Source organism: Coregonus clupeaformis, unplaced genomic scaffold, assembly GCF_020615455.1.
Source record: "Coregonus clupeaformis isolate EN_2021a unplaced genomic scaffold, ASM2061545v1 scaf0687, whole genome shotgun sequence".
Taxonomy (NCBI): domain Eukaryota; kingdom Metazoa; phylum Chordata; class Actinopteri; order Salmoniformes; family Salmonidae; genus Coregonus; species Coregonus clupeaformis.
The window spans coordinates 157,006-266,064 of record NW_025534142.1 but is presented as its reverse complement, the minus strand read 5'-3'; the positions used below and the strand labels follow the sequence as shown (position 1 = coordinate 266,064).

At 44.8% G+C, this 109,059-nt stretch overlaps 3 protein-coding genes across 8 annotated transcripts; 1 reads left to right on the top strand and 2 right to left on the bottom strand.

The window, feature by feature from the left end:
- Nucleotides 1–48,406: 48,406 nt before the first annotated feature.
- On the bottom strand, nt 48,407–61,353 carry LOC121554327 (CAAX prenyl protease 2-like). The gene is made up of 8 exons (XM_041867843.2): nt 61,011–61,353; nt 58,884–58,986; nt 53,628–53,711; nt 53,438–53,516; nt 52,972–53,139; nt 52,469–52,540; nt 52,273–52,335; nt 48,407–52,051 (listed from the first exon to the last, which is right to left on the bottom strand). The coding sequence occupies exons 1-8, from the start codon at nt 61,178–61,180 to the stop codon at nt 51,822–51,824; spliced, it is 969 nt and encodes a 322-aa protein (XP_041723777.1). The 5' UTR covers nt 61,181–61,353; the 3' UTR covers nt 48,407–51,821.
- Nucleotides 61,354–73,920: 12,567 nt separating this feature from the next.
- On the top strand, nt 73,921–94,287 carry LOC121554333 (E3 ubiquitin-protein ligase pellino homolog 1). 6 transcript variants are annotated; one of them, XM_041867853.2, is made up of 8 exons: nt 73,921–74,304; nt 80,584–80,626; nt 82,959–83,159; nt 84,565–84,694; nt 84,964–85,065; nt 85,772–86,020; nt 90,150–90,347; nt 93,516–94,287. In XM_041867853.2, exons 3-8 carry the CDS (start codon nt 82,987–82,989, stop codon nt 94,116–94,118), a joined length of 1,455 nt encoding a protein of 484 aa, XP_041723787.1. In that variant the 5' UTR covers nt 73,921–74,304; nt 80,584–80,626; nt 82,959–82,986; the 3' UTR covers nt 94,119–94,287. The 6 variants fall into 6 exon arrangements, with proteins under 6 accessions (XP_041723787.1, XP_041723786.1, XP_041723784.1 ...); XM_041867852.2 differs by having other exon boundaries at nt 84,955–85,065; nt 90,159–90,347; XM_041867850.2 differs by having other exon boundaries at nt 84,955–85,065.
- Nucleotides 94,288–99,226: 4,939 nt separating this feature from the next.
- Nucleotides 99,227–107,611, bottom strand: LOC121554475 (ras-related protein Rab-1B). Its single transcript, XM_041868073.2, has 6 exons — nt 107,298–107,611; nt 105,901–105,973; nt 105,649–105,744; nt 104,889–104,984; nt 103,910–104,041; nt 99,227–100,834 (listed from the first exon to the last, which is right to left on the bottom strand). The coding sequence occupies exons 1-6, from the start codon at nt 107,309–107,311 to the stop codon at nt 100,640–100,642; spliced, it is 606 nt and encodes a 201-aa protein (XP_041724007.1). The 5' UTR covers nt 107,312–107,611; the 3' UTR covers nt 99,227–100,639.
- Nucleotides 107,612–109,059: the final 1,448 nt, after the last annotated feature.

The following is a 109,059-nucleotide window of genomic DNA, read 5'->3' as shown; positions in this document are numbered from 1 at the left end:
TCCTGAATGACACATGGTTTGGTGGAGACGGTTCGGATTTCCGTGTGTTCATGTTGAGAGTGAGATGAAATGAGGGGCCCCTGTCTTCTGGGTGGAGCTAGTAGCAGGCAGAAAAGCGACACTTTCGCCAAGTGATTGTATTTTGCAACAGTTCTTGCATAAATTTTCCCACGGGCTGGGCAGTTTGAAGTCCTTGAATTGTGAGAGCTAGCCCCACAGTTGCCACAGCTAGTTCTGTTTGTTTGTCTGTGTGCCTGCTGCACGGGCATGTGTCGGTGTCTGTGTCCATGCGCTTCACGCGGCCGGGGCGTCTGTGAGCGGCGATCGTTAGTAGTGCGCCTGCTCGGGATGAAGCTGCTGTGTGAGAATGGCTGGGGGCCCGAAAAGTGTACTCAGACTGTCTGTATTGCATAGAAGAGCATTCCATACTTCAACCTGGAGTGCTATTCTAATAGCTCCATCTAGTTGTAAATTATCCGATTCCAAAAGCAGTTTTCTCCTTTGTCTTTTCACATAACTTGTCCCCTTCAACTGATCCCTGATGATCTCGTTCTGAAGTGTCCCGTGGTTACAGAGAGCTAGCCAATCCCTCAGATTAGCCACGTGGCTTTGAATGGACTCCACCACGGCGTTGGTGTCTCTTCCGTAGGCCGGTAGCGTCGAGGAGCACTCCATCTTTCCGGCGAAGTGGTTCCGTAAGAGGCTGACTGCGGCAGTGAATGTAGGAGCCGATCGCGGCGCTCTGAAAATCCTCTGTCCTCTGTACTGCCGGGGCAGTGAGCGGAGCAGTGCTGTCCTCCTGTCGGAGTTTGCTTAGAAAAAGTCCATAGCTTCTAAATAAGTGTTAAAACTATCAAGCCAGTTATTCCACGGGACTGGAGGTTCGCAGGCACGGCGAGGAATGGTGCTGGCGGTGGTAAACTGAATTCAGCCATCTTAAGCAGCCAATGTTATATCTAGCCTAGTTGTAAAGAACGGACATCTGCACAGTTTCACATTGAACATCACTCTGTCGTTTAATGACATGTTGCAACACATTCTGACAACCCATTCATCCGTAACTTGCAGCACACTGTCAGTAAACCATAACAACGTACAGTACGGCGTACAGCACGATCGTACCATACATAACTACTTACCTCCCCAAAAGCCATTGAAAAGCTCACAGAGAAAATATACTCTCTCCGACACAGGCAACAATAACACGTAGGAGAGGAATCTCAATGAACCCAAGCATAGGAGGAACCCAATCAATGCCAATAGGTGGCAAAGAAAGAGTGGGGATGGGAAAATTTGAATAATAAAAAAAGCCTATAGCCTGAGAATGAGTAATATATATAAATGTCTCATTATGGAATTCCCAGGTGTCCCGCTGCTGTAGGTTATTGCAATGCTTGGGAATGGAGGGTTAGTGGCTGAGGCCAGGACAGATGTGGGAATATTGGGAATAGGGGCAGGCTTAGTCAGGCCCTCTTCTGAGTTGTCTAATGGTGGTAGTGGTGTGTGTGTGTGGGTGAGGGAGAAAGGAGGGGGACCGTGGTACAGGTCTGTATCAGTCGCCACACATTATGGACCCTGTGAAGTTATCAGATACTATACAGACACACAAGCTAGTAGCCTAAATGGCCACAGTCTACCCAATGTGTGTGAGGACATTCCTATATGCAGAGAATCGTGAAATTCTAATGTGTGTCTGTCAGAGCTCAGGGGAGAAGGGAGAGACAGGTCTTATAGGTCAAAGGTTACCAGATGACAAAGCTACTGGACTCTGTCAGGAGATGGAGACACTGTTGTATTGTATAACTAGGACCCGGAATTTGTCCTGGTTAGCTCATGTCATGAAACAGACATCTCTCATTAGAAATATGTCAAAATGTAGACATTTAACCATAGTCGTTATATGTCACCCAAAATGACATTTTATTGATACACTACATGGCCAAACGTATGTGGACACCCCTTCAAATTAGTGGATTCGGCTATTTCAGCCATACCCATTGCTGACAGGTGTATAAAACCGAGCACACAGCCATGCAATCTCCATAGACAAACATTGGCAGTAGAATGACCCTGACTGAAGACCTCAGTGACTTTCAACGTGGCATCATCATAGGATGCCACCTTTCCAACAAGTCAGTTCATAAAATGTCTACCTTGCTAGAGCTGGCCAGGTTAACTGTAAGTGCTGTTATTGTGAAGTGGAAACGTCTAGGAGCAACAACGGCTCAGCCACGAAGTGGTAGGCCACACAAGCTCACAGAATGGGAAGCGCGTAGCGGGTAAAAATCGTCTGTCCTCGGTTGCAACACTCACTACCGAGTTCCAAACTGCCTCTGGAAGCAACGTCAGCACAAGAACTGTTTGTCGGGAGCTTCATAAAATGGGTTTTGCATGGCCGAGCAGCCGCACACAAGCCTAAGATCCCCATGTGCAATGCTAAGCGTCGGCTGGAGTGGTGTAAAGCTCGCCATTAGAACGCTACCTCCCCGAGTGCATAGTTCCAACTGTAAAGTTTGGTGGAGGAGGACTAATGGTCTGGGGCTGTTTTTCATGGTTCGGGCTAGGCCCCTTAGTTCCAGTGAAATAAAATCTTAACGCTACAGCATACAATGACATTCTAGACGATTCTGTGCTTCCAACTTTGTGGCAACAGTTTAGGGAAGGATCGTGTTTCAGCATGACAATGCCCCTGTGCACAAAGCGAGGTCCATACAGAAATGGTTTGTAGATATCGATGTGGACGAACTTGACTGGCCTGCACAGAGCCCTGACCTCAACCACATTGAACACCTTTGGGATGAATTGGAACGCCAACTGCGAGCCAGGACCAATTGCCCAACATCAGTGCCTGACCTCACTAATGCTCTTGTAGCTGAATGGAAGCAAGTCCCCGCAGCAATGTTCCAACATCTAGTGGAAAGCCTTCCCAGAAGAGTGGAGGCTGTTATAGTAGCAAAGGGGGGAACAACTCCATATTAATGCCCCTGATTTTGGAATGAGATGTTCGACGAGCAGACTTTTGGCCATGTCTGTTACAAGGAAAAACTCATAGCCCTATGTGTATAATCGTTTGTGCTCAGTGGGTCAGACTCACACACAGTACACTCGAGGAAATGCATACGCCATTAGGCCGGAAACATTTCCTCAAATTCCTCCAAACACTGACAAAGTATTAACGTATCCCCCATATCCTGGACTTAACTTGAAACTTCCGCTCGATTATTTTCATCTCATAACACAGTAAGCCGAAAGACTGAAGTATTGTGGACTAACTTATTATAGTTTTTACTGTTGGGTGGTCTCAAGGTTTCTGAATCTGGTATAGATTTCCAAAGACATATAAATACATAGCTTATGTCAGCATTTCTGCTGAGAGTGGGTTGGAGGCAACTATTATCTCTGCAGACATCTATACAGAATAGTTTTTATTTAACTAGTTTAGGGAGCCATATTCTGAAAACATTAAATCAACAGTCAGAAATTCCTATGAACTCTCTCTGCAAATATCAGCATAAACAATGATTGGGAAAAATGTAAACAGCACACAAACAATTCAGAAAAGCAGACATTTACAATCATCTTATGTTAGGTGTCTTAGCCTCAGGTTATACAGTGGGAAAAAAGTATTTAGTCAGCCACCAATTGTGCAAGTTCTCCCCACTTAAAAGATGAGAGAGGCCTGTAATTTTCATCATAGGTACATGTCAACTATGACAGACAAAATGCATTTATTTGTAAATTATGGTGGAAAATAAGTATTTGGTCAATAACAAAAGTTTCTCAATACTTTGTTATATACCCTTTGTTGGCAATGACACAGGTCAAACGTTTTCTGTAAGTCTTCACAAGGTTTTCACACACTGTTGCTGGTATTTTGGCCCATTCCTCCATGCAGATCTCCTCTAGAGCAGTGATGTTTTGGGGCTGTCGCTGGGCAACACGGACTTTCAACTCCCTCCAAAGATTTTCTATGGGGTTGAGATCTGGAGACTGGCTAAGCCACTCCAGGACCTTGAAATGCTTCTTACGAAGCCACTCCTTCGTTGCCCGGGGCGGTGTGTTTGGGATCATTGTCATGCTGAAAGACCCAGCCACGTTTCATCTTCAATGCCCTTGCTGATGGAAGGAGGTTTTCACTCAAAATCTCACGATACATGGCCCCATTCATTCTTTCCTTTACACGGATCAGTCGTCCTGGTCCCTTTGCAGAAAAACAGCCCCAAAGCATGATGTTTCCACCCCCCATGCTTCACAGTAGGTATGGGTGTTCTTTGGATGCAACTCAGCATTCTTTGTCCTCCAAACACGACGAGTTGAGTTTTTACCAAAAGTTATATTTTGGTTTCATCTGACCATTCTCCCAATCCTCTTCTGGATCATCCAAATGCACTCTAGCAAACTTCAGACGGGCCTGGACATGTACTGTCTTAAGCAGGGGGACACGTCTGGCACTGCAGGATTTGAGTCCCTGGCGGCGTAGTGTGTTACTGATGGTAGGCTTTGTTACTTTTGGTCCCAGCTCTCTGCAGGTCATTCACTAGGTCCCCCCATGTGGTTCTGGGATTTTTGCTCACCGTTCTTGTGATCATTTTGACCCCACGGGGTGAGATCTTGCGTGGAGCCCCAGATCGAGGGAGATTATCAGTGGTCTTGTATGTCTTCCATTTCCTAATAATTGCTCCCACAGTTGATTTCTTCAAACCAAGCTGCTTACCTATTGCAGATTCAGTCTTCCCCAGCCTGGTGCAGGTCTACAATTTTGTTTCTGGTGTCCTTTGACAGCTCTTTGGTCTTGGCCATAGTGGAGTTTGGAGTGTGACTGTTTGAGGTTGTGGACAGGTGTCTTTTATACTGATAACAAGTTCAAACAGGTGCCATTAATACAGGTAACGAGTGGAGGACAGAGGAGCCTCTTAAAGAAGAAGTTACAGGTCTGTGAGAGCCAGAAATCTTGCTTGTTTGTAGGTGACCAAATACTTATTTTCTACCATAATTTGCAAATAAATTCATTAAAATCCTACAATGTGATTTTCTGGATTTTTGTTTCGTCAATTTGTCTGTCATAGTTGACGTGTAACTACGATGAAAATTACAGGCCTCTCTCATCTTTTTTAAGTGGGAGAACTTGCACAATTGGTGGCTGACTAAATACTTTTTTTCCCCACTGTACATTACCTGAGGTTCAATTCAGTTATATCATCCTGTGCCAACATGTGATGGTCAATTCCATAAAGGGCAGTTCTGTAATATTAGGCCGCATCTGCAACAATGTTATCTATGTAATACTATGATGTAATGCTATGTTTCCAACATGGATGAATCACATTCAAAACGTTTGTTGGTGTTACGACCCCCACACCAAGACAGCCTGCAGTCCAATTAATATCGGTTTTGACTACATCGGCTGAAGCATTTTCCAAAGCAATATCTAATTTCCTCCTACGACCATAGCCAAGGCACTATCTTATAGAGAAGTCTGAGGTATTTACCTTCCATTTTCAATACAAAGCACCCATGCGACTGGATTGTGCACTCCTCCTATGTATCTTGTTCTTATGGAGGTCAGCGACACCTGGGTCAAACCCTGAGTGAACACAGCAGTTTCCTTTAAGCTCTGGATGATTTTAAAAAAACATCAGTAGGGGCCCCATACGGTGGGGAATGTAGCTCTTGGAGGTGTCCTACCAATCCTACTTGACATTGTTCTTCCCCAGACCCGAGCCTAGGGTGCCTGGAGGGGTGTGTGTGGGGAGGGGCGCAAAGGGGGTATAGGAAAGGGGTCACTGGGGTATCATCATCTGGAGTAGATTAGGTCCCGGGGATGGTCCTGCGTGTGTGTGTGTGACAGAAAACAAGACATGTGCTTTGCGTGCCGTCAGTCATCACTCTCATCTCTACTGAAAGCTCAGATGAGATGGATGGAAAAAATCCCCACCTTATCTATGAAAGGGCACATACCAGCACGTGACAGCAAATCACTAGCATCCTCCTTTGAAGGTCAGAACATTAAAATAACTGTCCCAGAGAAAATCACACTCATCGCCAAATAATGTTGTTGTCGTATTTGTGGCCAAAGCATAAATTGGAGAAAGAATACTTCAAAAACTCCATACCGTTCCAGAAACAGATTGTTTCAGAAATGCTTGCTATTTCTTCATAGAGGATGAGCTCATTGCATGAATATTTCTAATAACCGGTAAACACCCACACCATTCTGCAGATTTTTGGTTCCAACCGCTGTGTCTTTGTGAGACAGGACAATGACCCAACACACCTCCAGGCTGTGTAAGGGCTATTTTACTAAGAAGGAGAGTGATGGTGTGCTGCATCAGATGACCTGGCCTCCACAATCCCCCGACCTCAACCAAATTGAGATAGTTTGGGATGAGTCGGACCGCAGAGTGAAGGAAAAGCAGCCAACAAGTGCTCAGCATATGTGGGAACTCCTTCAAGACTGTTGGAAAAGCATTCCAGGTGAAGCTGGTTGAGAGAATGCCAAGAGTGTGCAATGCTGTCATCAAGGCAAAGGGTGGCTATTTGAAGAATCTAAAATATAAAATACATTTTGATTTGTTTAACACTTTTTTGGTTACCACATGATTCCATATGTGTTATTTCATAGTTTTGATGTCTTCACTATTATTCTACAATGTAGAAAATAGTAAAAATAAAGAATAACCGTTGAATGAGTAGATGTTCTAAAACCTTTGACCGGTAATGTAGCTCAACATGTAAACAACAAATTTAGCTATTCTCTGCTTCAGATGACAGATCCCCATAAGGCCAGTAATGCTATCATACCGTAGGCCTATGGCTGCACTGGCGATGCATGCCATATGATAAGCTGCTAAATGGATTCAGATAGCTGATATACTGAGACATAGTGACAATCAAATAAAACAGATTGGAGATCTTACAACAAGACAAAAAGGAAATGTTCATTAGAAAAAAACACAGAAACACAGACGCATTAGAGACAGAATTCCTTCCCTTCTTTATTGCAGGATTGTGATATGTGATTAATCAACATTGACACTAGTTCATTTTGAATAGTTTAACAATTAAAACAAGTTTAAACACTTCACTTCAAAGAACCAACAGTTCATCAATACAACATTTACAAATAAGCTAACTGGTATGTAAATATAAGACATCTTATTCTAAACAACAATAGATAATTGAGTCGTAACAAGTAGGCTATTATTACTAAAGCATAATTTCAGGTAAACAAAAAAAATCCATATCAACGGTGGCCAACCTTGCTCCATTGATTTCTGATCTACTGGGTGAGCAGACTTCTGTTCCAGCCCAGCAATATTACACTTGATTATCAATTCATTAGGTTTGATGAGTTGAATCAGGTGTGTTATTGCTGGGCTGAAAGAGATCCCTGCAAACCCAGCAGACCTCCAGCATGGTTGGCCTGCTCCAATTGTAATAGGTTTGTACATTGTGTGTTATTTTTGTTAACAACATGTGCTAACATACAGTACCAGTCAAAAGTTTGGACACCCCTACTCATTCAAGGGTTTTTCTTTATTTTTACTATGTTCTACATTATAGAATAATAGTGAAGACATCAAAACTATGAAATAACACATTTGGAATCATGTAGTAACCAAAAAGGTTTTAAACAAATCAAAATATATTTTATATTTGAGATTCTTCAAAGTAGCCACCCTTTGCCTTGATGACAGCTTTGCACACTCTTGGAAACAGAAAAGTCTGAGCCTTTTGAGTAAAACATTTAGGTCAATCCTGTATGGAAATGCACCATTAGTCTCTTGGGACATTCATTAGACCTCTTTCTTCATCTGCAAACACAGGCTTTCACAGCTTTCCATATCTGAGGACAGAAAACATCACAAAGAAACAGGATTTGAATACTCAAATTAGAAAACACTGAATATTATGCTGCTATTATCTCTCTGTCATCAAAGTATTTCCCTCTAGGGACTGGAACTGGAAAATCTTTTCATAATGTCCTCCCACAAAGTGACCTGCCCTATTCAGTAGCCTACACTCTCTTTACTGACAGCTGGAGATGCAATTTCACCCTCTTCCATGGTGTTATCTGCAAGTGCGTTTGGAGACTGTGTTTTTCTTTATTTACAATGAACACATCAAGATATCTAGCTAATAGAAAGTTAGCTAGCTGATGACATTTAATTCACTAAATTAAACACTGTGTAAAGTTAGTTAGCAGCTCAGTTGAGTTAGCCTATAACATATTTTTTTTGTGATCCAATTAACATTTTAGTCATTTAGCAGACGCTCTTCTCCAGAGCGACTTACATTTTTCATACTGGCCTAATAGTACGTAATACATCAGTTTTTAACCAAAATGTATTTACTTACTTGAATAGGTTCTCCCACTGTGGATGAATGGAGACAAGGCAAAAAGTGTGTTTGTCACCAGAGCGGTTTAGAATGTGTTTGTAAGGTTCTGTATTTATTTTCTTAGTCAACCTTGTGTTCTTGAACGTAGCCCTGTTTCTTAGTGTTCTTGAACGTAGCCCTGTCTTACATTTTTTTTCATTGATTTCACCTGTGTTAGTTACTCACCTGGTCTCATCAGCTCCTTATTTAGTTCAGTTCATTCTGTTTGTGCCTTGTGAGGTATTGTTTGTTTTGACTCTACTAAGCCTTTTCCTAGCTCGTTTGTGAGAACCAGTTATAGTCTTCAGTCCTAGTTTTGATTCACCTGCCTGTTTGCCTACCTGTGTATGACCATTGCCTGCCTGTGACCACGATTCCTGCTTTCTGCGAAGGCGAAACAAACACCTGCCGCACTCTGCACGTGAATATACACCTTTTTCTCCCTGAGTATTCATTACAGAATACCTCACCCAAAAAACGGAATGGATTCAGCGGAGTTTCAGCGGTGCCTAACCCAGCAAGAGAGGCGTATGGAGGAAATCTGCCATCTTCTCCGCCAGCCTATCCCTACTCCTCCGATGCCAGGTATCGTAACCCATAGCCCTCCTTCATTTATATCCATGCCTGGAAAATATGACGGTTCACCTGGGAAATGTTAGGATTTCTGATGCAATGCAGCAAATACATTGAGCACAACCCCACTAACTTCGCCAACGACAAGAGCAGGGTAGATTTTGTTGTGTCTCTACTCACAGGCAAAGCCCTGGATTGGGCCACCACCATATGGACTGCCAACAGCACAGAACTCGAATCCGAGACCCATTTCCACACCCTCTTCAATTGAGGTATTCGATCACTCTCCTTCCGGTCGTCCTATAGACGACCTCCTCATAGAACTTCAACAAGGACGCAATTCAGCTGCCAAGTGTGCCCTCGAGTTCCACACCATGGCTGCAGGGAGTGGATGGAGTGAGGCTGCTTTACTTACCGTCTACTGAAGAGGGCTCAACAGGGAACTTCAGGCGGAGCTGGTGTCTAGAGGTGACCTTCAGGATATAAATCAATAGATTCGTATCTCCATCGACCACCTCATTGCCGACAGTCGAATAACTCTGCCACCCAGGAACCCGAAACCTTCTCTTTCCATGATTCCGTCATCCCGTCCGAGTCTTCCAGAGCCCATGCAGTTAGGCCATGCTAGGCAGATCCAACAAGGCATCTGTCTATATTGCGGAGGGAAAGATCATCTACTCAGCCATTGCCCTGTTCGTCCCCCACGGAGAGATGAGAAGGGTCCCTCCGCTGCCATGCAGGTAGGTGTGTCCTTATTTCTAAATATCTCCCAGAAGCAATTCTTCATCCCTGTGTTGATAACCACGAAAGGGGGTTACTAAGTACGTAGAGGGCTTGATAGATTCGGGAGCAGCAGGTAATTTTATCGATCACCAGCTAGTACAAGAGCTTGACATTGATCTAACACCTGTCACCCCTCCCTTAAGGATTAACGCCCTGGACGGGCAGCCATTGGGCATTGGCTTCATTACCACCTGACACAGAGCGTCACCCTCCAGATTGGAGTCTTCCACACCGAAACCATTCAACTCATGGAACTCTCATCCCCCAAACAGCGACTCATCCTCAGACACCCCTGGCTTTGACGTCACGACCCTGCCATCTCGTGGCGACAAGGTGAACTACTGTCCTGGTCTTCTACCTGCTTCACCAGTTGTCTCAGCCTACCCTGCAGAGCCACCACCAGGGACGGCTTGTTCAATAGGGCGATATGGGCGACGCACTGCCAAACGGGAAAAGGAAGGGATTTTTTTTCTAATCAATTATATCACGGCAACAGCAGTTATCAGTGTTCACGTCTGATCTGCCAGCCACTAAATGTCAAATCAGGCTAAAGTCGTGGCTTCAAATGGCCCTTCCCGTTTTGGGGGCGATTTCAGTCAAGTTGAAAATCGCCCAGAAGTCTCTCATAGCCTGTCATGTAAAATCTATTTTTTTCACATTTCAAAGCTTTCAATACATTCTCTATGGGTGTCTGTGGGCTTGCACTTACGCGCTTTCGTCATACGTGACGAACGTTGAACGTGAAACTAAGACAATGGCGGCTATCAGCGTCTCTGTTGCGACCTGCAGTGCGGCGTTATTTTATGTTTTTAATTTGTAGACTTAGTTTACAAACATTCTGCCAACCATGGATTTCCAGTGGTTGGTTTTGGACTGATCTTGTTGATCGTGTACATACCCGCTACGAACGGACTAAATAATGAAAACGCTGCTGGCAGCTGAATCCCAAGTACAGCTGGGAGACTTGGCTGGATGAGTCCCGGACAGAGAAGTGGAGCCGCCACCTTCACCCTGGTCAGAGCGGACCGCGATCCTGGTAAGAGAGCGACTCTGTACCCGACATTGAACTGCTTTCTGTGTCATTGCGACCTTACTATCAATTCAATTCAATTTAAGGGCTTTATTGGCATGGGAAACGTGTGTTAACATTGCCAAAGCAAGGGAAGTAGATAGTAAACAAAAGTGAAATAAACAATAAATATTAACAGTAAACATTACACTCAGAAGTTTCAAAAGAATAAAGACATTTCAAATGTCATATTATGTATATATACAGTGTTGTTACAATGTGCAAATAGTTAAAGTACAAATGGGAAAATAAATAAACATAAATATGGGTTGTATTTACAATGGTGTTTGTTCTTCACTGGTTGCCCTTCTTCTTGTGGCAACAGGTCACAAATCTTGCAGCTGTGATGGCACACTGTGGTTTTTCACCCAGTAGATAAGGGAGTTTATCAAAATTGGGTTTGTTTTCCAATTCTTTGTGGATCGCTGTAATCTGAGGAAATATGTGTCTCTAATATGGTCATACATTTGGCAGGAGGTTAGGAAGTGCAGCTCAGTTTCCACCTCATTTTGTGGGCAGTGTGCACATAGCCTGTCTTCTCTTGAGAGCCAGGTCTGCCTACGGCGGCCTTTCTCAATAGCAAGGCTATGGTCACTGAGTCTGTACATAGTCAAAGCTTTCCTTAAGTTTGGGTCAGTCACAGTGGTCAGGTATTCTGCCACTGTGTACTCTCTGTTTAGGGCCAAATAGCATTCTAGTTTGCTCTGTTTTTGTTTGTTCTTTCCAATGTGTCAAGTAATTCTCTTTTTGTTTTCTCATGATTTGGTTGGGTCTAATTGTGTTGTTGTTGTTGTTGTTGTTGTTGTCCTGGGGCTGTGTGGGGGTCTGTTTGTGTTTGTGAACAGAGGCCCAGGACAAGCTTACTTAGGGGACTCTTCTCCAAGTTCATCTCTCTGTAGGTGATGGCTTTGTTATGGAAGGTTTGGGAATCGCTTCCTTTAAGTGGTTACTATCTGCCCCGTGAGTTCCCCCAATTGTTTGTTACCGTTGTGTACTGTTGATAATCACAAGTTTACTGGAGAACTGAGACCAAGTAGAGACTTTGGACAGGGTGGATATGGTATAATAAAGGCAGTTTATTCAGAGGTAAAGATATCTGGAATCGCGTGCACGGACTCGTGCACGTGTGTAGGTCACCTAAATCATCAGAAAAATTGCCCCTCCTGAGAATTTTTTCAGGAGCCGCCACTGGCCACCACCATTGAGGACTCTGCCTCTGCAGTGCCACCCACCATACCATCTGAATACGCCCAGTACAGCAATGTCTTCAGCAAAATCAAGGCCTCCACTCTGCTACCACATCGCCCAAGGGACTGTGCTATTGACTTACTCCCTGGAGTGTCCCCACCTAAGGGCCGTGTTTACCCCCTATCTATCCCGGAAAATGAGGCAATGGAGAACTACATTAATGAAGCACTCAAACTGATTCATTCGTCCTTCTTCTTCCCCGGCTGCATCCAGCTTCTTCTTCGTTGGAAAAAAGGACGGTGGTCTCCATCCATGTATTGATTACCATTCCCTGAATGACGTCATGGTCAAGAACCGTTTCCCTCTTCCTCTGATCCCAGTGACCCTTGAACAAGTGGGCCGTGCCAACACCTATACAAAACTCGACCTGCGAAGTGCATATAACCTTGTCTGTTTACGTGAGGGCGACGAATGGAAGACAGCCTTTATCACCGCACGAGGGCACCACGAATACCTGGTCATGCCCTACGGCCTTACTAACGCCACCGCCGTCTTCCAATCCTTTATGAACAAGATTTTCCAGGATATGATCAACCGCTTTCTCACAATCTACATTGATGACATCCTGATTTACTCCCACTCCCTGAAGGAACACATACAGCATGTACAAAAGGTTATTCAATGGCTCATTGACCATAACCTTTATGTGAAGACTGAAAAAGAGCACCTTCCATGTAACCTCGTTAAACTTCCTCGGTTTCAGTACTGACACCTGGAGGGGTCAGCATGGATGAGAACAAAGTCACCGCCGTCAGTAACTGGCCCAAACCCACCACCGTTAAGTGACTCCAGCGTTTCATTGGGTTCTCCAACTTCTATCGCGGTTCATTCTGAACTTCAGTTCTACTGCCGCTCCCCCTCACTGCCCTTACCAGCCAAAAGACCGGACCCTTCAATGGACTGATCCCGCCCTGACTGCTTTCAACAACTTGAAACGTATCTTCACCTCAGCTCCTGTCCTTCGCCAACCTGACCCGACCCTTCCTTTCACCCTGGAGGTGGATGCCTCCGAAGTAGGAGTAGGAGCCATACTCTCTCAGCGGATGGAAATACCTCCAAAATTACATCCCTGTGCCTTCTTCTCCAGGAAGTTATCCGACGCTGAGAGGAATTACGATGTGGGGAACAGAGAACTCCTTGCCATCAAGCTGGCCCTCGAGGAGTGGCGCCACTGGTTGGAGGGCACACAACATCCCTTTCTCGTCCTAACAGATCATCGTAATCTGTACTATATCAGAGGGGCCAAGAGGTTAAACTCCAGACAAGCCCGCTGGGCTCTCTTCTTCTCATGCTTCCAAAGAAAAACGTAAAAGCTGATGCTCTCTCCCGCCAGTTTGACCTTCCGACCAGTAACTCAGACCCTACACCCATTCTTCCTTCCTCTTGCATTATGGGACCGGTACAGTGGGAGGTTCACTCTGCCATACAAGAAGCCCTAACCTCAGACCCGGCTCCTCCTGAGACACCTGCTGGGAAGAGTTACATACCAGCAGCTGTTAGACCCCAACTGATGCAATGGTGTCACACGTCCTTGGGGTCAGGACATCCGGGCATTACACAAACCACAAAACCTCTAGCCTGTAAGTTCTAATGGTCCTCATTGGCATCCGACGTAAGGGATTACGTACTCTCCTGTCCAGTCTGCGCCCAAACCAAAAGCCCTCGTCATCTCCCTTCCAGTAAGCTTCAACCTTTGCCAATCCCTCACAGACCCTGGTCCCACATAGCTGTTGACTTCATCACAGACCTTCCTGAATCCTCTGGTAATAGCACCATCCTTGTCATAGTAGACCGTTTTTAAAAAATGTGTCATCTGGTTCCTCTTCCCCATTTACCTAACGCCATGGAATTGGCTGAGTGTATGTTCCAGCAGGTGTTCCGTCTGTATGGGATTCCGGAGGACATCGTCTCTGACCGCGGGCCCCAGTTTGTCTTCCGGGTGTGGCGAGCCTTCTGTGACCGACTGGGGGTCGCCCTCAGCCTCTCCTCCGGGTACCATCCCCAGACCAACGGGCAGACGGAACGCCTGAACCAAGAAATAGGGAAGTACCTCCGCCAACAATGATCTGCCTCTCCACACGACTGGAGTTGGTATATGGCCTGGGCCGAATACGCTCAGAACTCACTCATGCATTCATCCCTTCGCCTTACACCGTTTCAGTGTGTACTTGGTTACCAACCCCCCCATGTTTCCCTGGGAGGCGGAGCCTGGTACTGTCCCAGCTGTCAACGACTGGTTTCAGCATAGTGAGCGGGTATGGTAGACCGCTCACCGGCATCTGCAGGAAGCCTCTAATACCCAGAAACGCTTTGCCGACAGATGCCGCCGACCTACGCCACTCTTTCACCCCGGACAGTGTGTGTGGCTCTCTACCAGAGACATCAGGCTCCGCCTCCCCTGCAAAAGGTTCTGTCCTCGCTTCATTGGTCCCTTCAAGATAACCCATCGCATCAACCCTGTCACGTACCGCCTCCAGTTACCCCATCAGTATAAAATCTCCTCGTACTTTCATGTGTCTCTGTTAAAACCAGTCACCTACAGTCCTCTTCATTCTCCAGTCTCAACCAGGAGTGCGCCCCCACCGTTAGACATCGGAGGGGAACCTGCCTACGCCATTCAGGCCACCCTTGATTCCAAACACCTGAGAGGTCGCATCCACTATCTAGTGGACTGGGAAGGTTATGGGCCTGAAGACCGGTCCTGGGTTCCCGACCAGGACATCCTCGACCCAGAGACGATTCAGGCATTCCACCGTAACCGTCCGGATCGTCCAGCTCCCCGACCTCGGGGTCGACCCCAAACAGACCCACTGGACATCAGCCTCAATGCAGAATGTCGGGTCAGTCCACGACTTTGGCGAACCAGCCTGCCGGACCTCGCCCCCGAGGTAGGCGGCCCGCCCGCTCCACCCTCCGGTGCCGTTGGGTCATCAGGAGCCTCCCTTTGGGTGTGGGGGTACTGTAAGGTTCTGTATTTATTTTCTTAGTCAACCTTATGTTCTTGAACGTAGCCCTGTCTTTCATTTTTGTTGATTGATTTCACCTGTGTTAGTTACTCACCTGGTCTCATCAGCTCCTTATTTAGTTCAGTTCATTCTGTTTGTGCCTTGTGAGGTATTGTTCGTTTTGACTCTACTAAGCCTTTTCCTAGTTTTGATTCACCTGCCTGTTTGCCTACCTGTGTATGACCATTGCCTGCCTGTGACCACGATTCCTGCCTTCTGCGAAGGCGAAACAAACACCTGCCGCTCTCTGCGCGTGAATCTACAAATGTTTGTCCCTGAGTATTCTTTACAGTGTTGTGACGTTTGACTTTACCAGCGTAATCCTCTTTCAATTTCCATAAATATACATCTTAGACTGTCGGCCACACTTGATAACTTGAAAACTAACACTTGAAACGACTATACGCAACAACTCTCTACAAAATGTGTCCTACCCAGAATGAAAACAGTGATGCACACAGCAACCCTTCTAAAGATAATCCATCCACCTGAAAGGTGTGGCATATCAAGAAACGTATTAAACAGCATGATCATTACACAGGTGGACCTTGTGCTGGGGACAATAAAAGGCCACGCTAAAATGTGCAGTTTTTTCCACCACAACCCAATGCCACAGATGTCTCAAGTTTTGAGGGAGTGCGCAATTGGCATGCTGACTACAGGCATGTCCAACAGAGCTGTGGCCAGAGAATTGAATGTTAATTTCCCATAAGCCGCCTCCAACGTCGTTTTAGAGAATTTGGCTGTACGTCCAACCACGTGTAACCACGCCAACCAAGGACCTCACATCTGGCTTCTTCACCTGCAGGATAATCTGAGACCAGCCACCCAGACAGCTGATGAAACTGAGGAGTATTTCTGTCTGTAATAAAGCCCTTTTGAGGGGAAAACTCATTCTGATTGGCTGGGCCTGGCTCCCCAGTGGGTGGGCCTATGCCCTCCCAGACCCACCCATGGCTGCGCTCCTGCCCTCATGTGAAATCCATAGATTAGGGCCTAATTTGTTTATTTCAATTGACTGATTTCCTTATGAACTGTAACTCAGTAAAATCGTTGAAATTGTTGCGTTGATATTTTTGTTCAGTAGATATTGTACGACTGCTCTTCCATTCATAATGTAACTTAACGTAACATATAATACTAAATGGAGTGTCACAGATTTACAGAATAATACGAACTGCCCTGAGACCACGTTGCAGCGAATGTTATGGAGCTATACAGTCAAGTGCTCTAAGTATCAAACCGTGCATCATGGATATATCCATAGCAATAAAAACAGACTAATATTGGAATTTGGAACGTAAAAGAGTACTAAACTTGAAAGGAGTTATCACATATCTGAAGTGCACTTATTATGAGTTGACTGTAATTAGATTTTTCAGATAAAAAATAAATAATACAACAACAACATTTTGGACCAGAAGAGAATCCATCTTTGTCCGCAGTGCTGACACCTGTGTTTTTCGGGTGTGTCTGGGCGTTTGCCACTTCCATACTGAGACAAATAAACTTAGCAAGTTCCCTTCTCTCTCTCTCTCTCTCTCTCTCTCTCTCTCTCTCTCTCTCTCTCTCTCTCTCTCTCTCTCTCTCTCTCTCTCTTGCTCTCTCTCTCTCTCTCTCTCTCTCTCTCTCTCTCTCTCTCTTAGAATGGGAGTGTATCTCTAAAGGTGTGTGTGTACGTGCGTGCATGCGTGTGTGCATGGGTCACACACTGAAAACCTAACAAGAATATCTGGCTCCCCTAACACAATATGTATGCATTGCATGTTCCCTCCTTCAGAAAAAGAGGAACATTTCAACATCAGATCTAATCCGCTTTGATACTGAAATTTCCATCTAAGCTGGAAGCACTCGCCATGAAAGTCAAACATTTCACAGGATATTGAATCGCCTGTAAGCCAAATCTGCTCAAAGACATTTCTCTCTACAGGCAGGAGTTTTGAATATGCACTTCCCTTTGGATGTTCACCCGGGGTATGGGATGCCAATGCCAAGACCAAGGACTTTGACATTCTCCAGAGGCTTGGAGACAGCACATGTAACCACTCAGGCTATCACACGGCTGGTTTTGCTGTGTAGTGGGATTGTGAAATAGAATCATACAAATACTGATCTAAGATCAGTGGTGACATCAGTTTGGCCTCCAGGAAAATGTGCACTTGTGCATGAGATCAGCACTAAATGGGGGTTGACACATTACTTACATAGCTGTAGGTTGTACAATGTATGAATGATGGAGTGATTTTACAATTATCTCTGGTATTTGAGTTCCTATGAGATGAAGGGAAAGAATTGTCATCACATTACTAGCGGATGGTGGAACCATATTGCAAAGGAGTTTGAGATTGCAGTGTGAGAAAGGCTAACACATACACAGGCATGCGCGCACACACACACACGCACACACATATTCAAGTAGTTCCAAAAAACCCTCTCTTCCCCCATTAGACAGTTTTTGACCGTTCAAAAAACCTCTCCATACAACACCCACTGGGCACGGGGACAAGGACAAGACAAGGAGTATTGATCAGTGCAGTAAACTTCACTGCCTCACACATGGGACAAAGCTGTTGACAGCAGTTGCTTCCACTCTACTCCCACATGTGTACCAGGGGGCTGCAACGTGCATTACAAAGGATTGTCATTTCTGGAAGCTGAACCGGTATAAGAGACCCTGTAAATATTAGAGACGGAAATACTAACAGTGTGTACGTTTGTGTAAGTTTGGACAGGATATTTTCTGGAGAGCTCAGTGAAAGGTTCTAAAGTAAGAAGCTGTCAGGTTCGATAATAGAGGTGGTCCTCTGTAGCTCAAATGGTAGAGCATGGTGCTTGTAACGCCAGGGTAGTGGGTTTGATCCCCGGGACCACCCATACGTAAAAAAAAAAAAATTATGCACACATGACTATAAGTTGCTTTGGATAAAAGCGTCTGCTAAATGGCATATTATATTATTATTATATTAGGTGAGTATAACAGGGAGGCTGCAAAGAGCATTATCAACTGTGTGTTTGTGTGTGTGCGTGCAGCTTCGGTTTTTCTGTTTATTTGCCTCCTGTCTTTCTTATAATTCATGACATTCTATCTAATTGCGTCTCAGGAAACGGACGTGAGAAACACAATGAATGAGGGAACGAGAAAAAGAGAGAGCGGGATGAGTTATTGTCTGAGTTGCAGAGGCCTGAACTGCCTGGATGATGCATCTCCCTACCATATGAAACATTGGCTGTGACTGCAGCGTTCTGCAGAGATAGCACATCCTCTCAATTGTGTCACACACAGACACGCACACGCACGTGCACACTTTCTCTCCCCTTCTGATAGATGTCCTGAGACGGAAGTGTTTCCCTTCCTTGCATAGATAAATACTCTTTTGAGATGCTCAATAAACAACTAAAGCTATTTGTGATCCTCTTTGTCTGGCTGATGGGGAAGATATGACAGAGACGCATCTAAAACACGTGTCTCCACTCTGATGAATTCGCAAATTGTGTAAAATGACTTCCAAGACCAAGAGGAACAGTGTGTCAGGGAGAGTGCAAGAGATAGAAACATAGATATTGAGCTCCTGTATATCATCCCTAAGGCAGGAATATATCCTGGAAAGACCACACAACCCATACACTACACTACAGACCTTACACCAGAAATAAGATAACCAGGACATTTAAAACTGCATTTTTCCAGTCAGTTCACAAGGTCAGGGAAAACTCCTGATCCTAATCATTCCTCATGAAACAAAAAAAAAGTATGTCATGGCTGTCAAACAATTCCCATGTCAGCGCTTGACCATCTCGACTGACCAATCACATGATGGAGAGATTCCATTCCCACTGAAGCTCCATTCTCCTGTCTTGCTATTTAAATGCACCGGTATGTATAGTGAATGCAAAGTGTCTCCCCAAGTGAATGTATAGATCCTATAGGAAAGTACTCTCCTGTTACTATGGCTGTGTTTAGAGTTTGTCCACTCAGCCCTGGTTGCTTATAGAAGGATATAATTGTGAAAACAGAACTATGCCCCATGAACAAGACAGGCCAAATGGATAAATCTCCCCTTATGCGGCTGGCAGTCACATACTGTATCCACTGCTTCAAGGTCGTGTTGGACCACTGGGAGATAGGGCAACGGAACTGCAGGAGGACCATAAAGGGAACTCTCGGAGAGGAGGTATGGTCGACCGCGTTGTGAACACATTACGGTCGGAAACCCCCGAAAGTAAGGAAGGAAGTTAGTGCCACATGAAAGAACCGTGACAACAGCCTCTCAGTTCAGAGATCACCCACTTCCCAATAAAATATGATCTGATTGGACAGGAGTGGTTAAGCAGAATCTATGTATGTTGGCTATGAATGAATATGGTCTACTCAACCAGGATCAAGCACATTGCGTAATAGACCTCGGAGGTAGGCTACTCTATTGGCCTTTATGTAAATGTCTCTAGCATGGATTTGTTACTGCAATCGAAAAGCCATATGTGTGACTACTTGTTAGGATAACGCTCAAGGAGATTGCCCCTCTTGGTGTGTGTAAAAACCATTAAATTGGAATGCAGTGCCAATATATTAGGGGATATAGTCTATGGGGTTAAAGGCCATGTTTCATAAAAAAATAAATAATAATAATAATAATAATGAGTAGTGCATGTATGTATGAATCTGATATGTCACCTTTTTTTCAATCTGACATTGTAAATCGGAGCTATAATCAATTTAATACTTCTGGGCTGAACGCGCACCATAAAAATTGTCAAGGGCTGAGGTGTATGGAGTGTGGAAGTCAGGCGCAGGACACCGAAGTTTAGTCCAACAAAGTTTACTGTGAAAACCACTGGGCAAAAATACAGTAAACGGCCTCAACAACAAAACCGAGGCAAGCAATACGCAAACCATGCGTATAACAAATAAACAAGAAAACAAATACAAAACACGCAGCACTACGGACAGGCGGAAAACAACACACAACCTAACCAATACAACACAGGCAACTTATAGAACACGTAATCAGACACAAACGGACACAGGTGTGACAGACAGACAAAAGCAATCACACATAGAAACATTCAACGGTGGCAGCTAGTACTCCGGGGACGCACGAACGCCGAAGCCTGCCCGAACCAGGAGGAGGAGCAGCCTCGGCAGAATCCGTGACAGTACCCCCCTTGACGCGCGGCTCCAGCCGTGCGCCGACCCGGCCTCGGGGACGGCCAGGAGGACGCGGACCCGGGCGCGTGGGATGCCCACGGTGGAACTCCGTCAGGAGGGATGGATCTAGGATGTCCCTCCTAGGCACCCAGCACCGTTCCTCCGGACCGTACCCCTCCCACTCCACGAGATACTGGAGACCACCCATCCGGCGCCTCGAGTCCAAGATGGTCCGGACTCTGTACGCCGGGACCCCCTCGATGTCCAAAGGGGGCGGAGGGGTCTCTCCTATCTCATGTTCTTGGAGTGGGCCTGTCACGAGTTACAAAGCCAGAACCCAGAAGCAGACCAGGACAAGGTAAGTAGAAACGAAGGTGAGTGTTTATTTACAAATTCAAGAGTGATGCTGAATAATCCAGGGAACAGAGCGGGCGGCGTTGATTAGTTGTTGGGGGTGCAGTGGTTGATCCCATCATGGCTCGGCAGCCGCCGACCACCAGGCAGAGGTTGGATGAAGGTTCCCGGACGAGTGATGTTCATGGCTAACGATCCGGCAGGGAATGGATGTTAGGCCAGAGCCTAAGAAGGGTGATGATCAGGACCAGGTGTGCAGATTGCTGATGGGATGCAGGTGCGGAAATCAAGAGAGCTCCCCGGAGCGTTCCAGAACCCTCGGGGAAACTGGAGATCACGAGCAGAAAAACTAGTCCACAGACAGGACCCGACTCAGACTGCCGGGATCGTTACAGTACCCCCTCCGACGAACGCCACCGGGCGGACTCCCGGAGCGCCAGGATGGAGGCGGTAGAAGTCACGGATGAGGTCAGCATCTAGGATCTGTCGCCGCGGAATCCAACTCCTCTCTTCAGGACCATACCCCCTCCCAGTCCACGAGATACTGGAACCCCGGCCCCGCCGTCTGGAATCCATGATGCGTCGCACCGTGTAGGCAGGACCACCTCCGATCATCCGAGGAGGAGGAGGAGGAGGCGGAGGAGGCAACAGAGGACTGAGGAAAACAGGCTTGAGGCAGGAGACATGAAAGGTGGGATGGACTCTGAGCGTCCTCGGTAGTTTGAGTCGAACTGCCACTGGATTGATCACCTTCTCCACCACAAACGGACCAATGAACTCGGTAACAACTTCCTAGACTCAGTCCGTAACGGAAGATCCCGTGTGGCCAACCAGACCCTATCTCCGATGGTATAGGTGGGAGCGGGGATCCGGCGACGATTCGCCTGGAGCTGATACCGGTCCGAAACTCTAAGGAGTGCCTTTCTGGCCCGATGCCAGGTCCGGTGGCAACGACGAATATGGGCCTGAACAGAGGGCACTGAGAGCTCCTTCTCCTGAGAAGGGAACAAGGGGAGGTTGGTAGCCATACAGGCACTGGAAGGGAGACATCCCAGTGGCAGATGTAGGGGAGAGTATTGTGGGCATACTCAACCCAAGGCAACTGAGAGACCCAGGAGGTGGGGTTGGAAGAGACCAGGCAGCGTAGCGTGGATTCCATCTTCTGGTTGGCTCTCTCCGCCTGACCATTGGATTGGGGGTGAAAACCAGATGTGAGACTGACTGTAGCTCCAATGGCCAAACAGAAGGACTTCCAGACAGCAGAGGTAAACTGAGGGCCACGGTCGGAAACGATATCACTGGGCAAACCGTGGACCCTGAAAACCTCCCTAACCAGGATCTCGGACGTCTCCGAGGCAGAGGGAAGCTTGGCAATTGGCACAAAGTGGGCGTAACTTGCTGAATCTGTCCACGATAGTCAGAACGACCGTGTTCCCCTCAGAAGCGGGCAACCCAGTGACGAAGTCCAGGGCCGAGATGCGACCATGGTCGCCGGGGAATAGGAAGGGGGTGAAGTAGTCCAGAGCTGGGCCGATTGGTACTCTTATTCTGCGCACACACTGGACAGGCAGCAACAAAACCCCCGAGTATCCTCGGCCATGGCAGGCCACCAAAAACGTCTGCGAAGAAACGCCATCGTCCGAGCCACGCCAGGGTGACAAGCCATCTTGCTGGCGTGGGACCATTTGAGGACAGCAGGACGAACCGACTCAGGCACAAACAACCGACCGGGTGGACCGTTACCGGGACCGGGCTGAGTCCGAAGGGCCGCCATCACCTCCTCCTCAATCTTCCATAACTGCTCCCACGACGCAGTTCCGGGGGAGAATTGTCTCGGTCTTGGACCCACTCTCCTCCGTCTTGGAGAACATCCGGGACAAGGCGTCCGCCTTGCCGTTCTTAGATCCAGGTCGGAACGTCAGGGAAAACTTGAATCGTCCGAAAAACAACGCCCACCTGGCCTGACGGGAGTTGAGACGTCTAGCCGATTGCACGTAAGCAAGATTCTTGTGGTCAGTCCAGACACAAACGGTTGCTCCGCCCCCTCCAACCAGTGGCTCCACTCCTCCAAGGCAAGTTTCACCGCGAGAAGCTCCCGGTTACCCACATCGTAATTCCTCTCCGCAGGCGAAAGGCGACAGGAGTAGTAGGCGCAGGGATGGAGTTTACTGTCCGTGGAGCATCGCTGCGACAGGATGGCGCCAACTCCCACATCAGACGCGCGTCCACTTCAACGACGAACTGACGGGCCGTGTCCGGTTGAGAGAGAATCGGTGCGTTGGTGAATCGCCTCTTCAAATCCAGAAACGCTCGATCCGCCTCCGGATTCCACTTGAAGGTCCTGATACTGGAAGTCAAGGCAGTTAACGGAGCGACCACACGGCTGTAATCCCGGATGAATCTGCGGTAGAAATTCGCAAACCCCAAAAATCTCTGGAGCTGCAATCTCGTACCGGGCTGGGCCCATTCCAGAACCGCTCTAACCTTCTCCTGGTCCATCCTAATCTCTCCCCTGGAGATGATGTACCCGAGAAAGGATGTCGTGTGGGCGTGAAACTCGCACTTCTCGGCCTTCACGAACAGGCGATTCTCCAACAATCGCTGCAGAACCTGCCGGACATGCTGGACGTGGTCGGAAGGTTCCTTCGAGAAGATCAGAATGTCATCCAGGTAAACAAACACAAAGAGACCGATCATATCTCTCAGGACGTCGTTCACCATACTCTGGAATACCGCTGGAGCATTGGTCAGTCCAAACGGCATCACCTGATACTCGAAGTGACCCATCGGTGTATTGAAACCCGTCAACCACTCGTCCCCCTCTCTGATCCGGACCATGTGATACGCATTGCGTAGGTCTAGCTTGGTGAACACCGTAGCACCCTGTAAGGAGTCGAAGGCAGAACTCATCAAGGGCAGGGGATACTTGTTCTTGACCGTGATGTCATTCAACCCCGATAATCAATACACGGTCAAGAGAGCCATCCTTCTTACCCACAAAGAAGAATCCCTGCCCCCAGGGGTGATGACGAGGGACGAACGAGACCAGCAGCTAGGGACTCCTTGATGTAGGTCTCCAAAGCCTCACGTTCAGGTCGGGGAGATACTGTATAACCTTCCCTTGGGGTAGACAGCTCCAGGGAACAGGTTGATGGCACAATCATATGGTCGGTGGGGAGGGAGTGACAGAGCCTTCTGCTTACTGAAAACTTCCCCCAAATCGTGATATGTCTCGGGAACCAGGGACAAATCTGGGGGTTTAGCCTCAATCACCTGACTGGGAACCCGAATGGGGACAGGCAGTCTTGAGACAGTTAGCATGACAATCAAGGCTCCAACTTCGTTACCTTGCCCGTCACCCAATCGAACGTGGGATTGTGTTCCTTCAGCCAGGGGTATCCAAGGACCAGAGGAACATGGGAAGACGGCAGAATGAAGAATGAAATCATCTCAGAATGATTCCCCGACAACAGCATCTTAACCGGTTCAGTCCTCATCGTGATACGTGCCAGACTACTGCCGTCCAGAGTGGTAGCTTCAATGGCTTCCGGCAATTGCTCCTTGGAAAGCCCCAGCTGTTCCACCAACTCGGCATCTAGAAAGCTTCCACCGGCACCTGAATCGATAAAAGCGTTAATCGCTAAGCTCTGATTCCTGTTCATAAGGGTAGCCGGGAAACGGGGTCTGACAGAGGTATTGAGAGGTCGAAACTGGCTCGCTAAAAGTCCTCCCAACTTTGCTGAGCCGCGCAGTTTGACGACCGCCGGGAACCAGTGGCGAGGTAATGTCCCGAACCACCACAGTAGAGGCAACAGTTAGTCCTACGTCTGTGTTAGGCGCTCCTCCTTGGTTAACCCGTGCCGCCCCACTTTGCATGGGTTCAGAATCGAGACAGAACCTCTCCACTAATCCTGTGTGGTGGCCGATGATCGACGTATTCTGATCCAATCCCGACCCGACTGGAACCTGAGAAGCTGATCGGTTGGACGGAACCCATTGCTTCTCCCCTCCTTCGCTCTCGGACTCGATTATCCACCCGAATAGACAAGGCTACCAAGCTGTCCAGGTCACTAGGCTCGGATAGGAGATCAACTCATCCTTGAGCTGCTCCGACAGACCCTGGTAAAAGACCGCTTGCAGAGACTCCTCATTCCACCCACTCTCCACAGCCAACGTCTTGAACTCGATCACGAAGTCGGCCACGCTGCGAGTTCCTTGGCGAAGCGAAAACAGGCGCCTAGCTGCGTCCCTCCCTCGGACGGAATGGTCGAAGAGCTTCCCTCATCTCGGCCGTGAACCCCTGGTATGAAGCCATGCGGGGATCCTGTCGTTCCCAAACGGCTGAAGCCCACTCCAGCGCTCGACCACGCAGCAACTCAATCACAAAGGCTATCCTAGCCTTGTCTGTGGCATAAGAGTAGGGCTGTAGATCGAACACTAATCCACACTGCATAAGGAAGGAACGGCATCTTCCCAGCTCCCCCTCATATTTATCCGCGTCGGAACCTTGGGCTCACGGAAGGACACAGCTCCAGAAGCGGCAGGCGAGATGGTGAAACCGGTAGTGGATCCTCCACCGGAAACTTGCGTTGGTTCTGGACCTCCGTCAGACCGGTAGAAAGGTTCCGAACTGACAACGCGATCTCCTGTAGTACCGTGCTATGATGGCCCAACATCTTCTCCTGATGGGTAATGGCATGGCGAACAGAGTCCAGGTCCGCTGGGTTCATTACTGGCCGGATCGTTCTGTCACGAGTTACAAAGCCAGAACCCAGAAGCAGACCAGGACAAGGTAAGTAGAAACGAAGGTGAGTGTTTATTTACAAATTCAAGAGTGATGCTGAATAATCCAGGAACAGAGCGGGCGGCGTTGATTAGTTGTTGGGGGTGCAGTGGTTGATCCCATCATGGCTCGGCAGCCGCGCGACCACCAGGCAGAGGTTGGATGAAGGTTCCGGACGAGTGATGTTCATGGCTAACGATCCGGCAGGGAATGGATGTTAGGCCAGAGCCTAAGAAGGGTGATGATCAGGACCAGGTGTGCAGATTGCTGATGGGATGCAGGTGCGGAAATCAAGAGAGCTCCCCGGAGCGTTCCAGAACCCTCGGGAAACTGGAGATCACGAGCAGAAAAACTAGTCCACAGACAGGACCCGACTCAGACTGCCGGGATCGTTACAGGGCCAGCTACCACCGGCCTGAGAAGAGACACATGGAACGAGGGGTTAATATTCTTGTACTCAATAGGCAATTGTAACCTGTAACACACCTCGTTCAATCTTCTCAGGACTTTAAAGGGCCCCACAAACCGCCGACCCAGCTTCCGGCAGGGCAGGCGGAGGGGCAGGTTTCGAGTCGAGAGCCAGACTCGATCTCCCGGTGCGTATACCGGTCCCTCACTGCGGTGGCGATCGGCGCTCGCCTTTTGTTGACGGATGGCCCGCTGCAGATGGACATGGGCAGCGTCCCACGTCTCCTCAGAGCGCCGAATCCACTCATCCACCGCAGGGGCCTCGATCTGGCTCTCGTGCCATGGTGCCAGAACCGGCTGATAACCTAAAACACACTGGAAAGGTGTTAAATTGGTGGAGGAGTGGCGGAGAGAGTTCTGGGCCATCTCTGCCCAGGGGATATACCTAGACCACTCCTCCAGCCGGTCCTGGCAATAGGACCTCAGAAACCTACCCACATCCTGGTTGACTCGTTCAACCTGCCCATTGCTTTCTGGGTGGTACCCCGAGGTAAGGCTCACCGAGACCCCCAAGCGTTCCATGAACGCCCCCCAGACTCTGGAGGTGAACTGGGGACCTCGGTCATACACTATATCCTCGGGGACCCCATAGTGCCGGAACACGTGGGTAAATAGGGCCTCAGCGGTCTGTAGGGCAGTAGGGAGACCCGGCATTGGGAGGAAACGACAGGCCTTGGAAAACCGATCCACAACGACCAAAATTGTGGTATTCCCCTGGGAGGGGGGTAGGTCGGTTACAAAATCCACCGAGAGGTGGGACCATGGTCGTTGTGGAACGGGCAGGGGATGTAACTTTCCCCTGGGCAAATGTCTAGGCGCCTTACACTGGGCGCACACCGAGCAGGAGGAGACATAAACCCTCACATCCCTAGCTAACGTTGGCCACCAGTATTTCACGCTAAGGCAGTGCACTGTCCGGCCAATACCTGGATGTCCAGAGGAGGGTGATGTATGAGCCCAATAAATAAGGTGATCACGAACCTCGAGCGGGAACGTACGTCCGCCCCACCGGATACTCGGGGGGAGTAGGAGTCGGTACGCAGTGCCCGCTCGATCTCCGCATCGACCTCCCACACCACCGGAGCCACCAGACAAGACTCCGGCAGTATGGGAGTAGGCTCAATGGACCTCTCCTCTGTGTCATACCGCGGGGACAGGGCGTCTGCCTTACCGTTCTGGGACCCTGGGATGTATGTGATCTTAAAAACAAACCGGGTCAGGAACATGTTCCACCTAGCCTGACGAGGGTTCAATCTCCTAGCTGCCCGGATGTACTCCAGGTTACGGTGATCAGTCAGAATGAGGAAAGGGTGTTGAGCCCCCTCAAGCCAATGCCTCCACACCTTTAGGGCCTGGACTACAGCTAACAGCTCCCTGTCCCCAACGTCATAATTACGCTCCGCCGAGCTGAGCTTCTTAGAGTAGAACGCACAGGGCGGAGCTTAGGTGGCGTGCCGGACCGTTGCGACAGGACTGCCCCAATGCCGGCCTCGGACGCGTCTACCTCTACTTGGAATGGTAAAGAGGGATCCGGATGCGCCAGCACCGGGGCCGAGTGAACAGGTTCTTCAGTTTGACAAATGCCCTGTCCGCCTCAGCTGACCACTGCAAACGAACCGGACCCCCCTTTAGCAGGGACGTAATGGGAGCTGCAACCTGTCCAAAGCCCCGGATAAACCTCCGGTAGTAATTAGCAAAACCAAAGAACTGCTGCACCTCTTTTACAGTGGTTGGAGTTTGCCAATTACGCACGGCCGACACCACGGGTCTACCCTCTATCTCCACACCAGACGCGGACAACCGATAACCCAAAAAGGAGACGGACTCCTGGAAGAACAGGCATTTCTCTGCCTTGACATACAAGTCATGCTCCAACAGTCTTCTCAACACTCGGCGCACCAGGGCTACATGCTCGCTCGTGTAGAAGAGTACACTAGGATGTCGTCGATGTATACTACCACACCCTGCCCATGCATGTCCCGGAAAATCTCGTCAACAAAGGATTGGAAGACTGAAGGAGCATTCATTAACCCGTAAGGCATGACGAGATACTCGTAATGACCCGAGGTGGTGCTAAATGCAGTTTTCCATTCATCCCCCTCCCTAATGCGCACCAGATTGTACGCGCTCCTGAGATCCAACTTTGTGAAGAACCGCGCTCCGCGTAATGATTCTGTCATAGTCGCAATCAGTGGAAGAGGGTAACTGTACTTAACCGTGATCTGATTGAGACTACGGTAATCAATACACGGGGCGCAAACCCCCATCCTTCTTCTTCACAAAGAAGAAACTCGAGGAAACCGGGAAGTGGAGGACCGTATGTATCCCTGTGCCAGGACTCGGCTATGTAAGTCTCCATAGCCGCTGTCTCCTCTTGAGACAGGGGGATACACACGGCTCCGCGGAAGTGCCGCTCCTGTTTGGAGATTTATCGCACAATCCCCTGTCTATGAGGTGGTAGCCGTGTTGCCCTCGTTTTGCTGAACACAAGTGCTAAATCCTCATACTCAGGGGGAATGCGCATTGCGGGCACTTGGTTCGGACTCTCTACCGAGGTCGCCCTAAGGAAACACCTAGACATCTCCCTACACACTGGGCAGACCACTCCATAAGAGCCCTCTGTTGCCACGCAATGGTAGGATCATGGGCGCTTAACCAGGGAAGCCCCAACACCACGGGATACGCAGGAGAGTCAATCAGATAAAACTGAATGATCTCCTCATGACCCCCCTGCGTCGTCATCTTAAGTGGTGCTGTGACTTCTCTGATCAGCCCCGACCCCAACGGCCGGCTGTCTAGGGCGTGAACAGGAAAGGGGGCTTCTACCGGCCGAAGGGGAATTCCTAACCTAATACAAAATGCACGATCAACAAAATTCCCAGCTGCGCCTGAATCTACTAGCGCCTTATGCTGGGAATGAGGTGCCACCTGTGGAAATCTCACAGGTATACTCATGTGACCAACAGAGAGCTCTGGGTAAGTGGGGCGCCTACTCACCTGAAATGACTCCCCAGTGCGTGACCTGTTGTCCCCTCTCCCAGGAGACCCTCCCCAGCACCTGGCCGCGGTGTGTCCTCCACGGCCACAGTTGGTGCAGGGGATGGCCCCCTCGGGTCTCTCTCCTCCTCTCTCTAGCGCCAGCACCCCGAGCTCCATGGGAATCGGCTCGGAGGTGCTGGATGGTGGAATGGACGACCCCCACTCGGGGACGTCCCGCGGGTAGCCAGCAGGGTGTCGAGCCGGATGGAGATGTCCACCAACTGGTCGAAGGCTAGGTTGGTGTCCCTGCAGGCCAGCTCACGACGAACGTCCTCTCGTAGGCTACACCGGTAATGGTCGATGAGGGCCTCGCATTCCACCCCGCATCCGCCGCTAGAGTCCGGAACTCCAGGGCGAACTCCTGTGCGCTCCTCTTCCCTTCGGAGGTGGAACAGACGCTCCCCCGCCGCCTTCCCTCAGGTGGGTGATCGAAGACAGCCCTGAAGCGGCGTGGAGAACTCCGCGTAGGTGATGGTAGCTGCGTCTATTCCCCTCCATTCGGCGTTGGCCCACTCCAATGCCTTGCCGGATAGACAGGAGATGAGGGCGGAGACGCTCTCGTATCCCGAGGGCGCTGGGTGTATGGTAGCCAGGTAGAGTTCCACCTGCAGGAGGAACCCCTGACACCCTGCTGCAGAACCGTCATATGCCCTCGGGAGCGAGAGCCGGACGCCACTGGGTTCCGGTGCTGAGAGAGGAGGACTGGCCGTTGGTGATGGGATGGTGTGAGAAGGCGTGGGCACCTCTCCAGTAACCAACCGGCGCAGAGTGTTGGACACCTCGTTCATGGCGGCCCCAAGTCGCCGGATCATGGTGTCTTGGTCGCTGATCTGATCCTCCAGCGACTTGGGTGCCGCCACTGCTCCTGCTGACTCCATGGTGGTGTGTTGTTCTGTCAAGGGCTGAGGTGTATGGAGTGTGGAAGTCAGGCGCAGGACACCGAAGTTTAGTCCAACAAAGTTTACTGTGAAAACCACTGGGCAAAAATACAGTAAACGGCCTCAACAACAAAACCGAGGCAAGCAATACGCAAACCATGCGTATAACAAATAAACAAGAAAACAAATACAAAACACGCAGCACTACGGACAGGCGGAAAACAACACACAACCTAACCAATACAACACAGGCAACTTATAGAACACGTAATCAGACACAAACGGACACAGGTGTGACAGACAGACAAAAGCAATCACACATAGAAACATTCAACGGTGGCAGCTAGTACTCCGGGGACGACGAACGCCGAAGCCTGCCCGAACCAGGAGGAGGAGCAGCCTCGGCAGAATCCCTGACAAAAATATGAAATAGAACGTTGTCCAGCCTAGATGTAGATTCAGGTGAATACTTTTGGAACGCGGAGCCATTGACGTCCTGGCTGCACCACATGGCTGTGTGCGAGTGGGTTTCTTTTGACAATGAAGCACAGGACTACAGCCTTATCGTTTTGAACCTAGAAGACAGACAGGAGAAGGCAAGAAGGATTCAGCTGAGATTGGCTAAACTAATGTGTAGTTGGTCAGAAAAGTATGGTAAGTTACAGAGTGAGTGTCTTTGATAACTGCCTATTTGGTTAGCTAACTGTGTTTTACATTTAGCTAGTTAGCTAGCTAGCTAATTAACCATAATGCAATTATCATAAACCATTATTATCTCACTAGCTACAGTGGCTAAATATCTGTCAGATGTAAAGTAAGCAAGATAGTGGCATGTCAGAAACAATGATTCATGGCAAGCTAGCTCACGTTAGCTAGATCACGCTAGCTAGCGAGCAAGCTAATGCCTACAGATGTAACTCGGAGGTGCCTACTTTCTGAATTAAGCAATAGAGTTGATACATCAAGACAAAAACACTTAGAGCTTATGATTTAAAAGTTCTCAAATAAATGCAAGTCTCATGTCCAGAGTGAATACATTTTAATGAATGTATATCGTACAGGTGTCTCAACTAAAATATGTATCCCAGACAAGATTAAAGAACGGGAAAAAGGGAATATAAGTCTGTGCTTGCGTATGTAGGAGTTTGAATGAATTTAAGTGGTTACAAACAATACATGTTGACAGAATGGCTCTGAGACAGAGAGACTGTTGCTGTACTCCTAGGTAGGGCCCTTGCTTCCGGAACCACTGAAGGCCTCAGTATTCAGTCAGTAAGATGTGTGTCATCCCTATCAGTGGCCTGATATGAAGATGACAATAAATGCATTATGTACTGTATAACAGAATAATATTACACTGTAGCTCATTACTAGTTAATGACAGACCTTCTCCCTTTTTGTACAGTATATCAATATTTGTTCAATGTAAAAAAGACACTTACTACATATAATCATTCCTTAGTGCATGTGTATGTGTGAAAATATGTTCCTGTGTGCAGGTGTGAGTGTGTGGGTGCACAGACCACCTGTGTCTCTTTAGTCTAGATGGTTGTTCTCTGTAAGGCTGTCTTCTCCCAGGCGGTCTCTTCTCGATGGCATATATTGGTCTTTCTGCATGTGGTATTTTAATGGACACAGAAGCTCTATCTCCACTTATTTGCATCCCATTCTGTGTCGTGATTGGATTAATAATGAGAAGCAGATGTGGGGAACACACAGCCATTTCACTGAGATGTGTGCGTCATCGGTGTGTGTGCGTGAGCGTGTGTGAGCGTGTAGAGAAACGTAAAGCTCCCTCCTTTTTTTGGCTCATTGGAAATGTGCCTGGCAGAATAAAGTGGCTGTTCTATCTAACTGATCTATCTCCCTACTTCTCACACATTGTCTATCACACTCACTCATGCATGCACACACACACTCTGATGGGCCTTGAGTTGGTGTCTTGTAATTCATTGTTGTGTAAACTTTTAAATTATTTATTTATTATTTATTCATTTCTTTAGGTTGAAACTGAAGCGCAAAGTTATGAGCTTGTGTGTGGGTGTGTGTGCGACTGTGTGCGTGTGTACATGCTACCATGTGCATGTATGTGTTAATGAGTATTTGTTTGCATCCATATACATGAGGAGTGTTATTTTTCTCCATTCAAATAAATGCAACTTCCTTAAGAGTCTCATTAAGGCAATGACGACAAGAACAGCAAGAAACGGTAATTGTCCTACCGTAATTACACCTACTGCTCATTTCAACACATCCTGCTGTTGGTGAGTTTGAGCTACAGACTTCTGGGGTTTTGCACTGGATTTGTCAATTTATTCTGCATACGCTGATTCCAACCATTAGCCTGTGCTAATGGTTGTTATCAGCGGGCCGAACTAGAGCAGTGTTTGAGAGACAAGGGTGGATCCCAAAAATTGTTATTCTCACAAAAACGCCTGTTAAGTCTGAGCTACAAACTACAATGACCCATCTATGAAAAGTGGAGACGCTCACGAACACGCATGTGTAATGTTTTGCTCTATGACGCTCACAAGCCACCAATAGTCGTTAGAAGGTAAGGGGCTCTTCTACATAGAAGATCATAGGAAATCCCAGGACATAGTCTATAATATTGTAATAAGCTCACTTACAGTAGTTGATGTCACAAACTCAAAACACCACACAGTTGTCACTGACTAGTTGGATATTCATTTCCCACTGAGCAAACAATTTCTGTACTTACAGCATTTCTTTTGTCAGGATTTTGCATGGCAGACCTTATTTGTTTATTGACATTTGTTAATACAACTCATGAATGCAACTGTCCTAAAAATTGTAAAACACTTGTGAGGCTAAATATGAGGGAAGCGCAAGCAGATGAATGAAAGTAGTGAATTTCAGCTTGTTTTGCTGTGGGAAGTCTGGTTCTAATGCAGTTAATGCCCACACACACAAAACACCTTGCAATGAACTATGTAGCTGAGCTAAAGAGTGTTGTGTAAGCAGCCATTGAATCTATTCTAATTAAGTGGGGTTGAAGAGCAATCTAGGAGACTGAATGCCCAGATTTCCTTCCCTCCTCTGTTTTCATCTTCTGTCATTCTGCACTGAACATCTTGAAGAAGAATGGGGATGACATTGAAGGTACACTGCCGTTCAAACGTTTGGAGTCACTTAGAAATGTCCTTGTTTTCCATGAAAACATACATGAAATTAGTTTGAATAGGAAATATAGCAAAATGAATAGGAAATGTAGTCATTGACAAGGTTAGAAATAATTATTTTTAATTGAAATAATAATTGTGTCCTTCAAACTTTGCTTTCGTCAAAGAATCCTCCATTTGCAGCAATTACAGCCTTGCAGACCTTTGGCATTCTAGTTGTCAATTTGTTGAGGTAATCTGAAGAGATTTCACCCCATGCTTCCTGCAGCACCTCCCACAAGTTGGATTGGCTTGATGGGCACTTCTTACGTACCATACGGTCAAGCTGCTCCCACAACAGCTCAATAGAGTTGAGATCCGGTGACGGTGCTGGCCACTCCATTATAGACAGAATACCAGCTGACTGCTTCTTCCCTAAATAGTTCTTACATAGTTTGGAGCTGTGCTTTGGGTCATTGTCTTGTTGTAGGAGGAAATTGGCTCCAATCAATCACCGTCCATGGGGTATGGCATGGCGTTGCAAAATGGAGTGATAGCCTTCCTTCTTCAAGATCCCTTTTACCCTGTACAAATCTCCCACTTTACCACCACCAAAGCACCCCCATACCATCACATTGCCTCCACCATGCTTGACAGATGGCATCAAGCACTCCTCCAGCATCTTTTCATTTCTCACAAATGTTCTTCTTTGTGATCCGATCACGTCAAATTTCGATTCATCTGTCCATAACACTTTTTTCCAATCTTCCTCTGTCCATTGTCTGTGTTCTTTTGCCCTTTTCTTTTTATTGGCCAGTCTGAGATATGTCTTTTTCTTTGCAACTCTGCCTAGAAGGTCAGCATCCCGGAGTCGCCTCTTCACTGTTGACGTTGAGACTGGTGTTTTGCGGGTACTATTTAATTTAGCTGCCAGTTGAGGACCTGTGAGGTGTCTGTTTCTCAAACTAGACACTCTAATGTATATGTCCTCTTGCTCAGTTGTGCACCGGGGCCTCCCACTCCTCTTTCTTCTTTATAGTTCATTTTACTGGTTGTATGGCATTTGTTTCATTGCTTAGGTTAATGTTAACACTTCCTCTCGATACTCAGCAGTAATCCAGTGTTTCAGCTTTGGCCATGTGGATTATATTACTGCGTTATGAAGCTGTCAAGGCTAGCCCATCTTCTCCATTTGTGGACTCAGGGCCTCCCGAGAATCACTGGAATTAGACTGTCAGAGAGGCTGCCCACCACTGTGTTCCGTTCCCCTCGCTCCCCCGGCGATCTGCGCCCCAGCAATGCCTCCCGGCAAACATAACAACAGGAAGCTGGGAATCATGCGTTCCTATTGGCTGAAAGATGACCTCGAAGAGACGACCAAGAGCAGGTAGTAGGCCGGGTTAGGGGTCGTCTTACTCCATAGGCTGCATAACTTCCCTTCAAATAGAGTTTGGAGGAATGAGTACACTCACCCAGGCACTCAGGGAGCCCAAACATTGGTCTTTGTTTTCCCTCTCTGGTTCCCATTTATTGGGCCTGTCTATTGGCGTGACTGGGATGACAGCTGCGGGATCTCATTCTGCAAACCACTTAGTTTCGTTATCTCATTTCCAGATCACCGAAGGGTTGCGACGTTCCCGTTTTCAATCCTTTTTGACTGTTTTTATTGCGCTAAAGTTGCGTTTTTAAAGATGTAAAGATTTCTTTAAGATTCCCACTAGCAGAGTGAAAACCCCCTCTGTGTCCTTTAAAAACCCAGTGCAGGCAAAAACATGATTTTCCTGTGTTTTATATATATATTTCCACACCATGAGGTTGGAATAATACTGTGAAATTGTGAAAATGTTGATAATGTCATTTGTGTGTAAGAGCTGTTTGGTACGATGGAGTTTTGCCCTTCCATAGTGACATCACCATGCGGTAAATCAGTTAATAGACCAATAAGAACGAGAGTTCCGAATCTCTCTGCCAATAACAGCACATTTTCAGTTTTCCCCTCCCCACTCAGACCACTCCCAGGCAGTCCTAGCTAAATTCTTGCTTGAGAAATTGCAGTTTGCTAAGAAGCTATTTTTGTTTCTTTTAGACCATTTTAATTGAAAACAATCACAGTAAGGTACTTAATTGTTACCCAGAAATGATTTGATATGTGGTGCAGCGGTTTAAGGCACTGCAGTGCTTGAGGCGTCACTACAGATCCGGGTTCGATCCTGGGCTGTGTCACAGCCGGCCGCGACTGGGAAACCCATGAGGCGACGCATAATTGGCCCAGTGTCGTCCGGGTTAGTGGAGGGTTTGGCCGGCTGGGATGTCCTTGTCACATCGCACTCTAGCGACTCCTGTGGCGGGCCGGGCGCATGCAAGCTGACAAGGTCACCAGTTGTATGGTGTTTCCTCTGACACATTGGTGCGACTGGCTTCCGGGTTAAGAGAGCAGTGTGTCAAGAAGCAGTGCAGCTTGGCAAGGTCATGTTTCCGAGGATGCATGGCTCTCGACCTTCGCCTCTCCCAAGTCCGTACGGGAGTTGCAGCGATGTGACGGGACTATAACTACCAATCGGATATCACAACATGGGGAGAAAAAGTTGTAAAAAAAAATGGATTTGATATTGAGATAAAAACGGACCTTTAACTTCCCCTCAGCTCTTAAACATGAACTTGTGGAGGGACCAAGGCCCTTAACCAAGCAGAAAGACATTCCTTCAACATATATTTCACCCGGGGAGAGGGCGAGAACGCCAAGCTGTCAGTAAGACACACAGAGAGGTCATGTGAAGCCTAAGGAGTTTGCAGCCCCCATAATAAAAAGACTGACCTGACCCTATCCTGTCCCAGCTGAGAGATGAGGAGGCCGGCATTGGGAAAACACCCACACACACTGAGGGAAGTCACACATTTGAGTCATTTAGTAGACACTCTTATCCAGAGTAACTTACAGTGGTGAGTGCATACATTTTTGTACTGGTCCCCCGTGGGAATCGAACCCACAACCTTGGCGTTGCAAGCGCCATGCTCTACCAATGGACCCACACGGGACCAACATGGGACCAACATGTACCAACATGATATCATTGATATTTTGAGAACAGATTCTAATTTACAGCAACGACCTGGGGAATAGTTACAGGGGAGAGGAGGGGGGAGGAATGAGCCAATTGGAGGCAGTGACGCTCAGTCTGTGACGCTTGTGCAAAAATATATGCATCACTAGACATTATGCATAAGTCAATACATTGCATTCAAGTCTAAAGCTGCAACCGGCAAATTGGTGATTCATTGGTGTCAGACAGACAGGCAGACAGACAGAGAAAGACCGGGTGGCTGGCTGGAAGGCAGGCAGGCACCCTAACACTGCGTGGCTAAAGATCTCTATTTTAATGTCATCCAGGGCCATAGCCAGGATCTGAGTTTTAGTGAGGGGGGACAATTCTACCCATTTTGCCATGAGGTGGGGAGAAATGTTAGTTGTTTTAAAGCTAATTTCCTGCAATACTACATATTTTGCCATGACTTGTGCCAGGTTAATATGATATCTGAGTGAGAGTGACTCACCAAATTAATGAGGGCCCCCTGGAGTGTGCCCTGCGTGCCCGGTCGGTAATTCGGCCATGATTACTACTAGCTATAATTGGTTTACTTACATGGGCTAATTAGGTGAGTGACATATAACAAGAGGAAAACTGATGAAACTAAGTTTCGAAATCGCACCTTGTGTATTCTACTATTATGATTTTTTTTGTATTTTTTTTTTGTTGGTCTCCTCATATGTAACTATGGCCCTGAAGTCATCCAACAAATGTAAACGCCTGGAGTTTGCTAAACGACATTGGCACTTGGATTGGAACCAGTGCTATGGTCAGATTATATAAAAATAGAGCTCTTTGGCCACCTACTGTAAAATATGGTGGTGGATCTTTGATGTAATGGGGTTATTTTGCTTCCACTGGTCCTGGGGCTCTTGTTAAGGTCAACAGCATCATAATCTTTTCCCAGTACCAGGACGTTTTACCTCAAAACCTGGTCGCCTCTGCCAGGAAGCTGAAACTTGGCCGCAAGTGGATCTTCCAGCAAGACAATAACCCCAAGCACACATCAAAATCCACAAAGAAATTGTGAAATCGAACCCCATTGAAAACCTGTGGTTTGAATTGAAGAGGGCGGTCCATAAGCAATGACAAAGGATATCAAGGTTCTGGAAATATTCTGTATGGAGGAATGGTCTAAGATCCCTCCAAATGTGTTCTCCAATCTCATAAAACATTTAAGAAAATGTCTCAGTGTCGTTATCCTCGAAAGGGGAGGGTGCTGGAGTATTGAAAACACAGGTGCCAATCATTTTGGCACGTATCTTGTAGAGAAAAAATAGTATTACTTGTTAAAATTATCTTTCTATGAGCAATTGTGTTAATATAAAATATTATAATTATCCCAATTTGTTTAGCATACGATATAGCTCAGTATTAATTATTTATTTTATAGTCTGTTTTGCACATCTTTATCAAGGGTGACAATCATTTGGAAGGTGACTGTACACACGTTATGCATACTCTCACACACTTCCTTAATTCTACACTTTCTCTCTCTCCCTCTGCATAGCAAACACCGTTCACACGTCTGGACTCCCAGCACGCGGCTCACAGGGACAGGAAATATGCATCCATGGGTCCTGTCTGGTATGTGATCATAAAGAGACAGTGAGTGTGTATGTGTGTGTGTGCGTGTGTGTGTGCACACAAATGTGTGTGTCTTTATTGACAGAGAGAAAGAGAGCGACTGGAACCCAGGGTGTGGGTTAAGAAAACACTCCTCATTACCCGTGAGGTGCCGAGTGCCTTCATATCATCTAGCTCTGGTTTGTTTGTGGAGGAGAGAGACATGACCTCATAGACGCCATGCTATAGAACAGGGGTTCCCAAACTATTTCACTCAGGCCCCCCTTCCAGCATTGGGGAACATACCTGTCTATTTCTATGGGTACCAGCACTGTTCATGACATAAACTGTTCACACCCCTCTTGTTGGTGGAGAGAAAATGTTGCAGGTTTAAAGCTTATTTCCTGCAATTCTACACATTTTGTCATGGGGTACAGAGAAAATGTTGCAGGTTTAAAGCTAATTTTCTTGCAATTCTATACATTTTGACATGTCTAGTGTGTATTCTTTGATATTTGGGTGTCTCAAACATTACAAGAAAATATATGGGCTAAAAAACCTAGCTAAATATTGTTAGCTGACATGGGCTAGTTGATGTGGACATTTATGACAAGTTATAAATAGCTCTCTAAGGTATACAGTGACTGACATGACAAGAGGAAAACTGATTCTGCACTACCCAATTTAAAAATTGCACCTTGTGCATTCTACTATTATAACTTTCAAGAGTAAGTTGAAAGCCGGACTGAGTTTCTTAAAAAATATATATATAATAATAATAATAATAATAATATATACAGTACCAGTCAAAGGTTTGGACACACCTACTCATTCAATGGTTTTTCTTTATTTTTACTATTTTCTACATTGTAGAATACGGTAATAGTGAAGACATCAAAACTATGAAATAACACATATTGAATCATGTAGCAACCAAAAAAGTGTTAAACAAATCAAAAAATATTTTATAATTGAGATTCTTCAAATAGCCACCCTTTGCCTTGATGACAGCTTTGCACACTCTTGGCATTCTCTCAACCAGCTTCATGAGGATTGCTTTTCCATCCTGAGGCCCATTGTCGTGCCATTCATCCGCCGCCATCACCTCATTTTTCAGCATGATAATGCACGGCCCCATGTCGCAAGGATCTGTATACAATTCCTGGAAGCTGAAAATGTCCCAGTTCTTCCATGACCTGCATACTCACCAAACATGTCACCCATTGAGCATGTTTGGGGTGCTCTGGATAGATGTGTACGACAGCATGGTCCAGTTCCCTCCAATATCCAGCAACTTCGCATAGCCATTGAAGAGGAGTGGGACAACATTCCACAGGCGACAATCAGCATCCTGATCAACTCTATAAGAAGGAGATGTGTCATGTTGCATGAGGCAAATGGTGGTCAGACCACATACTGACTGGTTTTCTGATCCACGGCCCAACCTTTTTTTTTACCAAAGGTCTGTGGACACCTGCTCATGGGCATTAATATGGAGTTGGTTCCACCATTTGCTGCTATAACAGCCTCCACTCTTCTGGGAAGGCTTTCCACTAGATGTTGGAACATTGCTGCGGGGACTTGCTTCCATTCAGCCACAAGAGCATTAGTGAGGTCGGGCACTGATGTTTGGCGATTAGGCCTGGCTCGTAGTCGGCGTTCCAATTCATGCCAAAGGTGTTTGATGGGGTTGAGGTCAGGGCTCTGTGCAGGCTAGTCAAGTTCTTTCACACTGATCTCGACAAACCATTTCTGTATGGACCTCGCTTTGTGCACAGGGGAATTGTCATTGTCATGCTGAAAAAGGAAAGGGCCTTCCCTAAACTGTTGCTACAAAGTTGGAAGCACAGAATCGTCTAGAATGTCATTGTATGCTGTTGTGTTAAAATGTCCCTTCACTTGAACTAAGGGGCCTGAACCATGAAAAACAGCCCAAGACCATTATTCCTCCTCCACCAAACTTTACAGTTGGCACTATGCGTTGGAGCAGGTAGCGTTCTCCTGGCATCCGCCAAACCCAGATTCATCCGTCAGACGGCCAGATGGTGAAGCGTGTTTCATCACTTCAGTGCTCCAGAGTTCAATGGCATGCGAGCTCTACACCACTCCAGCCAACGCTTGGCATTGCACATGGTGATATTAGGCTTGTGTGCGGCTGCTCGGCCAAGGAAATCCATTTCATGACACTCGCGACGAACAGTTCTTGTGCTGACGTTGCTTCCAGAGGCAGTTTGGAACTCGGTAGTGAGTGTTGCAACTGAGGACAGAATATTTTTACGTGCTACGCACTTCAGCACTCGGCGGCCCCGTTCTGTGAGCTTGTGTAGCCTACCACTTCGCTGCTGAGCCGTTGTTGCTCCTAGACGTTTCCACTTCACAATAACAGCACTTACAGTTTACCGGGGCAGCACTAGCAGGGCAGAAATTTGACGAACTGACTTGTTGGAAAGGTGGCATTCTATGACGGTGCCACGTTGAAAGTCACTGAGCTCTTCAGTAAGGCCATTCTACTGCCAATGTTTGTCTATGGAGATTGCATGGCTGTGTGCTCGATTTTATACACCTGTCAGCAGCGGGTGTGGCTGAAATAGCCGAATCCACTACTTTGTATGTACAGTGGGGAGAACAAGTATTTGATACACTGCCGATTTTGCAGGTTTTCCTACTTACAAAGCATGTAGAGGTCTGTAATTTTTATCATAGGTACACTTCAACTGCGAGAGACGGAATCTAAAACAAAAATCCAGAAAATCACATTGTATGATTTTTAAGTAATTAATTTAGGCAATAGGCAAGCAGCTTGGTGAGAAGGCAACAACTGTTGGCGCAATTATTAGAAAATGGAATGAAGTTCAAGATGACGGTCAATCACCCTCGGTCTGGGGCTCCATGCAAGATCTCATCTCGTGGGACATCAATGATCATGAGGAAGGTGAGGGATCAGCCCAGAACTACACGGCAGGACCTGGTCAATGACCTGAAGACAGCTGGGACCACAGTCTCAAAGAAAACCATTAGTAACACACTACGCCGTCATGGATTAAAATCCTGCAGCGCACGCAATGTCCCCCTGCTCAAGCCAGCGCATGTCCAGGCCCATCTGAAGTTTGCCAATGGGAGAAGGTCATGTGGTCTGATGAGACAAAAATATAGCTTTTTGGTCTAAACTCCACTCGCCGTGTTTGGAGGAAGAAGAAGGATGAGTACAACCCCAAGAACACCATCCCAACCGTGAAGCATGGAGGTGGAAACATCATTCTTTGGGGATGCTTTTCTGCAAAGGGGACAGGACGACTGCACCGTATTGAGGGGAGGATGGATGGGGCCATGTATCGCGAGATCTTGGCCAACAACCTCCTTCCCTCAGTAAGAGCATTGAAGATGGGTCGTGGCTGGGTCTTCCAGCATGACAACGACCCGAAACACACAGCCAGGGCAACTAAGGAGTGTCTCCGTAAGAAGCATCTCAAGGTCCTGGAGTGGCCTAGCCAGTCTCCAGACCTGAACACAATAGAAAATCTTTGGAGGGAGCTGAAAGTCCGTATTGCCCAGCGACAGCCCCGAAACCTGAAGGATCTGGAGAAGGTCTGTATGGAGGAGTGGGCCAAAATGCCTGCTGCAGTGTGTGAAAACCTGGTCAAGACCTACAGGAAACGTATGATCTCTGTAATTGCAAACAAAGGTTTCTGTACCAAATATTAAGTTCTGCTTTTCTGATGTATCAAATACTTATGTCATGCAATAAAATGCTAATTAAATACTTAAAAATCATACAATGTGATTTTCTGGATTTTTGTTTTATATTCCGTCTCTCACAGTTGAAGTGCACCTATGATAAAAAATTACAGACCTCTACATGCTTTGTAAGTAGGAAAACCTGCAAAATTGGCAGTGTATCAAATACCTTCTCACCAAGCTGCTTGCCTATTGTCCTGTAGCCCATCCCAGCCTTGTGCAGGTCTACAATTGTATCCCTGATAACAAATGGAAGATGCTGAGACAACTGGTAACATGGGCTATAATGTCACGCAAAGAGAATATGTGATGTATGCATATCATACAAGAGAAACAGAAAGGGAGGAAGTACAGACTTATTACCTGAGTAGGCATCTGTGTCTTCCTTGGTGTGAGTCTTAATTCCCTTAACAGCTGTTGCCTCTATGAGCCGATAAGAGATGCCAACACTCTCTAATGTCATCTCATATCCCCTGCATGAGGGAGCGATAGTGTGTGTGTGTGTGTCATAATATCATTTTATATCCCCTGCATGAGACCACTGAGGTCAGTCGAATTTGGATTGCGCCAAATTAACCAGTCTGATTTAACAGTGAGCAGGTGCTGCCATTGTAATTAGTCAGCAGGTCAGACACATCCAGTGTGGTGGATATGAGGCTCTATCCTCACACAGTCACACTCCCACAGCACCCCTGAGGAGAGGGAGGGCGGGTGTGTGTGTATCTGTGGGGGCGGGACCCTAGAGGCATTTGCCATAGGCTACGGATAATTTGATACGGAGTAGGAAGCCTGTCCACTAGCCTTGCATAATAACTACCTGTGCCAGGAAGATCGTTCTAGTTGAAGTCAAAGTTAGACGTCCATCCAGGTCCCAAGAATGTCTAGAATTGCCTTCAAACCTGCCACTAGGGGCAACGGTGAGTGCTATTACCTCCAAGTAGGCTGCCGGCCTGCTAGGGCGTTGTGGACAGGGATGGTGGATGGGCGTAAAAGCCATGCTCCGGCACTGAGGGTTGCGTGTTCAATCCCATTGCTAGGCAATACATTTTTGTTTTTCTGTTTTCCCAAATTTTTACCTGTAGCCTTTTACACTCGTACCTATAGATGGGTTGAAAATGGCAGATTTGGGCACTGATAAACGCCAAAATTGGAACACTGTGGCTGTACAGTAATGATGTCAGAGCTCAGGCTCTGCGCTTCACAGCTCTATATTTGGGTTTTGTCTGATAGCTGTTCAGAACTTGAGCACCGTACGATACAAGAAGTTGCCCTCATCCCTCCCGCTAATTGGGCAACTTTGGAAAATTCTTTGTTGTCTGAGTGAGGAAAATGCTATAAATTAAGAGAATACAGAATACGCACCTGAATGCATGTATGACTCCTTTCTATGCACACCAAAATTACGATCTGTTTCTCTGAATTGCCCTGTGAAAGCATAACACTGTAAGATTATATTTTATACCTTAGCTAGTCATGTTGGCAATAGAACAAGCTTTCAAATGCTGTAGCGGTGCGTAGGTAAAATCACTGGGGATTACAAACTATGTGTTGTGATAATTGCATTTTTCATTTATATGCCTTGCGACCGTAATATATAGGCCTAAAGGCCGAGACAATAAGAAGACAGTGGCAGAATAAATTAAACAACTATTGATTTAAAACCACCACAGAGAGTTTCTGCAAGTCGCAAAGAAAACAGGAGCTGCCTCCACTATTCCAGCACCATTTCAACTTCAACATCATCAAATCACCTCTTCTTAGTCTAATACAGTGACAACTAAAAGATACTTGCTCACTAGCCTAACTTCCGTTCATGGGCAACGTTAGCTAGTTAACATTAGCCTTCTACATCCAACTACATATTGAACTTCCATCCTCTCAGGCCAGGGGCACAACAATGCATGAATTATTGGTTGGATCAGAATCGCCTTTATAATCATTGGCCAGTACGGAGAATGAAGTAAAACCACAAGTCCAAATCCCTATCTCCATCCATGGCTAATTTAGGAAAGGGACAATTTTTGCTAGCTAGCTAGCCACCAGGGGACAACAACACAATGAGATGCAACAATTCAAGTTGTTTCTGTTAATGACGTATGCTCTCAAAGTGATTTGATAGGAGAGACGCAAAATCCAAGCTGGCTTCCCATTACACTTTTTTTTCTCCGACAGGACCATTCACAGTTGAGCTCGCTCAGTTTAGCTCAACGCTGATTGGCTAATTTTGTATACTTTTTTTGTCAAGGGAGGCCAAATGCTCACTGGCTTCCCTTGCATTCAATGCTATGGGTGGCAACAATGTCATACTCGTTTGGACCAGACAGCATCAGATAGATGGCCTACACGTAGAGAGACAGAGGGGCGCTGTTTGCTTGCTCTAGTTCCTCAACGGCACAGCTAGGAGAGCTCAAAAAAGCACCTTATAGTTGAAGGCTCTTCTTTGAGTGATGAAAGTGCATTGATATTACATAGGAACTGTGCACACCTTGGAGAGATGTGTAGCCACTTGCAGACACCACTTAGTCCTCTCAGTCAAACCCTTGTCATATTTGTGTCTTATGTTGCACCTACCCCACATTTTCCATGTTACTGATTGTATCATGAGTATTTTCAGATTTCGTTATCAACAAATGTGGCGAAAAATACGGTAAATGTAAAATGATTCAGTCTTGTGTCAGGTGAACTGTTGTGTCCTCAGATTTGGTCTAATAATTTCCCCATCATCTTCAAACTGTAACCTTTCAATTGCTATCATGCTTATGCATATGCTTTTCATATTTCTTCTGTAAGAAACATTTCAATGTAGCTCTATCCATATAGGCCAATTCCCACAAGTGTAAAAGGTTAACTTAACCAATCTGAATTCATTCCTAAACTTAACCCTATCCCGGGGAACTCCACTCAAAAACGATATTTTGGAATTTTTTCATTAGTCCACTGTTGATACAGTCCCAAAATGTTTTGCATGTCAGCAGTCAAGTTTTAAAGATATTGGACTTGATTCATTTTGCAATCTCATTATGATGTGGCCGGTGACACTTTGTTTCTTGAAAGTCCAATATCTTTAAAACTTGACTGCTGACATGCAAAACATTTTGGGACTGTATCAACAGTGGACTAATTAAAAAAATACCAAAATATCGTTTTTGAGTGGAATTCCCCTTTAACCCTTAACTTAACAGATGGGAAACAGACCAACACAGAGTTAGGTAACAGTGTCTCAACTTAATTGTCAAAAACCGACATTTACTTGACTTCACCCATAGATGTTTGGAAAAACATAGACAAACGTCACATTTCGAAATCAAACTGTGATACCTTGTTGTCCTGTGCATGCTCTTGTCTCCTGGGCTCTCTTTTCAAACAGAGAGCTGACATTTTCCACTGGAACAGAAAATCTTCCTCCCAGGCACTCATGATTCATAGCATCACGATGACAGTGAGGTTAAACATTGACGTTTAGCGGTAAACAGCTCCAGGTGCCCTTGAGGAGGGTGAGAATGCATGCACACACACACTTTCTGTACTCTCTCTTTCTATCTTTCTCTATCTCAGTCTCTTTCACACACACACACACAGGCACGCACACAGACACATCTTACAGTAAGCCGTCACCCACACTATCTAATGTAGTTAACGCTCAATATCAAATTCCAACTCTAGCACCTTCAAAGTATTTTCCTAATGGAATGGAACTGTTGTGCTGCAGCCCTGCACTGATGGCAAATATAAGTTCATCCCATGCTCCTCGCAGAATATTAAAGTACTAAGATTTACTGCCTTCCCTTCCGCCCAGTGGCATACGGTAAAGAGATTGCTCATCATCACTCTATTCCCTCTCGCTACCGACCCGGCGCCAGGATAAAGTGACTAAGGGGGCAGTTGAAATCAGTGAGGGGGCACAATTTCATGGGGTTCTTGCATTGGAATTATATTGAATTCTGCTTATATCACGCTATACCACAATAAACATAAAGACCATTGAGTGCTTTTGAAGTGACAGGTTGGCGCAAAATCTGTAACCCATCTCCGCTGCACTGTATCAGCACAATGGACAGCGCCCTACACAGTAAAGCAATGCCTATTCGGCAATGGGTATAGGCTACAAGATAGATCAGGTAATTGACCTATTACAAACAGCCTATGTGAATGCAGCAGAATACAACTTGTTTTTCGTTCCACAGTGCAGTGCATTTCAAATGCTCCTTGCTTGATGGGTGATACAGTGTCTACTGAATCCTTTGGTTTTATCAATAGCATGCTTCCAGTTAGAATACCCGCCTTGGGTGAAGGTCTTGTCTGTGTTATTCCAGCCACTCTCTTCCTATGAACCAGTTGCTATTAAATGAACCTTTTTGGACAGAAAACCTGTGGCTGTAGGATTCCAGGCTAACCTGGGCTGGCTCCTCTGTTCCAAGATCGTCAGGAACAGTCGGGGGTGGAGGGGACTGTGTAGCCATTATCCTGGTGGCACTTGTGGAAGGGGGGATGGGCTCTTCACGCAGCACTAGCAGAGGTCGGCAGCATCAACGCTGCTGGGTTTGGAGGCGGCCTCGGAGGTTTCATTCCTGATATCCATCGTGGCAGTGGCAAATTAGGTGTTTAGAGCTAAATAGGCTAACAACACTAACGCCTTTTACAGCTAGCTAAGAAGCTAACTAAACTGTAGTGGTGGGGCGTGAGACAGAGTTAAGTGAAGCAGCTTCAACTGTAAGCCTGATCCCATCCTTATCAATCAAAATCAAATATTACAGGCAGAGGCATATCTCATTATTAACGTAGCCTACAACAGATGAGCAGTGTTTCCCCCCGCTTTTTATGGAAACCCAAAGGAGTTATACCTAACCGCCCAGTTGCTTTCCCCCCTACACACAAAGACACACTCCGCGGCACGCTCTGTCCATGGTGCTGATACATCGCAGCGGAGATACAGATTTCACGCCAACCTGTCACTCAATCATTTTAACTTTTTTGCTATTTTTAAATAGGAACATAAAACTAAAGCTGAGGTGGCACAAGTTTCAACTGAGAGGGCTAAGCCCCCTTTTGCCCCCTCGTGGAACCGGGCCTGTTCTCTCTCTCTCCCTCGCTCTCTCTCTCTTTCCCCAGTCTGTCCTCAACCTTAATGTCACTTTGATTGCCCAGGCCCTCAAAATAATTGAGGAAGAGAGACATTGCGAAGGAGGAGGGGATCGAGTAGACAGGTAGTCTGGGTTGAAGAGGCCACAGAGGCCACTTTGTTTGGAGGGATGGAGGGGTTGATTTCTGGTAGTCATCAGCCCAATTCAGTCATACAAGTCATGAACTGGAGGTACTTCATGATATTGACTTTCAAAGCTGTATGTTTGAAGAGCCTGTAACACTAGGGTAGGTTATCGCATTTCCACAGATGACTGTATCTAACCAGGACAACTAGCTTACTCACCATGGGTCTCCATTGGACTTGAAGTACAAGGAACTTGGTGTTGCGAAGGTTATGGGCCAATATACAGTCATACTTCTCTGTGGTTTCTGAGCAACTGAGCTATCACCCTCTGTCTTACTGTAATAACCTGAGAGTACATTTAAGAGGGGTTTAGATTTAGAGACCAAGAAAGAGAAACAACACATCTGGAAGCTGCAGAAGGAAGGCCAGTAAAAAAGATATAACCAGACCCATACATCAGTATGAATGATAACCTACAGATGGCATTCCACTGGCTGCCATAACTCAAATCATTGGTGTAAAAACATTCAGTATTGATATGTCGTAATTCGCTGAGTTATTTCATAGTCGTACCCAGATTCTGGTGAGGAGGAATCTAAATGACAAACAGGCAAAGATGTCAAGCTCTATTGGAGTAATGCTGGCAACTCCATAATCAGCTCCTTTCATAAGAGACAGTAAGTGGAATTGAATGTGACTCAGACATCATAAAATACCCATGACGGGAGTCTCATATAGGCCTACATCCACGCGTATGACACACACTCACACTATAGCCAACTAGCTCCCCTCTAGCGCTAATTAATTTAGATTAAAATTAACAGAGATCAACGTTGGAGGACGCAGTGCTGATTGCATCAGAGAAGTTGTTTTCTTGCGCCCACGCCGCCCGTTCAGATATATATATATATATATATATATATGTATTATTCTTTTTTTACGGAGTGAATAATGTTCTCTCTCCCTTGATGTTTTTGATGCATGATTCACAGCCCTTGAACATGAGCGGCATTAGAAAAAGACAGAGTTTTTCAAAGTGTATGAAAACAGCTAAAGAATGGGTGCGGTACGATGCGATAAAGGCCACGGGGGAATTGAGTGTGGTGCAGAAAAAAGCTATGCAGGTGGAATAAGAACTGGAACGCTATCAGAAAACAAAATAAGAATCAATGATTGACAGATCCAGACCACACACAGAAACACAGGGAATGGAATGGAGAGGCCCTCTAAAACGGTCATATTGTTCAATTCAAAACGACTTTCTTGTGAAAGAACTGTGTGTGGGGATGACAAACAAAATAAATCAGTGTACCGCACACACCAGTGCATACACACACAAACACACACACACTTTGGGGAGCTCCTACAGCATAATGGATACTACTTTCAGCAAGCTAAAATGTCAGCCAACGAGGTGTCCTCATATCCCCTTTCTGCTATGGCGGATTTCCATGCTGAGAACTTCAGGCCATCTCTGTGCGTCTACTCATCCCCAGGATGACTATAACAAAGAGACACAACAACTTTCCATCGTGTAAAAGTGTCAACAGGATCATTGAATGGAGCCTGGCCTTTAACTAATGATTAAATAATCTGCTGGCCTTTTCTTATGACACAATAGTCTGCCAGGAACAATAAACAGATTTGTTACACAACTAAAGTATTTGTATAAGGACTGAAAGGAAATATATCTGCCTGGTAATTAAAATAAAATCAAGACAAATTTAATTTTAGCTTATATGGTTGGCTCACTTTCAGCACTAAACTTTGATATGTTGTTCCTAAACAAAGGGATGTTTGGAAACTTGACATCAGTTAGACACAGACTCAATACAATCATTACTCAGTGCATAGAGCACTCAATAACTGGGGACAGATCCAGGAATTCAACGATTAAGTCACTGATTTAAGTGAAAAACAAAACATTGGGCACAAAGAGGGTAAAAAACATGACAAAACACCTAGAGACGATTTATAAAATTAGCTTGTTTATTTACAAATGCTGAGATTTTTGCAGTGTGTGATTTCTATAAGATCCCATAAAAGATTGTCATCATAAAACACTGTCCGTTCAAGATGGGTAAGTCTCCCAAAAATTGCATTGCACACACAAAATACACATGCACATATCAGAACATTCAAGTCCATGTCACCAAAATAGATTTGATTTACAAAATAAAGTCTTCAATATAAACATCTGGATCGTCTTTTTGTTTGTTTTTTACAACCAGGTCAGAGTCACAGCACGTACTCAACTAGTCTGAAAAATCCAAGCTTTAAATCATTCTTCTTGTTGTTTTACTAAAATAGCACAGAGCTACATATTAAGTTACAAAAATATATATTCCTGTCTCTACCACTGTGTTTCTGCTCTATGCATATACTGTGAGTCACTACTTTGAGAGTGCTGTAGATGCAATTGTTTTGCTAGGACATTTTGGAGAGAGAAAATTTAAGAAAAATACATACAATGTGAAAGTGTTTTAGTTGTTTTCAGCAGGAAAGTGGAGTCAGCATTTCTCCCCAAGTGAAGCCTACTTATGTTTACCGGATTTCTATTCAAGTCAATGACATAGCCTAACCTGTGAATCCTAAGGCAGAATTCAGACAATACGAGCCAGTGACAATCTTTACGAAAATATCTGTTCTCCAAAAGGTTGTTGATGTGGGAGAATGATAAGCTACGGTTGAACGCTGATTAAATTTGATTGTATTGATGAAACGTCTCTCTCTACTCTCTAGATGTGCTTCTTCTGACCCTACCCAATACAAATTCAACACAGCCTCGTCATTGAGTCTTGTATGTGTACATTTCGACAACAAAGTAAATCTACCAGTTACCTGAACATGACAGCCTGTCTGTCTAGGGGTAATTGAACTCCCAAAATGGTGCTTGAGGGCCTTGGCCAAAACATTCAAGGGCATCTATTTTGGATGTGAGACGGAGACAGCGAGATAGTTTAGAGTTTGACTCTAAAAGTGAGGCTAGAGTCTTTTTTTTTATTGATCAGAAAGAATGCTCAACAGCGAGACGGGTAGCTATCTCAGTTCTTAGGGTCAAACACCCGTTTCCTCTCTAGGACCATATCAGTCTTTTCTATTGGAACGGGGCGTCACCTGGTGAGAGGAAAAGAGGCAAGAGGAAATAACAGAATAAAAACAGATTGGTTTTTCAAGTGACGGATGACTACCCATCAGAGAAACCTAATGAACAGATGTGCGAAGGTCCCAGGTTCCTGTGATTCACATTTCTACAGCACAACACCCAGACATGGTACTCTGGCGCTCTCTGTTGTACATTTTAGATCATTACAGCTGGTCTGAATGCATGCACCATGCAGGTTCATTCAAGAGAATGTCTATTAAAACCTTCAACTCTGGGATATATGGCCCATCTGAGGTCGGCTTAAACATAAACAATCTATTCAAAATACTGGCTGATCATTAAAATCATCTGATGTCAAAACCTCCAAGCACCACAGTATTTAACATTTCATCTCTAAACGACAGGAATGGGGATATAGATTTTATTTATTCACATATATACACCCATTTCAGATAATTCCCTGATTTTGATCCCTTTCCATCCACTAAGTTATTGCTGAAGAGTATAATGTAACTACTTCATAGCTTATACAGCAAACATGCTGACTGACAACTCCTCGCTGCTGTGGTAGAAAGCTTCACAGATCCATCTTTCTGTCAGTGAATGTTAGAGCCTTTTGCAGGTGCCTCCAAAGATATGGACCTAATTTACACAGTGAAGTCTATTTACAAAATGATCAGTTACTTCATTTGCCTTGGTATCCGATTTCAATACATTCAGTGTGATTCAATCTGCTAGTTTATAAACCACACTACACTTCTGTTCTAGTCAATTGGAATTGTTATATAGTATTACGCCGGGTTCATAAAAGGGAAAAGTCCATTAGCGTTCCCCGTAAAAATCAACAACCCACCAAGCATTTCGCTACACCCGCAGTAACATCTGATAACTATGTGTATGTGACCAATAAAATTGGATTTGATTCTAAAGCATGACATGGAGATGCCAAAAAAAAAAAAAAAAAAAAAAAAAAACATTTTCACCTAAACGCCCTGTCTATATAGTGAAATGGACTATAATGGTCACAGCCTGGTCAAATAAATAACGTATTTTTAAAAAACAATGCAAAGTATCAGTTTCGATGAGTGAGTGAGTGAATAAACATTGTGATGTAACACTGTCCGAGTCTGTACATTATCTTATTTTGGAGTATAGCTTGGTGTGTGTGTGTGTGTGTGAAGAATGTAAACGCGACGTCTTGTTTGACATCCGCACCATGTAGCAGCATGCTAAGTAGTGGGTAGATAGCATTCAAACCTACATACATATGACTTCACCTGAGTGTTATAGAGGGTTTGAGTCCCTTGAAGGGGAAACGGTCTGTCATCGCACCCCAGCTTAAGGTAATTCCCCCTTCAAACACTCAAATAAAATGAACATGGATAACCCTGGGTAGAACTGTGTGTGAAGCGAATGGTAGGGGCCCAGAGTTTTTCCAAGGGAAAAACTCCAGGCCCAACAAATTAGCAATGGTATTGTTAGATAAGTGATTATAGGCTTCTATCTGCATGACTTGGAATGGATATTTGGAATGAGCGTCAACTAGAGTAAATGATTGAATTCAGGGCTGGGTTAAGACTGTAACCTTTGTTATATCGCCTAACACAAATTGTCTGGCGTCTTAAACAGTTGGAAAGAAAGGCTTTGTGGCCAATTCAAACATCAGCCCGAGTAAAAAGAGAATCGTGACTAAACTGTCATAGAAACAAAACAATGTGCACGTCCAACCCTTTACAATAGTAACAATCCAACCCAACCCTCAAACCAATACATCCACCACCATTAAAACTAATAAACACTACATTATAGAAACATGCAGATGTGTTTTTAAATACTCTCATTCAGCATCTAGGACCTATGAAAACACTGACCTATTCACCACCAGAATGTATTACTACTACTACAGCGCCTTGCGTCATAGCCAGATAGTGTTCCTTGTTGAGTCTACACTACATACCACATGACTGATTGACTGGCTGACTGACTGAAAGCCAATGCGACCTGAACATAAGGAATGGCTATTTAAGTTATCCTGCTCCCTCTAGCAGCATACATAGTAGAGACAGCCCATAACTGACCTGACATACCTTAAACCCTCCCCTCTGCTCACCTACTCATGTCCCACCAGAGAAAGCACACCCAAGCGGGCATGACCGAAGAGCTAAAACACCCCTCATTCTTGGACCACTTGGACCGCTCCTCCTTTTGGCTGGTGGTGGCGACCCGCTCAGTGGATCGGTCCATCTCATACAGAGGGGTGTTTGTGGGGGTTGGATCAGGAGATGCAGAGAGAGCTGGGCACGGAGGCCAGGGTGCAGACGGGGGTGGGCAGGCTGTAGAAGATGGGGTCTGTGAGGGGGAAGAGGAGTAGGAGGAAGAGGAGGACCCCCAGCAGGTAGCAGGAGAGGACGGTAAAGCGGTGGGGGTGCTCCAGGGCCATGCCAAGGGCAGGGAAGCCCATGTGGTTACAGAACGAGTGGCACAGCACCGGCCCCACCAGGTGACCTGAGGACCAGAGGGGAAGGGGGTGACAAGACTGCATATAATGCATACAGGTTGGTACTACAGTACACAGTAGTGGTGGACGGGGTGAGTTAGCCCCATACAATGTGAAGTGCCTTGAGACATAAAGAAAGCTCTACATAAATGCAATCTTAAATGAAATGAATCACATATTAGGCGTGTGTGTTTTCTGTACACCAGAAAGAGAGAAACTGTAGGCTCACCGGTTCTGATAAATATGAAGGCAGTGTAAGCTCCAAAGACAGCGGTGTAGGAGAACTGGAACACTGCAAAGCAAACAGTACATCCAGTCATTAACTAACCAATCATATACAATCTAATGGTATATGGAAAAGAAAGGTATAACAAACTAACATGGAGGTGAAGGTAGAAAAACAATGAATATCGTATGGTCTTTACCTGCAGCGAGAAAGATCCCAGACACGGTGCCCTGTCTGAAACGCAGCAGCTCGATCACATGATGAAAGTGGGCTGTGAAGATAACGGTTGACATTTTGCACAAGCAAAATAACCATTATATTTCAAATAGATGGGAAGGGCACATTATCCTATGAGAGTTCAGAATGCTGCAACTCGCGATTGATCGCATCAATTGCATCAACCGGTTTACAAAACACTGGTTAAACAATATTCCCCTTTTAACGCTCATCTTTGAAGAAAAGTTCCAATTTAAAATTGTGCTCCAGAGAAGGAGTTTTAGGTTGTTTTCTTTACTCAGATCTGTGCTCTTTTGTGTGACGAAAATGTCAGCCAACATCTTTAGTACATGCACCGACATAAAACGGACATATCAGACACACACATTGTAAGGGTTGTTCTAATTGAATTGCTTCTTTTTTTTTCAGCTGGGATTGAGGCAAGATCTACAAGATCCCCCTGTGCTGTAAATTGGTGGGACTCACCCACTCCGAAGAAGAGGGGGCAGGTGAAGATGGCAGTGGAAGGACTGGTGCAGGGTACCAGCATTGGCAGCATACAGGCCCTGAACACCAGCTCCTCAGTCAGAGGGGCCACCACTTGGTTCCTCAGCCAACGCATGTCACTGAGGCACAGAGCCCAGAACCACGGGTCTGTGGAAGGGAGAGAAAGCTTTAGAGAGATGCTGTATGCGATAATGTTGTGTGTGAGAGAGATACTGTACACATCTAGGAAAAATGGAAGCACTTAGGGCTGAATCCTACCTTGAGATTGGCACACTTAACTCATAAATCATGCATTGGTGTCAATGGGAGGTTTGAATGAAACTCAAGTTAAGCGTGCAAATCTCAGGTTAAGATTTAGGCCATAGCAGAGGTGAATAATCTCCACTCCAGGATAACACAGTAATAGACATATTGGGTGAAAAATAATCTCCAGACAGTATCTCACCAAAGGTCACTCGTATCCCATCCATGAAGCCCCAGGGGCAGTCCATAGCCAGCTGGATAAGGGGGCCAAGGAACAGCACCTAGCAGAGCAAAGGTCAGAGGTCAACTACAGGTCAACTACAGGTCAGAGGTCAACTACAGGTCAGACCATATGCAGAGATCGATCAAAGAGAGTCTCTTGTTTCTATTACCATGGTGAGCAGCAGAGGCAGTATGATGGCTGGGATGAGGCCCTCCAAGCGAATGCCCATCAGAGCCAGCAACGAGGGACCAGGCTGTGGAAGAACATGAGGAGACATATTGATGGAATTCATGGAAATGTTTTCATGTGTATTAGGCGTGTGAACGTTTAAACGTTAAAACTTTTAAACAAAACTGGGATCCTTAACGTTAAGAAAAATCCCTAACCGAAATATGTTTTTATGTTTTTCTTCCCCCGCAACATTAAAAGCACAGTGCAGTTTTCACAAAACATTTTATTTTCTGTGTTATAGCCTAACTAGACGATAGACTATAAAGGCCTCGGGAAAGTTGTGTAATTTAAAGGAAGACTCGGCAATATGAAGTAGATGCAACAACTAAGAGCACTGAAGCGCGATGCTCAACTACGCCACTGTTTTGGTGCCCTGGCTAAAACGCTGTGAACAGTGTGAATGAACCTGTGCACATGCGCAGATACTGTGTGTGACAGCGTAGTGTTGCATCTCGCTCATCTCAATATCCTAGCCTATCTATTGATGATAGGCCCTGTTTTACTGAAGTTGCGAGACTTTACAAGCCAAGAAATTGCGAGATACAGCATTCCATTGCGAGATACAGCTTTTAATTCCCGATAGATAGGCCTTGTGCCAACAGTGCGAGAGACGCAGCTGCTCGCGCCAATATTTGTAGGCTACATCTGCACGGCAAATCATAGGCTTTATTAATTGAGGGACAACCAATGTAATTTGCTTGGTAATTGTTACCAAATGCGCTGTAGAAAACTGTATTTTAGTAGCGGAGCTGGGTAGGGTGCCGGAGTGGACACAACTCACATCTTGTCGATTGGGGCTTTTCGATTGCCAGGTTCACAGTAAAATACTGTAAAACAGTCAGTGCAAAACAATTCACTTTTGAGACTGGGTGAAATCCAAAGCTGTGTTATATTAATAGGCTATGTATGGCATAGTTACGCTGAACAAAAATATTAAACTGAGTTACAGTTCATATAGGTAAATTAGGCCCTAATCTATGGATTTCACATGACTGGGAATACAGATACACATCTGTTGGTCACAGATACCTTAAAAAAAGGTAGGGACGTGGATCAGAAAACCAGTCAGTAACTGGTTTGACCACCATTTGCCTCATGCAGCGCAACACATCTCCTTCGCATAGAGTTGATCAGGCTGTTGCTTGTGGCCTGTGGACTGTTATCCCACTCCTCTTCAATGGCTGTGCGATGTTGCTGGATATTGGCGGGAACTGGAACACGCTGTCGTACACGTCGATCCAGAGCATCCCAAACATGTCTGGTGAGTACGCAGGCCTCAAAAACGGCATTGGAGGCAGCTTATGGTAGAGAAATGAACATTAAATTCTCTGGCAACAGTTCTGGTGGACATTCCTGCAGTGAGCATGCCAATTACACGCTCCCTCAAAACTTAAAACATCTGTGGCATTGTGCTGTGTGACAAAACTGCACATTTTAGAGAGGCCTTTTATTTTCCCCAGCACAAGGTGCACCTGTGTAAAGATCATGCTGTTTAATCAGCTTCTTGATATGCCACACCTGTCAGGTGGATGGATTATCATGGCAAAGGAGAAATGCTCACTAACAGGGATGTAAAAAATATGTGCACAAAATCTGAGCGAAAATAAGCTTTGTGCGAATGGAACATTTCTGGGATCTTTTATTTCAGCTCATGAAACATGGGACCAATGTTTTACATGTTGCGTTAATATTGTTGTTCAGTATCATTTCTGAAGTAAATATTGACATACTACTAGCTCAAAACATTTAAATCTGCTATATGACAAGTGAATCAGTGGGTGATGAGGATTTCAGATAAAAAGTGTATGGGGGGGGGGGGGATTCACCCAGATGTGGGATTGCTGTTACAATGTATCAAGTCCATTGTAGGCCAGGGCAACAGGTTTCTTGGAAAGCTGGGCATAATGTGCAGCTGTTCTGTATGGTTCAATTGTAGTAAGCTGCTCTACCTTTTCTAATACAGTGGGGAAATGTGATGCAATTAGCTAATATAACCCTTTCTTCCCCCATACAAAACTACAGCAGACTGCTCTTCCAAGGCACATGAAAGCATCAACACAGGCTCATCTGTCATTCCTAACCATTAGCTTTGTCATCTATACTGCCCTACAAAGGTAAAGTGCAGTAAAATATGATTTCAAAGTATTGTCCTGTCTATATACGGACAGCAATTTCTGGTACTTCAAGACATACATACATACATACATTCTGACCGACTGGCTTGTAAAAAAAAAAACTACTGCACGTAAAAAGAACAGTAAAATCTGACTTCAAAATACTTTTCTGCGTATACAGTAGGGCTGACCCCATTTAGTCGACTGGTCGATAGGCTGTTGGTCCACCAAGATTTCTTTAGACGAGCAGTAGCAAACATTAATATATAGATATATATATATATATATATATATATATATATATATATATATATATACCATGGTGTACAAGACACCTGTCTGATTCGTGCTAAGTGGACTGATCCACTGTGGAGGGTGTGGGGAAGGCACAGTCCAACAGTCTAAGACGTGCTACTGAAATTGTATATGGTTATATACAGGTAGGGGAGGGAATGGCCGGCAGGGATGTAGCTCAGTTGGTAGAGCATGGCGTTTGCAACGCCAGTGTTGTGGGTTCGATTCCCACGGGGGGTATGAAAAATAAAAAAATAATGTATGCACTCACTAACTGTAATTCGCTCTGGATAAGAGCGTCTGCTAAATGACTAAAATGTTAAATGTTATATTACATAAGAACAATGGTGCAACACTAATAAAACTAATATTATTTTATAACAAATGCTCTTTCTCCCTCGTTGGATAGAGGTCGCTGTCCACGGCTCTGAAACACATCAGCGCGCTGTTGAATTGGCGCCTTTTCCAAGACCATGTTGCTATGTGCATAATAGCAAAGTTAACCAGCATATTGGTGTTGAGAACAATGCGGCGGAGGCAGCAGAAGAATGAGGAGATGAGAAAACAGCCCATGCCTAATTGTCTAAGTGAGAAGAGAGGAAACCCAAACTTGATTAGGTCTATAATCAATAACCTAACTATTAAATGTGCCTGGCTTTATAAATCATCAATACATCTACAGAAATAAGACAGATCCTGCTTCTGTTGCCTGTTTGAGTCTTTGTTTAATAGCCTACTGATTCCGTGAGCACCAAGCCTAACGCAACGACATGACAAGTAAACAATTTCACAAATTCGTCTGTTTTTAATCTTTGCTTTGGTGTAATAAAGGCTTTACACTTTTATTCGTTAATACCAGAGAGGCTGTTCTATTTATAATTTATTTAGTGTGTACACTGTTCCAAATTGTCGGGAAAATTATATTTACAATAATAACGCTCCTTGTTCTTGATCTCCTTCTTATTGTTATTACTATTATAATAATAAGTAATGTCATTATCATTAGTAGGCTTAGTAGAGTAGCCTTGTATAACCACCGTCGAACTGTAGGCCTAAAAGCATATCCTGTTTAGTCTTAATACCGTAACTTACTTAGGCCTTTGTTTCAATACTTCTATAGGCTACTGTATATCAATCAATCATTCATTCGTTCATGTCATCACACAGCATACGAGTCATTCATAATTTGAAATGTAATCAAGCATTTTAGTTTTAAAATAAAATAAAGCGAGCGTTGAATAATTAGCTTAAACAATAAATAAACAGTTCCATTTCGGAAATTGCATTCACGAATGAATGCGACTGTTTTTAGTCTTTGCTGTAATAAAGGCTTGACACATTTTTTTTACAACAGACTCTCTGGTACGCTAGTAATACTAGTCCTGTGCGAATAGGTCTTTGGTCACGTGCATATGATGCATACATGAGAGCAAGGGTTGAGGGAATAGGGAATGTTTTTCCTAAACAAATGAGGGATTTCAGTAACAGAACTTTTCAGTCAGAAATGGCTGTAATTGTTGCAGCTTCAGCAACACGGACAGCGCAATAAACACTGATGTTCTGTGGTGGTTGCTGCAGCCGGGAGGAGAGAGACAATGGCTGCTAGTCTAGTCAGGGGGGGGGGGTTGCACAGCCCTAGTATACAGGCAGCAATTTCTGGTACTTCATGATATATTCTGATCGACTGGCTTGTTCTTGTGTCAGGAAACTAAATACCACATTAATCAGATAATATACCTGGCCATTACAATCAATTACTGTATATATGAAAGTACAAAGCCATCGATCACATGACACCATTCATTCCTATGTAAAGACTCAATAGCGCATTGAAGCCAAATGAAGTCAGTTAAGATGGCGTCTCATGGAGACATAACATGTACAGTTTGAGCTACTCCAGGGCCTTTTCTCATTTGGGAAAAAGTCCATCCTCTCTCCTCCGTGACCCGGAAACCGATAAGTGGTCAACGAGAGTGTCAATACATTAGTAGGCAAACGGTCTCCTTTTGGCGAGGAAGCTCAAGTGTATCCTACCAGAGTCCTTTGCGGACGAGTTTTGAAATCTGCCACATCCCCTTTGAATCAGCTATTGTTTTCTCTAACATTTAAACATTATATTCTCCTTATCTTTCTATCTATAAAATGTATTGCACAACTAGCAACAAAAAAAAACATCACTTTATACATTTATTTTGGGATTCCACCCTGTAAACGTCATTTGCCCGATGACCCGCGATTGGAGAAGGGGTCTCATTTCCTACAACCGCATTTTCGTCCACTTTCCCTCTCCTTGACGCATCTCCTTGATTACCTTTGACCTTTTTCAAAATGAGGCCAGAGAGGACGCAGGAGTTGAGCAACCAATTGAGAAAAGACCCAGGATATGATGGTGCTGGCTAGCTCAGTGTTGCCCCCTCTCAACTAAATTATCCTTAGAACTTCTTCTCTGCGATTTTTTAATAGTCGGTTCAAGGACATACATCAGGTGTATTAGAAACAATTATTGGTACCATCATTGTCTTAAAATGATATATTTACACAAAGATTGCAATTTTCCCATTCACTATTATGGGGGATCCTGTTTTCTGCAAACAATGCCTGCATTACCGCGGTCGGCCCTGAACTTCCGTGGCTTCAGTGAGAAGGGTTGTTCTCCCTTGATTACAACAGATCAAAGATTTTTACCAAATTCGTAGTTACTGCACTTAGCCTTTGTAGGCCAGTATAGCAGTCAGCCTATAGCAGCAGTCAGCCTATAGCTGAGATAGTGCTGTGTAGAGACTCACCATCACACCAGTGTACATTTTCCATGCCCACACGAAGACAGGCGACACGGCAGATACGATCAGGACACTGGTGAATCGCCTCTTGATAACGGCCGGGTGGTCCCTGGGGGCAAGCACGTGATGGACACACAAGCAGAAACGTGTCAAAATTAAAATTTAGTCAACAAACCCCTCCAGAAGCTAGCGCAAGAACACTGCAGTTCAGCAGGAAACAAAATAAATAAACCCAGAGGAGTTTGCTTGCTTGCTAATTTACCAGCAAATAATGGAAGAAGCGAAGGCTTTGATTTCTGGTCAAACAGATGGAGCCGGGGTCTTAGATCAAATCTACCAGAAAATGTATTAAGGTAGGCCTATTATCAATACATAAAAACAGAATAATGAAGTTAAGACCACTGCCAACTAATATCAACATTGATATTTAATTTTGCTGAAATTATTTGCCTTCTTTACGTTTAAGAAATATTGCCTTGTGTATTGTCACTGTTATTAAAAAAAACACATCTTTAAGATATTTTCTAATTTCTCTCCCTCATGAGGGAGGATAATGAAAGTTCACAGAAGTAACACGTTAAGGTAGACCTACCAACTAGTATTTTTACTGACTATCAATTTTGTTTATGACTTATTAAGTGATTAAAATGTGGCATTCTGTTACAAAATCATAACAGAATGATTGCAATTGAATTGGCTAAAATGGGAAATGATAGTAGTCACAAACCACAGTTGGGTCACCTGCTACTGTCCTCCCTTCCACTGGCATACTGTTATGTTCAGCTCATAATTCTGAAAACAGTCTGGACAACCCCGTCCTGTCTCTGTCCCTGTCTCTCTCTACAGTTAATATCACCTCTTACTGACACCTACCCATGAGCCCCCTCTCTTTCCATTTACTGTAATAAGCATCCTCAACCACTAAGAATCGACTGACACCTTACATTGGTCAGTCCAAATCTGAACCAATCATAGATGTTTATGTTTCACAAGTTTGGATAGCACATTACAGTACAGCAAAGAAAATAAAAGTAGAGTATTTTTGTATTACTCTTTTTATTTAATCTTTATTTAACTAGGCAAGTCAGTTAAGAACAAATTCTTATTTACAATGACGGCCTACCCCAGCCAAACCCAGACGATGCTGGGCCAATTGTGCACCGCCCTATGGGACTCCCAATCACGGCCGGATTGTGATACAGCCTGGAATCAAACCAGGGTCTGTAGTGACGCCTCTAGCACTGAGATGCTGTGCCTTAGACCGCTGTGCCACTCGGGAGTATAGTAGCATATAGGTCAGTATTGTACAGTAGAGTTTAGTACATTACAGTAAAGTATATTATAGGTCAGTACAGTTCTATACAGTAGAGCACCCTAGAGTACAGTATAATTACTGTATTGTACTGTACTTAACTATACTGTTCTGTACTGAACTCTACTCTGGTGTACCTGTTCTGTACTGTACTCTACTGTGATTTGATGTCCAAACTAGTGAAAATTGGAAAATCTATGACTGGTTGAGATTTGGTCAGTACCAACCAAATTTGCTCTTGTTTGGGGTGGGGGGGGATATACATCACATACCCATAATTATGCATTTCTGATCAGGGACCCATGTCTGTTATCAGGTGTTAATCCACTTCACTTAATGTAGTATATAACCAAAATAGTTTTTAAAACTCAAGTTGTCATTTCATAGCTGACACCCCATTCTTTCTGGATACATCTTTGAATCTTAATTCAGAGTAGATATTTTTGGGAACCTTGGTCACATAAACTGAGGGAGATTTTTGCTTTCATTTTCTGTTATGAAACTTTACATCTGCACTGTTCTTAAGTAAATGTTCTTGTAAAATGTTCAGGGGAAGTTGTTAAAAGTAGTCCTTGTGCATAGAGTTGTATGGTTTCTTTAACTTTGGAATTATTTTTGTTTGGCATAAATTTTAAGGTGACAAATCAGCGTCATTCTGTTCCCGGAATTGCCCCCGACTGCTGCACGAAAGCCATGTTAGCTATTTAACGTTAGTTCCCTAATTTAGCTAGCAACCACCTAGCATGCGCCGACAGGCTAGCTAACTACAGCATTTTCTACGAATCAAGGAAGTAAAGAAATTGAATAAATACGAGGCTTACCTGGGTAAGTCACTTCTCCATACATATAAGCTCCCAACGTAAGAGCAGGCAAGCAGTAAACAGGACAGAACAGACACCCAGCATATTCCGTCAGGAGGCACAAACTCGCCATTGCTGCTCCACATTTGGTTTGACATAAGATTTGGCGTTAAATCGTCATCCTCTACCATGGCGAGGGGACAGTGTCAATGGTTGTGTTCAAACGAAGAGATTATGTCGTGGTGTGGTAATTCCTTGACCACTTTAATTCGTGAAAACATTCATAAAAGCAAAATGACCAAAAAAAAGTCAGTTCTCCTTCACATATCCTGGCGCTATAATTAACGTCATCACATTGCGTCGGATGCACACCTTCCCATAATCAATGCACTGAGGATCAATCATAGAGCCACACAGAGGTGGTGTCGTAATACCCATAAAACCTAGCGGTCAAACAGGGAAATGGTTCCAATCGTTTTTCCCATAGGGTATTTTAGAAACACTTAAAATAAGGGCTGTGTCAAGTGTAGGCTTACCCTGACGTGACGTTTTGATAACCCTGTAAATCTCTCTCGGACAAGGAGACTTTTATCAATATATTTTGCTCTATTTACTCTCAGATTCAAAAATGCTATTTAGCGTCAAAGTAGACATCATGCAAAACTACAAATCCCTGCAAGCTCCTGCATGTCATCTCTAGCTGACACCTTTGTTGACAGGTATTGTGTCAATTTAAAACAGTTCACAGAATTGTCAATTTAAAGAAATGTAGCCAATTTATTCATTGCTACATTTAGCTAACATTAGATAGTTAATCCAGAGATTCTTACCTTTGCCTCGATTCGGGCAGTCTCGTCCAGATCATCATGGCATTTGTAGTTCTTTATGATAGCCACATTAGCAGCTAATTAGCATTTCTTTTTCGGGGGTAAATACAAGCAAATATATAGATAAATGTCACCTTGTCATAGAGAAATTTACACAGTTATCAAAACGTCACACCAGGGTGAGCCTACACGAAACACAACCCTTATTTGAAGTGTTTCTAAAATCCCCTCCCCTAATTGGAGTAAACTAATGGATAACAACACTTAGCCTTCTACTTCCAGCTTATAGATACTATATACATTTTACGGACACAGTATATTTTACATTAGTTATCTTGTTATTTTTAGTACCACCCTTCAGCTCCACTCAACACCATCCAGTTTTGATTTATATTTGCCATATAGTTTCTACAGATTGTAAATTAAATATAATTTTTTTGCTAAGAGTATTATTATATTATTGATGGATTGACTTTGACTTTTTAAATCACCCAGCAGTGCTATTTGCAGAGTTAGCTCCAGGTAAATGTTGCAATTCTTCAGCCATTCCCAAACCTAAGACCAAAAACAAGCTACATACAGTATGGACAGTACCAAAACAAATGATCTAATGATTCTGTCTTTCCGCAGCGAAATCTTCAGAACTGTGATGGTTGTATCCCCCATATGAATAACATTCTATTGTTTACAAGAATTGTGTATAATAACTTAAATTGTGAATCAGTTCATAAACCATTTGCCATGGAATCGGTACATCGGAAATCTCTTCCAAACTATTTTGCAATCTATATGGGACAGCTGTACATTTTTTGGTCCTTAAATGAAACTGGTACAGTAAGGGGGAAAAAGTATTTGATCCCCTGCTGATTTTGTACGTTTGCCCACTGACAAAGACATGATCAGTCTATAATTTTAATGGTAGGTTTATTTGGACAGTGAGAGACAGAATAACAACAAAAATATCCAGAAAAACGCATGTCAAAAATGTTATAAATTGATTTGCATTTTAATGAGGGAAATAAGTATTTGACCCCCTCTCAATCAGAAAGATTTCTGGCTCCCAGGTGTCTTTTATACAGGTAACGAGCTGAGATTAGGAGCACACTCTTAAAGGGAGTGCTCCTAGTCTCAGCGTGTTACCTGTATAAAAGACACCTGTCCACAGAAGCAATCAATCAATCAGAATCCAAACTCTCCACCATGGCCAAGACCAAAGAGCTCTCCAAGGATGTCAGGGACAAGATTGTAGACCTACACAAGGCTGGAATGGGCTACAAGACCATCGCCAAGCAGCTTGGTGAGAAGGTGACAACAGTTGGTGTGATTACTCGCAAATGGAAGAAACACAACAGAACTGTCAATCTCCCTCGGCCTGGGGCTCCATGCAAGATCTCACCTCGTGGAGTTGCAATGATCATGAGAACGGTGAGGAATCAGCCCAGAACTACACGGGAGGATCTTGTCAATGATCTCAAGGCAGCTGGGACCATAGTCACCAAGAAAACAATTGGTAACACACTACACCGTGAAGGACTGAAATCCTGCAGCGCCCGCAAGGTCCCCCTACTCAAGAAAGCACATATACATGCCCGTCTGAAGTTTGCCAATTAACATCTAAATGATTCAGAGGAGAACTGTGTGAAAGTGTTGTGGTCAGATGAGACCAAAATTGAGCTCTTTGGCATCAACTCAACTCGCAGTGTTTGGAGGAGGAGGAATGCTGCCTATGACCCCAAGAACACCATCCCCACCGTCAAACATGGAGGTGGAAACATTATGCTTTGGGGGTGTTTTCTGCTAAGGGGACAGGACAACTTCACCGCATCAAAGGGACGATGGACGGGGCCATGTACCGTCAAATCTTGGGTGAGAACCTCCTTCCCTCAGCCAGGGCATTGAAAATGGGTCGTGGATGGGTATTCCAGCATGACAATGACCCAAAACACACGGCCATGGCAACAAAGGAGTGGCTCAAGAAGAAGCACATTAAGGTCCTGGAGTGGCCTAGCCAGTCTCCAGACCTTAATCCCATAGAAAATCTGTGGAGGGAGCTGAAGGTTCGAGTTGCCAAACGTCAGCCTCGAAAACTTAATGACTTGGAAAAGATCTGCAAAGAGGAGTGGGACAAAATACCTCCTGAGATGTGTGCAAACCTGGTGGCCAACTACAAGAAACGTCTGACCTATGTGATTGCCAACTAGGGTTTTGCCACCAAGTACTAAGTCATGTTTTGCAGAGGGGTCAAATACTTATTTCCCTCATTAAAATGCAAATCAATTTATAACATTTTTTACATGCGTTTTTCTGGATTTTGTTGTTGTTATTCTGTCTCTCACTGTTCAAATAAACCTACCATTAAAATTATAGACTGATCATGTCTTTGTCAGTGGGCAAACGTACAAAATCAGCAAGGGATCAAATACTTTTTTCCCTCACTGTATACTTTCTTATATATCACAATTTTCTTTAACCAATTTTGGTCTTTAATGCAGGGCCTACAGACAAGTTCCTTACTTTCTCCCCCTTCCACTTGCCTCTTCCATTTTTGAGGTAATGCTGCAATTAGTTGGTTGTAATTTTGAGTAGAGCAGACATTTCCATATATATTTCTTAGCTGCATGTGTGACATAATTCCACCAGTCCTATTTATGATATCATTTACAAAGATTATACTGTTTTTAAAAAATGTTCTCCCAAAATGTTGGTTTTCTATCAATTAATACATTTGAGTTTAACCATAATATTTGTTGTAATATTTGTTCTGTCTTTTCTGGTGGATTAATCTGAAATTGCAACCCCCACGGACATCTAATTAACATAATAAAAACATCACCATCAAAATCCGTCTGTTTATGCTAGAGATATGTTTTTTTTTGTTGCATGGGCTGCATCTCAATCCATCATATCCACTGATATCGCCCTTCCGCATCTGTGGTGAAAGAGCTAGAGCGGTGTTTGTCAGACCATGAAACATCCCGAAAATCGGTCTTCTCACGGAAACGTCTGTAGTGTCCGAACAATTTGGCCTACAAACTATGACAACTCTGTGTGTAACAGTGTTGCTTCCGTCCCGCTCCTCGCCCCAACCTGGGCTTGAACCAGGGAACCGGGGACCCTCTGCACACATCGACAACAGTCACCCTCGAAGCATCGTTACCCATCGCTCCATAAAAGCCGCGGCCCTTGCAGAGCAAGGTAAACAACTACTTCAAGGTCTCAGAGCGAGTGACGTCACCGATTGAAACGCTACTAGCGCGCACCGCTAACTAGCTAGCCATTTCACACCGGTTACACTCACCCCCCTTTGACCTCCTCCTTTTCCGCAGCAACCAGTGATCCGGGTCACGGCACCAATGTAACAGTGACATTCAGAGACTTGTTTTCCGAAGCCACTCCTGCATTGTCTTGGCTGTGTGCTTAGAGTCGTTGTCCTGTTTGAAGGGGAACCTTCGCCCCAGTCTGAGGTCCTGAGCGCTCTGGTGCAGGTTTTCATCAAGGATCTCTCTGTACTTTGCTCAGTTCATCTTTCCCTCGATGGTGCCAGGTTTCCTCCAGACGTGACGCTTGGCATTCAGGTCAAAGAGTTCAATCTTGGTTTCATCAGACCAGAGAATATTGTTTCTCAAAGTCTGAGAGTCTTTAGGTGCCTTTTGGCAAACTCCAAGCGGGCTGTCATGTGCCTTTTACTGAGGAGTGGCTTCCGTCTGGCCACTCTACCATAAAGGCCTGATTGGAAGAGTGCTGCAGAGATGGTTGTCCTTCTGGAAGGTTCTCCCATCTCCACAGAGGAACTCTAGAGCTCTGTCAGAGTGACCATTGGGTTCTTGATCACCTCCCTGACCAAGGCCATTCTCCCACCATTGCTCAGTTTGGCCGGGCGGCCAGCTCTAGGAAGAGTCTTGGTGGTTCCAAACTTCTTCCATTTAAGAATGATGGAGGCCACTGTGTTCCTAGGGACCTTCAATGCTGCAGAGATGTTTTGGTACCCTTCCCCAGATCTTTGCCTCGACACAATCCTGTCTCGGAGCTCTACGAACAATTCCTTCAACCTCAAGGCTTAGTTTTTGCTCTGACATGCACTGTCAACTGTGGGACCTTATATAGACACGTGTGTGCCTTTTCGTGTCCAATCAATTGAATTTACCACAGGTGGACGCCAATCAAGTTGTAGAAACATCTCAAGGATGATCAATGGAAACAGGATGCACCTGAGGTCAATTTCGAGTCTCATAGCAAAGGGTCTGAATACTTATGTAAATAAGGTATTTCTGTTTTTATTTTGTATACATTTGCAAAAAATTCTAAAAACCTATTTTCGCTTTGTCATTATGGGGTATTGTGTGTAGATTTGTGAGGATTCTTTAAAAAAAAATCCATTTAAGAATAAGGCTGTAACATAACAAAATGTGGAAAAGGGCAAGGGGTCTGAATAACTTCAGAAGGCAGTCGTGGTCAAAAGTTTTGAGAATGACACAAATATAAATCAGTTTTTATGATGGCAATTTGCATATACTCCAGAATGTTATGAAGAGTGATCAGATGAATTGCAATTAATTGCAAAGTCCCTCTTTGCCATGAAAATTAACTTAATCCCCAAAAAACATTTCCACTGCATTTCAGCCCTGCCACAAAAGGACCAGCTGACATCATGTCAGTGATTCTCTCGTTAACACAGGTGAGAGTGTTGACGAGGACAAGGCTGGAGATCACTCTGTCATGCTGATTGAGTTAGAATAACAGACTGGAAGCTTTAAAAGGAGGGTGGTGCTTGAAGTCATTGTTCTTCCTCTGTTAACCATGGTTACCTGCAAGGAAACATGTGCGGTCATCATTGCTTTGCACAAAAAGGGCTTCACAGGAAAGGATATTGCTGCTAGTAAGATTGCACCTAAATCAACCATTTATCGGATCATCAAGAACTTCAAGGAGAGAGGTTCAATTGTTGTGAAGAAGGATTCAGGGCGCCCAAGAAAGTCCAGCAAGCGCCAGGACCGTCTCCTAAAGTTGATTCAGCTGTGGGATCGGGCACCACCAGTGCAGAGCTTGCTCAGGAATGGCAGCAGGCAGGTGTGAGTGCATCTGCACGCACAGTGAGGCAAAGACTTTTGGAGGATGGCCTGGTGTCAAGAAGGGCAGCGAGGAAGCCACTTCTCTCCAGGAAAAACATCAGGGACAGACTGATATTCTGCAAAAGGTACAGGGATTGAACTGCTGAGGACTGGGGTAAAGTCATTTTCTCTGATGAATCCCCTTTCCGATTGTTTGGGGCATCCGGAAAAAAGCTTGTCCGGAGAAGACAAGGTGAGCGCTACCATCAGTCCTGTGTCATGCCAACAGTAAAGCATCCTGAGACCATTCATGTGTGGGGTTGCTTCTCAGCCAAGGGAGTGGGCTCACTCACAATTTTGCCTAAGAACACAGAATGGTACCAACACATCCTCCGAGAGCAACTTCTCCCAACCATCCAAGAACAGTTTGGTGACAAACAATGCCTTTTCCAGCATGATGGAGCACCTTGCCATAAGGCAAAAGTGATAACTAAGTGGCTCGGGGAACAAAATATCAACATTTTGGGTCCATGGCCAGGAAACTCCCCAGACCTTAATCCCATTGAGAACTTGTGGTCAATCCTCAAGAGGCGGGTGGACAAACAAAAACCCACAAATTCTGACAAACTCCAAGCATTGATTATGCAAGAATGGGCTGCCATCAGTCAGGATGTGGCCCAGAAGTTAATTGACAGCATGCCAGGCGGATTGCAGAGGTCTTGAAAAAGAAGGGTCAACACTGCAAATATTGACTCTTTGCATAAACTTATGGAATGCTTGTAATTATACTTCAGTATACCATAGTAACATCTGACAAAAATATCTAAAAACACTGAAGCAGCAAACATTGTGAAGACCAATACTTGTGTCATTCTCAAAACTTTTGACCACGACTGTATATGGAGATAGTTTAGTGCCTAAAATAAGGGGATAAATAAATGTAAAAAATAAATAATAATAGTTTCCTGATCTTTCTTATATCTCTCAGATATAGGACAGAAACTTCAGAACAAAGTTCCTTTCGATTTTTTTGACTATCTGTTGTTCCATGTAGTATTCAATGCGTTTCTATTGGCTAACAACAGTAATACCAAATTCAATGTTTCATCCAATAATCTTTTTATATATTTTTGGGATACCTTAAGGTCTTAAATTCAAAATTAAATAGCTAAATGATTCTTGGTATGTCATAAAACAATTCCAGATGTTAGCTTGGATGTCCTTGGTCTTATTTATTTGTTCGAGGGCCTATACATGAGGTCAACTTTACCATATTATCCTGGAGGTATACTTACACACCCAGTCTCATTACTTTGCGTGAATGATATCTCTTCAACTTTAAACAATGAGAAATTCGAATACAAAATCATTTGTTTAACTTCTTTTTATTCTGTGGCTTCATGAAATAGCAAACATAACGTGAATTCAGCGATTACATTTGTTTACTTCATCTTTGTGACTCCCCGATGAAACAGTAACATCCATTACTGTAGTTAGGTTTAGCCAACCTCTCTATTGCTACTTTTCGACTGTAACACTGTGTTACACTAGTACTGATGTTATAGGACATTTTTTCCTGAAAAAAAAAAAGATGTTATTTATTATATATTATTTTACAATACAAAACATACGCATACAAACAACAACATACAGACGCACATAAACATCTACAACATCACCCCTGCCCAGACCCACCTGCTCACCCCCTTCTCCAGCGCCCTCATCACTCTCCGCCACATGGCCTTAAACTGCACCATTTTGTTTCTCTCCGTCGTCCCACACACTTTCAACATTTAGATAATAAACCATTTTACCTTTCCATTGTGTTAATGATTGGTTTATTTCCAGATTTTAAGTATGCGTTTTTTCAAGATGATTGATGAGAAAAGTATTGTGCAACCCATCGGGGATCTCAATGCACCCTCATATGCCATGTCTTGAAATATACAGAGAGATGGATTAAAACTAAATTTACATTGTAATACTTCACTCATGGATTGCGTCCTACCTGACCGGTCGCTCCTACCAAGTGGCGTGGCGAGAAGCTGTCTCCGCACCACGTGCTCACACCACTGGTGTCCCCCAGGGCTCAGTTCTAGGCCCTCTCCTATTCTTGCTATACACCAAGTCACTTGGCTCTGTCATATCCTCACATGGCCTCTCCTATCATTGCTACGCAGACGACACACAACTAATCTTCTCCTTTCCCCCTTCTGATAACCAGGTGGCGAATCGCATCTCTGCATGTCTGGCAGACATATCAGTGTGGATGACGGATCACCACCTCAAGCTGAACCTTGGCAAGACGAAGCTGCTCTTCCTCCCGGGGAAGGACTGCCCGTTCCATGATCTCGCCATCACTGTTGACAACTCCGTTGTGTCCTCCTCCCAGAGTGCGAAGAGCCTTGGCGTGACCCTGGACAACACCCTGTCGTTCTCCGCTAACATCAAGGTGGTGACCCGATCCTGTAGGTTCATGCTCTACAACATTCGGAGAGTACGACCCTGCCTTACACAGGAAGCGGCACAGGTCCTAATCCAGGCACTTGTCATCTCCCGTCTGGATTACTGCAACTCGCTGTTGGCTGGGCTCCCTGCCTGTGCCATTAAACCCCTACAACTCATCCAGAATGCCGCAGCCCGTCTGGTGTTCAACCTTCCCAAGTTCTCTCACGTCACCCCGCTCCTCCGCACACTCCACTGGCTTCCAGTTGAAGCTCGCATCTGCTACAAGACCATGGTGCTTGCCTACGGAGCTGTGAGGGGAACGGCACCTCCGTACCTTCAGGCTCTGATCAGTCCCTACACCCAAACGAGGGCATTGCGTTCATCCACCTCTGGCCTGCTGGCCCCCCTACCTCTGCGGAAGCACAGTTCCCGCTCAGCCCAGTCAAAACTGTTCGCTGCTCTGGCACCCCAATGGTGGAACAAGCTCCCTCACGACGCCAGGACAGCGGAGTCACTCACCACCTTCCGGAGACACTTGAAACCCCACCTCTTTAAGGAATACCTGGGATAGGATAAAGTAATCCTTCTACCCCCCTTACCCCCCAAAAAAAAAAAAAAAAAAAACATTGTAAAGTGGTTATCCCACTGGCTATAAGGTGAATGCACCAATTTGTAAGTCGCTCTGGATAAGAGCGTCTGCTAAATGACGTAAATGTAAAAATGTAAATGACAGCCAACTTTCTAACTACACCCATAACTTTTTGGACTTTCCGTTAACTTTAATTTTGTTAGTTAAGTTCCAACATTCCCTCCATGTGCCAATATCAGTCTTGGTTCCAATAGTTTTTTTATTTTTATAAGAGATTGACAGTTGTATAGGCTCTCTGCAAGGTTTTGTATATCTTACCTATCATATGAATATCATTTTCTGACTCAATAGAATTCCTTCTGATACCCAAAATATATATTTTTTAAATTTCTTGATATGAAACTTTTAAGTGCCTCAGAAAGTATTCATACCCCTTGGCTTATTCCACATTTTGTTTTATTACAGCCTGAATTCAAAATTGATTTAAATATATATTTTTCTCACCCATTTACACACGAGTATGTGGACAACTACAAATACCTAGGTGTCTGGTTAGACTGTAAACTCTCCTTCCAGACTCACATTAAGCATCTCCAATCCAAAGTTAAATCTAGAATCGGCTTCCTATTTCGCAACAAAGCCTCCTTCACTCATGCTGCCAAACATGCCCTCGTAAAACTGACTATCCTACCGATCCTTGACTTTGGCGATGTCATTTACGAAATAGCCTCCAACACTCTACTCAGCAAATTGGATGTAGTCTATCACAGTGCCATCCGTTTTGTCACCAAAGCCCCATATACTACCCACCACTGTGACCTGTACGCTCTTGTTGGCTGGTCCTCACTACATATTCGTCGCCAAACCCACTGGCTCCAGGCCATCTATAAATCACAGCTAGGCAAATCTCTGCCTTATCTTAGCTCATTGGTCACCATAGCCACACCCACCCGTAGTATGCGCTCCAGCAGGTATATCTCACTGGTCATCCCCAAAGCCAACACCTCCTTTGGCCGCCATTCCTTCCAGTTCTCTGCTGCCAATGACTGGAACGAGCTGCAAAAATCTCTGAAGCTGGAGACTCTTATCTCCCTCACTAACTTTAAGCATCAGTTGTCAGAGCACCTTACCGATCACTGCACCTGTACACAGCCCTTCTGAAATTAGCCCACTCAACTACCTCATCCCCATATTGTTATTTATTTTGCTCATTTGCACCCCAGTATCTCTATTTGCACATCATCTCTTGCACATCTATCATTCCAGTGTTAATACTAATTGTAATTATTTTGCACTATGGCCTATTTATTGCCTTACCTCCATAACTTGCTACATTTGCACACACTTTATATATATGTTCTGTGGTATTTTTGACTTTATGTTTTGTTTTACCCCATATGTAACTCTGTGTTGTTGTTTTTATCGCACTGCTTTGCTTTATCTTGGCCAGGTCGCAGTTGTAAATGAGAACTTGTTCTCAACTGGCTTACCTGGTTAAATAAAGGTGAAATAAATAAAAAGTAATAAAAAGTCTCAAGAAGGCCAGTTTTATTGCTTCTTTAATCAGCACAACAGTTTTCAGTTGTACCAACATAATTGCAAAAGGGTTTTCTAATGATCAATTAGCCTTTTAAAATGATAAACTTGGATTAGCAAACACAACGTGCCATTGGAACACAGGACTGATGGTTGCTGATAATGGGCCTCTGTAAGCCTATGTAGATATCCCATAAAAAATATGCAGTTTCCAGCTACTATAGCCATTTACAACATTAATAATGTCTACACTGTATTTCTGATCAATTCGATGTTATTTTAAAGGACAAAAAAAATGCTTTTCTTTCGAAAACAAGGACATTTCTAAGTGACCCCAAAATGTTGAACGGTAGTGTATATATTAATAATAATACTTTTAGAATTTTCGTTTTTGGACATAAAAGACTGTAAAATCACTAGGAATTCACCTCAAAATGGTTTTAATTTAGGACATCTATTCTTAAGTATTTCCACTCATAAATAGAGAGATGTGATCGTGTACCAATGTAATCAAGGTTTAAAATGATTAGATTTTAGTCAAATACAATATCTGTTTGGGATTTTTGCGTCAATTTGCAAAGTACATATGATTTATACTTATGCTCCGGCCCCCTGACCATCCACTCAAGAAAAAATTGTCCAGTGGCTGAATCTAACAACAACAACGGCCCTCCCCGCCACTATTTTTGGTAAACAGCTGAGGGATGGGGTTGAAGAAATTGTTTGTAAGGGGGGCCGCGCTACAGAAGGCTATATAGATCCACCAATAGGGGACTAGTAAAGGCCCAGTGCACTACTTTTGTGAGAAATAAAACATTTCAGGGGGTGATGCAGCACCCTCAGCACCCCTACTTCCCGCGGCTATGTACCCGGGACATCTCACGTGCTGGTAATCAGGTCCCTCTTGAGCCGAGTCCTAGGCCCAAAAATAAAAGGAAATTAGAGGTCAGTAGGAGTTGCCAAGTTTTACTGAGGGGCCAATTTAGCCAGGGGCTCTTTTAGCGAAAGGCCAGGCTCTCCCAGTCTCCTGCTGGATGATGCTCGTGACACCTTCGAATGGGTCCTTGCTATCCGGAATCCTTGGGACGTCCATACCCCATTGGAGTTTAAATTTAAAATGGTTAATGTAAGAGTTAAGGTAAGGGTTAGGGTTAGGTAAGGGTTATGGTTATGGTTATGGTTAAGGTTAGGGTAAGGGTAGGGGTTAAGGTAAGGGTTAGGGTTTAGGGTGGGGGCGTCCCCACGTAGCACTAACCCCTTCGAATGTCAGTGGCCCTATAATAAAAGTTTATTATAACAGCCAATTAACAAAAAAAAGCATTATGGGGTGTTTGTATTACATAATTTGCCCTTATTGAATGCTACAGAAGCTATGTAACGTTTTTATTAGGCTAACTCAAATCATTACCCTACATGCAAATGTTTTTTATATTCGCAATCGGCGTTCCAGTTCATCCCAAAGGTGTTCGATGGGGTTGAGGTCAGGGCACTGTGCAGGCCAGTCAAGTTCTTCCACACCGATCTCGACAAACCATTTCTGTATGGACCTCGCTTTGTGCAAGGGGGCATTGTCATGCTGAAACAGGAAAGGGCCTTCCCCAAACTGTTGCCACAAAGTTGGAAGCACAGAGTCATCTAGAATGTCATTTTATGCTGTAGTGTTAAGATTTCCCTTCACTGGAACTAAGGGGCCTAGCCCGAACCATGAAAAACAGCCCCAGACCATTATTTATCCTCCACCAAACTTTACAGTTGGCACAATGCATTTGGTCAGGTAGCGTTCTCCTGGCATCTGCCAAACCCAGATTCGTCCGTCGGCCTGCCAGATGGTGAAGCGTGATTCATCACTCAAATGACCATGTTTCCACTCCAATGACGGCAAGCTTTACACCACTCCATCCAACACTTGGCATTGCGCATGGTGATCTTAGGCTTGTGTGCAGCTGCTCTGCCATAGAAACCCATTTCATGAAGCTCCAGACAAACACATTGCTTCCAGAGGCAGTTTGGAACTCTGTAGTGAGTGTTGCAACCGAGGACAGACGATTTTTACATGCTAAGCGCTTCAACACTCTACAGTCCCGTTCTGTGATCTGAGCCATTGTTGCACCTATAAGTTTCCATTTCACAATAACAGCACTTACAGTTGACCGGGGTAGCTCTAGCAGGGCAGAAATTTGGCTATCTGACTTGTTGGAAAGTAGACTTTTGGCCATGTAGTGTATTTTCTGTTATTCTGTTTTTAACAAGTCAACAACTTGCTCTTTCTTCAATTTTACAGCCTCTATTATCACATCTCCCTAGAATATAGAGCTGGAGATGTTTCTTTAAAAAAAAGACATGATCATTCACACAGAATAATCTACACACTGCCTTGGCAACTGTACCTTCCTGAACAGCGCCTCTTTACAGTAACCCACCAACTGTACTGTACAAGCATCATGCGCATGGGCAGGGATCAGCAGGTAGGTGGAGCCAGCCCATTGTGCGAATCTTACGCAAGAATCGCGGAATCCTGATCAACCGCAGAGAGGCAATAATGTGGGCGATGGTGTATCCGTGTGACTCCTGTGTTTTTTCCAAGGTAGAGTGCTAAAGAGAGATGGGCGTGACAACGGGCTGTCTGGACCACGAATAGTTTCCGAGAGGAAAGAGCATCTCGCAGTCTCCACTGTACCCGATGACAAAGGAGAGGCAATGCCGACTGTCCGGCCGACTGTCCGGTCCAATGGTTGTTCCATCCAACATACCTTCGCAAGTGGTGTTTTAACAACGGCATGACGCCCGATATTGAGCCCGCACGGGGATTGACACAATCCAAAAGGGAATAAAAAATCAAACGGACCTCCTTCGGCACACATTAGCGGGTATTTATTTATTAATTTGCCAACCTGTTCAATTAGGCTACTGTCCATCAATGTGTGTTTTGGTGCTGAAGTGGGTTGACAATTGGCCTGTCTTATGTCTTTTATTTTCTTACATTCATGATAGGAGATAGGATAGGCTATTCTGTTGTCTGTGCGTGTGTGCTTGCGTGCTTGGTGATGTCTTATATTGTAGGATTTATTGTCTGTGCAGTGGATTCCCTCGTGTACTTCTCTGCCTCACAGACTGCTGTGCTACGGAGTAGAGAAACGTTAAACAAATAAGCAATTATTACAATGGGTAGGCTATTAACAAAAACACTAACCTCAGGAGGCCTAAAGATATTGTGATTACCAGCCCATCATAATCACTTTCCACCATAACATGTAATTTTTTAATATAGCCAATAGATTTTTCCTGCGATGGTTCTTTCAGCAAGCCAACATTAAACAAGGTTTTAATAGCTGCAATATGTATATCCAACTGAAATGTGATCTTCCATGCTTTTACGGCTATGATTATTATGAGCAAAATGACAAGTCCTTGTTAACAGTATGAAAAAAAAAATTATGCACTCACTAACTGTAAGTCGCTCTGGATAAGAGCGTCTGCTAAATGACTAAAATGAAAATGTGAATGTTAACATTACTGCGACTCCTTGGATAAAGCGATCATAGGCGTCCGTCGTGAGTATAACAGAGGGAGACGCAATCCTCTGCAATCTGGCCCCTGAAGGCACAGAGCAGAACCAGCCATGATCATGTTCTCAGTGCTCAAGTCAGTGTGTAGCCTAGTTGGTTTACATTACATATCAAAATATGTTTCGCTTAGCCTTATTGCATAGCTGAAGGACTCTGAGCATAGCCTATTTATTCTGGTTAGGTGTTTGGCAAACTATGTTATTTGGGGAGGCCTGCTTGATGAGAAAACAAAATCCTATACGCATGATGATAATGGGGACCAAGATGGCTCATAACTCCCTCATACTTTGGAGTACAAGTACACATTGTGTAACCTAGAAGTGTATAAATATTATTGACACACAAAAAAATATATATACTTTTTAAAGATAAAATAAGCTGTATAGATAGGTACGTCTTACTATAAACTTAAAAGATAAACAAAGGTCCCAGTCTAATAAATCTGTGTTAATTTGCCATATAGTGTATTATGTGCACAGTATAACACACACGCAAACAAACACACACACACACCCACTCTCACACACACACACACACACACACACAAATCAAATCCAATGTTATTGGTCGCGTACACATATTTTGCAGATGTTATCGCGGGTGTAGTGAAATGCTTTGGTTCCTAGCTCCAACAGTGCAGTAATAGCCTACCGAACAATACAAAATAATACAAAGAAAGGAATTAAGAAATATAAAAATATTAGAACGAGCAATGTCAGAGTCTGGAATATAAATATATGTAGATGATGGTGTGTATACAGTAGACATTATGGACAGACACACACACACACACCACACACAAACACACACACACACACACACCACACACACACCAACACACACACACACAGCCTACACACAAACAACAGGTTTGGAGCATCTCATTCTCAATTTGTGTGTTCCATAACCAGTCTCCTATTCCCCATCATGGACTGTAGTCTTGCTGTGGTCTTGCTGTGCTTGTTAAAGAGGCCTTGCTGTTCTCCTCCTGTGTTCTCGCTAGAGCCTACTGGGAATCTGTCTGTTTTGTTTACAGTGAGGGAAAAAAGTATTTGATCCCCTGCTGATTTTGTACGTTTGCCCACTGACAAAGACATGATCAGTCTATCATTTTAATGGTAGGTTTATTTGAACAGTGAGAGACAGAATAACAACAACAAAATCCAGAAAAACGCATGTCAAAAATGTTATAGATTGATTTGCATTTTAATGAGGGAAATAAGTATTTGACCCCTCTGCAAAACATGACTTAGTACTTGGTAGCAAAACCCTTGTTGGCATAACAGAGGTCAGACGTTTCTTGTAGTTGGCCACCAGGTTTGCACACATCTTAGGAGGGATTTTGTCCCACACCTCTTTGCAGATCTTCTCCAAGTCATTAAGGTTTTGAGGCTGACGTTTGGCAACTCGAACCTTCAGCTCCCTCCACAGATTTCTATGGGATTAAGGTCTGGAGACTGGCTAGGCCACTCCAGGACCTTAATGTGCTTCTTCTTGAGCCACTCCTTTGTTGCCTTGGCCGTGTGTTTTGGGTCATTGTCATGCTGGAATACCCATCCACGACCCATTTTCAATGCCCTGGCTGAGGGAAGGAGGTTCTCACCCAAGATTTGATGCGGTGAAGTTGTCCTGTCCCCTTAGCAGAAAAACACCCCCAAAGCATAATGTTTCCACCTCCATGTTTGACGGTGGGGATGGTGTTCTTGGGGTCATAGGCAGCATTCCTCCTCCTCCAAACACGGCGAGTTGAGTTGATGCCAAAGAGCTCGATTTTGGTCTCATCTGACCACAACACTTTCACCCAGTTCTCCTCTGAATCATTCAGATGTTCATTGGCAAACTTCAGACGGGCCTGTATATGTGCTTTCTTGAGCAGGGGGACCTTGCATACGCTGCAGGATTTCAGTCCTTCACGGCATAGTGTGTTACCAATTGTTTTCTTGGTGACTATGGTCCCAGCTGCCTTGAGATCATTGACAAGATCCTCCCGTGTAGTTCTGATTCGTCACCGTTCTCATGATCATTGCAACTCCACGAGGTGAGATCTTGCATGGAGCCCCATGCCGAGGGAGATTGATAGTTCTGTTGTGTTTCTTCCATTTGCGAATAATCGCACCAACTGTTGTCACCTTCTCACCAAGCTGCTTGGCGATGGTCTTGTAGCCCATTCCAGCCTTGTGTAGGTCTACAATCTTGTCCCTGACATCCTTGGAGAGCTCTTTGGTCTTGGCCATGGTGGAGAGTTTGGATTCTGATTGATTGATTGCTTCTGTGGACAGGTGTCTTTTATACAGGTAACAAACTGAGATTAGGAGCACTCCCTTTAAGAGTGTGCTCCTAATCTCAGCTCGTTACCTGTATAAAAGACACCTGGGAGCCAGAAATCTTTCTGATTTAGAGGGGGTCAAATACTTATTTCCCTCATTAAAATGCAAATCAATTTATAACATTTTTGACATGCGTTTTTTCTGGATTTTGTTGTTGTTATTCTGTCTCTCACTGTTCAAATAAACCTACCATTAAAATGATAGACTGATCATTTCTTTGTCAGTGGGCAAACGTACAAAATCAGCAGGGGATCAAATACTTTTTTCCCTCACTGTATCTTTTTCCCACCCCAGTTTCCTCCTCCTTTTCTTCCTCTTCCCCCTATAGGGTAAATACACAACTTCATTAATACTGTTTACAACTTCAAAGAGTAAATACAGACAATCATAATGAGTAAGTTCCTCGCACTTAAACAGAATCCCATTCAAAATGCGTGCTTCACAGTCTTGTTAAATAGACTAGTGTCTACAGTCGCACAGATGAATCCTGCTTGACTGATGTTTACTCATACAGGCAGTCCGCTAGCTGGTTGTCTGCTGTGACACTGGGGAGAAAGAGAGAGCGAGAGAGAGAGGGAGGGAGGGAGGGAGGGAGGGAGGGAGGGAGGGAGGGAGGGAGGGAGGGAGGGAGGGACAGTGAGAATGAGTGACGGGGGAGAGAGGAGAGAGGTATAGTGAGAGGGTGAGAAATAGAGAGAGAGAAAGAGGAAAGGAGAAAAAGAGAGAGAGAGAGAGAGAGAGAGAGAGAGAGAGAGAGAGAGAGAGAGAGAGAGAGAGAGATGGTGAGTCAGAGTGTGTGTGGTACAGGGCGAGAGGTGATGAGGTAGCAGAGCGGCCCACCTGTGTGTCTTCTTGTAAAGCCAGAGGGGTCAAGCAGGTAGGTGGCGGTGGCAATAACACAGAGAGATTACATAAAAACGTATACTTACCGGCAAAATACTATGAAGTCTTAAAGGGATCCTTAGGCCAAGTGTAGGCCGAACCCATTTGAAACATTGAGATATTTGTATATTAACCCGGCATTTTAACTATTGAGATATGAACCCATTTGAACCTGACAAAGAGTAGTCTCAGTAAAGGAAAAGAACGTCCTCAACTCTGAATCTTCTTAAAGTAAAAAGGGTGCTTGGAACCAAAAATCGATGACCAAAAAATTTAAATAACACCTGACAGAGACCCCAATGTGACTCTGGGGGAATACAATGTGTTGTCACTGAACAAGTGGCTCTGGATAAGAGCGTCTGCTAAATTATGTAAATGTTAATGTAAACAAGGGCCCCTTTCCGAGAACATACAGATAAAACTTGGACTAAGATGTAGTATGGGATGGATGGTTGAACCTGGTAATGGATTATGTTGTGGTTGTCGTCTCAGAGTTTGACTAAGCACTCTATTGAGCCTGTGTGTCAGCTTGATGTGAAATTAGGATTTCTTTACTCAGAATATTTGTCTCCTAGTGTAGAACATTGTTTGAGTGATTTTCCCAACCTGATTAAGGTGGAACCCTCTTGAAGTTTGTTGGAAAGCAAGAGAACACACGCACACACGTCTCTGAGGTGGTAATGTTGTTCCCTCTTCACTAAAGGCATCATAGCACCCACTGCACAGCACCGGCCGGTCACAGACATTCTCAGTCCGGCCCATTAGTACACAACACCAGTACTATCAGGCTTTGTGTCTGCTTCGATAACAGGTGACACCTTGGCCACCATAGACCATGACTGACCGTTGAATGGCAATCAATGCAATAACGCTGGTTGTGCCGACAGTGTAGTATGTCCTTATGTACCTGTGCATACTGTGTAGGCTAGATAGCCTCTATCAGCTAGCATTGGACATGGACTGGAATCGAGGTGGTGGTATGAATTTAAACATGCCGGTACAGTAGATTTACGGTAAATCTCAGTTTATCTCATGCCAAACATCTTGCTTTTCTTAGCAAGGTGCTAAATCTAAGTCCCTCATTGCCATGTTTTTGTCGTATTGCATACCAAGATAACATGTTGGAGATGGTATCACAGATACCATGACAGTACGGTCATTTGCAGCACAAATGTATTCACAGTGATATCCAGCATCAGGGAGATGCTGTCACTAGGCAATAACCTGGAATTCACTGCAGTACACTCTTAGAAGAAAAGGTGCTATCTAGAACCAAAAAGGGTTATTCGGCTGTCCCCCTAGGAGAACCCGTTGAATAACCCCTTTTAGTTCCAGGTAGAACTCTTTTGGTTTCAGGTAGAACCCTTTTGGTTTTTCCTATGGGGCAAGCCGCAGAACCCTTTTTTCTAAGAATGTAGTAATAACCCTACTACAAGCAATGATAGTGGCACTATTGTGCAAACAGTAGCACCACTGCTACGAATGTTAAACCACATACCATAACTGAACGGAAATTGTCACCTCTATAATCTTATACTACTGATATGATAGTGGCTCCATTTCTCCAGATATGGTAGAAAATAAAAAATACATGTAAAAAATGTCTGGAAAGGAGTCAAATGTGATCAATGTTGTCAGGAATTCATAATTTATTCCTGAGATCATTTCCTGGTGTGTATATTTAGCTCTCTGTTCATTTGTTACTGGATGGAGATGGAAGAGCTTCACCCCTCCATTTCACTCCTCTCTCATTTTCCCTTCTCTCTCTCTCTCTCTCTCTCTCTCTCTCTCTCTCTCTCTCTCTCTCTCTCTCTCTCTCTCTCTCTCTCTCTCTCTCTCTCTCTCTCTCTCTCTCTCTCTCTCTCTCTCTCACCCACACACACTCACCCTTCCCCTGCAGTAGGAGGAGAGAGAATTGTGGGTGAATTGTGGTGAAGAAGAGGGAGGGAGGGAGACATTTAGAGAGCCAGAAGAGGGGGAGTTAAGGTTGAAGGATGTTCTTAATAAAACCAACCAAAGAGAATATAATAAACGTTAGATAACGTTGTGATCCCCTGTGTAATAACTGCAATGGAAACCGTGAAACATGTCGCTATGTTCTCCTTTGTGTCTGTTGACCTGTGTATTATCAGTGGTTGTTATTCCTTTCTAGTCCCTATAGCTACCACCCCCACCATCCCAGTCTTTTACAATGGACTGCATTTCTCTCTTTCTCTCTCTCTCTATTATTCCCTTTCCCTTTGTCTTCCTTTGTCACACAGCTTTTCTTTGTTTCTCTCCCCCCCTCTGTCTCTTTCTCTCATAACCCCCTCCCACCCTCTACCTCTCTCCCTCTCCCTCTCTCTATGTCTCTCTCTCTCTCCACTCCCAGGTTGTGGCGGTGGGTTGATTAGAAAGTGCGTGGCAGAGAACAGGTAATCCATCACCCTGCCGAACCCCCTGCACCGGCGAGCATGCGCACACACGCTGTCTCACGCGCACACGCCCCCCACACACCGTAAACTGTGTCCCCTCTCTCAGTCCCGTCGTCTGTCTGCCTCCATCCCTCCTATTCACATTGTCCATCTCTGGTTTCCCATTTTTTCCCATCATGCTTTATGTCTGTCTGTGCTTGTACACGTCAGTGCAAGGTATCTTGTGTCTCTACCTCTGTCTCTCTTCACCTCTCTCCCAATCCTCCTCATCCATCCATCCAGCCATCCACCCATGTCGCCATGGTTTTTCTATTTCAGTCTCATCCTCCTCTCCCTATTCAACCCCTCCCCTCCCTCTTTCTTTCACTCCCTTTCTACCTCCCCTGTGTCCGTTCTCTCTCTCCATCCCCCTCCTCTAACACTCCATCTCCCAGACATAGCAATGGAGAGCCGTAATGAAATGGCAACCGCCTGCCTAAATCTGCTCTCTGTCATCCATCATCTCATTACGAGGGGATGTTCACTGTGTTGGCCTCCGATTAGACGTGTTTATATTGAATAAAGTCTAATGTTCACGTCGTGATGCAATTGACAACTCGCCGGAACAGCTGTGGTCCCCATGCTCTTTGTCTGGTCTGGCCGTTCATTTTGAGGGATGGGGCTTTGAGGTTTGAATGCACAAACTCAAGATTATATAGGATATCAGACACATAGAAATAGAATGGGAATGTCAGTTCTAGTAAATCTAATTCTATGATCAGACATAATTTGTACTTCTGGGGGAAGAGAACATATAGCAGAGTTGGAATTCCAGTCTGTTTATAACCATAACATTATGCTTTTTGTTGTGGTGTAGGTATGCCATATTCATGATTCATAAATAGTCAACAAGGCATTGGTCTATTATGGCTGGCTGTGTGATGTCACTGGCTTCATTGGATTTGTGGTGTAGGTGGTCTCGCCCACTTTTGATCAATAATAGGGTATTTATAATCAACATTGGCATAGAACCTCTGTTCGCCTCATTGCCAACACAGATAGGGAATGTAGAGATTTGTTTTACTTGTGCTCATTTGCAAATGGCAAAGGATCTAAATGTAAATATTGTGAGTCATTTTACTGTATATGTACACCCACTTGTTTGAGGATGTAATCATCTTTCCTTTATTCATAATTCATGTAATATGATGCTTGTTTCTGTAAAGCGCCACTAAAATGTAACCCTGTGGTATTATACAATTGCATTAGACTATCATAAAAATGTATTTTTAGTCCAATTCTTTTAATGCCAAGTGCTTGTTTTAATTTGACAGTGCCCCCAATCAAACCATTGAAATGCCACAACCAGCCAGGCAGCCATAAACCTTTAGTAAAAAATGAAAACCAATCATGTCAAACCCAGGGAAAGGTTGCAGCTCTCACAGGGTTTGTTAAGAATCTCGGACACGACAGAACGTCGATTGATGGTTATCTGGTTGTTAACTTTAAAAGCTTTGGGAAACATGTTCTCTTGTTTTGAGTGGTTCTTGGCCCTACAAAGGACTATAGTAACACTTGCCAATGGCCATTGAACTTGAGTTCATTTAACAATGGTAGGATATGTCAGACAGAGACACAATGCGGTACAAGCTGAGGCTGTAGATTTAGGCGTTTAACTGCCTGTGTGAAAATGGTTGGCTCAGTTGTACCCATCTAGTCCTATTAGTTTTGCCTGTCGTGCACACACACACACAGGCTTGCACGCACACACACACACACACACACTCTCTAAATGCACCAAGTCAGCAAAGAAGAGAGAATACTTCTGTTTTGTCACATAATGCAGAATGACAATTAGGCTTCCAAGTATAGTGACAGCATCATGACGACTGTCTGAGTCGGACCACAAATGCTGCGTCTTTGTTGAGGGCCACATTACATTGATTACGCCTATATTTCATTTGTTAGCTATTTTAGATGCAGGGGGCTTGATCCAGTAATTATCAAACACAAATGGATGCTAAGATGAATTTAGTTGTTTTTCTGACTTGACAAGCTGTCATGTCATAGAGGGTACTTTGCATGATTAGGAATAACTGACATTTCCCTTCATGCCAGTGATTTGAAATGAATAGAGACTTTTCATGACATTGTCCCCATTCAAAAGAGGGCAGGGGGGAAAGAAGTTTACAGGTCATGTATATTTGAATATTGAACTCTTTGATATGCTGATGAGCCTACAGCTGTATCCTTTTCTTGGTTGACTGATTGTCTTGAATGTCTCTTATATCTCTTTCTGTCTCTCTCGCTCTCCCCCTCCCCCTTCTCCCTCTCCCCCTTCTCTCCCTCCCAGCTGTGAGCCCACGTTGTGGCCGGTGGGCATGGTTTTGGAGGGTAGCTCGGAGGCCCTGTGTCCCCCGCCCTCACTGGAGCTGCGTCCGTCCTGCAACAAAAGCCAGCCCTTGCCACCCCTGGGCTCATGCTCCACGCCCCACGACGGACTCTTCCCCGGAGACAAGGAGCCCGTCAAGTACGGGGAGCTCATCGTCTTAGGGTGGGTTACCTGTCCCTCTGGTGTGTGTGGTGGAGAGGTAGGGGGTGGGTGGGGGTTGTGTGTGCGTGTTTGCTTATGTGTCTTCAACAGTGGTTAATACGTACAACAGTTGGCCATACCATTCATCCCATCTCGTGTTATAAACACCATGCCCTTAAGAAACCTTCTTTATATGGGCTTTTAAGTCTCAGTGGTTGTGTGTACACTCTTAAGCAATCTAATGTACCTTAAACAAGGCTTTTCTCCTTGTCAGTTAGAAGAAACCCCCCTTCCTACCTTCTTTACGAAGCCAGAAAGACTAGCCCTTGCATCTCCTAGACACACATAGTAGCTATCTTTCTTTCCGTTTCAGCTGCTCGTAAAAAAGAGCTGATTTGACTCCCTTACAAAGATGCCATTCAGACACAGAGTCTTGCGGCAGAATAGGCAAATTACACCCTTAACTGCCACCAGTGAGAGAAGAGAGAGAGAGAGAGAGAGAGAGAGAGAGAGAGAGAGAGAGAGAGAGAGAGAGAGAGAGAGAGAGAGAGAGAGATGGAGAGAGAGAGAGATGGAGAGAGAGAGGGAGAGAGAGAGAGAGAGAGAGAGAGAGAGAGAGAGAGAGAGAGAGAGAGAGAGAGAGAGAGAGAGAGAGAGGGAGAGACAGAGACAGAGAGAGAGAGAGAGAGAGACAGAGAGAGAGAGAGAGAGAGAGAGGGAGAGAGAGAGAGAGAGAGAGAGAGAGAGGGAGACAGAGAGAGAGAGGGAGGGAGAGAGAGAGAGAGAGGGAGAGGAGAGAGAGAGAGAGAGAGAGAGAGAGAGAGAGAGAGAGAGAGAGAGAGAGCGAGAGAGACAGAGAGAGAGAGAGAGAGAGAGAGAGAGAGAGAGAGAGAGAGAGAATATTCAGACAGTCATCTCAGTCGTGTCCATACATGTACTCAGAGAGACAGATATATCTTACTCACTGCTTACACCATTGATTCATACAGTGATGGATTGTGATTATTATGGATTATGAGAAAGGCTTAATTTTCAATGGATTTTATTAAGAGGGAGTGTATTGCCAGCTGCAGACATTTTATGAGCCCTATCCAATCATGACATGGGCAGGTAATAGAACACAGACAGACTAACCCATATAAGGAATATTCCCCTCAGAACCAAATTATGTTTTATTGAGATTCAAGCAATTTGGTCCAGTTTTAAAGGAATACTTCACCCCAAAGTTTGTCACGTGTTCATACCTATAAGGTAGTCTAAAGTTGTAGTCTAAAGAGTTCACATTCAAACTAATTTGTTGTGTAGATCCAACTATATGTATTAGGATAATACATGCAAGCCTCAATCCCAACTGAATGGGAAAGATAGGCTCCAACTAATACAAATGTATATTTGTGTTTTATATTATGGCCCATACTGTACTCAGGCACAATGGTTCCTTGGTCATTGGGGATAAGGGGCGAAGGAGAAGTCGCCTGGCCCTCTACAAGAGACCCAAAGCCAACGGGGTCAAACCTGACGTCATCCACAATGTCTCCACCCCTCTGGTGTCAAAGGTGAGAGGTCACATTAGATTTAGACAGTCTTTCACAGTATTAAACACTATTGAATAACTCTATAAATGTTTACTCATTAACTCTATAAATGTTTATGAATGCAGGAATGAATAGTACATACTGGATGTACAACTACGTTTATATAAACGCTTACCACATATGGTACTAATACATTTTCAAGCAGGCAAAACTTTTGGGATGCCCTTTCCTGAGTAGCTGGCTATATGACCTGCTTCCTGTGTATGTGTTCCTGTGTTCTGCATCGACAGGCCCTCAGCAACAAAAGCCAGCACAGCATCTCCTACACCCTGTCCAGGAGTCACTCGGTCATCGTAGAGTACACCCATGACACCAACACAGATATGTTTCAGGTGAGTCATCTTTTACATTACCTACACATGACATGCCAAGTCAGCCGGAGCCCCAACACTTCAGCACAACAATGACCTAGAAACTAAGAACAGAGTATGTGCATCCAAAATGACATTTCCTATTTAGTGCTCTACATATGACCAGGGCCCATAGGGATTTGGCACACACACAGTCAGAATAGGAGAGAAGAGAAGAGATGGTTTATTTCCTGTGTGTTAGATAGCAGACTCCCCCTCTCCTCTCCTTTCAGACAGCAACAGACTGCTCTAGCTATCTATCTCTCATCCCAGTGTTGAATGTGGAGTCCAAACTCCTGCAGACAGAATGGATCTGAGGTGCTGCTGGCTCCAGGGCTGTGAGGCTCCAGGGCTACAGTCCCATCTGTTCATCTGTCTGCTCTCTCTCCAACCAGGGGCTGTGATGAGGCTGCCATTCCTGGCAGCCTGGGAGGAAACAAAACTTGTTTATTGGTATGTTGTGGGCATTTGTCCACAACGCTCCAGACGATATCCTGACTTCAGTGGGATTTAAATGGAATTGAGTCTTTCTACCTTCCTCCTCCCCAAATACATATTTCCACTCATATATTATATTATATTCTGTTCTATTCTATTCTACTCCACACGATTCTACTCAATTCTACTGTACTTTATTCTATTAACCATGAGTCTCCCCCTATCTCCTATGTCCTACCTCTCGCTACAGATTGGGCGTTCTACAGAGAGCATGATTGACTTTGTGGTGACGGACACAGCGGGCAGCAGCACCAGTGGTGGTGGCGGTGGGTGGCAGGTCCAGGGGGCGGCGGGCGAAGGGGGCGGAGGAGGAGGGGGGCAGTCGGCCCAGAGCACGATCTCCCGCTACGCGTGCCGCATAATGTGCGAGCGCAGCGCTCCTTACACGGCCCGCATCTACGCCGCCGGCTTTGACTCCTCCAAAAACATCTTCCTGGGGGTGAGTTGCGGTGATGACCACAGTGTGAGGGACAGCATTGGCAACACCCCGATGATGTCGTCATGGTGATGAGCGTCACCATGTGTGATATACTGTAGAGATTGATTGAAGTCAGGGAGGAAATGGTGGTGTGGTGGTGTAGGACTTGTTAGTGGGTGTGTGAATGTTCGACATGTGGCCTGCTTCTTGGGCAATGTTTTTTCTAGGTGTATATTCATACACAAATTAGCCTTTTGTACTGGACAAACAAATTAGTAATCTCTTGTCCCCATCCTATGCGCACACACACAGAGACACACACACACTCCTCTGGTGCGTCTTCTTCGCATTAGTGTTATGGCCTCTCATTGGCTGGTTGGCCCAGCGCCCAGCCACAAAAACAGCCCAGGCCGCACTTTGTTTAGAGATTAGATCATCTATGGTAAATATCAGTAGACACACGTACGGGACGGCCGCATTTGTTTTCAGGCTCTGAGGGCCACGGCTCTTTTAATGGATTGAATTTATGACAGCATTGTTAGATTCTATACACAGACACATTCGCACAAACTGCAGAGAAATGGGAATTATGGGAATCAAGGAGCCGTGATTAAATTGATATGTGTGCAGTGAAGGGAAAAGTACTCAATTGTCATACTTGAGTAAAAGTAAAAATTCCTTAATAGAAAATGAGTCAAGTAAAAGTGAAAGTCAACCAGTAAAATAATACTTGAGTAAAAGTCTAAAAGTATCTGGTTTTAAATGTACTTAAGTACAGTGGTGTAAAAAGTACTAAATTGTCATACATGAATAAAAGTAAAAAGTAAAAGTAAATGCTATACATAAAATTCCTTATATTGAGAAAACCAGACGGCACAATTTTCTTAATTTTAAGGACAGCCAGGGGCACACACCAACACTCAGACATCATTACAAACGCAGTATTTGTGTTTAGTGAGTCTGCCAGATCAGAGGCAGTAGGGATGACAACCCGTTATATTGATAGGTGTGTGAATTGGTCAATATTGCTGTCCTTCCTGAGCATTCGAAATGTAACAAGTACTTTTGAGTGTCAGGGAAAATGTTTGGGAGTAAAAAGGTACATATCTTCTTTAGGAATATAGTGGAGTAAAAAGTAGTAAAAAATATAAATAGTAAAGTACAGATACCCCAATAAACTACTTACTGTATGTGGGTGATGTGTGTGTTAGGGTTGGGAATTGCCAGGGACCTCACTATACAATAGTATCACAATACTTAGTGCCGATACGATATGTATTGTGATGCTCACGATTTTCACGATTCTATATACAGTGAGGGAAAAAAGTATTTGATCCCCTGCTGATTTTGTATGTTTGCCCACTGACAAAGAAATGATCAGTCTATAATTTTAATGGTAGGTTTATTTGAACAGTGAGAGACAGAATAACAACAACAAAATCCAGAAAAACGCATGTCAAAAATGTTATAAATTGATTTGCATTTTAATGAGGGAAATAAGTATTTGACCCCTCTCAATCAGAAAGATTTCTGGCTCCCAGGTGTCTTTTATACAGGTAACGAGCTGAGATTAGTAGCACACTCTTAAAGGGAGTGCTCCTAATCTCAGCTTGTTACCTGTATAAAAGACACCTGTCCACAGAAGCAATCAATCAATCAGATTCCAAACTCTCCACCATGGCCAAGACCAAAGAGCTCTCCAAGGATGTCAGGGACAAGATTGTAGACCTACACAAGGCTGGAATGGGCTACAAGACCATCGCCAAGCAGCTTGGTGAGAAGGTGACAACAGTTGGTGCGATTACTCGCAAATGGAAGAAACACAAAAGACTTGTCAATCTCCCTCGGCCTGGGGCTCCATGCAAGATCTCACCTCGTGGAGTTGCAATGATCATGAGAACGGTGAGGAATCAGCCCAGAACTACACGGGAGGATCTTGTCAATGATCTCAAGGCAGCTGGGACCATAGTCACCAAGAAAACAATTGGTAACACACTACGCCGTGAAAGACTGAAATCCTGCAGCGCCTGCAAGGTCCCCCTGCTTAAGAAAGCACATATACAGGGCCGTCTGAAGTTTGCCAATGAACATCTGAATGATATGAAGGAAAAATACTGGAGTTGTGTTGCCGGTACAGCCAATTAGTGCAAAAATAATATTGCGATATTGTCAAAACGATACGATACACTATATCGTTAAAAATAATATCCCGATACGTAACTGTATCGATTCTTTTCAGCCGGCAAACACTTCTGTCTGTATCTGTGTGTGTGTGTGTGTGCTTGCCCGCGCTTGTGCATGGGAGTGTGAGTGTTTGTTTGCTGAAAACCACTCCAATCAGCAAACACAACAATAGACTGCCGTAAAATCACAGTGCAGTGGTCCAGTGCAGTGAAGGAGAGGGGGGTTGCTTGCGTTTTATCCATTCTGGCAGAGGCACTCAGTTCCACCTTCTCCCTTCCTTCCCCCATCCCCCTCGCCCATACAGGGAATGAGTTATCGAAGGGGTTCTGCGAGATGAACTTGGAGTGTAAATGGAGAGAGAGAGAGAGTTGGCAGGGGAGCGATGGGAGGGAGTGGGGGGGGTGAAGGGAGAGCGTGAGGGAGGGAGTGTCATTGTGGAAGATATTGGAGGCAGGAGTCCAGCTGTACTCATCTCCATCGATGGGAGTCGGCCCCAGGGTCCGAGTCAGACACACTGTACTGCCACACCGCCAGTCTGCCACTGACCTCCACTAGCATTTGATTATGAGGGGCAGGAAGGGCGGCCATATTGGATTGGATTAAAGAAGGTTGTAATGTTTTTGAAACGATTGACCGGTCAATGTGTGTCGTGTGCCAACAGTGATCAATGGCAATGACAGGATAGTTCATATACCATACGCCGGTATGATATACTTATATATGCTTTAGTGAATATCACACAAGAAAGAAGCGTTTATTCTGAAAATGGTTTTGTTGACTACAGATATACAACAAAATGATGGCATTGATGTCAATTATAGCATGACATCACATGCAACCTTGTGACACTAAAAGACAAACGAATAGGACAATGTGACCACGTCGTGACATCATCATGACATAACATCCGGATGACTAACCTAACCCCACCACAGAGACTTGTATAATTCATCTTAGCATCGTAGCATGTGGTCGGTGAGCGGCTATGCAAAAAATACAGGAGAGAAACCTTAGAGCCCTCAATAGCTTAAGAGCTGCTAGCTGCTGTCAATGAAGCGAAGGCTGAATAACCTCAGCACGGCTCCCTCCTCTATAACTGGCACACACACAATGTCCTTGGCAGATAGCGGAGTCAGGCAGGCAGCTCGACCCACTGCTACTGTGGAGGTGGAGAGAGAGAGAGAGAGGGATGGAGAGAGGGAGAGAGAGGGATGGAGAGAGGGAGATAGAGAGAGAGAGAGAGGGATGGGGAGAGGGAGAGAGAGAGAGAGAGAGAGAGAGAGGGGGATGGATGAGAGAGAGAGAGAGAGAGAGAGGGATGGATGGAGAGAGAGAGAGGGATGGAGAGAGGGGGAGAGAGAGAGAGAGAGAGAGAGAGAGAGAGAGAGAGAGAGAGAGAGAGAGAGAGAGAGAGAGAGAGAGAGAGAGAGAGAGAGAGAGAGAGAGAGAGAGAGAGAGAGAGAGAGAGAGAGAGAGAGAGAGAGAGAGAGAGAGGGATGGAGAAAGATAGTTTGTTCAAAATATTAGGACATAAATGTTCTGAAAGGCTTATACAATAACACTGGTTGAATAGCTTGTAGTCATGCCTGCTTTTAATTATATGCCCACTGAAAGAAAATATCATAACACTGCCACTGCAGGGACTGAATGCCCTGCAATGTTTATGTGTGTGTGTGTGCATCTCTGTGTGTTAGTCAGTATAGTAGTCCTACTCTGGTCTAAATATAGCAGTGCAGAAAAGCAATGTTAGCTGTTTATTTTTTCTCTCTCTCACTCTCTCTCTTTCCCCCCACCCTCCCTCCCTCTCTCTCTCTCTCTCTCTCTCTCTCTCTCCCCCACCCATCTCTTTCTCTCTCTTTCTAACTCCTCTTCCTCTCCTTCTACCCCCTTCTCTCTTTTTATCTTTCTCTGCTTTTATCCATCACTATCCCTCACCTTGGCTCTCTGTCTGTCTGTTTGTGTGCGGGTCTCTCAGGAGCGGGCTGCCAAATGGCGAACGTCAGACGGCTTGATGGACGGCCTGACCACCAATGGTGTGCTGGTGATGCACCCGGCGGGGGAGTTTGTGTCGGAGCCAGCGCCGGGAGTGTGGCGGGAGATCTCGGTGTGCGGGAATGTCTTCGCCCTGCGGGAGACGCGCTCTGCCCAGCAGAGGGGAAAATTGGTGAGGGGGGGGGTCATCAGTGGCAAGCCACAGGGGGGAGGAGGATGGGGGAGACATGGGAAATAAAGCCTGATACCTGTCTGGTTATCAGGACTACTGTTATCTCTGGAGGTATCTGAAGGACACTGAGATTAGACTATCCAACTATGAATTATGAGATAATTTATGATATTTTATGAGTAAAATAATTGATAAAGGAAACCTTAAGCCTCAAACCTGTCTCATTATCAAGGCTATCACGTGTGTGTATATGTGTATATATACAGTTGAAGTCGGAAGTTTACATCTTAGCCAAATACATTTAAACTCAGTTTTTCACAATTCCTGACATTTAATCCTAGTAAAAATTCCCTGTCTTCAGTCAGTTAGGATCAGCACTTTATTTTAAGAATGTGAAATGTCAGAATAATAGTAGAGAGAATGATTTATTTCAGCTTTTATTTATTTCATCACATTCCCAGTGGGTCAGACGTTTACATACACTCAATTAGTATTTGGTAGCATTGCCTTTAAATTGTTTAACTTGGGTCAAACGTTTCGGGTAGCCTTCCACAAGCTTCCCACAATAAGTTGGGTGAATTTTGGCCCATTCCTCCAGACAGGGTTGGTGTAACTGAGTCAGTTTTGTAGGCCTCCTTGCTCGCACACGCTTTTTCAGTTCTGCCCACACATTTTCTATAGGATTGAGGTCAGGCCTTTGTGATGGCCACTCCAATACCTTGACTTTGTTGTCCTTAAGCCATTTTTCCACAACTTTGGAAGTATGCTTGGGGTCATTGTCCATTTGGAAGATCCATTTGCGACCAAGCTTTAACTTCCTGACTGATGTCTTGAGATGTTGCGTCAATATATCCACATAATTTTCCTTCCTTCCATAATGCTATCTATTTTGTGAAGTGGCTAGGCCACTCCAGGACCTTAATGTGCTGCTTCTTGAGCCACTCCTTTGTTGCCTTGGCCGTGTGTTTTGGGTCATTGTCATGCTGGAATACCCATCCACGATCCATTTTCAATGCCCTGTCTGAGGGAAGGAGGTTCTCACCCAAGATTTGACGGTACATGGCGCCGTTCCATCGTCCCTTTGATGCGGTGAAGTTGTCCTGTCCCCTTAGCAGAAAAACACCCCCAAAGCATAATGTTTCCAACTTAGTTGGTTATACCTGGAGTACTTCTCCTGTCTTATCCAGTGTCCTGTGTGAATTTAAGTATGCTCTCTCTAATTCTCTCGTTCTCTCTTTCTCTCTGAGAACCTGAGCCCTAGGACCATACGTCAGGACTACCGGGCATGCTGACACCTTGCTGTCCCCAGTCCGCCTGGCCTTGCTGCTATTCCAGTTTCAACTGTTCTGCCTGCGGTTACGAAACCCCTACCTGTCCCAGACCTGCTGTTTTCAACTCTTAATGATCGGCTATGAAAAGCCAACTGAGAGACCTGAGCCCTAGGACCATACGTCGGGACTACCGGCCGTGGTGACTCCTTGCTGTCCCCAGTCCGCCTGGCCTTGCTGCTATTCCAGTTTCAACTGTTCTGCCTGCGGTTATGGAACCCCTACCTGTCCCAGACCTGCTGTTTTCAACTCTTAATGATCGGCTATGAAAAGCCAACTGAGATTTATTCCTGATTATTATTTGACCATGCTTGTCACTTATGAACATTTTTGAACATCTTGGCATGGTTCTGTTATAATCTCCACCCGGCACAGCCAGAAGAGGACTGGCCACCCCTCATAGCCTGGTTCCTCTCTAGGTTTCTTCCTAGGTTTTGGCCTTTCTAGGGAGTTTTTCCTAGCCACCGTGCTTCTACACCTGCATTACTAGCTGTTTGGGGTTTTAGGCTGGGTTTCTGTACAGCACTTCGAGATATTAGCTGATGTACGAAGGGCTATATAAAATAAAATTGATTGATTGATTGGTTTCCACCTCCATGTTTGACGGTGGGGATGGTGTTCTTGAGGTCATAGGCAGCATTCCTCCTCCTCCAAACACGGCGAGTTGAGTTGATGCCAAAGAGCTCGATTTTGGTCTCATCTGACCACAACACTTTCACCCAGTTCTCCTCTGAATCATTCAGATGTTCATTGGCAAACTTCAAACGGCCATGTATATGTGCTTTCTTGAGCAGGGGGACCTTGCGGGCGCTGCAGGATTTCAGTCCTTCACGGCGTAGTGTGTTACCAATTGTTTTCTTGGTGACTATGGTCCCAGCTGCCTTGAGATCATTGACAAGATCCTCCCGTGTAGTTCTGGGCTGATTCCTCACTGTTCTCATGATCATTGCAACTCCACGAGGTGAGATCTTGCATGGAGCCCCAGGCCGAGGGAGATTGACAGTTCTTTTGTGTTTCTTCCATTTGCGAATAATCGCACCAACTGTTGTCACCTTCTCACCAAGCTGCTTGGCGATGGTCTTGTAGCCCATTCCAGCCTTGCGTAGGTCTACAATCTTGTCCCTGACATCCTTGGAGAGCTCTTTGGTCTTGGCCATGGTGGAGAGTTTGGAATCTGATTGATTGATTGCTTCGGTGGACAGGTGTCTTTTATACAGGTAACAAACTGAGATTAGGAGCACTCCCTTTAAGAGTGTGCTCCTAATCTCAGCTTGATACCTGTATAAAAGACACCTGGGAGCCAGAAATCTTTCTGATTGAGAGGGGGTCAAATACTTATTTCCCTCATTAAAATGCAAATCAATTCATAATATTTTTGACATGCGTTTTTCTGGATTTTGTTGTTGTTATTCTGTCTCTCACTGTTCAAATAAACCTACCATTAAAATTATAGACTGATCATTTCTTTGTCAGCGGGCAAACGTACAAAATCAGCAGGGGATCAAATACTTTTTTCCCTCACTGTATATATATATATATATATGTGTGTGTGTGTGTGTGTGTCTAAGGGGTTATATCAAGGACTCCACAGTCAGGCTAAACGTCTGATGAGCTTTAGAGTTTCCCAACTGGGTGTGAATTAATTAATGATATTTTGTGAATCGATCGTTAGCATTTGATTCAATTCATGATGGTATGCGACAGGGTAGGATGATCACAGTGCCATCAAGTGTTCGTAGGGAAGGGAAACAGAAAGAAAAAGTTAAAAGGCACAGAAAAAGGAAACAATGTATGCAAATAGTTATAGTTTGACAGTTACAGTATTGTCTGTACCCTCCAGGTGGAGAACGAGTCCAATACCCTGCAGGATGGCTCTCTGATTGACCTGTGCGGTGCCACCCTCCTGTGGCGTACCCCGTCGGGCCTGCGCCGCACCCCCACCCTAAAGCAGCTGGAGTCCCTCCGCCAGGAGCTGAATGCCGCCCGGCCCCAGTGCCCTGTGGGTTTCAACACCCTGGCCTTCCCCAGCCTGGCCCAGCGAGAGATTGTGGACAAGAAGCAGCCCTGGGTCTACGTCAACTGTGGTCACGTGCACGGCTACCACAACTGGGGCTACCGGAAAGACAAGGGCCACAACGTGGGCCCCGGGGGGACGGCTCCGGCGAGTACCGGGGAGAGGGAGTGCCCCATGTGCCGGTGCGTGGGTCCCTACGTGCCCCTGTGGCTTGGCTGCGAGGGCGGGCTGTACCTGGACGCAGGGCCACCGACGCACGCCTTCTGCCCCTGCGGCCACGTGTGCTCGGAAAAAACAGTGGCGGGCTGGAGCCAGATCCCGCTGCCGCACGGAACGCACGCCTTCCACGCCGCATGCCCCTTCTGCGGCACCTGGCTGACAGGTGAGCAGGGCCACATCAAACTCATCTTTCAGGGGCCCGTAGACTGAGGCTGGAGCTGAGGGGCAGAGATAGGGGGCAGGGTGGAGGGAAGGTGGACTGGGGAAATGATGATGGACTGAACTAAAGACAAGAGGCAAACGTGATGGAAGAAGATGAAGCATAAATGGCATTTGAGTTGTATTTGGGGAAGATGTAAATAAAAGGTGTTGAAATGAATACGTGACTGGTGTTTGGTGATCTTTGGAATACTGATCGTAGGTAAAAAGCGTGAAGTCATCCAATGGATAGTTTCATCATTAGATGTGATTTCAATATTAGAAAATGTGAAATTCATGGTGAACTGGCTATTGTTTCAGTTAATCCAGATGAATCAGATCTAATGATAAAACCATCCATCGTATGATTGTGTTTACAGATCTAAAACAAGTGATGGGTTTTGAGCACTTGATTCCCCATTGTCTCAATGTTAGAGCTAGATCTGCTGTTTCTATTCTGGTGATTGACTCATTAGATCGGATTCATCTTATTTCCTACACCAGGTCTAACCAAAAACAGCTAATTGATGACGTGATTGCCATCCACTTGAGGAAACCTATTCAGTGAGGTTTGATTTGAACCTTCGTCAGGGTCCATCTCTCTCTTTGTCTCTCTCTCTTTCTGTACGGTCTCCCCTGAGGAGCGTCTGGTACCCTGCTCCCAGTCTGCAGCGCCGCCACCAACGCTATAAATAACTCACTCAAGGTCACCAGCGCCCCACCACGGGGCCACGACAGGAGAAGAAGAGAGGGAGGGATGGAGGGAGAGAGAGAGGAGGAAGGACAATGTGTCAGTTTAGTCATGAGTCCACATACTGTAGGTCAGGTCAATGACCACATCACACTCTCAAAATCAGTACAAATTGCATTGGAATGATTTAAAATAATGACCTAATTCTAAGCCTGAAATGCTATACGTTTAGACCAATATCTCAGAAGAGTGAAAATAATGATGTACTTGACATATATCACAAAACCATACAGTAGCCTCATTGAATACAACATACAATATGAATTTTTGTACACACATCACTGCAATTCTCCATTGTAATGACTTCTAGATTGCCCTACTAAAAGTAGCTTTATCATTATGTGATGCAGATAGCGTTAGAATGGGATTAGCTGGTATGTTTTTGCTGAGAGGGTCTTCTAACTGCAGACACTGTGCCGACTGCAGCAGTAGTCCTAAGAGGGATGTCTGCAGTACTTTATATTAGACTGAATAAAAAAAGAGCCAGCATTTCCCTGCCCACAGCGCAAACACTCCTTCCCAGCAATATTCAATGTGAAGTATTCCATTTGAAGCATCTCCATATTGAACTAATTCCATCATTCTCATGCGGTGTTAGAGTAGAGTACACCTTTAGATGAGAAGCTGTCTGGGTCTTCTTCAGTCTGAATGTTTATTTATTTGTGTGTGTGGAGGATACAAATCAAAGACAAAGTAGAGATGACAGGCCCCATTGTCTCAATGTTAGAGCAGATAGCAGATTCTGGATGTGTTCTGGCCCCCACGGCGGTGATTCAGGCTAGTGCAGAGGAGACACTAGCTGACATGGACTTGTCCTTACATTTACATTTTAGTCATTTAGCAGACGCTCTTATCCAGAGCGACTTACAGTTAGTGAATGCATACATTATTATCATTTTATTCATACTGGCCCCCCGTGGGAATCGAACCCACAACCCTGCCGTTGCAAACGCCATGCTCTACCAACTGAGCTACATCCCTGCCGGCCATTCCCTCCCCTACCCTGGACGACGCTGGGCCAATTGTGCACCGCCCCATGGGTCTCCCGGTCACGGCCGGCAACGACAGAGCCTGGATTCGAACCAGGATCTCGTGGCACAGCGCCGCCTTAGACCACAGCGCCACTCGGGAGATAAACACACTTACACCATGTACACATTCACACACCAGTGCACTGATATTCATACACAGTACATGAGGGAAATAAGATAGTTCACCCATGTTGACATTGATCTTTTTTATTATATATATATATATATATTTATAATATGTACAGAAAAAAAAACATGATCAAAATCAGCAGTGTGACAGAGCGCCAAAGTGGACAAGCGAAAACAGAAAAGAAAAAGTGCCGACGGTCAGGAGAGTACCTGCATTGTGCTCGGTATTAAAGAACAACGTGTGTTCCTTTATTAAGCCATGGGAGAGCAACAAACAAGTGTGATAATGACATGGAAAACCATTCTAGGGATTCTAGCAAGATTGTAGTTCCATCATAATCCCATTCAGAGTAAGCACCCAACCAAAGCTCACCCCTAACTCCACCCATGTGTTGCCCCTCCCTCTTACCCTTCGATGGACCGGACACAACATTACCACAGTATATTTTCAATTCATATATTAAAAATCAGTAGACTATGAAGACTTCTTGGAAGGAAAAAGCATATTCAGAACAAATCAAAAGGAGACTTGCGCTGTTATGGCGTGAAAAGTCCATTTTAGCGTGTCTGTGTGACCAAGTGTGCATGTGTCTGTTTGTGGAGCGTTTCAAACAATCGTTTAATTCGCAAAAGGACTCATGTAAGATTTGAGGGAAAAGCCAGAAAGCCAGCCTGTGTTCAAAAAGCAGGAATGTTACGCACACAAACCCCAACCCCATCTCCACCCGCCCCCCTCACCTCCTTACTACTGTTCCCTCCCCTCCTACCTGTGAGTCTGCTGATTACTACCACATTCTCAAATTCATCACACCAAACTGCCTAAGTGTAAAATGAGCCGGCACAATCCAGCCCAGTTGAGTCTTGCATTGTGTCACAGGGTGGGAACAGTAGGCTAAACCCCATCTGTAAGGCCTCTACTAAAAAGACGAGTGCTAAGATGGCTACTGTATCTACTACCCCACATATAAAGAGTCACGCCTTCTCTAAACCTGCTGTTCACACTTAAATCATCAGATACTGCATTCTGCCCTCACATCACTCTTCTAGACATGAATGCCATAGACTGGTTGGTAGCCATATGCTGCAGACAGCAAGAGCTCACTAACTCATCAGTATTAATTGGACATCAGTTTGTAGAGGCTGAAATTGCACTTTGCAATTGCATGGGGAATGCATAGCATACATCACTACCTGGAGCTCTGAGCCCGGAGGACAAGGCCGTGCCACCTTAAGTGCTGAGGAATTTCAACTATCTCTCAAAGACCAACCAGTAACACCAGGAATGCTCCCGAAGTCCAAGCGAGATTCCGTTATCAATGATGAGTAGTTGGAACCGGTCAGAGAACATTGTTGGATTCTGTGAGTTTTAATAAATGGATTGGCTTTAAGGGGAGGTTGATGGGAGTTCATATCCAGTCTGCATGCCAAGACCAGTCAGTCCCTCTTAACCCCGAACGCTCAAGCACAGTCGAACACTTCAACCCAATGAACCAGAATCTAGGACCGCGACCAGGCTCGATGACCCTATAGCATGACCATAACATGCTTGTATAGTTGTCTTTAGAGTAAGAACCTCTCTGCCTGCACTTTACATAGTTATAAAGCTATACAGGTACAAGATTAGAACTGTTACACACTCACTACTGGACGATTTCAGACTGTGAAGACCAAGACAAGGGGAAACCATGAGAACAAAAGGAATATCACTTTCTGCGTATCGATTCCACACACATACAGGCGCACTATAATGCTGTCACATCTTTAGGTCTAGTCCTGGTTCCCAACAAAGCCAGAGAATAGATCTTCCCAAAGTCCCATTGTAACCATGCCTAATTCTACAGTTGTAAACTGTCTTGAAAAAAAGGGTTGAAAACGGAGGTTGTAATAATCAACGAAGGCCAATAGTCTTTGTTTGTCGAAAACATCAAAGCTTAGAAGCCTTGTTCGCTGTACTGCAGTGCATTCAATTAAAAACCAGGATTGGTTAAGGTCAGGGGTTGGACGGTTTTCTCCACATTCCTGCAAGGCTCCATAGTTCCATAGGAATGCAGCTGAAAAATAACACACTGCCATGAGAACCATGCGGACAGACTGGGAAGGGAACGCCACAGGCAGGCTACGGTAGGAGGGGGAAATCAGGACAGCCGGAACCATTAACACACATTCTGACCCGCCAAACACTTCATGTCTTAAGTCTATATAGAGGCTACAGGAACCAGCAGTTGACAATGATGAAGATTGAAGAACACCATTCACGCACTGATCTAAAGAGAGAGCATCTGAGGTAATGTTGACATGTGGTCATAGTACTGTGTGGAGACTTCGGTTTTGAGTAGGGACTCCTCTTGAACATAATTAGCTAGGTCAGGACCTCTTGGGCCGTTTAAACCGTGACGGACTGTCTACGCTGCTTAACCACACTAACTGACATGAAACCATGACAACCATTAAGGAAATGCACTGTGGGACACGTGACGACAAAGGAAACACGGTCTGAGAAGTCGGTCATGGCTAAGACAAAGAACCTGTGGTGTGACTGTGACATGCAACACAAGTTATGCATGTGGTCAGTATCTTAAAGAGTCCAGTAAGGCACAGGAGGGAACGGTAGCTTTCATAGACAAACTCCCCCGACCCGGTCAACCCTAGCAACAACCACAAAACAACATCCCAACCCACCCACCCAATAATGTAAGTTTGACAGCATTTCAAGCAATTTGTACAAGCTTTTTCGATTGGAAAAAAATTATACAGAAAATAACAATATCAAATAAATTCATTGCAATAATACCAATGAAACAATATTAATAATAATCTATTAAGATGAACACAAAATGTAGGATATTGCCAATTTGTGGTGTCAGAGCAATGTCCTATTAATTCGTTGCTGAATATCGGTTGCATTGCCCAAGCCCCTATCTACGCCCGCCCCTAATCTAGTACTATGTCATGCCCCGTTATCTGTGTGTGTGTGTGTGTACTATCTGTGTATGTTGAAGAACCACCTTAGGTATATTTAAGCAATAAGGCCCGAGGGGGTGTGGTAAATGGCCAATATACCACGGCTAGGGCTGTTTTATGCACGACGCAACGCGGAGTGCCTGGACACAGCCCTTAGCTGTGGTATATTGGCCATATACCACAACCCCGGAGGTGCCTTATTGCTATTATAAACTGGTTACCAACGTAATTAGAGCAGTAAAAATAAATGTTGTCAAACCCGTGGTATATGGTCTGATATACCACGGCTGTCAGCCAATCAGCATTCAGGGCTCGAACCACCAAGTTTATAATGTCATATATAGTGTCATGACAACTTAAAGACATACAAACATGACCTAAGCAGATCTCACATATATATATATTTTTTTCTTATTCTTATTCTTTAATATGTGAAATCCTAAGTGATGTGGGCTAACTAACACCATATATTACAGAACAAAACAAAAACATAGTATCTCACCCTCTCCCTTTCTCTCTCACTACATCCTCCCTTCTGCATGTAGAGGGATGGAGGGAGGGGGATTGGAGTGATTCCAAGTTCGACCAAAAGCTCTCATTATCTGCAAGGAGTGTCGAATCAACCGAAATCTCACGGTCTACGAGAAGTCCCACCACCCCCAGAATACCCTCTTCACACTGACTGCAGTGTATGAGTCTCTCCTCTCGCCCATATCTGCTGATGCATTCATTCAGTCAGAAAAGGCGAACGATTAGAGATGGTTGGGGGAAAGCACAACGAATGGGCATCCCGCATCCTCATACATTAATAACGTCGATGATTCACCACCACCTCACTAGAATGTTAGTAAGCTGGCAGTGGCACACAACTGTCTGCTTTCTGCCCCAATGCCAATTCAGTTTGTACAACGGATGGACAGACACTCATGAATACATGAGTGTTACTATTGCATTTGAAGCATAAAACGTGGACCAGATGGTGCACGTGACTCACTCTATGCTGTAGACAGACTTAAGATGACAAGGCACCCCAACAGTCTGAGATAAAATAGGCCCAATAGACAGACGACAGACTATCGTAGCACACTAAACTTAATTTTGCTATATGACTTTCACTGGGTTGCAATGAAAGACAGACTGAAGGAAAGAGAGACCCATACCTGTGACTATCGCGAATGGGAGAATCACTCTGACCCACGACCCACTTTCAATGTGTGTGTGTGTATGTGTGTGTGTGAGAGTGAGAGATAAGCGCTCGGCAGAATCTAAAACCTAATCTTCTATCACCCAGTCCCCCTCTAAATCAATACCAATCTTTTCTCATATATGTTTACCTTCCTACCTCATCGCTCAGCAAAAATGAAAGAAAAAATAAAACAAATTTCCCCATTCACCTTTTTAGGGGAGATAGTCTTCAAGTCAGTCCCCAGTTCTAGCCCTTCAACTCCTCCCCTCTATCCCTTTCTCTCAACCTCTCCCTCTACCTGACCACCCATCCCTCGCTCAACCCTGTTCCCAGTGGTTCTCTGTAGGGTGAAAGAAAGGGGGATGGAGATGGGAGGGAGGCTGAGGGATGAAGAGTGGAGGATGGAGAGGTGGAGGAGGTGAAGCCCCGGGCAGAGAGGGAAGGGAGGAGGTGAGCATCCAGAACAGAGTCCGGTTTAACAGCATCCCCCGCCAGACTGCCTGACTGGGGTGCTGTCTATCTTCAGGTTGGGCTTGTCCCCTCCGGCCGTGGCCCCGGGTCCCATCCTCTTCTTGATCTCAGCAGCCATGGTCATGAAGGCCTGCTCCACGTTGGTGGCGTTCTTGGCACTCGTCTCCAGGAAGGGGATGGCCAGGGAGTCGGCAAACTCCTGCAGGCAGCAGACAGGGACAGAATAAATAGGGTTAAACATAGATATAAAACATAAAAGGTAATGTATTGTCCATGGTTTAAAAAAAAAGGTAGTATGTTCATTAAATATAAAACAATTTGATGCTGCACAGAGCGACAAAAGGTAAAAAATGTGGGTATTGTACGAAGTGTCTCATTGTGAAAAGTATGGTCTGTAATTTTGTCTGAGTTGAAAATGCACTAATAAAAATGTTAAATAAGTTAAAGATCCAATATTATGCTATTGATCCCCTCAAGAGCCAATTCGATGTTGTATTCCCACATTGATTAGGAAATAGATTCTAGAGATATCGAGTGCTCAAAACAACGACATTAGCTACTTAATTGTTTTGTGTAGTGCCTCAAACCTTTTGATGGATTAATAATTTCGAAATTGCAGGCTGTACGCCTGATATGAGTTTCCATAACGGTGCATAATTTACAAGCCTGGCAGTATGCCATGGGGAAAAACTGAGCACAGCACTGTGACGGTCATGGTTTCGCTATTACTTTACTGAAAACCGTGTGCGCCTAAACCATTCAAAAGATATGATACATTTTACCTGAGATATTATCTTCTTTGCTTGAGGCGTCACCACAGACCCGGGTTCGATTCCAGGCTGTGTAAAAACCGGCTGTGACCGGGAGTCCCATAGGGCGGCGCACAATTGGCCCAGCATCGTCCGGGTTAGGGGAGGGTTTGGCCAGGGCGGCTTTACTTGGCACATCGCACTCTAGCGACTCCTTGTGGTGGGCCGGGCGCCTGCAGGCTGACTTCGGTCGTCAGTTGAACTGTGTTTCCTCCAACACATTAGTGCGGCTGGCTTCTGGGTTAAGAGGGCGGGTGTTAAGAAGCGCGGTTTGGCGGGTCATGTTTCAGAGGACGCATGACTCGACCTTCGCATCTCCCGAACCCGTTGTGGAGTTGCAGCGATGAGAGAAGATCGTAATTGGATATCACGAAATTGGGGTGAAAAAATTATAATAAAATATGCTTCTCGCAGACCACTATCAGCCTATTTGTTTGATACAAAAGTATTCATCCCCCTTGGCTTTTTTCCTATTTTGTTGCATTACAACCTGTAATTTAAATAGATTTTTATTTGGATTTCATGTAATGGACAAAATAGTCCAAATTGGTGAAGTGAAATGAAAAAAAATAACTTGTTTAAAAAAAAAAAACTTTAAAATAAATAACGGAAAAGTGGTGCGTGCATACGTATTCACCCCCTTTGCTTTGAAGCCCCTAAATAAGATCTGGTGCAACCAATTACCTTCAGAAGTCACATAATTAGTTAAATAAAGTCCACCTGTGTGCAATCTAAGTGTCACATGATCTCAGTATATATGCACCTGTTCTGAAAGGCCCCAGAGTCTGCAACACCACTAAGCAAGGGGCACCACCAAGCAAGCAGCACCATGAAGACCAAGGAGCTCTCCAAACAGGTCAGGGACAAAGTTGTAGAGAAGTACAGATCAGGGTTGGGTTATAAAACAATCTCAGAAACTTTGAACATCCCACGGAGCACCATTAAATCCATTATTTAAAAAATGGAAAGAATATGGCACCACAACAAACCTGCCGAGAGGGCCGCCCACCAAAACTCACAGACCATGCAAGGAGGGCATTAATCAGAGGCAAGAAAGATACCAAAGATAACCCTGAAGGAGCTGCAAAGCTCCACAGCGAAGATTGGAGTATCTGTCCATTGGACCACTTTAAGCCGTACACTCCACAGAGCTGGGCTTTACGGAAGAGTGGCCAGAAGAAAAGCCATTGCTTAAAGAAAAAAATAAGCAAACACGTTTGGTGTTCGCCAAAAGGCATGTGGGAGAAGGTACTCTGGTCAGATGAGACTAAAATTGAGCTTTTTGGCCATCAAGGAAAACGCTATGTCTGGCGCAAACACAACACCTCTAATCACCCCGAGAACACCAACCCCACAGTGAAGCATGGTGGTGGCAGCATCATGCTGTGGGGATGTTTTTCATCAGCAGGGACTGGGAAACTTGTCAGAATTGAAGGAATGATGGATGGCGCTAAATACAGGGAAATTCTTGAAGGAAACCTGAGACTGGGACGGAGGTTCACCTTCCAGCAGGACAATGACCTTAAGCATACTGCTAAAGCAACACTTGAGTGGTTTAAGGGGAAACATTTAAATGTCTTGGAATGGCCTAGTCAAAGCCCAGACCTCAATCCAATTGAGAATCTGTGGTATGACTTAAACATTGCTGTACACCAGCGGAACCCATCCAACTTGAAGGAGCTGGAGCAGTTTTGCCTTGAAGAATGGGCAAAAATCCCAGTGGCTAGATGTGCCAAGCTTATAGAGACATACCCCAAGAGACTTGCAGCTGTAATTGCTGCAAAAGGTGGCTCTACAAAGTATTGACTTTGGGGGGGGGTGAATAGTTATGCACACTCAAGTTCTGTTTTTGTGTCTTATTTCTTGTTTGTTTCACAAAAAAAAATATTTTGCATCTTCAAAGTGGTAGGCATGTTGTGTAAATGAAATGATACAAACCCCCCAAAAATCAATTTTAATTCCAGGTTGTAAGGCAACAAAATAGGAAAAATGCCAAGGGGGGTGAATACTTTCGCAAGCCACTATATATACACAAAAGTATGTGGACACCCCTTCAAATTAGCGGATTCGGCTATTTCAGCCACACCCGTTGCTGACAGGTGTATAAAAATCGAGCACACAGCCATGCAATCGCCATAGACAAACATTGGCAGTAGAATGGCCTTCCTGAAGAGCTCAGTGACTTTCAACGTGGCACCGTCATAGGATGCCACCTTTCCAACAAGTCAGTTCGTAAAATTTCTGCCCTGCTAGAGCCACCCCGGTCAACTGTAAATTGAGCAGCAACGGCTCAGCCGCGAAGTGGTAAGCCACACAAGCTCACAAAACGGGAACGCAGAGTGCTGAAGCACGTAGGATGTAAAAATCACCTGTCCTCGGTTGCAACACTCTACTAGGGTTCCCCCTCTGGCTTTGGGGTAAGCCCCCAATGTCCTCAAATCATAGAAATGCCCCTGTAGCCATACCTTGGCTGTTGTGTAGTCCACCACTTTCTTGGTGGTGAGGTCACACTTGTTCCCCACCAGCAGCTTGTTGACATTCTCGCTGGCGTAGCGGTCGATCTCCTGTAACCACTGCTTCACGTTGTTGTATGACTCCTACAGCACACAGGACAGAATTAGTTTAGTCACACAGTGTATGGCTGCCTATCCTACAGGCATGTGAGAAACAGTGGCCATTTTTAGGGATTTTTACCCATAAGAGTCTAAGCCCTGTCTAACCCGGGGGAGGGGGCTTTTCTACTAAGCTATATGAAATTGTTTTAAGAAGGTCATACGAAGGATCATTTTGATATTTGATTTTGAAATGTAAGACCCCTTGAAGTATCCCAAAAAATATTTAACAAATATTTGTTTAAACATTTTATTTGTCCTTACTGCTATTAGCCCATACAAATGCATTGAATAACACATTCACTACATGGAACAACAGATAGCCCCAAAAGAAATCTAAAGGAAGTTTGTTCTGAGGTGTCTGTTCTATATCTGCGATATAAAGATCAGGAAACATTTTATTTTTTTGACATGTATTTAACCCCTTATTTCTGGCACTAAACAGTCTCCATATATACTTCCATTCATTTTTTCAACTGGTACAACGGGGACCTTCAGATGAGTCTTGTGAGGCCTGATTTTCGGGACGTCTCATGGTCTGACAAGCTTTGTGTCAACTTTCACCGCAGATGCGGAAGTGCAACATTGGCGGATGCGGTGGATTGAGATGCATCCAATGCAAAAAAAAACATATCTCTAGCTTAAACTGACAGATTATTATGGGGTGTTTTTATTATGCCAATTAGATTTCCGTGAGGGCGCAGACATCGACTCTAGGGGGCTAAACATCATTTTTGAAAGTCAAAAGAACTTGGGAAGTACAATATTTGATTTTTTAAAAAATACCCAATAGAGTTTTAAGCATAGATCCCCCCTTGAACTAATAACCCACCTGATCTGTGACATCATAGACCACGATGATGCCGTGGGCCCCCCTGTAGTAACTGGAGGTGATGGTGCGGAACCTCTCCTGACCAGCAGTGTCCCACTGGAAGAGAGGGAGTGGAGAACGACAAAAGAGAGAGGGAGGGGAGAGAGTTGTTTAATCACAATCAAACAAAACAGGCTAATTTTAATAACTAAACACACACCTGTCATCACCCAAGTTCCATTAATTCCTGTCCTGAAAGCATTTGGAATAGCACTAGTTAGGTATTTATGGTCATTAGAATACCACACTAACATCTATAGTTCCTCTCCTTGCATCTAAAGAGGCATGGTGGGAACAGAACTGGATCCCAGGCCTGTTGATTAGCCTTAGGGCGAGGTGTTAAACTACAGAGCAAACACAGGACGTAAAACTAAGCAACATAACTAGGTTACTGAACCGTTTATCAAATCAAGCCTTTATAAAATCAGGAGTTGGGCCGCGCCACTATTGGAGTGAAGGCGGGGGGAGCCGCTCCTCCTGTTTTACCAGATGTATCCGTTTGTAATGGTACAGCCTTTTCTCCTACCAAAACAGTATCCTATTACACTATAATAGATCACACACACGCACACAGCTGGGAGCGGTGCAAAACCTCAAGTGTTAGTCATCATAGCAATAGCTGGGGCTAAGCTTTCCAATTAAAATTAAGCATTCCTAACAGCCACTTCTTATTTGTGGTGTGGGTGGAGGCATGCTGCAGTGTTCATTGTGTCAGACTCACAATCTGCAGTTTGATGGTCTTGCCGTCCAGCTCGATGGTGCGGATCTTGAAGTCTACGCCGATGGTGCTGATGTAGCTCTCTGTGTAGGTGTCATCCTGAAGAAAGGGAGGGAGTGACAGAGGGCAGAAGAGAGAGCGAGAAAGAGAGAGAACAGTCAGACAGATTCTGGAAGCTGCATTTTGAAAAAAGGCACCTGAACGACACTTACTAAATAACTGTGTACAGTCATAGTATACGGTAACTATACTTACAGCAAACCGGAGCAGAAGACAGGACTTTCCCACACCGGAGTCACCAATAAGGAGGAGCTTGAACAGGTAGTCACTGAAATGAAAGCATCCAGCATTAGACCAAAGACTAGACATTCTAAACAGTGTTGCTACTTAACTCCAGTAATAAGCCCTACTGATGTTATGTTGCGTCAATTTCTTCTTAGGATAGATATCCTAGAATTGTAGGCTATCTAAGGCCCAACAGAGAGAAAGTGTGGGGAAAGACACTCCTGAGGCAACCAACTGATTGACCAATATCAAGTTGTGTTCAAGCAACTACTTCTACATAGGACAGGGTCACGGCCAGTACATGGTGAACTCATTCACTGATATGGAACTCTCAGAAATGTTTGTGAGTAAGTACATATTACGGTGTAGTACTTTCACATCAACTCTCTCAGCAAAACAAGGTCACATGCATTTGACACACTTCCACTGCACAGAAGTGGCGCAATGACAGAGCTATTCTTGTGTCTACTGAAATCGAGATGTGTCACGTTTTTCTGCCAAAGCACCTCCATGCTATGGAAACTAACACTGGGTGTATGTATGTGGCAATCTCTTCCCCAAACGCAGACTTTGTTGTGATGTGGCGATGTCTTCTACGCACACAACTACATTCACGAAGATAAGTATTCACAGAGGCTTTTACAACAATAATTCATCACCTATGGTTTCTGGGTCGGCGTCCATAGGCTTGCTATGTACCGAGACGTCATGTGCTGGCTAAATTACTATCACCCGGCACATGTCCAATCTATTCGTATAGTTAGCAAGTAGCAACCTATGTTTTGGCCCTAACATAACGTTAGTTAGCTAGCTAACGTTAGAGACAAAGAAGAGAGTTCCATCACATAACGGAGGGTGTGTGTTTGTTTCTGACAAAGTGATCTCAAAGTAAGCATTGCTGTTTGTTAGCTAGATCTCCATAGGCAGCAAGACAGCTATGTTACTGTAAATTAGTGCGCCGGTGTGACGTTTCAGCACCACGTCCTATTTCTCCGGTCGACACGCCACAGAGCAGGGGTTTCACGCGCGTGTCCTCTCATTTCAGGGCCACATATAAATGACAGATGTTTGAGGGATTAATTAGTTATGTGCATTGACAATACTGATAACAATGACATGATAGCTAGCTAGTTTTATGTAAAACGTATGCTACCAAGCTAGATATCGTTAGCTGACTATGTGGCACGAACAAGCGATCAGCTGACGTTGGCTGAATATCTAGTTAAATAACGCTCGAGACTCACATTTATGGAATTGCCCGCGCCCTACTACAATAAAACAACATGTTCGATCTATGCATGCGACATTACAAAAGGCAAGTGAGTGTAAAATATACTAGTGGTTGTGTTGGCGATGAGTCTACTCACTATTCTGGATTCATGATTTGACTGACGTTCGGGATATGTTTCTGTCGGCGATTTCACTGTTCCTTCCTCTCTCTCTCACTCCGCTTTCACAGGCAAAAGATGACTTGTAGGTCTGAATATCCGAGGGACTTGGATGTCTTTCACCGTATTTTCTAACTCCCCTTGTCCTTCTTGGCTGTCTAATCGTTATGAGACTATATAACGTTTACAGACATTCCTATTTTCGTCTGATTTGACAGGTTTACCTTCTCCTTTTTCTATCTTTCTGTGTCCGCTCCTCGCTCGAAGTACAAGATGGCTGCGCAGGTGCGGCAGTGACATCAAATGACGTGGCACTACGGACAAATCTAGAATGGGTCTGAATGCTGGGAGTTGTAGTTCAAAGTCTACCTAGACATGGGGGACACACCTCTTTTATTCGCATAAATCTATTGATACACTGTATTGGTGCAAAATATCACTCTTTCTTCATGGAAATTTGAATTCAATGGAAAAAGGTAAAAGTAATACTTTTATGTAATTATGGGTTTCAAAGAAATCCCCAAAACAATGTTCATTATAAAAAAGTAAACAACTTTATTAAACATTCAAGTTGGACAAACATTGTGGTAGAGAAGGTAATGCCCTTGCCTGGCTACCCAGACTCCTTGCTCTGGCCAAACGCTACTCCACGCCCAAGGAGTTAGTTTCTTCTCCTTCAACGCAATGAGTCTGCATCTGAGTGAGGGGATTCGATTAATCCCTTGCGCCCAGCTAGGCGTGTTTTACACCTGGTGAAAGTTGGTTACATTCGTTTTGGAGCCAGGTGCCCAATTCAAAGCCTGTGGCAAAGTCAGCTCAAAACAAAAGTGATGTAATTAAGCACGTGGAGTAATGAGTAGGATTCTGTGTTTTCACATGCAAAAGTGATTGCTTTTGATAAAAACGCTTTATCTGCCTTCCCAATGAAAACTAGTTTGAAAATTCTAACATATATTTTATGGAAAAGAGATGTATGTTTCTAGATGATGCACCATGCTGGTATTTTCACAACATGACCTAGCAGCGCAGATTACTGTTAGAATTTAGAAGGGTGCTCCTCCCTCACCGCTTTTGCCTGTTCATGTCAAGGGCCATAGACCGGTGCCCTGAGGTTCAGCATAATCAAATCCGCCCAGTACCTCCCCGACCCTTCACCGAATGTGAACACATGCGGGCCTTCTGATTGGTCCAGAAACCAATGGATGGGCCAGAGCCAGAACACACATGGGTAAAGTGGCAGTTTGAAAATGTGTCATTGGCTTTGATAGTCTGATTGGTTAGAGAAGATCCAATCGCTGATGACTTTGTTCTGTACAACGCCTCTCATGCACTTCGCCACCACAAATGACTTCAATGATGGCAGTCTCAGACTAAAGTATGTAGTGAACGACAGAGCAGCGGAATAATTTAGTGTGGGTCGTTAGGCTAGTAATGCCCAGCTGTTGTAATCTGTCTGCAATACACATACACACACACACACAGAGAGATACTGTACATATAAAAGTGTTAAAGTGATTTGAATTGATCGATGTTTGATATGTTGATTTGTGCACTGATATCTAACCACATAATAAATACATTCAAGCACGCTTGGATTACTGTAGGTCATAACTGTAGCTGACAGAACATAAAACACCAAACTGACTGAAACACAAAAACACCAGAGCAGGCTTTAAAGAGTAGCTTATCTTTCCCCCAAGCATCTATAAAACACCCACAGCTCTTTTCTTATCCACTGTCT

Excerpts from the sequence above, each read along its gene's own strand:
- LOC121554327 (XM_041867843.2), bottom strand. The coding sequence starts at position 61,180 with ATGGTAGAGGATGACGATTTAACGCCAAATCTTATGTCAAACCAAATG. Across the intron at positions 53,712-58,883 it reads AAATGTACACTGGTGTGATG|CCTGGTCCCTCGTTGCTGGC; the intron begins GTGAGTCTCTAC and ends GTTCTTCCACAG. Across the intron at positions 53,140-53,437 it reads TGGGATACGAGTGACCTTTG|ACCCGTGGTTCTGGGCTCTG; the intron begins GTGAGATACTGT and ends TCCCTTCCACAG.
- LOC121554333 (XM_041867851.2), top strand. The coding sequence starts at position 82,987 with ATGGTTTTGGAGGGTAGCTCGGAGGCCCTGTGTCCCCCGCCCTCACTG. Across the intron at positions 84,695-84,954 it reads CCACCCCTCTGGTGTCAAAG|CATCGACAGGCCCTCAGCAA; the intron begins GTGAGAGGTCAC and ends TCCTGTGTTCTG. Across the intron at positions 85,066-85,771 it reads CCAACACAGATATGTTTCAG|ATTGGGCGTTCTACAGAGAG; the intron begins GTGAGTCATCTT and ends CTCTCGCTACAG.
- LOC121554475 (XM_041868073.2), bottom strand. Across the intron at positions 105,745-105,900 it reads GTCTTCTGCTCCGGTTTGCT|GATGACACCTACACAGAGAG; the intron begins GTAAGTATAGTT and ends CCCTTTCTTCAG. Across the intron at positions 100,835-103,909 it reads TGGACTACACAACAGCCAAG|GAGTTTGCCGACTCCCTGGC; the intron begins GTATGGCTACAG and ends TGCTGCCTGCAG.